General features: G+C 36.9%; 2 protein-coding genes across 2 annotated transcripts; one reads left to right on the forward strand and one right to left on the reverse strand.

The window, feature by feature from the left end:
* Positions 1-80,684: 80,684 nt before the first annotated feature.
* On the reverse strand, positions 80,685-119,836 carry LOC5565714 (toll-like receptor 13). The gene is made up of 4 exons (XM_021845938.1): positions 119,716-119,836; positions 119,082-119,229; positions 95,180-97,248; positions 80,685-80,832 (listed from the first exon to the last, which is right to left on the reverse strand). The coding sequence occupies exons 3-4, from the start codon at positions 97,243-97,245 to the stop codon at positions 80,685-80,687; spliced, it is 2,214 nt and encodes a 737-aa protein (XP_021701630.1). The 5' UTR covers positions 97,246-97,248; positions 119,082-119,229; positions 119,716-119,836.
* LOC110676784 lies at positions 105,930-107,626 on the forward strand. Its single transcript, XM_021845939.1, has 5 exons — positions 105,930-106,049; positions 106,108-106,235; positions 106,297-106,605; positions 107,073-107,250; positions 107,310-107,626. The coding sequence occupies exons 3-5, from the start codon at positions 106,369-106,371 to the stop codon at positions 107,624-107,626; spliced, it is 732 nt and encodes a 243-aa protein (XP_021701631.1). The 5' UTR covers positions 105,930-106,049; positions 106,108-106,235; positions 106,297-106,368.
* Positions 119,837-144,179: the final 24,343 nt, after the last annotated feature.

Consider the following 144,179-nt stretch of genomic DNA (forward strand, 5'->3'; position numbering starts at 1 on the left):
ATTTTAAAATTTTTCTTTTACAAATATTTTAAACATTTTCGGTTTAGGTGTAGGTTTGATAACTAGGAAGAGATTGTTCCAATGGTAAGTGATATAAAATTTAAAACTATAATGTCAAGCCGAAATTCAAATTTTTAAAACTGCTATTTTTTCGAACAATTTCACCTAGTATCTCACTTTCCGGCAGGGGCTTAGAAAATTATGAAATTTTGTGTTTACAAAATTGGGCATATTTGTAGTTCTGTGGAGAAAATTTCAACTCGATTGCTTGAAAGGGAACAAAACTACAGCATGTCAAAGTTGAGCATTTTGTATGAAAATCGACATGCGCTGCTATTATTCAGAACAGCACTGTATATTTGGGACATGATTAAACGTACACTTGGCTGCAAATCGTTATATGCATAAATATTTACGAAAGTTTCGAGCACTGAAAACAGTATGAAGTCAAAACGAGCAACAAGAACGACATCAAATTCAGTTAAATTAACCATCGTGGTCCTACGTCACCAGTTCGTACAACCCCATAGGGATGTACCCTTATAGTTTTTTGGTGTGTATGATGGTGACGCATTATATTTGCCTATCCAGCCCTGTCGTCGTAAAATTTGAGCTTCTTAGTCGCCCTTTTTTGAGGGGGGCGTTACTATAGCTCAGAGGGCGCTTCTATTCCTAGGCGTTAATAATGTCATCTCATAAGAAATGAAACAAATTGTTTAATATATTGATGTCAACTGTGATGGTGATTATGTTGCTATCGGTTTTCGAATTTCATTTCATACAAATCATAAACTTTCTCAGGGATACGACTGTGATGATTATGTTGTAGGTTATGGCCTTCTGTCTATTATTATTGAGCATAATAGACTGAAGGCCATAACCTACAACAAATCATAAACGGAAATCCGAAAACCCTTAGCAATATTTTAATATACAAAATTTACAATTATCACAAATACTTTAAATCAAAATGGTATATTTGACTCATATTCCGAACACTTAAGACCAACAGTAACTTCAAATGCATCTGATAGTCAAAAATTAGCTGATATTTGTGAAAACTTAATTTCTTCACAAAGTTGTTAGCTATTGTATGTGCCGGTAAAAAAAAAATTATTTTAACTTGTTTAGTATTGTTTTTACGTAAAAGTATGGAACAGCACGAATAAATCGAATTCAGATGAATAATTTCGAAAAGAAATCTACCGAGTGTTCGGAATATGAGTCAAATTTGAAACAAAACGGTACATTCCTAACAAACGAAAACCAATATACATTTGCACGTATTTAGTTTGTGTTCTATTTCTATTGAAATATGAAACGATGAGATCAAGTACATGGGCTCAAACATTATTTAGATAAATTTGCTCATGTTGAAAGTCAAATTTATTTCGTCCTTGTATCTACCATAACAATGCCTTATATACTACTGCATATGCTATGTGACTATTTACCGGAATCTAACAGAGTCTAAGCACTTGTTCCCTTTTTCGGCCGGGAGTTCTTGCCGGCTTCCGATGGGTCTTTGATCTCGCAGTTCGGGTGTTTCTTGTAGGTAACACGATCGAACAAAAACTGGATCGATTTTGGATTTTCTGCTGGTTACTTTTGCTCCGGCAACAAAAAATGTCCACTTTTGACGAAGACGAATCATTTGGCGACATTTTAACTGCGGCGTTTTTGCGGCGTTTACTTTGATTGCGCGAAACAGAGCTTCTGTTTAGAATAAATTTGAATGGAATGTTTCTGATTCCTGGCCGGCCGAAGCGCAGTAGTCCTTGACATTCCTCAACCGAAGGAACGCGAATGGTTCGATTTGTGAGCATAAGCAGAAAAAAAACTCTAACAACTAATACTATTACGATTTGCCCTTTAAAAAGAAATCTCAATCCATGAAATAAACTCAGTCTTGTAGAACCTAACACTCAATGTAAAACGAAGCGTCTAGAGCCAATCCAGAAACCCCATCGAACAGTTTATATGGTAGCCAAAATTATTTCAGTTTAGACTACATCTTTCCTCCATGCGGTGTACCTGAAAAAGCTTTGTGTTTCAGTGTATAAGGACTGTTCATTTTATAAAGTGGACAGCTTGTGCATGCTATATATTTTTAATTTATCAATGAAATTTCAATCGGTTTTCTGTACATCGTTCGACTAGTATTGTACAATGTTGTGATAATAAAAAAATCTCCAAAATAATTAAATTTCACACGAATATGAGCCAACGTTTGGAACGGTCGATTTTTGGAGGTTATCAAAATCAACAATTATTAGATATTGGCTGGAAAATTCGACATTATATTTTTTTATTTTCAAAAAAGGCTTGATCTTCGAAAGCATTATCAATCACTTGCCTGATGAAAGAAATAAAGTTATTTTTGGAGCAAAAATTTTACAGATATAATAAAATCATTTTTCCCCGATACTTTCAGAGGAAAATATCTTAAATTTGAAGTGAACTGATATGAGCAGAGTTTTTTGGTTTAAAGTACATCCTAATGGAAGTTCTAATATAGTATTAATATAAAAAAACCTATTAACACCTTCATCGGGTTACTTATTTAGTCCCACGTCACATTTAATAATTTTCATAATATGTTTTTTTCTGAGATTACCAATTGAAACATTCGAAGAAAAACGTTCACAATTTGCTGTTGATCGATAAATATGCGTACAAGATTTTAAAAGTATGAAACTTTTAAGTAAAACGACCATAAAGAGTAAAATTTATGCCTAAGACTGCGGTTTAAACTCACTATTTTGCTTTCGTTTATACAAATGTAGTTTCGTTAGTAATTTAAACTAGTTTTGAATACGCTTTTTAATTTTCTCTTTTGCTGGGAGTAAAAGGATGGTGTATCAGCAAATTTAGCCATAAATGGATAAATCAGTAAAGTTACCTAATGTCAGAGAATGGTGGAATATAATCAATTTTTTTTTGAAGCTAAACCTTTAATAGAATAGTAAAGGATACAAACATACAATTTATTCATAAATATGAGAATTTTTGTTTTGCGAAAAATAATGTTAAACTTTGACAATCAACTTTTCTTAGGAGTTTTTGGAAAAACTATTTAGCTCTTCAACTAAAAGTATTTTCTAAGATCTTATATTCACATAGCATTGTAGAATAATAGTTGAATGATGCACAGAAAACCGATTACGATTTAATTAATATATATAAAAGATATAGAATAAACAAAGTGTCCACTTTATAAAATGAACAGTCCTTATATTAGAAGAAAGATACGTGAAGAAATACATAGAATTTATCAAAAACTGAAGATTTTTACAAAATTTCAAGCTAGGGTCCAGCAATTTATCTTCTAGTTTTTTTTTATAATTCAAGCCAACTACGACGCAACCAGTTATTCTAATTGTATATGCCGATGGTGGTCCCGTTTCAGCAATAATTACTCAACCATAACTCGAAATATTGTTTAACCAAATATTATGCGTATTCTCAGTCATGTCAGACTAGAAAAAAATGTAGACTGGACTAGAATGCAAAGAAAAGTTTTAAAATTAAACATAAATAAATTGATGCCTAATATTCCGAATGTTTGATTGTGTTTGAACGTAAAGATATATATGAAGCATACATAGAGAATTATACGATCTAGAACATTTGAACTGTTTTTTTACTTTTTTCATTTGATAAAAAAATATCGCTCTTGAAAAAAAAGTAATAATTGCTCTGGATTTCAATATATTTCGACATGGTTTTATCTTTTGCAGTTTAACGTTAGATATATTAGTGAATCTTGTATTAAGTATTAATGACAGAATTACAATAACAAACTAATTCCATCAAATTTTAAAACACGAAAATGAGTCTCTTGGTGCATACTTGATTATGAAAGTTTATCATTATCACATAAAAATTATTGGTCCAAAACATACACATAACCTGTCTTAAGAACACATGAGTTGAAGATATTTTCGGCGTTGAACTTTAACATATTTTATCAAACTTCGAGAGTGGTCTTAGGCCCCTTAACGATCAAGTGCTTTTATCGAAGGATCTCTCGAGATAATTTGACCAAAATTTGTTTAAAAATACCGCATGAAGCCGTTTAGACAAATGCTTTTATTTCGTGATATCCATTTAATTAAGGGATTGTGCTACTTTGCCCTAAATATTGATTCCCCAAATGTCGTCTCCTTGAACGCCAGTCCCTTGAATGTCTGTTCTCCGAATACCCCGTTTCACAACTTCCTACAATTCAGGGTCGTGAACGGACCAATCATCTGGTAGGCACCCTGTCATTGAGAACTATTCTTGCATCTTTATGAGCTCCATCAATTCTCGAAGAGACAGGTCATTCGAAAAATAAAAGGTATTCGAGAAAAAGAGTCATTCGGGGAACAGTCGTTCGCAGAAACGACATTCGAGGAGAACTAGCACAATCAGTCGTTGAAAAAGGTAGAATTTCCAATTGATGTCCTAGAGGACGTTAATGTGTACCTAATATACTTGAGAAAGGAACAAATTAATCCAGGGCGTTGATACATCTTGACAATTTCGATGACATCAATCAGAGCAACAAGATGCATCCGATCTTTATAGGATAAAGTTAAAATTACTCCAGGGCGTTGGTACTGCTATATTTTTTTTATTGATTTTTAACAGGGCATCAATATGCTCCAGATCTCGCAAAGATCAGTATGGAATAAAGTCAAATTTCTCCAGACCGTTGATATAGCATGATCAATGTTATACAAGGCATTAAGATGTTTCTGAACTACGTGAAAGAAGGCCAAATTACTCCATGGTGTTGCTAAAGATTGGGATTTTTAATTGATGTCATACAGGGCGTTAATATGCACCTGATCTAAGATCTAGTGAGACAAGGTCAAATTATCCCTGAGCGTCAATACAGATTGGAATTTTCAATCGATACAGGGCATTGAGGTGCACCTGATCTACTTAGGACAAGGTCAAATTTGTGGAGGGCGTTTATTCTTATTTATTTATTTTTTCTTTTTTTTAACTTTGAATTTAGAAAGAGGGAAAAGTCCCTTTGAGTGATTATTTTCACAAATCGTTCTCAAAAAGGCAAAAACCCTCTTTATCTTTTCAAAGGGCGTTTATACCTTATCACACTTATCCCACAGGGCGTTAAAATGCAGCTTATTTACATGGAAAAAAGTCAAATCACTCCAGGGCGTTGTTAAATTTTGGAATATTCAATTGATGTCCTACAGGGCGTTGAGATGTACTTGATCGATATGGGATTGGGTCAAATTACTCCAAGGCGTTGATAGAGCTTGTAGTTTCTATTAATTTTATACAGGGCGTCAGGATGCACTTGATTAACATGAGATGAGGTCAAATTAATACAGGGCGTTTATACAGCTTGAAATTTTTGAATAATGTCCTACATGTGATGCAGCTGATGTATCTAGGGCGTCGATACAGACTGCAGTTTTCAATCAATGCAGGGCATTGAGGTGCACCTGATCTACGTAAAACAAGGTCAAATCAGCCATTTTTTTCAACTTTGTATTTTTAAAAATGGAAAAGACCCTTTGAGTGATAATTTTTACAAATCGTTCTCAAAAAGGCAAAACATCTCTTTATCTTTTCAAAGGGCGTTTATACATCTTTACATTTGTCCCACAGGGCGTTAAGCTCAAGCTGATTTACATGGCACGAGTCCAAATTACTCCAGGGCGTTGATAGTACTTGGAATATTCAATTGATGGGGGGCGTAAAGATGCACATGGTCTACATAAGGTGAGGTCAAATTACTCTAGGGCGTTGATAAAGTCTGGAATTTTTAATCGATGTTCTACAGGCCGATAGATATAGTGAAATTACTCTAGATCGTGGATACAGCTCGTAAATTTCGATTGATTTTCTACAGGGCGGTAATATGCTCCTGTTCTATGAGCGTTAGGTTGTTGTTGATTTCGCACATAATTTTCATATGACTTCTGGTCAAAAATTCTAGAAACAATCCAAGAAAAGCTTCTTAGTCGTCGACTAAGCGCGACTAAGCAGGACGACAGGGCTGTGCCTATCTCTTCACTTTATTTCGACCAACGATAACGAAAAGGATTTGCGCTAAGTAAGCGATAAACCGATTCATTTATCAACTTGGCAGTGCGCATCGTATATTCGTGCTGTGGGTACATGTACAGCAAAAAAAATCTTAAATTTACATGGCACGTAAACTTCTATGATAATCATGTTGAACGAGTTATAACTGAATGTTCAACGATAAATAATGTAAACTGTCTCATTGCATTCGAAAATGCTTGCAATCGTGAGTGAAACTGAAACATTTCATGATCTTACATCCAACATTCGCCAATATTGCATGCTTTCTTGCATCTTGAAAGTGAAATTGAAAACAAGATCGCTCAGTTTACATGATTCCACGTTGAATATTCTGCCAAAAATAATGCACATGGATAGATCGACGGCGTGTCATTCCATGTGCATTATTTATGATTGAATTTTCAGCGGGGAAATCATGTAAACCGAGCCGTTTTGCAAGCAACATTCTTTGAGAGAAGACGTTTCGCGTTCAATATTAAGGAATTTGGTAACAATGTTGGATATAATAGATGTTCTTCTTCTTCTTGGCATTAACGTCCTCACTGGGACAGAGCCTGTTCTTGAGTGTTCTTATGAGCACTTCCACATTTATTATCTGAGAGCTTTCCATGCCAAATTTGCCATTTTTGCATTCGTATATCGTGTGGCAGGTACGAAGATACTCTATGCCCAGGGAAGTCAAGGAAATTTCCATTACGAAAAGATCCTGGACCGACCGGGATTCGAACCCAGACACCTTCAGCATGGCTTTGCTTTGTAGCCGCGGACTCTAACCACTCGGCTAAGGAAGGCCCCAGATATAATAGATGTGTTTATAGGTTTTATCATTGAATAATACATGAGAGATTGCTTTGCATGATTGAAACTAAAATAACATAACGTGTAAATATAAGATTTTTTGGTGTGTACTCCCAAAGTTATTAAGAGCATCAAACAAACCCATCACGAAAACTATCCACAATTAGAAATAAAAATGGTTGAATAAACAGGGCTAAGGATCACTGATCTGAAGAGTATAGCCTTTTGTTCTTCCTAAATTTTTGTCCATTCGACCTTTTGTCCATTCGACCTTTAGTTCATTCGACCTTTTGTCCATTCGATCTTTTGTCCATTCGACCGTTTGTCCTTCGATTTTTTGTCATAGATTCATTATGGAATGCTATGTAGTCTGGAAAATGTACCATTAGTGGTGCACCTAAGGGAAAACGGCTAAAACATGGTGATAAAATCATGAAATATGTGATTTTGACACATCAGTCGATAGATTTCAAATCCTTCTATCAATCATACGTATACGTATCACGATTTTTTTGAAACTTCCCTGTTAAAAGCCTTGCACCAATAATACGAACACTGTTCCTTTAGTGGAGGTATTTTTTAAAAATGGTTCCTTTCGTGGCGCAAACCATTGATTTCTTATGGGACCCTCCACTATGGAATAGGTGCAAAGGAGCCAAAACTTTAAGCAAAATGATTGTTTTAAATGGTTTTACGAATAAATTTCATGAATATTTTTCGATTGCTTGGATCATGTTCGCATCGTACACAATATACAACTATCACATAGTCATGTATTTATGTAAAACATGTCACAACGGACTAACTCCACCAAGGGAGCGTTTGCTCTATGAAAGGAGTACTCAAATTATTATTTCATTTGTGATCAGAGTGACAACATAAGCGCAGGAACAGGATTAATTTTCTCTTATCTTTTCTTATACGTTTTAAGCATTAATTAATCGCTGTTATGGCGATATTGATTTGTTTCAACCAATGGAACCGGACTGGTCCCTAATTTTAATAAGTAATACAGAATATGACATGACATGACAGGGCAGGTGGAATTTTACGACGGAATTGGAAAGGGTTTTTCCTAGGTGACAAACCACTTTCAAAATGGTATTAAAATATAGACTTAAACATGTCAGTAATCTTTAGGATTTTGCGAAACGAGCTCATTGTGACATTTTGGTCATTTTGAAGATATTCCGAAAGTCCTCTGAATAGTGTGGTTGCCCCAGAAAAGAGTCATCTATAGAATCATGTTTGCGACACATCAATCTTCAACCCAATCAACATTTTGGTCGGTATAACTTTTGTTATACATCATTCTATATGAATCAATTTAGTCGTATAGAATGCATGAGAAGGCTATATACATACCAAAGTGGAGGTTATATGCGTACTTGGCACGACTTTTTCAGACTTTCTGCGATTAGATATACGATGCCACAAAATTTGTACGAAAAAAAAAATCTAGCAGCAAGTCTCGAACGTAGCATCTCTGGGTTAAGAACAGAACACCTTACCACTGTACCACCACAGGTTACAGAGCAAACACGTAATTATTTGCCAATATTAATGAATGTATCATGTATAGCGACACTTGCTTTGCTGTTCTTTGAGGGCCATCGTCAGCACATACCAAGTTTGGGTAGCAATTTTTGCTAAGTTATTGCGATTTCATGTGACGCTTTCTAGATTGATACATGAGCTGTCAACAAGTTAAAGCGATTCTATGTTGCACTATTTAAAACCTGTTTTGCTGTCGTTTATGAGCCGTATTGGGGATTTATATACAACTTGTGTTGACATTTATAACGCTTAATTTGGCATCCTGCGCAATTATGATTTTTCACGTACAAATATGTGATCTTCGATGCACATTCTTATACGATACGTGGTTCACTGGGTGTGATCAACTTCATCCGAATTTATGGAACTTTTCTTGAACTGTGTTCTCAGGTTCGAACCGAAACGCTAGTATGTGTTGGTTGCAACCACGGTTCAATTTTTTTGTAAAAAACTGGTTGGTTCAGAACGATGGCATATGTACAACAGAAAAACAGAAAACAGTTGAAATCCACGCTGATCAATTTATACTTATCGTGTCTTGTTGTATGATAAAGTAAATTCCTTTGTTTTTTCGTAAAGTTACTGCCAAATGTTACCCAAAAGACACATTCCAGCGTAACGCGACACCACGAGGAACCGACTTTTATTATCAAATGAGGCCTGTTCTCGGAAATATGCCTTGTGACCATGCGATTAAACAGCCTTTATATTTTGCATATTAAATGTACTTGATGTTATGACATTCATTTTGAAACATAACACTGTATATATGGTAACTAAAAGCAGTTGCATTTCGTATCGCGACACCATCGCTGAAATGCACTTTTTCAAACATCACTCCATAATCGCCTATATCTGCTCTGCTATAATTTTTACAATCCGGGTTCGTTCTAGGCAATCCTTCTATGTATTGATAAGAATCAGAGTGTGACTTCAAACTGGAAGGAAATATTGAATAATTGCAGAAATCATTGATTTTATTTTATGAGCGCCGCGTTACGTTTATCTTCCAACAGGGTTCTGCAAATGGTGTCGCGTTACACAAAAAGCTTTTTTTATTTTTATTGATAAAATCGGTAATGTTGCTTTCAGGTTTCAGAAAAATGTATATCTAGTATTGTTATTTGTTTAATACATTCGACATTCTGCCTCACAGTGGGGTAATTTGATCCGACACTGGTTAAAATTTATTTAATGTTTCTGTGAAACTCTTTGAGAATGTCGTGCTTTGTTAAAGCGTAGATGTGGTCACCATATAAATTTGACTAAATTCTTTGCAGTTATATTTAGATATTTCTTAAGACTGATTTTTTAAAAATGTTTCCGGTACAGTGCTTTCCGATGGCGGCGCGAATAATCTTGAGCTTTGATACATGTTAGAATGATTGAATTTGATTGTAAAATGAAATTATGTAAACCTTTCAACGATTTACTTTTAAAATATGCTTTCGGCAAAGTCGACAAGCAGACGTTTATGGTTGTCGTGTCGTAACTACCCGAAATTCAATAACACAGTTGAGTTAATGGATCTGATAAATGGGTAAAATTATGAAAAAGATTCAATAAATTATTTAAAGAATATTGTTTCAGAAATTTGTAGACGACCATAAAAGCTTCTTAATGATCGGACGAAAAATATGTAGAGCTGCTGTACAGTGGGGTAATTGCACTTATTTTGGGTTAAATTTTTTAACCGTTCCTTTGATATTTTTTGAAGATGATGAAAATATCCGATGTACATTCGATTTTTATAATCTGCTGGTTCAGACATAGCGTGTGCAGGTGTTTATGATTTACTAATGGTGGTCTGAAAGATACAGAATTTTGTGACACAGGAGTGTAATTGAACCAGATATTGGGTCAATGAAATATCAACGTAGCCATGTAGTATTTTAAGGATCATCTTTTAGCAAAATTGTTAAGGTCGTTTATGGTCTCAAAATAGTGATCTGAATATCATGGAATTCTGCCGCACAGAAGAGTTATTAAATCAGATTATTAGGCGAAATTGTGAATACATTTTAACTCATAAAATTCAGTTGCTCAATTATTCAACCGATTGTTTGAGCTTTCATTGAAAGGAAATAGTTGTACCAGATTTAAGCGTTGGCGCAATTCTTCTGAAACGTTTTTGTGACAGGTAAATACCTATGCTTATTTTTTTCTTTTTTGCACAAAGCTAATCAAAAGGCTTTAGTTTTAGGTCTGGTTTTAAGAAGCGACCCAAATCTTATCAGAAAGGTGCCGGTCAGTGAAAAGATAGCCTCATACATCTTGGGAATTGATTGGCTTCAATTCAAACAACATGGATCACTGGAAAATCCGCAATATTCATAAAAATTATCAATTTATAAAATCATCCAATCAGGACTGCCCATGGACAACTACAACTCCCTTGGAAAGATCCGCAAAACTGGGCGTAAAAAATAATCCTAGACCACTGTGCGTTTTTTTAATACATAAAAAATAATAATTGTAGAACTTATAAAATTTGTAATACACGTATAATTGAGGGCCTTTCTTAACCGAGTGGTTAGAGTCCGCGGCTATAAAGCAAAGCCATGCTGAAGGTGTCTGGGTTCGATTCCCGGTCGGTCCACGATCTTTTCGTAAAGGAAATTTCCTTGACCTCCCTGGGCATAAAGTATAATCGTACCTGCCACACGATATACGAATGTGAAAATGGCAATTTTAGCAAGAAAGCTCTCAGTTAATAACTGTGGAAGTGTTTATAAGAACACTAAACTGAGAAGCAGGCTCTGTCCAAGTGAGGACGTAACGCCAGGAAGAAGAAGAAGTATAATTTGTATTGAAATTAAAAACCACCTTGATCACCGAAGTTTATTGCAAAATTAATCAAATTCATTATTATACAACGTAAAGGATGAATGTCAACATAGATAAATGTCATGACAAGACATCCAGAAGATTTGAAAAAAAAACTACGTTTCTAAGTTGATTTTTACGAGATGACCATTATTTACGGTTGCTCCAGACCCTCCTAAGAGCTTCATAGTGGCCACCTATATTCAAGAACAATCCCAATCATGTTTAGTAATTGATTTCTGATATGTTTTGAAAAAAAAAGCGCAGTGATCTAGGATGATTTTCACGAAATGACCATTTTTACGGATGTTCCGTATATTCCAGAGGCCATTATTGTGACCACCTAGGTCCATGAACAATTCAAATAACCTATTGCGTTTTATAATAAGGAGTTCTGATGAGTTTGCAAAAAAAAAAACTGTCTTGGATTATTTTCATGAATTGACCATTTTTACGAATATTCCGAATTATCCGCTGGAAAACCACGTTGTTTACCATCAAAGCCAAGTATTCCACAACATGCAAGAGACTATTCCTACACTAAACGGCACCTGTCTGCTAAGATTTGGGTCACTAGCCAACGAGTTCATTAAAAACCAGAGCTACTTGATTAGATTTGAGTGAAAAAAAAAAAGAGAAAACAGACATACCCAAATTTTACAAAAACGGGGAGGGTTTAAGTGGGGTGGCACCAACGCTGAAAGCTAGTATAACTATTTCCATCTACTAAAAATTAAAAATTTCGAAAATCGGTTGTAGCATTGCTGAGAACGAGCATTTTGAAGTTTGTAGTTTCATCCTGAAAATTTACGGTTAAAATTAACGTAACGCGACACCAAAACTTTGCACCTAGTGTAACTTTTCGAGGAATGGTACGATTTTAAATCTTTTTTTATGGAAACACGTATCTTGACGAGTAGGAAGAGAATCCAAAATATAAGAGTTCTATAAGAAGTATTTATTTTACAATATCAAAAATAAGGCAATTTTCGTAACGCGACACCATAATAATGTGACTATTTGAAAAAATACGTTTTCAAAGAACCAATAATTCGTTTGAAAAAACTAAACCCGCACATAACAATGTCATCTAATACCCTTCTGGTAAACGGATAAGACAATCATATTACACTTGATAAACTATGATACAGGGCTTTTATAAAAAAGTTGTTTAATATCTCACTTTCTCACCAATAAATTATATAAACTTTATATAACTTTTCAGGTATGTTTTTCGCTGTATTTTCAATCAAATTTATGTTTTTTATACAATTCAACATATTGTCTTTCATGTTCTGTATAGCTTTGGAAATATTTCAGAGTTTGAATTTTTGATATCGTGGCGTAGATGTGCGTGGAATGTGTCAAAATATTGATCTTAGTTGATCTGCAGAAATAAAACAATTATTTGAGCTCCAAGTGTCTTGCTATTTGAACCAAGAAGTTCCATATATGATCGAGGAAATTTATCCGCGTGAATTTCAACAATTTTCTGTCTGTTTGCTTTATGCCATTATTTGCACCTAAGCTTGAATCGAAGTATATACATATACATGTACCGGGTTTAGTGGGGTGCACTGGTACAGAAACATTGGAAGAGCACATTTGACTGTGCATTTAAAGATAACCACCAGTCTTATCATTATTCGTACACACGTTCGTTTATATGTCACAAACCATTCATACCGCTGCTCAGTTTTATCATAGCTTTTGAAACATTCAGTGTGCACAAGATATAATTAAAAAAATAAACGCTATTTGTTTTCAAATGACTAAGATGTTCAACTTTGCAAAAAAAATAGCATTGATTCTTAATTACTTTCGGATTGTGTGATGAAGGTTGTAGATTTTTTTCTACCACTCAGTGATAGTGACAAAGATTTTCAAGTGAAATCGCTAGGACTCAACTTTTATCACAAAAAAAAAATATGTAAGTAATTCATAGAAGTAAAAATGGAATAACTTAACTTGAGAACGGGTCAACGGATTTACATTATTCTTTTACAGTCAATTCCACCGTGTTTGTACCTACAAAAACTCAAAAAACTTCATGAAAAAAAACGGAAAAACCTTCGTAGTTACAATCAAAAGCTTTTGTTAGTAAAGCAAAAATTGTAGGATCATCGATTTTGACAGTTCAACATAACACTGCGCCGAGCTGAACCTGCCTTAGGCTGAAAGTCTCGTTAGTAAAGATAAGATTAATCATAATTACACTGCAATTATTCAAACATTTCAGACATAATGACATAATTCACATAATTTACTAGACAAATAGTATGAACGGTGAAGATTTGCAACAGAGAAAGGGCTACTACATTACACATTGGTTAGTTGAGAATTTCACTGCTTGATGGCGCTAGCTCAGAAAAGGTTACTTTAATGAGCGCATTTTCGCATATTTCCTGGTGAGCAAACTTAACTGTATAGAAGGCAAGAGATTTGAAAACCATCTATATCGGTGACTAAATAAGGATCATTTGGTAAAACTATCTTTATTACGTAAGGACCATTAAATTTGCTAGATAATTTCCTATTATCAACTTCTTTTATAACCACAAAATCTCCTTCAGCATATTTTTGAACACTCTTTCTTTTCTTATCCACAAAGCGTTTATAATATGCTTGAAGCTTTTCAATGTTTCGTTTAGCTGTTGTCCTAACTATTTCTATATTTAAAGGTTCAACATTGGATTGATTATTTTGAATAAATGTTTCATTGTTCTCTAAATTGTTCTCTATTTTGTTAAAATTATTCTGATGTTTTCCAAACAATAGTATACTAGGGAAATTTTTAATGGATCTGTTAAAGGTATTATTATAAACAAATTCAACATTTGGTAATAACACATCCCATTTTTTATTAGTGTCATTTAAAAACTTTGCTAGCATAGATGTAAGAGTTCTGTAAATTCTTTCTGCTTGTCCATAAGCTTCTGGAGAGTACACGGCTGTTTTTATATGCTCAATGAAATTTCTCGCACAAAAAATTTTAAATTTTTCAGACGTGAAACAAGTTCCTCTTTCTGAAATTATTCGCGTTGGTTTATTGTAGTGACTCATGTATATGGATAAACTTTTTATCACTTCTTCGGTGTTCGTAGTTTTCGTTGGGTAAAATTTTACAAATTTTGTGAAAGCATCAACCACCACTAAAATATATTTGAATCCTTTTGATGATCGCAATTGTATCGAACCATAATAATCAATGTGAATAGTGTGAAAAGGATTTTTACCTTTATCAATACATTTTAAAAACCCCTCTTTTTTAGTGTCAGCTGGACTATAAAATATACAACTCAAACAGTTGCTTATGAACTTCTTAACCCAAGATCGGTCGCATACGTGTACTGAGTACACGCACCTTGAAAAAAGGCTCGCTTTTCATACACTGCTCGAGCGAGGTGGCGCTGGCGATGGCTGAATGCGCGACCGCTCTTGAGTGAGAAATTTTTTTCATATTTGCAAACCAATAAAATTTCTTTATTTCTATAATTCTCGAAAACTTATTCAAATAGTCTCAAGTCAAAAGAGTTAATAAACTTACTTTATTGATCCTACGTGTTTCGCAGACGAAATTCCACATGTTCCGCTCCTACCCAACTAGATTTTTCACTTTTAGAACGTTTAATTTCCGGATTTACAAAACGACGAAAGTAAGATTTTCAATTTTCGCAAGCTAACCACTACTTTCGCCGCCCCGCTGTATAGAGAGACAAAGTGACTTAACCACGAATCAAAACAAAACACTACTTGAGCCGATTCTACACTGGTAGAAAAACGTTGAAAGTAACTGTATGAAACGGCTTATCATTTTGTTATAATTATTTTTGTTGTAAATAATAGAAACTACATAGTTTTTGAACGCGATCTGATTGTATGTAAAATTTGAGCGATGTACACGGCGAAAAAATGTTAAAAAGGTGATTTATTTTAAAACAGTTTTAAAAGACAGGTTGTGATTCTTCTCAATTAGTTTTCTCAAAACCGTATGAAAGTTACTTACGTCGATTTGAAAAAGTAATCGAGAATTGTTTTTTCTATCCCAATGTGACCTATATTGCCGTGAATCGCAAGTCAGTCCCATCTGCATTTTTGTCAAATTTGAGTTGAGTTCAGTTTTCAACATATCTTCTAATGCTCTTTCAGTTGCCTTAATGAAATAATAAGATTTGTTTGGAAAAAGTAGGAAAAAATAGCAAGTCATATTGTCCCATAATGAAAAGTAACCGCATATCAGTCCCACTACAGATTTCTGCACCGTGTAAAGGCCGGTTTGCTACTGACAAGAAAAGGAATCGCCTATCTCGATGCGTGGAAAATTTCTCCCAAGAAATGGTCAAGAAAATCACTTTTTTCTGATCGCAGTACGCAGTTGAGAAGAAATGTCACTTCAAAGGGGGCTCTCTGTAGGAAATTTCTTGACCCTTTCAGTCAAGGAATTTCTTTACTTTTCTTGAGCGAAACAGCATACTTAGCTTAACACAAAAATGAACCGTGTATTGATCATATTTATATTTTTCTCAGAAATATATCGTAGTAAAAAGCAAATTGTGAAAGTTTCACTAAGATTAGGACATGTTCCAAATATCTGGAATTTTTTGAATATGTGTATGGAAAACGAGTTTAGAAACTTTACAGCCCATTTTCTCAATGCCTACTTTCTACAGATGGGACTGACTTGCGATTCACGGCAGTATATCATCGTGACAAATTTTTATTATATCACGCAGAAAATTCTTGCATGATTGACATTACTTTTCCGATAGTTGCTTTAACATGCCGGGATACAATTGTTACAAACATATTTTCGGTGTTTCTAAACTGACAGTATGGTTTGTCCAATCGCTTTTGCGTTTGTTTCTGTCTTCCATCACATGATTATTTCAATTATATTATTGTTGAATTAGCTTTCCGCACATTTTTACTTTGAAACGTTATTAGCTGTACCGCGAAAAACCGCTGTTTACCAACAAGCGATGTTGGAGTAGATGTAAGTTAATGTGCTCTCACTCTCAAGCTAGTGGTTTGAATTCCTGCTCCCATTTTTATTTACATTTTGTCGCATTTTTGCAATGTCGATAAAGAAGATTCGTGCCGGTTTTGACAACACAACATCAACAATTATTATTATTATTATTATTGATTTATTTTCATCTGACTATTGTCTACATGAAATTGGGACTTAACTAAAAATCGTTTTGACGCCTGATGCGTGACGTAAATCGTAGGGAAGATTCACCAAACTCGTGTAAGCCTTCAACACTAGAGAAGATGCGGATCATTTCAGTCATAGGCTCGTGGTAACCGAAAGCTGTTCGATGGAACCTTGGTTGGAGTAAAGCAGTGCCACGTAACATTCTTGGAGCTACACGAATATTCAAAACAGCAAGAAGTCTGGAACAGTCCACTTCTCCGTTCAGTAGTTTCGCGATAAAAGCAGCTTGTTGAGTCTTGCGCCGCCGGTCTAGAGAGTCCAAATCAAGCAGTTTACATCGATTAGCATATGGTGGCAGGTTCCGTGGATCACGCCAGGGTAGGTTCCTTAATGCCACACGAATGAATCTTCGTTGGACGCTTTCCATTCTAAGACTCCACGATAGCTGATGGGGAGCCCACACCAAAGCAGCACATTCCAAAATTGGCCGTACTAAGGAGCAATAGAGTGCTTTTAGGCAATACGGGTCTGTGAAGTCTCGGGAAATCTTAGATATAAATCCAAGCTGGCGATCACGGTGTACTAAAATTAAGAAGGTGATATACTCCGAAAACTGACAGCTACTTGACGACGTCATTCCTATCCACCTCGAACAAATTTGCGAAAAAAATGATCTAGTGGTCCGGAAGGTATATGGTACGATAGGAGTGACGTCACATGTTTATAATGAAACTCGATATTTACATCAGTGAAGAGACTGCCTTGTTAATTTTTATGCCGTGGCTGGCGATTTGCTTTGGCAATTACATTTGAGCGATGTAGGTTGAATGTCAACTTAGGATCCATCAACACACCCAAATCGTTGAATTCATCCGTTCTATTTAGAACCGAACCATCGATGACGTAGTCTTGGATGAGTGGCCTAGTAGTGCGGAAGTAGGACATCACCATACATTTAGGAACACTTACAGTTAGTTTGTTACGATGACACCAATCAACAAAAATATCCAATATAGACTGTAATCGGGAGCAATCATCGATGGAGTGTATGGTGGCGTACAATTTCAAATCGTCAGCATAGGAAAGTCCACAGCCGGATCCCAGAAGAACCATCACATCGTTGAAGAATAGAAGGAAAAGCAGCGGACCCAGGTTGCTTCCTTGAGGAACTCCGGATGAGCTCGTGAAGCACGAAGAAGTGCTTGAATCGAGCTTTACGCGAAGCGATCTTTCTCTCAGGTAGGAGGAAAACCATGATGATAACCGACTCGATAATACCATTGTCACGATTGTATATTAATATTGAGTCAATCATATCTATGGTTGATTCAATAGGCCTTTTCATGTGACAGATCCGTCTATGCATTTGTTTACATCGGTGGAGGACCGGTGCTAACACGGGCCTGTCATTTTCATAGAAGAACTGTCAAAGTGCTTCCCGATCAGCTGATTTGAGACGTCATGTGAATAGGCCTATTATTTTGTGTAGTTGAACCAATCATACCAAATAGTTAAACCTAGCATAGATATTGTTGAATCAATTTTAATGTATGGTTGACTGAAATCCAATGTCAAATATGATTGATCTACCAGCAAATATGATTGACTGGACAATTCTCTTTTCTCCATGATTATCTATCATTGCTTTTGGAATCACTAATAAAATTTTATTGCCATCATTTCTAAACAAAATTCCATTTTTCAATTCAAAATTTGGAAACGTGTGTGATTCTAGATAAGTTTAAATATTTTTCAATTTTACATCTTGCTCTTGGGTCAAAATAACATTTCTTTCAATATCTTTGGTGTTTAGAACATTTACAACTTCAACAGAGCTTACATTATTATCATCTGTCGATAGAAATTTGTTTTCACTCATTGATAATTGACTTAAAGCATCAACTTGACCCATTTTTAACCCATCTCTTAATTCTAATGTATAATTGTAATTTTCGAAAACTAGTGCCCAGCGACTTATTTTTGGATTTATTTCTTTCTTAGCCAAAGTCAGAGCTAATGCATTGCAGTCAGTATATACTTTGAATTTCAAACCTGATAGATAAACATGAAATCGCTTTATTGCATGTACAACTGCAAGTGTTTCCAGTTCAAAACTATGTAGTTTTGCTTCAAAACCATCAGTTTTCTTGCTGAAAAAGCTAATTGGATGAAATTTCCCGTTGTTTTGTTTTTGCAATAAAATTGCACCAAACCCAAATGAACTGGCATCACAATGTAATTGTGATTCTGCGTTTGAATCACATAATGCTAAAATTGATGATGAGACACTAGTGTATCTCTAAGTTGCAAAAATTCTCAGAATCTCCAAAAACAAAAACTGAACAGCTAACAACTTACGGATGCCATCACCAGTTACAACTATAGCCAATCGTTCAGTTTTGGGGACAGCCTTAGACAATATACTAGGAAGTAGCTTTGAATCCCAGTGAATTGTTAAGTTAACCTGTGGCTTAAATGTTGTTTTCAGCTCATGGTGCTTTTGCTCATGATTTTTTTTTCTTGAATATCTAATGGACTCCTTGTTCAACAATAATGTTGAAACGTCGTGCCCCAAAGATTTCGCTATAGATGAAATTAGAAATACCGCATTTCGATCACTCACTTTGCAGCGGTCCAAAGCAGCAGCCACATCGACAGTAATAACGTTTTTAATTGTGGTTTAGGAGTTGAAGATGATTTTGAAGGACCTAGAAGAAAATATAAAAATCAAAAATATTAGAATCCATGAAAAACATTTTAAAACATATTTGCAATGTATTCAATTCACACTTACCTGGTATCTGTAAATCTTCGCCGATAGTACCGATCGAAGTAAAGGACTCACTCTGGGTTTGAGATGAGAAGTCAAAATCACTACCAGTCAATGTTTTCTTTTGCTGTAGACTTGTTTCTTTCTGCTCACAGGTTAGCGGATTAGTCTCTTCTGTTGCCTGTAGATTAGCTTCCTCCTCAAAATCACTACATGAGATAGTTTCCGTTGGACCAGTCTCAGTTGTTGTTGGAAGAGTGGATTGTTCTCGTTGTTCTTGCAAATACTGATATGCTTTTTTCTCCTCTTTAGTTTTTGGTTTATACTTCTTCGCGATGTCGAAAAGGTTCCGCAATGAATGAGAGAATTCATTTCTCTTTTCAGTTTCTTTCGCCGACATCCTTAGTATGTGCTTCTGCAAGCTTTACCAAGTTTCATAGTATCGCAAGATTTTTTGTTCCACTGTCACGTCGTCGATCAAATGGTTCAAATGCTTTTTGTTCCTTGATGTCTTCAAAGCTTGTGTTGTTAACTGTGCGCTAGCCCTAGGCTTTAGCTTCTCTGCTCGCAAATGAAACATGAATTTCCGGAATACTTCACTGTATGTCGGCAAATTTGCAGATTCGGGGAACAAAGGTAGATATTTTCCAACTAGCCGAATATCCTCCATTTTTAACAAAAAAAACGCTTGCACACGCCTTGATACATTTTTTTGACACACGAATTGCTTTTCTTATTCACCACTGAAATACAATTTATTTGGAACTTCTATTTTGAATACGCTTGAGTATAGCCAAAATCTACCGATTTGATTTTCTTCACTTTCTTCACTTCACTTTATTCTATGTAGGCAGAAAAAGCAGGAGCTTTTAGCTACATCTTTGAAGAATAAACGAGATCTGATTGTTAAAACTGGAATTGCCTACGTTGTCACGACCGAATCGCGTGTACTATAGCAAGCAGAAGGCAACGTACTTTTGTTTCGGGAATGAAGGAGCCCAAGGCTGAGAATCTCTTTTGAAACTTAACACTTTTGTTGCCCTTCATCGTCGCCCATCAAGCAATTGTCATGATTTGAATAAGGTACCGTGGGGTAAGTGGATACAGAAAAATCAATAGTCAACTTCATTGTTATGTACAGCTAACGTGAATAATGTAATTCAAACTTATTTCTGTGGATAACAAATGAGGGACTAATATACTTCAAATCATCGATTATTTCGATTTTTCTGATTGTTATGTATTGAGTATGAGGGACTTGAAAATTTGCGCCAAATGATCCACTTGCCCCACCACGGTGGGGTAAGTGGATCACCAATAGAAAAAAATCTGTTCTCAAAACAAATGTGATGTAATTATGTATAGTAAGAATGATATTACTCTCCTTCTTATTATTAGTGCTAGTAATGGTACATTTCAATACTTTAAAATTAAAAAGTATCTTAATTTAATCAAAATATATTTAAAATTATGTATACATTAGTTTACACTAATTCGCACAACAAAAAAACATTGTAACTAGAATAATTTGGAAAAAATTCTTCAATTTATACACATAAGTTAAACAGAAGCATTGTAGGATTATTCCTAACGATGTTTTCGATGAACACTCGTAGATTAAAAAAATTCGTTGCGTTTATATTTCAATAACAAACTGAAATCTTCTTATTCTTTTTATGACTACCTTTGTATCATCTGTCTAGAATAATTTAAATGGTTAGTTGAGGTACGACAATATGCTTTCAATTGGAGAATTAGTATATATTGCACTTTTGTAACTCAGCTGAGATAAACCACGAAAAGTTTCGTGTGAGTTTTGAAATTATTATTATTTTCTTTTATTTTTTTATACCAGAAAGGTTAAAAAAACTTTTGTGTAGATTAATTCAAATTCTCTATGGTCAATTTGACAAATTTAAGCTGGGATTGAAAAAGATAAAGGAGAACAACATTTGCAAATATTGAAACTTATTAAAATTCTCGTAAGCAGTCTGCCAATAAATGATAACAATACTTGATCCACTTACCCCACCCCATTAAAAAGTAGGGGTAAGTGTACCATGTACAATATATTTGTATTTATTTATGAAAATCACAATTTTTTATTGTGATTCATTCAATTAGAACTGAAATGCTCACCATGTGTCGAAAAAACAAATAGAATTCGATTTTAGATAGAGATACAATGGATTTTTGATTGATGGCAAACAATTTTGAAATTAATTAATTTTTGCAGCTAACAAGTTTGCTTGTGTTAGTGTGCGTGTAGTGCCAGTTTTGCAATAGTATCAGTGTGGACGTAAGAATATAACCTAAAACGAAGCAATGGTGCGAAAACATTCAACATATTCAAGTATTTATGTTTAATATTGACGAATGATCCACTTACCCCACTGATACACTTCCCCCACTGTACCTTACGTCAAAAATTATTATATTATATTCCTTTTTTATCTGTATTTTGATTATGGCAGTTAGAGTTGTGCTTCACTGAATTCACTGATTATTGTTATTGGAACGTTTTATTTTAACTATTCAAAAGAAAACCTTAATGAAAATATCTTAACGAAGTGTTGCATGCCAATAAAGAATCATGATTCAAAACTATACAAACAAAGTTGATTTGTTAGATCTGTTGAGAATATTTTTTTTTATCTACAAATCAAATGATCACCCTTATGCAAAACTGAGGACAATAGCCCTAATGAAATATCACATATTATATGTTAACAGTGGCCTACGATGACATAGGAGATGTTTAATTACTCTTGTATTTACTATTCCATTCAAATTCTCAATTTTTTTTAAAGGACCACCGTAATGGAATATAAGTGAGCCTTCCCAATGAAATATCACGAATCTAATGAAGGAAATGGCCTACGATGATGAAGGAGGTGATATAATACTATTGTTTTTAATATCCCATTCAAATTATGATTTTTTGACAGAAAGGCCCACCCTTATGGAAAATAAGTGAACCACCCTAATAAAATACCACATATTAAATGTAGAAAATGGCTTACGATAATGTGAGAGATGTTCCAATACTACAGTCATCTCTCCCTTACTCAATATTGAAGGGACCATCGAGTTAGGGAGGTATCGAGTTACAGAACACAAATCCAGTGCAACTGCGATCCAAGGGACCATCGAGTTAGCCATGAAAACCAACTTTTACTATGGTTCTCTAACTCGATATCGAGATACGGAATATCGAGTAAGGGAGAGTTAACTGTATTGCCTTCAATATTCAATTAATATTCAATTTTTTATTTTTTTTTTAATTTTTCAACAAAAAGGACCACCCTAATGGAAAGTAAATGAACCACCCTAATGAAATATCACATATAAAATGCTTTCAGTGGCCAACAATGATATAGGATACGTTTCAATACTATTGCCTTGAATTTCTCAGCAATTGAATTCAAATCGTTCATTTCAAATTCAATTCACTTCCCCAACTCAAAAATTTACTGAGTCCCAAAAGGTCGATTAAAAACAAATTCCAAATAACACCAGATCTCAACGTTTCATGCATTTCTAAGACATCTGGCATCAAAAAAAAATTTCGATTTTGGAAATTTCATGTACGGGGGGGAAAACGTTTATTTTCAATTTTAGATTTAAAATCAGGATTTCACTAAGTTAAAATAGCTTCAGAATGCACGAAATATACATTAGGGTGCCAATGGAATGTATGGGAAAAATTTTGCCATCGAATTTCAAAAAATGGTAGTGCTCAAAACTTATGTCTCCTCGAAAAAAGTCCCCATGCAAAATTTGAGCTCAATCGGCCTTCGTTAAGTGGACCCCCAAAGCGGTCAAAAAAGCCAAACAAATTCAAAATAGTATTTTCTGAGAACATGTTTTAAACTTTCCAAATGATCCTTATTAATATCACCTGTATTTTTCAAAAATTTTTGAAGATCAATGATGTTTACAGTCTCTATTATCCTTTTATCTGGTTCAATTTGCTCGCATTCGGAAATTGGTGTATTAGATTACTTTATATGGCCATTTACTATTACTGTACGCATGCCAGGATTCATGATAACATTTCTACCAATAATTACGTCATATGAGCGCATTGCTGAGTTGGGAATCACTAAAAAATCAATTTTTAAATTTAAACTGAATTAAAACATTAGTTACGAAACATCCCACAATATGAAGTCTGGTTCCTCCGATACCCCTCTACGAAAAACTGCTATTATATTTGTTAATTTTGTCTTTTTCTACTATGCCAAGGCGTATCAGACAAACCGGACTACCTGTGTCTAACAATGCTCTAAAATTAGTGTTAAAATTCGTAAAGTGTATGTCTACCAGTCCATTACTCATAGAGTCTACCATTTGGTCAGCTTTGTTATTTTTTACAGCTCCAATCCTCGTTTTAAGCTCCATACGATCTTGCAATGAATGATTGAAATGCTTGAAATTCGTATGGTTGTAGGTTTTTGATCCACGACATCGGGTAGCAACATGACCGGGCAAATTGCAGTTGTAACAACTAATTGTCTTGAAATTTGCACTTGATTGAAGTCGAATGTTTGAAAAAGCTTGAAGAAGAACAATAACAGACTTAAATCTTGATATCCTTGCAAATTTTTTCAGATTTTTACCCGGTATTCCTTCAACAATATATTCAATCTACTCGATTTGTTCAAGGTTCAATGGTGAAGCAAGGATCTTTTTTGAAATATAATATTCTTGAAATGTTACACCGATTTTCCATCTACGTAATTCAAGTTTCTTCCGTAATTCAGGCGTTGCCATGGCTGTGGTGAAAGTTGTCTTCAACAGGCTCAAAATTTCTTGTAAACTTAAGGTGAAACGGTTTTCGTATGACATCATCCATTGTTGGGCATTTCCTTGTAATTTCTTGAAAACGATCAGCTTCATTATTTCTTCATTGATATCGAATATTGTTCGTACATGTTCAACGCTTCCGACGAAATTATTCACATTTTCTTCTTCTTTTCCCGCAAAACTTGGAAGGAATTCACCAATTTCATTTGATTTCACGCAATAGCTTGAATTCTCTATTCGGCTAATCCCTTCAGTTCGAGGTTTTGAAATTTGATTTCCAGGTGTGTCTCCGTAATGAAAATTCGTTCAAGTTCTTGATTGTGAATTCATCAAATCAGACTGGTTTTCTCCTGCCAGAGAAGGAAAATTTCTTCCGATATCCTCGAGCATTTTGAGACCTGGCTTCTGATGACTACTTAGCAACAATATGGCGAATCACCGGAAAGCGGTTCAGAAACGTTTTAGATATATCCCACTTCTGATATGTGTTACGCAAATAATGATACATCTTATCTGTTTGATAGTTTCTTCATTTATGTAACAAAGATATCTATCTACACCAAACCAGGGTTGTTAACTTGATCAACGATTAACGCCGTTTCGTTGATTCGTTGACGTTAGTTGTAACGATCAACGAATTTTGCGTTGATTTCTCGGAGCCGTTGATCAACGTTAACGTTAACGCTTGTCGTTGATTTAACGTCGACGGTCAACGTTACTTTTTACGTTAATTATGGTCTTTGACAAATGTTCAGCTTATTCCAGAGTTTGTTTCAAGTATGATATGTAATGTAGCGAGAGGCAAGAAATAAAACAGCAAATAAGTTAAACATAAATTTTTGGTTTATTTATCTGTTGTATTCAGACTTTAATAAAAAAAAATGTAGTATATTGCATCTACTTTTTCATAATGAATGACCTTTTTTAAACTTCAGTCAAAGACAAAAGCTTAAACCATGTTTTTTTCATACAAAATTAGCAACTTTGAGGCACTGTATCTCAGATTAATTCGAATTGCCATGGAATAGGAATGACGAACTACACATAACCGGTTTTATTTTAAGTGAATTTATCACATTGCAGTCATTTTTTAAGAGTTTCAGAGGTATGTTCAAAGACAGAAGTAAGAAACTGACGGATTTTTTTAAATTGATTACAAACGGTTAGCAGCCTGATCCTATTTTTGGCACTTTAGATTCACTTTGACAGTGTTTTTTTTGCGAGAAAAAACACCCCATGCCAAAGTGGTTCATGGAAGTGCCCAAGTGGTATGTTCTGCAAATTTACGTAACTTCTGAATGCGAACAACTTCGTTGAACAAATCAACCACCCAAAGCATACCGTTTTTTGAATTAGGTAAAAAAAAACACTCGGTAGCTTTTGTCTTTGATCAACCCTCTGGAACTTTTTGGTAAATGACTGCAATGCAATATAAGGTATTCACTATATATAAAACTTCAGCTAATTTGTAGTTCGTCATTCGAATTTTAGTCAATTTGAACTTCCAGAACAGTATCTCAAAGGTCTTTAAACATAGGCATTTTGTTTGAAAAAAAAAGCATTTAGTCGCTTACTAGATGAACTAATTTTGCAGGAAACAGCCACCACCGGATGTTTTCAGATATGCATGTTCAGGAGATCAAGCATATGCAAAACTATTTTCAATTGCTTAGGTCTGGGATGTGAGCGGAAAGAGTTTTCATTTGTCCTTGTCCATGCAGTCATGCAGCCTTAACATTTGTGATTTCGAAACGCCTTTACTTTCCGGAAACCAGAGTACAGTATTTGAAAATTTCCTCGGCGAAAGGGCCATTTGGCGACATGGATCGGTATACACTACCCACTATAAGTATGGAATCGCGTATTGCAACACTCATACTGAATATTGCAGCACCTTGAAAAGTTTAGCATCACCTAAAATGAACATTATCTCGTGATTCTGAAGTGCTGGATCAATGTATTTTTGAGGTCATCTTAAAAAATAGGTCTTTGAGCCCCTGCGATTTTTATTTTTGTCGAAAAAAACATTTGTTGCTGGATTTTGGGTGATGCTAAACTTAAAAGTGCTGCAATACTCAGTATTGCAACGATCCCACACTTATGGTGGGTAGTGTGATTGTACCCTGTTTGGCATAAAGTCGTTTGACATAAGGTCATTTGGCATAAAGTCGTTTGGCATGATGGTCGTTTGGCATAATGGCCGTTTGGCATGATGGTCATTTAACATAATTGCCGTTTGGCATAATGATTGATTTAAAACAAATATCGGAATTTTTTAACCTTTTACCGAGATCAACACCACCGAGCCCATAGCAAAAAAAAATGGTAGGTTCGAAATAAGCGTGGAGTTCGTTCAGAGATTTTCCAAGCTAAGAATTTCAAAAATTGTTGTGATATTAGAGAGAAATCGCGACGGGTCTCTACATCTCAGAACTTCGAGCTTGTTGCGATATACATATTTGAAAACAGTAAATTGGCAAAGAAAGTTCGCAGTTATTCATCAAGGGAACGCTCATAGAATATTTCACTGCAGATCAAGCTCTGTTCCAGTTTGGACGTAACACTCGATGAAAATTACATGATAAAAGAATGGATTTTTTTTTTGCAAAATATCAAAAGCTCTAATCCAAAGATCTATCAATGCGACTTAATGCAAAAATAGCCTATATACGAGAGCAGATTATATTTCGTTTAAAATGTTTAAGGCTGTAAAGCAAAAAATCTTTTCACAGTATCGCTCAAATGAACAAAACATCTTTAAAAGAAAATATTTGTGGCAAGTTTTTTCAATGGTTCAATATAAATTAAAATTTTAGAAGTGTACATCAAAAACACCGTCTATTATCGACAGAAGGGAAAATTTGTGATTGAAATAATATTTTTTCCAGCATATCTCGGAAGGAGATCACGCGTTTGCACCAAAAACAAGTACAGGTATGTTCCGTTTTTATCAACACGATCGGCAATTTTCAGTTGACAAAAACGGAACCGTGACAAAAACGGAATAATTTTCTTAGACAAAATATTTTATAAATTCTAAAATAAAATTGCAGTTTTGCCAGGATAATACACAATTTCATCATAATAAAGGACAGTATTCATGTTTAGGAGCTGTGATTAGCATTAAGATTGTTCATTCTTATAAGTTCGTAAATAAGGTGGATTGCAGACTCTAATCAATAATATGATAAATTAATGAGATATATCAATAATAGTTTAAGTTTTCTTGGTTAGAATTTAAATGTATGAAATATGAAACAATTAAACAATAATCGCATGAATCTCATGATGCATATGAGGTAGGTTATATTTATAAAAATAACTACAAGGAAGTGGGTCACGCTAATCATTGTTGTTTTTTTTTCAAGAAAGATTTAACAAGAAACAACTTATTTTTCTTCTCTTTATCATCATCCTTCTGCTTCTTCTTTTTCTTCTTATTTATGGTATTACATCCCAACTGAGGAAGAGCCTTTTTCTCAGCTTGCTGTTCTTATAAACACTTCCGCAGTTATCAACTGAGAGTTTTTTTTTTGCCAAGGTACATTTTTTGCATTTTTGACACTCGATTAGCGATTAAATGTGTGGTTATGTTGCAAGAGTTTTGCTAACTTAAATTAATATTTACGGCTTCCTGAGTTTTGAATTGTCAAAATCTATTCCGTAAAATGATTGTGGTGATTTTCCTTCTAAGGTAATCACTACCAACTTCGATTGGGGTGCACTAATAGAACAGTGCTACCTTCACCATTTAGCTCTGCGTTTAATCACGAATAGGCTAGCACTAAACTGAACTAAAGTTCTGTTTTTTGGTAAAACAATATTGAATAGGTTTATGAAAAACACAAAAGTGTACAAACTCCAGAACAAGAATAAGCAAATTAGAACTTTTTGCTTAGAATTTCTTTTGTTAAGTTTTACGAATGAGCGTATGGCAGTTGGTATAAGCACTTAATTAAACTTTGGGTCCTCACGCATGTTTGCTGAAAGATCAAGATCCCAATAAATTTGAGATAGAAACGTGCATGACGTGGGACCATCCAGTATTAACAGTTTCTCAAATTGTCACCCATTTCAGTCCTTTTCCCTCTTTCTTGATGCAAATTTTTTGTATGGAGATTCCAAATATTTCAATAGATTGTCAAGTTTTGCTGGACCTTTTCCCCAATCCTTGCAACAGGACCTAATCAATGGCTGTTGATATAATCTGTGCAATGTTATAGAGTTTGAAGAATAAAAGATAATGTTCCAAATATGACAAGGTCGATACTCTTATCAAAAATAAAATTAACTCGATCATGTCCCTTGCCGTTACTAAAACATTCTTGAATTCATTACCAGGTACATCCCTTATAACAAAAAACTGAACATTCTCATTGATATTACGCGTTGCAAGAAAAATTTAGATTCCTGGAAAATCAGATTGCTTTGAAGAGGAAATTTTCCTGGCTTTCAATCTAAGCAAACTATGCTCGTCGTTAGGTACAATTGATTGTTTGCAATGGTATGCCGTTTCCCAATTTTCTCGACATCAATAAAGCGGTCTTTTGTTTGAAATTCATAGCTTTTTTTACTACAATCCAAACTAGGCCAAAGAGCATATGTTATGCCTATCTCACTAAAGCAGCTCGATGTGGATAACCATTTTCCGCTCGAACAACTTGTTTCGAAAGATTCCTTTGAGCTTTGGAAAGGGAAGATTTCAAAATCATATCCTTGATTTTTCGGTATTTTTAGACCTGACCCCTCTGTTACGCTGTTTCCAATATCAAGCATATATTGCCAAACTTTCATAGAAAGGACTTATGTTAGACGTCTTTATCACATGTTCCCAAAGAGAAACAGCTTCTGAAGCCGTATTGAAATTATTGAGCCCGGCTTTTCTTATACTAGTATCCATGAACGCAGCTCTAATCTATGCGGTTCCAACCATGGCGTTCCGAACGAACACCATTACCTAATGATCTTCGGAAATGTCTATTGAGAACTTTTCACTAGCACCATTATCAACCTTAGGTGTGACATATATGTATACAGTGATAAAGTTGATATTTTTTTTTTGAGTCAACGTTCAACGCACACTATGTGACTTTTGTTCTGTGCGGGGATAGCTCGCTGCGCGTTATTTCCGCGAGGCTATCCAAATTTTTAAATTTCCCCGCAATACACTATTTTACTGATATTCAGCACTTATGAAATTGTTTACTGGAATTCAGCAATCTTACTTGCTGGATACTTGTCAATACCATCGGAATTGCTGATTTTCAGTAATTTACATGACAGATGATTGATGACCAGCAATCGATTTGAAATTTTTAATGGCACAGAAACATGGTGTTGATGTTTGGTTTTGTTAAATAAATTCTAATGGCATGTTACGCAATTGAATTTTATGTAATTTCCATAAAAATGATGTTGAAATAAACAATACTTATATTTTACACCAGCCAAGTGCTGGCGGCTCGGAATTTCTGGAAAGCAGCAAGAAATCCCACTAAAATAACAAATAATCAAATACAAGTTAATCCCTCTACCGGCAATGAATGTTTTTTTAGCGCTAAAAATGAAACTGCCGGTAGAGGGGTAAATCAGAAAATTCAAACATATATTGCTGGATGGTTAGCAAACCATCCTTGACGAAAGTAGTAGTTAATTTGAAGCATAAAAGCAACTGCTGCTTGTGGCGATGGACACATGAAAAGTTCTCCATGGAGAGGAGAAGGAGAAAATAAAATTCTCACAGCTGTGGAGTTGTGCCATTATCTATTTTCGCTTTGTTTTGTAGACGGATCATTTCGCAAGGCAGCTTTTCGCTGAAAATTGTGGTGAGGGAGAAATCCATTATCGTGATAGTGAGTGAGGATTCGGAAGCTTGATCGTAGGTGACACACTAACACTAACATAATGCCGAAAATTCAACCCTGAGGCTATTGAAAAACATTTAATAGTTTCAAAATAAGTTTTTAATTTATATTTCAAGCATTTAAAAATATATAAAAAAATATTTTTTTGGTGTTTATAAAAACGGAATAATTTGTTGACGAAATCGGAACGTGACAAAATCGGAGCGTGACAAAATCGGAACGTGATAAAAACGGAACATACCTGTATATGTTAAATTTTTGCAGGATCTAAAGTAACCGTCATTTTAACAACACATCTGGCAAGAATTGATAAAACAGCTGAATTGATAAAAATGGTTAACAGTTAGCTTTACTAAATAATAAAATTTAAAACAGTATAAATATAAAGAAAAGCCTAATTCTAAAAGAAGGGAAAATTTATAATTAAACCAATAGAAGAATGGACGCCAACAATTATTGCGGCATGATTGTGCTACTTTTCTCCAAATGCCATTTCCCCGAATGACTGGTTTTCCCGAAAAGTGGAGAAAAAACGATAAACAGTCAAAAGAAGGAAGTATTCTGTCATTCTCGGCTATACACATGTTGGCAAAAATGCTGAGGACGGTAAAACTCGAAAGAATCGCCAATTAATAAAGAAGGGTGCATATTAGATGGTCAGTTCGTTCACCACCCTGAAATGTTTAAAGATACGACAAATATGGGTGCTAAAAACTTTTCGGTGAAGTGGGCTAGTCGGGGCAACAGGATATTCGGGGGACTGGCACAACCCATCGAAGTAACTGCAATAATCGATTTCTCTTTTCGTTGATAATTTGAACAGATCAATGTTATCGATGACCACCCTTTTGTCAGTTGGAAACAAATAATACTTAAAATATATAGCTGCAAAAAACAGCCAATGCATAAAAGAAGGAAAAATTTATTGAAATTTTGAATCAACAGTTTTCATACAATTAAACGAAGGGTAAATTTGTACTAAATATATAAAAATCTTCAGTGCAAAACTTTGTTCCAATAGCGAAACTCAAAGAAGAATTGATATTTGAAAGAAGGGTAATATCTAGATAAATAATAAAATACCATTGGCAATAACTTTCCTAATATGTTTGAATTTATTCATTCATTCAGTCATTTTGTATCAATTGACTCCAAAACAAGCCTGATGTCATCAGAAAGATTCAATAGAAACGTAAAAAACGAAAAATTGAGAAATTCTCGGTATCAGACTCATTATGCCAAACGAGCATTATGCCAGACGACTTTATGCCAAACGACTTTATGTCAAACTGCTTAATGCCAAATGACCTACCACCGGGTAGTGTATCTTCATTTTTCCCCTCTTTATCGTCATTCATAGATTTTGCGACGCGTCCGGATTTCTCTTCCACTCGTACAAAATTGATCTTGGCCCTTGCTGCTTGCATCCTTTTATAGCCGTAAACAAGGTTTTTTGATCAATTTCCTTGGGGGCTGTCCATTTATTACGTAAGACATTTTTCGGCGTTTTTCAAACCCCCCTCCTCCCGTGGTAAGATTTTTCGTATGAAAATTAAAAATAAATTGTATCACGCGTAAGAAATCTCAGACCCCCCCTCCCCCCATAAACCCTTACGTAATTAATGGACCGCCCCTTGGTTACGGTATTTGCATGGAGACAACTTGTTTATCAACGTAGCGAAAACTTTCATTGCATCTACACAGGTCACCCAGTAATCAACGATAAGATTAACGATGTTCGTTAAAGTTAATTCAACGCAACCCGTTGACGCTAACGTTAACAAACATGAAAATCAACGAAACGCCGTTAACGTTGAGCTCGAGAAAAAATAACGTTGACGGCGTTAATCGTTGATAAACATTAACAACCCTGCACCAAATCAAAATGTATTCCTCAAGAATCTTCTTAAGAGCAATACTCGACAGTTTTTGTTTACAAAATTATCCAGATAGTTTTGAAACATGGGATCTTCAGTAAAGTTGTTCTGGAGATGGAGTGCTATCTTACCGCTAGGTGGCACAAGTGGGCATGAAACTTTCACTTTTGCTCTGCAGATATTTCAGGATACTGACCATTTAGAAGAGTGGCTTCTTCGGCAAAGTTGTTCAGTAATTTAAGGTGATAATAAAACGAAGCCAAACTTTAAATTTTCAAATGCACAAGACTGGAGAATCTGACAACAGTTCGCGTTAAAAATCAATTAGATTACTTGCTTGCTGGTGGTGAGCAATGGGATAAATTTTCAACGGGGAGCGCTGTTTGGTTCTCAAGTCTTGTGCTCTTGAAAATTAGAGGTGTGCCTTCATTCTATAATCACCTTAAGGACTGTCATTGTTCGAGCTAGTTGATTCAAAAATTGTCCACCAGGCAGCGCTAGTTAGCATGAAATTCTTTCTTTGCGTACACCTTAGGATCTTGACCTTTTAGAAAGATGGCATCTTTGACTAAGTTCATGCGTAGCTCAAGGGCTATCATTATTTACGCTAATCTCGAACTTCAAGGATTGAATAAAGAAACCATTTGAGCGACTGAACAACTTTGCTGAAGTCGCCATCTTTCTAAGTAGTCAGGCTCCTGGGATATTCGTAAAACCAAGGGTGTTGTACAAAGTACAACGCGCAACTACTCACGTTACAAAAAATCGCGACAATCGAAAGGTTAAATAATCCAACATAAATGGGAATGTTCGAGATAAGACCTGTGAAGAATGTCGCCCCATCGTTGGCGTTTAAACACCTTCTATAATACAGATATTGAACTCGATGATCGCATCAGGGTTGTTAACGTTAATCAACGATTAACGCCGTTTCGTTAATTCGTTGACGTTAACCTGTAACGGTTAACGAAGCATGCGTTGATTGCGTTGAAATACGATTTAACGATAACGTTAACGTACAGCGTTGATTTAACGTCAACGACTTCGTTATTTCTAACGTTAAAGGTATGAAGATTCTAATAGTTAAAAAAATGAAACCTGGTTGTCTTATTCGATAATAAATGTAGAAAACTAGAAAATGAATCAGTTTACATAATAATAACGATTGATCAATTTATTACTAATATTAGAACAAGACAAATACGAATTGTGTGGGCAATTTCAATGGTTTCAAATTAGACACTGAAACATGTCATGCTCAGAAACGATTTTTAGAAAAATGTATATATCGTGCATTTACATTTTTTCTAAAAATCGTTTCTGAACATGGCATGTTTCAGTGTCTAATTTGAAACCATTGAAATTGCCCACACAATTCGTATTTATCTTAGTACAGTTTTTTATGGAATATTAACTGACTTTCTCTAAGTCGGATTTTGTAGGAAAAATATGTTTATAGTAGAAGTGCACACTCTCCGAAGTGGGAAAATCTTCTCTATTACCATTGCCACTTTCAATTGCAATGAAAACTGTCTGCTATGGTATTTTAGGGTAGTATGGCAACTTGTATTTGGAAATCAGAATCAGAAATCGGGTCATCCTGGGGGCGGTCACTCAGAAACATCTTGGTTGTTGGAAGGGTAGAAAAAAGACGCCGTGCACAAAGGCAGCCACTCTCTGGTAACGATTTCAGCTCATTGTTGTGGGTTGCTAGAACGGTGAGTGGTCATACGACGGTTACAATATTGCTAGAAAATCTTTGCAATTTGTAATATTTCTTCCAAGCAATCAAAACTGACGGTCAAAGAGGCTGACTGTTGGGTGCCAAATAATTGTTGTGCTCTGTGAACTTAGATGTGTGAACATAGAAACGCGTTTTTCATTGATGTTTCGAAACATTCTCGGGGAACCTGTACGAAGCATAAGATCAACGCTTTGGTTAGCGGTGATCGTTAACGTTGATTCAACGCAAACGCGTTAACGTTGACGCTAACAACCATGAAAATTACCGCAACGACGTTAACGTTAATCCAGAGCACAATCAACGTTAACGGCGTTTAGGGTAACGTATATAACTTGGACATGCATATAATTTGGACAGGCTAGTCGTTGTATGCTCATTTCCAATGAGATGGTGAGGAATATATGTACGGGAAATCATGTATTGCATTATTAATACACTATGCTGCTTATTAATGATGACCATTCCCATAACAATTACAAATTGGCTTCATAAATATCAAAATTGTAAATTGTATCAACAGAACATCTGTGAAACCTACGAATGCAAGAGGATGTACATTTCATGAACTTACATTAAATGCAATAATAGCGCTCAGAATTGGCATTCATAAAAAGTTTAAAAGTGGCAACATGATAAAATATGTCTAAAATTTAAGCTAAGTTCATCTCAAATCTTAACATGAGTATATAAGGCATAAATCATGTGATGTCCAAAATATATTATGGTTTTTGTTCAGTTGATATAATTTAGCCATCTGATGAAACACACTGGAATGTTACATGCATGCATACTTGCAGGCGTTTTTCGTGGATCTTATGATATTTGCTTGCATTACATGAAATTATTGATTATCACTAATATACACATCCGATAAGCGAAAAAATGCATAAGTCACATGTAAACTCCTAAAATTTCATGATATGATCGTCTTTTTAAGAAACCATTGCATGGATATTGAGATAACGCCCCTGTCCAAATTATATTCACATGAAGGTGTCCAAAATGTATATTTGGTGTCCGAAATGTATAACAGACAGGTCGCCAAAAAACGTTATTTTGGAAGCTAATACTACAGTTTGTAAGCTTTTGCTCCCCAGAAACTCAAAGTACAATGGGACATTAAGCATGTAAGTAACATTAGGTAATAAAATATTAGTATATAATGCAGTTAATCAATCGCCGTTTCCAGACATATCCTTAGTCTGTCCAAAATACATAATTTACCCTATCGTTGATTAACTATAACAACCCTGGATCGCATGTTAAAATATGAGGGTATGCTTCCATTTCGTCTTTATTAAGGAGAAAGTAACAGATAAAAATCATGTTCATAGCAACAACCAAAGTCTGAACAGAGTAAACAATACATACCATTTGGAAACTTTTTTTTTAGTTTTCATTTTCCATATATAAACACCCGGGGCCCAGATAGCCGTAGCGGTAAACGCGCAGCTATTCAGCAAGACCAAGCTGCGCGTCGTGGGTTCGAATCCCAGTCGAGGATCTTTTCCGGGTTTGAAATTTTCTCGACTTCCTAGGGCATAGAGTATCTTCGTACCTGTCACACGATATACGCATGCAAAAATGGTCATTGGCACAATAAGCTCTCAGTTAATAACTGTGGAAGTGCTCATAAGAACACTAAGCTGAGAAGCAGGCTCTGTCCCAGTGGGGACGTAATGCCAGAGAGAAGAAGAAACACCCGGATTAGAACGTACCGTTCAGTGAATGGAATGAACCATTAATGTTCAATATAGAGTATTGGCTACAATACAGCGTATTGTATTTGAATGTCGAAGCAACAATTCAATAACAATTTAATATATTGATTTTGATGGTTTTATATCTTACAATTTTGGCCAAATTCTTGTTTCCGTGTAAAACAACTGTTATTTTTTCTGTGTAGCTTGTCTGACAGAAGTAAACAAAACAAATTTACAAAGCAAAAAATATTGTGTGAGAGATGGTTAAAAAGTAAAAAAAAGGAGTTTTGTAAAAATAAATTAATTCCCCTTTGTTTTTTTTTTTCAAAAGACGAATGCAACAATATTGAAGATCTACACCGGTAGTGTAAACAGGTATAATACGCCCCCCAAAGGAAAAACTGCTCTATTGCAGTGGCAAATGCATTACTTCTGTAGTTTTTGGTGTCAAAGTGTTATTTACTCTGCGTGCAACTTTCTCTTGACAGGTAGCTTCTAAAAATAGTACAAAACGTTTTCTGTAAATGGTCCAAATCTTGACGTTTCAAAACAAACCGGGCAATATGCCCCTCCCTCCCGTAGAAAAAGTTCCGCAGCGTTGTAGAAATGTTTCCAAGGAGAATTCCCACAACCCCGTACCCACAATTTAACGCCAAAAAGCTGATTTTCGGTATTTTTGGGTTTTCAATTGGTTGTTTGTACTTCCCAAAGATCTTATATGCGCAACATTATTTTTTCGCGAGTATTTAAGATGTGTAATCATATTTACGTGTTGAAGAAGCCTCAATCCCTTGGAAATAAATTGGGGCGTATTTCCCGGTTGGGGTGCATTATACCAATTTACCCTATATGAGAATTGAAACTCTTTTGTAAATTTTAGCACAAATATCTGATAAGTTGGGAATAATCCATAAAAAAAACAATTTCTATTTTTTTCACCATCAATTAATATGCATTTTGTTGAATGGTTTATGTATTGTAAAACAATACACAATTCGCTATTCAAAACATTACAAAAACAGTATTTTTTACAGTAGTCCACTAAATTTTGTTACCAATAGAAAACAATATATCTTCTTGTTTAATTCAAATCTATGTATGAAAAAATATCAATATTTGTATTGTTACGATACTTAAAAACCCATAAGTTATATTGTAAAAACCTCATATACCATACAGTGAATTGTTTTAAACAATATATTGTACTGCAATTGTATTGTTATTTTACAATATACTGTATTGTATTTCTAATGCTTTTAATGGAACTGTTACAATACGTTAAATTGTTTTTGTGTTGTATTTTTTTATTCGGGCAACCATTAAAGATGATATGACGCATGTACGCCATTTCATGCGGGAAGGTGTAGGACTGGTATAATTTTTATGACAGAGAGGCTTGCTGTTTGGTTAAAAGACTGCATATGTATCAGGCGTAAGGGAAGGCGTGCTATAATGATGGAAGAATGGAAGCGTAGGGAAACGGTTTATTTCTGTCCGTCTCGGATTCTAGCAAATGCTATGAACTGTGATAGATCAAACAAATGAAAGATACAAATACGAAGTACGAGGAAAGGGACGGGCCTAGGGTTGAACCTATGATCTTCTGCTCAAAAGGGATTTATTTCTTCAGTAACATTCTTCATAAAGGTTTGAAAAATGAATTTTCAATATGTGATGATAAGTTTGTACTTACATTACAGTACTAACGATTTGGGAACATTTTTCAAAATTTCTCCATAGTTATTTCCATATAAACCTACATTGTCCTTGGGCCACCTTTAAATCACCACCGAATGAGCTTTTCACAGAACTATATTTTCATGATAAGGATGGTATAGAAGGTAAGGGAGATTGGACTTTCAAACATTTTTAAATTATGAATCGCCCTGAGGATTGTCGAGTGCTCCTTCAATATCAATAGCTAATTTCTTCAGCATGAAGTGAATTCTAGATTATGTCCACAGTCCTTGAAACGTTATGGGCTGTACTGCAAAAAAAAAAACCGCAGATCACCAACATGCGAAGTTGGAGTAGATGTAAGTAAATGCGCTCTTACTTTCAAGATAAGGTTTTGTATTCCTGCTCCCATATTTATTTACATTTTGTTGCATTTTTGCAATGTCGATAAGGAAGATTCGTACCAGTTTTGACAACACAACATCAACAATAATACCATTGTCATGATTGTATATTAATATTGAGTCAATCATATCTATGGTTGATTAAATTATTTTATGTAGTTGAACCAATCATACCAAATAGTTAAACCAACCATAGATAGTGTTGAATCAATTATAATGTACGGTTGACTGAAATTCAATATAGAATATGATTGATCTACCAGCACATATGATTGACTGGACAATTCTTTTTTCTCCGTGAACGCTTATATCTCTTCATATGAAAATTTTAGAGATATGACGTCTTCAGACAAAATGTGTATTTTGTTCATATCTAAAACTCTTCAGAACACAGTAGTCCTGAAAAATTAATATATTCGTTAGTACAGTGGGATGCCGTTTTTGGCATGCTCCATTTTAAGTACCCCCCGACTTTGGTAACAAAATGGATCCGTTATTGGCAACATTTTTGAATACCTTTCAAATTTGTAATATTTTGTGAATGTTATCGTGTGTGTTGGTTTTATTACTCCCCCGAGACTCCCGTGGGAACCCCTGGAAAGCTCATGGCTTCCAACCACTCCCGAAGAACTAGCTCAGTAACATGAGACTCCTGAACTGTGTCGCAGGGTCGGCATGTTACTGGGTAATCAGAGGGGCTTCGCGAACAAAGAATGAATAACAAAGAAGATTCGCATTTCTGAACATTTATTAAGCCCTTGTGTGGCGTGTGGGTGTGGGTTGGACATTTGTGTGGCGTGTAAGCGAGACTTTGGGATTTCTGGTATTCACTGCTGCAGTTTGGTACACCTCCTTCATCGCGTTGGCCCACACGGCTGCTCCTGCACTACCGTGTGGCCAGAAACTCGCAGCGAGGCTGCTCGGGGTTGGTGAGATGGCGGATCTTGCTTCCAGCAGGCGGAGCTGGTGATATTGCTGTGGGCAGGCGTCTTCCTTTTTTGACGTGATCGGCACGGCCCAGAACGAGACCGGAATGACCGTGCCGAGAAGGGAACCTCCTTTGCGATTAGGGTAGAAGGCCCGAGATATTTGTCCGGGATCGGACGAAGGCAAGTCCTTTGCTGTTAGGCTCGAAAGCCATTTTGACTTCCGAGCCGCTGTGTGCTGACCGTTTCAATAAACGGATACGAGGTCCTAAATAGGATGGATATTTTCCGTCAGGTGGACAATAGGGGAACTCAGACCTAATTTACCTGAACGGAGGCAGGCAAGCATCCCCATTCCATCCCTCACTAAGGGGGGCGGGGGGTGTATTAGATTTTTGCACTGCACTTAACTAACAACTTAACGATCTGAACACACGGACGCCTGGTATTACTCTGCCCAATAGCCAATTTTTAGAAGATGGCAGCGCCCAGTAGATTCATCTGCTTCTTCAATTCGTTCTACCATTTTTGTGCGACTATTGGACGAGTTATCGAAAATCCCTTCAGAAACGTAGTCGGCTTTGGTTACAGTGGAACGAATTCTCGCTAAAGTGTGACCTACTGTATTTTGTAATTAAAAAACGTGAATTTTCACAAACACATACACTCATACAAACACGAAAATCTAAAGATTGGAACCAACCGGTTACAGTTTAGTCATATGAATAGCAGGTAAACTACACACCGATTACTCTCCAGAGCTCCATTTTCGTCGATATTCCACCAAATCTCACCAACTACTAAGGACTCCCTTACGCGCTATTATTTAGAGCTTTGTTCCCTCTTTGTTAGATATTCTGTAAGATGCTAAATTTGTTAAGAGACGATTTAGAATTTTCTACAAGATTAACACTCAACATAATCAAAATTCTCCCTACGAGCTGGGTCTTTGAGTTTCCTAACTGTACTCAGGAGAATCCTTAGGGGATTTTGGGTTCTTAGGGGACTTCTCAGAAATTTCAACGGATCCTTCAAGATGTCTGCAGATTCCTAGTGGATATTGGAGGGTTTCTTGTGGGATCCTAAGAATGTATAATTGGTTATTGGGGATTTTGTCCAAAATCTGGTGTTTCCTAATAAACTCTTAAGATTTCTAGGGTGTCCTGTAAATTCCTAGCGGGATAATGTGAATTTCTAGTGCTATTTCGAGGATTTCTGGTGAAATTTTGGAATTGATTGATTGATTGTGTATTTACGACACTATACACCTGAGTGTGAAATTTAAGGGATTTTGAAATGGTTTCCAGCGGAATTTGAGGTAGCCTAGGAAATTATTCTTTTGAAAATTTTCATCTGAAGCTTGAGAATTTCCAGCAATATTGCAGCGGAATCCCAGGATGTTAATATCTAGTTAAATCTTTAGTGAGATCCAGAGAATTCTAGGTGGGATCCTATGGATTCCTAGCAAAATGCTGTAGAGCCCTAGCGTTTTCTTGTAGATTCCTTACGAGCACCTGAAAGTATCAGGCTCTTCAGATTTCATAACAAGATCCTGTAAACTTCCGTTGATTTCAAAAGGTTAGTGTGAAACATATATCAAGCTCAATTTAAAATTAATTTCAAGTAAAAATTATTAAAAGCTTGTTTGTGTATTCTACAAAATTTCGATTCACATTTATGGATCATGAGATGTAGTTGTTTATGTTTGCCTTTTTGACGACAATCAATTATTCATTATAAAATGTTTTATTTAATCAGAAACTTATATTGAAGGAGCAATTCTAAACTTACCGAGTTTTGTCAAATTTTACACTTCAGCCTAAAAGTTAGACTGATTTTTAATGCTCATTAAATTAAAAAAAGCTTATGCCTTTTTTTTGTAAGAGTACAGAAATACATATTATTTTTCATGTTCTTACACAGTTTTAAGAAAATTATCAATTCTTGAATATAGATCACTTATGCGATTAAAAATTGAACATAGCCCACACATACAAATATTGTATATAAACCTTCTAAAAAATCATTGAAGTACGTACGTAAAAAGTATGTAGAACGTTTGCCACAATTAGCTTTACGGGACTAAAGCTTCATAGCATAGTACAACCCTACGGAAAACTGCTTCGAAGTGTACTGTTCCGAAGTCTCGATGCCATATGGTTCCATAAGGATGATGTAATAACATTCTAATGATTACCGAAAAGCTAAATATTACATATACTTTGCAACTGGATTAAATGGACAAATTGATGTGAAGTTTTGCGAAAAAGTTACACGTCTTCTCAGTGAGAATCGAACTCACGACTCCCTGATCTCTAGTTAGGGCGCGTTACCACTACGCTATGAGAGGACTCATGAACGCAGAAGTTAACCTGAATTCGTTTTCAGCTCAATAATCACGTGGTCCTTTTTCGTAAAGTGCACCTCTTTCGGAAGAATTCGATGCCCATCCAAACACAACGCTTCTATTCATATCCAATGCCTAGCCCGATAGCGCATAATTTTTTAGGTATGGAAATAGCACACTACACTAGCCAGCAACTGCGCTGGCTGAGGTTTCTATTGTGTGGGCTTCCAAACACTCCAACGCGCAGCGTCCGGATTTTAAATCAATGAATTAATTTAAAAATAAATCAATAAATTGATCATTAACTAGTTTGTGTACACTAATGTTACCAACACTTCATAAACAATGCACGTTACAATAAATTATCGTTCACTCAACGTTCCTCTTATTTTGCTGACGAGCTTGAGCCACAAAAGCTGCACTATGAAAATACGTTGTCAAACTGGGGTTACAGTTATGTTTTTATTTATATTAATTTTCTGTCAATGATTACTAGATGAGAAATCATAGTAAAGTGACAAGCAATGTTACAAAAGTAAGATGTAAATAATGAACACTACATTGTTTTTCAAATTTACAAGAAAATCAATGTATGTTTTCGGAGTGTCCGGATTTTGATTCATCACGGTACAAAAAGTGTATGAGAGCCCAATTATGGCAACACTCTGGAGGCGGATTGTTTACATTTTTTGATCAGTGAAAGTAAAGCTATTTTGCGGGTGATTATTATTATTTTCATGTTTTGTACTCAATTACTAAGATTTTTTAATCACACGTTCGAAAACGTTCGCAAGCGGAATATGCTAATTTCATGGTAGAGAGGGGTTTTCAGCGAAACTCGATTTTTGAATTTTCCCTTCTTTTTTCGATAAAAATTAGGCACTGCAAAGTTAATGTGAGATCAACAATGCTGTTTTGTATCATAGTTTGCATTTACACTACATTTCGACTCCTTTTCGAAAATTAATTTTCTTCCATGAACCCATTGCAAAAAAATGATTTAACACTCATTTAACACAAAATTTTTGAAAAAATTTATGAGCAATCACTTTATTACATACACTCCCGTGCATAAGTTTGGGTTCACCCCCTAGAAAACATACAAAAGTATTCAGCTCATATCTTTGTTAATACACGTACAATTCAAACTCTCTAAACCGTATTCGAAAGACAAAGAGTTATTCTTACTTCGTATGCATTTTTCCAAAAACATTTTTTGAATTTTGTATACTAAACTTTTTCTTAAAGTTGTGACATTTATCAAAAAACACACTTTAAAAACATAGCTAATTTTCACATTCAAAATATCGAACCATTCAAAGGTTATTTTTTGTAATGACAAAAAAACAAACAAAATTATATTCACTAAGAATAAGGGTTTATGCCGACACTTGTAGTGACGAACCATTCATAGTTTGTTTAAAAAAAATAAAAAAAAAACGTAAGGTTGCCTCGATACAAATGTGTAGTCATAAACATGAAACGAGTTCACCAGTTAGTAATCCATCCTCGTTTGAACTCGAATATCTTTTCGCACTCGTGAATTGGGCACGATTGATCTTGATTGCATCGCTTGCTCTACAGGAACATGGAACAGAATCAAAGAACCACACACTACTATACTGCTCCGCAAATCGCGCGCACCGCCGATGACACAAAAAAAAACAAACACAATTGCTTGGGCTTCCCGAATCACTGCCTTTTATAAATAAACTGTGCATATATCATAACTACTTACATTTTTGATAGAAAAGCTACCCGTCTCTATGTTATTCGGCTTTCAATGAACAAGATTTTTATTGATTTTCCACGAAAAATGTTTGAAAACTCTAAAATAAATACTGTTCTACTCAGAAAACGCTAAACTATCATGTGGAAACCAATTTTAGAATCCTTTGAAAAATTTCAAAAATCCAATTGAACGCCATTTTATTTCTTTCAGAGCAAGGACAACCTAATCAGGATGTTATCGAAAACGAAACAAATTTGCGCAATTTCCCATAGTGTGTTATTGGTACTGGCTTATGCAGCAGACTATTTGGACCCCACCATGATGTAAGCAGCTCAATAAATAAACGATCTTTTTAATATCACTCACAACCACTCTTTTTTGTAGGGTATCGAATTTGAGCTACCGAGGCCTCAAAGATACCAACTTCACCTCAGATGTGATTGAAAAACTGTCACCGGATACTGTGTACCTCAATTTACAAGGAAATCAACTGAGATTGATTCCAAGCAGTTTTGCAATCTATTTTCCGCAATTGGAAAAGGTCATATTATCGGAAAACCATCTTCTATCGTTTCCCCCTAATGGCAGCCCTTTCTTGAGATCACCAACATTGATTGAGCTGTTGTGTGAGCTTTGTGGGATCCAAATAGTATTCACGCACTCGCTCAGCTATCTGTCCCGTTTGGAGTATTTGAAGTTAGGCCACAATCGCATCCGCCGAATTTCGCGTTATGCCTTCCACCAGAATGGATACCTTCAGTACTTGGACCTCAGCTCGAACAAACTATCCACAATACCAAGCGGAATGCTGAAAGGTCTTTTCCACATGAAACGCCTCGATCTGAGCAATAATCGAAATCTAGCTCCGAGAAATGACGGGCCCTTTCTGGTGAGCGATGCACTGGAAGTGTTGAAGTGCATTAATTGTGGATTTTCTGAAGCCTACGAGGACACGTTTTCGGCGTTGACGAACCTTAAGGAGCTGCACCTGGTAGGAAATCTTTTTCAGACGAATACATACCTGTTGGCACCGATTGTTCTGGTGATTGGACAAACGTCCACATTTTCATCAGGAGGTTATTACGAATCGTACGAACAACACAACCTCACTACGAAGCATCATGTTGTTTGGTGGCGGAACAGAACTGTGGTTTATTTTTGAATTGAATTGCATTCAACCCTCTTTTTTATTGTATTTTTTACTACTTTTTGACGACTAAGCTACAGAACTTCAACGGTCAACAATTATGATAGTTGGCAACAGTGTTGAGTTTGATTCATACATAACCAATCCTTTTGATTATAAATATTAATGGCACATACATTATATTTACAGACATATGAGTTTAATGAACGAAAAATATGAACCAGACTTGACTTAACTACCGATAATGAATGTATAACTCAAATACTTAGCCCTAGTGATTGAAAATCCGATGGACATTTTCATTATCTGCTGGTTCAGAGATACCGTGTACTGTAATCCAGTGCTCCAAATATTTATTCGTATTTCGCGTTGATCTGCAAAAATGCTAAATAACTTCCCCTAAATTCGTTAATTCAAAATAAACTGTGCTATTTAAAGACACGGACACCGTCTTCAGCCATTTAGCTGCACAGACTGTAACTTGACACTAGACAACGGACAAGCATGCTCCAGTGGCACAGAAATATTATTGACGTAAAGTTTCGACGACTGAAGCGGGAATCGAACCCACACCCCATGTGTAACCGTTTGTAACAAATTGTTAGTCCTTTTTTAATTCGTGCTATTTTTTATTTGTATACTGTCACGTTTCTAGTGTTCAGTGGTGTTGGATTAGTATAGGGTTAGTAGTTAAAGGGTTAGTAAATGTTATCAATGTTAGTAGATTGTCAAAATGTTTAAAATATGATTGTTAGTAAATTAGAAGAATTGTTAAATTTGAATTATAAACATGAAAATATTGCATGCAAGCTGTGGGTACAAGTACAAACGATAAGTGGGCCAGCAGGCGTATTACACGCAACAGGTGGTAAAAACCCCCCAACCCACGATTGAGGAAATTGGGGAGGGGAGGAAAACCAGATAAGAGGGTCAAGCCAAATTCAGGAATCGCCTTCATTCTGTAAAAGGCGTACGTGTGCTCAAGTATCTCTTTCAAAGTGTCCTCAAAGTTTTAAGTAAAGTGAGTGAGTGGTAATTTTCCAAATTGGGAGACGAAGTTTATTTCATCAGGTATGATTAAAGCTTAAGTCTATCTTAATCTAATGCCTATAACTAAAGACTAGAAGATTAGTACGGCTAGATAACTCCTCCCATTACCCTCACAGGACCTTTTTCATTACCGCTAAAATATCGCCATCTTGGCTGGTGTGGCGTGGCCTACCAGCAGCACACGTTTCGGCCTAGTAGACGGAAGTCTGCTAAGCCTAACCCGTCAAGGATTCGTTGACCTCTGGCCATTTTGGGTCATAACCGTTAAGGAGGTCCACAGCTCGGGGTACTCACCCCTAACCGTAAAAGAGCTTTCCCCTCTCGGCACGGTCTCTCCGGTACCGTCCTGGGCCGTGTCGATTGCCGTCAAAGAGGGACGACGCCTTATTTAACCAACCCCTTACGGCACTACGTCTACAGTGCCGTCAACGTTACCACCTGTCCGTCAAGCAACAACTTCATCAGCCTGTTAGCAGCATCAGCGAGCGCTCGCAGGTCGTCGGCAGCAACCAGAAGCAGCAAGTCGTACCGGTACGTGAAACCCCATTAACACCCACACCCCCACAAGAACAATAGCTTGCAATAAATCACTAAGAGATAACCCTAAAACCCACAATAGTTCAGTTTACCCAATAAAACCCTAGAGATTCCCACCAAGTTATAATTCTTTCATTCCACACACTACAATAGCCCTAGTCAGGTGCCGGTACGCTGCACACCTTGGTCGCGTAGCCCCTCAGCTTACCCAGTAGCAAGCCGACCCGGAGACCCAGCTCGAGGGGTCTCTTGTTACTGAGAGATTGCCCGGTTCATTAATTAGTTACACATGACACGAAGCGATTATTATCTGGCGACACTAACCACATTCTGGTGGGTGGACACGAACGCGACAGAGCTCGCCCAGGAAGCAGCGTTACGATTGACGGAGATACCTTCGAGGTGGTAGATTAATTCATTTACCTTGGATATTTGCTGACGACGGACAACAATGTTAGCCGTGAAGGCGCGTCAACTGTGGAAATCGTGCTGCCAAAGTAATTTTAATGTTATACAAATAAATGAATGAACGGGACAACTGATCCATTTATATTTTCGGCCAGAGATAGCGTTGTAGTAGATGACATTCTTGAGGTTGTTTTAATCAGTAAACAAGGGATTGTAACGAAACGGAAATTTAAAAATTTCTTCTTCGTTTCATAGCTGGGAGATCCAACTTTTTTTTTTATCCTAAACTCAAAGACCTCCGGTCTTTTTAAATATCTTCAAAAGGTGTTCTGAGGGGTACTAAAAATTCTCCGCAGCAGCGTTTTTGCTTACGCAGCTCATAGCTGATAATATACTAATTCCGTTATTGATAGTTGTTACAGAGTAAACAAGTTCTTACCCTTTTTTTCTTCTCCTAGTAATTCTAACAAACTTCTCTTACGTCTAGAAGGCCCTACTAAGTCCGAATTTTCCCGATAATTTCACCGTAAGCATATTGCAATTTGTATAAGGAAGAGTAACTGTCTACAAAGGTAAGTAATTTACCTGCTGATGTTCTCTCACTCAACCTCGGTGAAATTCAAAATCTTACCAGACGTTGCTGCTTAAATAAATTAGCTCGGTTTGCATACAAAATGCTCGCAATGAATGGTTTAGGGGACTGCTGAGTGGTTAGAGTCCGCGGCTACAAAGCAAAGCCATGCTGAAGGTGTCTGGGTTCGATTCCCGGTCGTTCCAGGATCTCTTCGTAATGGAAATTTCCTTGACTTCCCTGGGCATAGAGTATAGCGTTGGGCAAATTTGTCTAGAACATCGTTGTCATTGAATCGATTCACATTTGAACTGCCGAATCGATTCACCGATTTAATCGAATCGTTTACATCGATGTTTATGAATCGATTCGAATCGAATGCAAATTGAAAATCATAAAGTTTGAAATTAGACCAAATGCATTTGCATCCGATTTCAACATCTTTCAATCAAATCATTTTTGAAAATCAATCGAACAGATTTACTACTTCAAGGTAAGTTCAAAATTTGGTTTCTTTTCCACCAACTCATTGAGAAATAATGAATCGAATAAGAAAATCGGATGAAGAGAATCGATTCACCCGATTTTGGGTGATCCAAACATCGATTAAAAAAATCGATTAATCGGAATGAAAACATCGATTTTCGGAACATCGATTCAAAATCACCCAACGCTAATAGAGTATAATCGTACCTGCCACACGAAAAACAAATGCGAAAATGACAACATTTGCGAAGAAAGCTCTCAGTTAATAACTGTGGAAGTGCTCATGAGAACACTAAGCTGAGAAGCAGGCTCTGTCCCAATGAGGACGTTAATGCCAAGAAGAAGAAGAAGAAGAAGAATAATGGTTTCAGTATTTGTTAGTCCAAATAGGCTCGTATTTAATTAGTTATAGCTGTATAATGCAACCTGACTTCACAGCTTTTATTAGCTCCTTTGCAGTAGCTATCATATATAAAATCCCAGAGTTGTCTGTCTGTCAGTAACGCTTTGAAATGTTTCACTAACCTTCGGACTGTCGCGCTGTTGTACTTTAAACAACAGTTGTATTTTATATGCTATCGTTTTGCAACAAAGATATCTATCGACACCAAACCGAAATGTATTCCTCAAGAATTTTCTTAAGAACAATACTCGACAGTTTTTATTCACAGTATGGCCCTTTATAATGTGCTAAAATCAACAAAAGTACAGAAAAAAATGCTGAATTATAAAAGCACTATAAAATCACATGTTGAAATCGGTATTTTTCAAAAACCAGATAATTTAGAAACTTGGGGTCTACAGTAAAGTTATTCTGGAGGTGAAGTGCTATTTGATGCTACCTCATTTAATTCGGAATTTGACCGCTAGGTGGCACTAGTGGGTGTTGAAGTTTTACTTTTGCAGATATTTCAGGATCATGACCATTAAGAAGGATGGCGTCTTCGGCAAAGTTGTTCAGTAAGTTAAGTTAAGTAGCTATTATTATTCAAGCTACTTGATTCAAATTTGGGCACCAGGCGGCATGCAATTTAAGTTTTGCGGATACTACAAGATATTGACTTTTTATACAGGCAACTTCGGCAAAGTTGTTCAAAAGCTCAGGGACCATCATTATTTTATCAAATCTCGAACTTCAAGGATTAAACAAAGAAAGCATTTGAGCTACTGAACAACTCTACCGCAGACGCCATCTCTCTAAGTAATCAGGCTCCTGGGATATTTGAAAAACAATTTTTTTATGTCCACGAATGCCGCGTGGTGGCAAAATTTTGAATCAACTAGCTCAAACAATGATAGTCCTTGAATTACCGAACAACTTTGCCGAAGGCCATTTTTATAAGTAGTCAGGATCCTGAGATCTGTAAAACAAAAGATCCATGCTCACTAGCGCCGCCTGGTGGCAAACTCCCGAATTTTGTGGCTATAATAATGGTAGCCCTTGAGCTACTGAACAATTTCGTCGGAGACGTCATCTTTCTAAGCGGTGAGACTTCTGGGATATTCGCAAAGCCAATGGTGTTGTACAAAATACAACTCACGACTACTCGCGTTACAAAAATTTGCACGACAACCGATAGGTTAAGCACTACGACATATTTTTTTTTTTTGAAAACTTATTACAGTGTATTCAAATGTTAAAAAACTACAACAACTATTGAGAAGAACGTTCGAGAAATTTCGGTAACATTCTTCTCTCTGATGCATAGAATGTTCTGGAACTTTGGTAATGTTTCACAGCAGAAGGAACACTAAAAGCCATTAAGGATTCTAGAACCTTGCAACAGCAGTGAGACTATAAGCTCAATGAAGCCACGTTAGAACATAAACTTAGGCGAATTTGCTAGCATTAGTACCGTACTTCGGGGTAACATTGATCATTTTTCTTATATTTCTTAAAAAATTCATTTGAAAATGTATATTTTGCAAGTTTTATGTTTTTTAAACTAGCACTGGAACCTATTGCTCGTGTTCGTGAAATGTATTTTGTTTTCTGAAAGTTTGAAGCTTGTTAAAAATAATCATAGAGGTCGCATAGAGGTGGTATAATCATTTAGATTCTTTATTCTTGCAATACGCGTGATTTCATAACAAATTTGACCACTAACAAATAATCCGGAATTATATAACAATCGACTATAACTTAAACCCTATCTAAAAATCCGGAAGTTTATAACCTATGTTGCCAAATTCCAATTTTCCAATTATATCCCACTAATCGAGCTACATTTGAATTGACATTTCTTTTCAACTGCGTACTGCGATCAAAGAAAAATCTCGATTACTTTTTCAAATCAACGTAGTAACTTTCATACGGTTTTGAGAAAATTAAATCAGAAGAATCGCAACCTATCTTCTAAAACTGTTTTAAAATGAATCATCTTTTTAACATTTTTTTCGACGTGTACATTTCTTAAATTTTGCATACAATGAGCTCGCGTTCAAAAACTATGGAGTTCCTATTATTTCATACAAGAATTTTAAGAAAAAATGATAAGCCGTTCAATAAAAACGTCGCAAGTAACTGAATACAGTTACTTGCGACGTTTTGCTACCACTGTAAAATCGACTCAAGTAGTGTTTTGTTTTTATTCGTGGTTAAGTCACTTTGTCTCTCCATACAGCGGGGCGGCGAAAGTAGTGGTTAGGTTGCGAAAGTTGAAAATCTTACTTTCGTCGTTTTGTAAATCCGGAAATTAAACGTTCTAAAAGTGAAAAATCGAGTTGGTTCAGAGCGGTACGTGTAGAATTCTGCCTGCGAAATACGTAGGATCGATAAAATAAGTTTGCAAACTTTTTTTGACTTTTATTTCATGTCGTCAATCAGAAGAAGACCATTTTATTACAATTTTGAACTTAATATTATATAGTTTAAAAACGTTATTTTCTTAATCTATATCGAATTTTGATAGGACATACATTTTTGTTTTAGTTCCGATTTCGTCATAGTAAAGTCAATGGTTTCGCAATGTTTATTGTAAACAGACATTAATTGATTTTAAGGCTCAAATTTGACATAATTTGTGCGGTGATGGTTTGTATAAAAAATACTACGACTCCGCAGTTGTTTTGAAGCAGCATAAAAATTTAATTTTGACAAAAGTGTCATCGAGTCAATACGATGCGAATCTATATCGTTTACGAACGAGACTATTGCAAATTAGCGACGTTTCTTCAATGTTTGAATATTAATGAGCATACATCGTGCTTCATAAGATGGTAGAGGTTACCTTGTTCAACCTTATTTTCGAAGTGCGAACAACAGAAATTGTTTTTGAACTGATTCTGTACGATTTTCATGGGTTGATGAAAATGGTGACAAAACTATGCTACAGTATTCTAAAATTGAACGCACATAGACATAACCTAATTTTTTTATAGTGTATGGATCGTGAAAATTATAGCTAAATCAATTTATAAATGCTAACATCTTGTTTGCCTTGTTGATAATTGTATTATAGTGATCTATAAAAGTAACTTTGGAATCTAAAATCACACCTAAATCTCTTATTCTTACGCATTTTTCTACTAGTTGATTCTCCAGGTAGACTGTTGTGTTAGGTATACTACGCTTTCTGCTAAAGAATATAGAATTACAGTTTTTCACGTTCAATTTGAGAAGGCTTTTATTGCACCATTTGTAAAACATATCATTTTCATTTTGAAAAGTATGTATATATTCACAGTGCCGTAGCGTGCGATTGGCCAGGTTGGCACCCGCCAAGGGCGCCGGGTTTCAGGGGCGCCAAAATGCTTGAGGCACCTGGGATTTTTTTTTGAATCACATTTAGTAAAGGCGTTTCTGCAGCCGCCGAATCTAGAAAGAAAACAATAATAGATATAAACAAATAGCGATACAGAACTGCGTCACGGACAAAGTTACGTCATTATTACTATATATTTTATAAGCTTAATGTTTATGACATGATAGATTTAAACTATTTCTTGAACGTTTTGAACAAAACATTTTCAAAGCATTTCATAAGGTGTTCAATGATGCGTAAATAGGATATTTCTGAGATACTTATCATTGAAAGTTCATTCCATAATTTCGAAAACAGTTTTCCATAGCCATGATAAATAAGCTTATGCACTGCACAACATCTATAAAACAATCTCAAAATGAATATGTAGATAACATCTGATAAGTAAAATAGTAGGATTCCACAGAATTTCTGGAAGGATTCTCAAACAACTCGGCACATTGATTCAATCCTAAAAAATTATCACAGAATATAAGAAATGGAATAGGGTATTGTTGAAACAACAGATTTTTTTATATTTCTTGAAAACAATGCTACAAACTGACTGATAAATGCTTTAATCTGTACAAAACGTGTTATATCCTCAATTTCATTTATTCAATGAAACTTCTATAGAATATCTTGGTAAGATTTCCTTAGAAATCTTCTTTGAGTTTATGAGTGTTTCCTGAATATAAAATCTTAAGCTATTTTACACAAATTCATTGCATAAACTTTGAAACTTCTTTATACAAATCCAATGCGCTGTTTTCATGGAAATTCTTTAAAAACTTTCTTGTATGGTTCAAGGCAAAAATATTCGATAAATTCTTGATAATTAAAGGAATTGATCAGGATTTTTTTGGGATATGTTTTGCGATTGCTCCTCGTTTTTAAACCAACTAAATATGACTAATCAATATCTTTACCGAGATTTTTGCAACAAGCATTGGACAAATGTATTGTAAACTTATGGAGAAATAAAAGTACATATCAGCAATATCTACAATAATATATTCGGGAGTATGCATTTCATTGAAACTTTAAAAGAGGCACATAAAAGATGCGACGCAAGGTTCTGGGCTGTGAATCCAGTGGTTTCTTCAAATTCGTCTCTGGCCATATAAACAGTAATTTTGAATACCGAGTTATGCTTTCTTGCACAAGCCTTATCAGTGTAAGCTAATATTTAAGTATTACCGGAGCTTTATGATGTCATTTTTTTTGAGAATAGGGTAACGACTGTTTATTTTGTTCTTGATCGCTAACAGTTGGCGCCAGCGGCAAAAAGTACAGGCAACAACCTTTCGAACATTCAGTTTCTTTCACCGTATTCTTCCCACTGATCACGCTACGCTGGATTCTCAAATTTCTCAAACTTTCAACACAAGCGCATGAAAGAATGGTAGTCGGAGAACTGTCAAAACATATGGAAAATAATGAAAAACGTGAATCACTTGCAATTTGGAAACTGGATCAAAAAAGTAGTGATTAGAAACCAAGTGTAAAGTGAATACATAACTTTTTGTGTTTAGTTCGTCTTCCGTAGAGCATTCTTTGCTTCAGGATTTCGTTTTTACTACCACTGAAAAAGAGCCATCTATTGCCTTTTCAGTTTTGAATATCGCCCTATTCCGATGAACAATATTAACAGGGAACGATAAAGCATTTTGAAAATTTTCTGGAATTTTACGTCAACCAGTAAAAAAGTAAGAGGTTGTTTCCGAGATACGACCGCCAAGTTGACGTTGGATAACGTTAGCTTCTTCTATTTCCTGATTTAGGACCGTCACGAACTTATGAGATTTCAAGGTACTGACAAAAAATCAGTGGGGGTTGTGTACAAGACACGACCGCATGACGTTAACTACGCCATTTAATTTGCTGCATTTGTATTATAGTCAAATGTCATAATTGCAACCATCTTTTAGTTATAATCCAAAATGTAATGGTTTGTGAATTTAGAAAAGATATATGTTTAAAATAAAATTTTGCGTTAGGTAATATTTGAATCATTCCTTAACAATAGAAAATATATTGCATCCCAACGGCACAGCAGCAGCTTCCTCGGAAACATCCTCAAATTGCCGTATTGTCAATTATTCGTAATAAATCAATTGTTGTATGCTGCTATGAGATGAATTAAGAAATTATAGCAAAATTGTGGTAAACACATTAGGGAATATTACACAATTAACTCTTTAAAACACATTTGTTGGCTCTGAAAAGGGCCGATTGAATTGTTGAATCTGCGTAACACGGACACATTTTGACGGCGCACTGGTTTCAATCCTCCTCGCCCGATGAGATTTGCGGTGCGGATGACGATGTGCGCTTCAACAAGCGGCTTTGGTCGATTTTCTTCAGCCATCTCGTACAACAGCTTGCCTCTGGTGGCGAGGAGCTGAGCAGGTTTGGAGGAGCTCTTACCAGCTCGAAAGCGAAAACAGAATGACACCAGATTCAATGAAGGAGGGATGCTTTATACCCTTAGAATAGCAGATGATGCTCCTCCTTTCATATTCTTCGTTTTCTTAGCTGGGAAATAGGCTATATGAAACTGATGTCTGGGTAAGGGATGTATTGATTAGCATTATGCTGTTATTGCAACCCGACGGCACTGCAGCAGCATCCTCGGAAACAGCTTCAAATTGCCGTATTGTCAATTATTCGTAATAAATCAATTATTGTATGATGCTATGAGATGAATTAAGAGATTATAGCAAGTATGTGGTAAACACATTAGGGAATATTATACAAATAACTCTTTAAAACACATTTGTTGGCTCTCAAAAGGGCCGATTGAGTTGTTGAATTTGCGTAATACGGACACATTTTGACGGCGCACTGGTTTCAATCTGCCTCGCCCGATGAGATTTGCGGTGCGGATGACGATGTGCGCTTCAACAAGCGGCTTTGGTCGATTTTCTTCAGCCATCTCGTACAAATTAGGGAATATTACACGGACGGTGACGGCTGTGCCGCTCGATCTAATGAACCAGAATGACCGCGCTAGCCTCCCGCATGGCAATGACAGCGGAGCACTGACTGGTAGCGACGATTTCTGGCCGAAAACGATTATGCTGGCTGGTGCACTCAAATGAGCGGCTTCAGTTGCTGCGGCTCCGAAATGCGTGGTTCTTCGGTTCTAATGCGTGTTGTATTCGCGCCCTATTGAAAACTGAACTGAGGACGCGAATGACTCTCGAAATTTGCTCGCCGACCGTGTTCACAGTCTGACGGCAAAAAGAAGAATGAGGGAAGAAGCAGGGTGCGGTGCGCTTTTATAGTGGGAAGCGGAACCGAAAAATGTGCTTGAACGTGATTGGTTAGATAAGAAAGGGGTCAACGTTTTACGATATTTCAATAGTTTGTTGCTAATAATCAATAGTGTCCTCCATTTGAATCGACGCGTAGATAAATTTCCAATCGATTCATGGATAAATATTGAAAATCTATCGATAAATGACTGAGTTATTAGCGGTCAAAACCTGACCATTTTTCGTTACATGCTCAATTTTTCGTTTTTCTGAATTGTACCCCCATATGTTGCCGTAAGACGTTATCCAACGTCAAAAGGAAGACCTTAGAACAAGGGGCGTTCAAATTACGGTTCGCCAAGGGCGCCATAAGGCCACGCTACGGCTCTGTATATTCATCGTTTGCTATTTCAAGAAACAGTTTCATGTCATCAGCATATATGAGAGCTTTCACTTTTTTTTTAGAATGAAGGAAATGTCGTTAATGTATAAAATAAAGAATAATGGCCCTAAATAAGACCCTTGAGGAACTCCTGATGTAACTTTAATTGGAATAAATTTTACTCCTTTGTACCTAACTATTTGTTGACGATTAGTAAGATATGACTCTACCCATTTAAGGAGGTCCGGTTGAAATCCTATTTTTTTCTAACTTAAAAAGCAACATTGGTATGTCAATGCGATCGAAAGCTTTACTGAAATCTGTGTAGAGAGCTTCCACGTGATTGCCATTATCCATGGCTGTCAAAGAATAATGAATGAACTACAGAAAGTTTGTGCATGTTGAGCGTCCCTTAAAAAAACCATGCTGAGTATGAGTTATTCTGTTTTTAACCATATCGAATAAAATTTTATTTATTATTGCCTCGAAAATCTTAGGAATACAACAGATAATGGCTATCCCACGATAATTACGTATGTCAGATTTGTTGCCACTTTTAAAGATCGGCACTAAAAATGAGCTTTTCCATGTTTCAGGGAAACTACCTGATTGCAGAGATATATTGTAGAGCTAGTTCGATTGATAACATTTTCAAAAATACAGGTGGAATCCCGTCAGGTCCAGCACCTGTGGAGACATCTAGACTTTTAAGTGCATCTACAATATCATGTACTTTGATTTGATTGACGCAAATGTCATTTGGGATTTCCGGAAGAAATGAGAAATATTCACGATCTCGATTATTTTCCGAATAAGTAGTGTAAACGTCTTGAAAAAATGTTGCAAAAAGATTGCAACTTTCCTCAGGGTTCACACCAATTTTATCATCAAGGAGCATTTCAGATGGAAAGTTGTTAGATTTGGTTTTTGTTTTAACGTAATTAAAGAAATTTTTAGGACATGATTTCAATTCACGCTCAGTTCGTTCATTATACTCTTCATATGCGGTATCAATGGCAAGATTTAATTGATCGCAAATATTTGAATAGTTAATTAAATTTTCATCATTTTTCACATTTTTTGTATATTTTATGTGCCTTTTGCTTACGATTCTTTAAATTTTTGATTTCTCTACTAAACCATATAGGATACTTTGAGTTATGATTCCTTCTTCTTATTATTAAGGGGCTTTAAGACATTTCGTCGAATGACATTTGGTCGAATGACGTTTGGCCGAATGACATTTGGTCGAAAGTACATTTAGTCGAAAGGACATTTGGTCGAATGGACATTTAGTCGAATTGCTTTGGAACATTTATTTTGGTCGAATGACGTTTAGTTGAACGGAAATTTGGTTGAAAGCTTATTTTCAAATGGTTTATTGAAAGATCATTTGGTAATATTGATTATTGTTTTATATTTTTTGCAAAGTTGGTAAGATAAAGTAAAATACCAATGAATAATCTGAATCATTAACAGTTGTTGAATGAAAATGGGACATTTTATGTAGTCTTATTTTAAATTTTATAAATATTTGTAATTTGAAGATGAATCAAAATCAAGGATTTCAATAATTGCTGAAATGAAATGAACTTTTTAAAAGTAGTTTTTTGTACCTTGACTGAAATATTTAGTTCAAGTCAGTTTATTATTCTTTGAAAATATCATCATTCTTTAAAGAACAACAAGTTATTTTATGACTCCACGATGTGAACATAATGTTTTTATTGTTTATTGTTCCTTTGAAATGTCAACGTTTTTCGTAATGAACTGCTGATATTCATTTGATGGAAGCATTCGGAGAGAGTGCTCGGGGAATCTTTCTTTAAATTCCGGGTCTTGCAGCTTACGGACAAGGGTGAGATTTTTGATGCGGAAATCAGAATTAAAACGGTAGGAAAAAGTTGCTTTAAGAAAAACTTTTATAAATGTTAAGTGTCGGTAACTCTACTTATGGCCAATTTACTTATTGTTACTTCCAGCTTGATAACATTCCTCCACACAAATATATGGCTTTGCTGGTAGTGCTGATGACCTCGGGCGAATAATAGAGATTGCAGTAGACGCTTTGAATTAATTAAAATGAAAATTGTGCTAATTCTATGTATTGAGTAAGGAAGACGATTTGACTGAGGCAATCAGCTTCCATTGAAGATCAGGTTATCTCGAATAACAGAACATGTCTAAACGAAAAAGCAGCATGAAACGTCAAAAACGCAAAAAGTTGACCAATATGTTGGGAGAGCGTTCATCAAATTGAATAACAAAATTTTGCTAATCCCATATGGTAAAATGGCTTATACTCTTTTAATTATTCCATCATCATTTATTAGTGACAAAATGCTTCTCTCGATGATAGTCACACCAAACATAAAACTTTGTTTCCATACTCTTTAGATTCGACCACTATTCTTTCCACGAAATGTCGGTTCAATTAAATATCATATGATTTCAGTTGCAACTAAACCTTTTCGACCAAATGTCCATTCGACGAAATGTCCGTTCGACCAAATGTACTTTCGACCAAATGTCTTTCGACCAAATGTCATAGATTCTTATTAAGGGTATATCGTCGTGTTTTATTTCGTTTAAAATTTTGTAAAACATTTTAACGGCAGATTCAACATTTTCTTCGTTTCTTAACACATTTTGCCAACTTACTTGATTGATTTTCTGTCTTATATTGTCATGATTTGCTGAACGATAATCATGAACTTCTTCAAAGTCGTTAGGTCTGTTATTTCCTTACACGAATAAAGAAAACTCAATAGCTGTATGAACAAATTCGTTCTTTCATAAGGGAGTCAATGATTCTACCACACAGAAATCTTCATCAGTATTCGTCATTAAGAGATCTTAATAACAGTTCTGCTGATTTTTAACGTGGTTAATATGATTTAGACCTAGACTTGCCGATGTATCACATATGGTGGTAGGTCATTTGGCATAAAGTCGTTTGGCATAAAGCCGTTTGGCATAAAGTCGTTTGGCATAATGGTCATTTGGCATAAAGTCGTTTGGCATAACGGCCGTTTGGCATAATGGTCGTTTGGCATAATAGTCGTTTGGCATAATAGTCGTTTGGCATAATGAGTCTGAAACCAAGAATTTCTTAAGATGAGATTCGGGCTTGTTTTGGAGTCAATAATTGACAATAATTGATACAAAATGTCACTTTATTCTACAAACATATGCTCTTCAATAAACTAAAGCATATTAGGAAAGTTACTGTCAATAATATTTTAGAATTTATGTAGAAACTACCCTTTTTTCAAATTTTAATTCTTCTTTTGAGTTCCGCTATTGGAATAATTTTTTGCACTGAAGATTTTGATATCTTTAGCACTAATTTACCCTTCTTTCAAACATTGGACTTTTTTAAATATGATGTAACCAATTATAAGCATAAAAACTGTTCATTTGAAATTGAAACAAATTTTATCTTCTTTTATACATAGGCTGTTCTTTTAAGATTTCTTTATTTTTTAGATAGTTTGTTGGTCCCAACTGACAAAATGGCGACAATTGATAACATTGAGCTGCTCAAGTTATCAGCGAATAGAGAAATCGATTACTGCAGTTACTTTGATGGGTTGTGCTACTTTTCCCGTAATGTCGGTTCCCCGAATGTCATTACCCCGAACGCCAGTATTCCGAATACCAGTTCCCCGAATATCCCGCTTCAACAATAAGTCCACTTCCCCGAAAAGTTTGTGGCACTCATACTTCTCGTTACTTTAAACATTTCAGGGTGGTGAACGAACTGACCATCTGATATGCACCCTTCTTTATTTAATTGGCGGTTCTTTCGAGTTTCACCATCTTCTTTTGATTGCTTATCTTTCTTACTCGTTCACCTTCCAGCCACTAAAGACTATTATAGCACCTATTTATACTGCATCACGAAACGAGTCATTCAAGGAACTGGCATTCGGGGAACCGACATTCAGAGAAACGACATTCGGGGAAAAATAGGACAAGAGCTATGATTCTGAATGCAATTTTTGATGTCTTTTCGTATTACTATGCCGCAATAGTTTTTGGCGTCCAATCTTCTATTGATTCTTCATAAATTTTGCCTTCTTCTAAAAATAGGCTGTTCTTTATATTTATACTGTTTTAAATTATATTATTTGGTCAAGCTAAATGTTTACCATTTACATATTTCGCAATTCTTGCAAGATGTGCTGTTAGAACTATAGTTACTTTGGAACCAGTAAATATTCAACATATTTTTTTGCAAACACAAGATCTCCTTTCAACATATGCTGGAAAAATATTATTTCAATCACAAATTTTCCCTCCTTTCGATAATAGACAGTGTTGTTGAAGTACACTTTCAAAATAAAAATTTATATTGAATCGTTCAAAAGTTTTGCCACATATATTTCCTTTCAAAAATGTGTTGTTCATTTGAGTTATGTTGTGAGAAGATATGTAGTGTTAGAGCCTTTCACATTTTAACGAACAATAATCTGCTCTCGTATATAGGCTATTTTTGCATTAGGCTGCAATAATAGATCTTTGGATAAGAGCTTTTAATATTTTGAAAAAAAAAAATTTCCTTCTTCTACCAAGTAATTTTTATCAAGTGTTACGTACAAACTGGGACAGAGCTTGATCTGCAGCAAAATATGCGCGTTCCCTTTATTAATAACTGCGAACTTTCTTTGCCAATTTACTATTTTCAAATATGTATATCGCAACATCTCAACGATACTTTATGTTCTTCTTGCCAAGGGCTCAGTGGTGCTGATCTCGGTAAAAGCTTCGAAAATGCCAATATTTATTCTAAGTCAATCATTATGCCAAACGGCCATTATGCCAAACGACCATTATGCCAAACGGCCATTATGCCAAACGACCATTATGCCAAACGACTTTATGCCAAACGGCTTTATGCCAAACGGCTTTATGCCAAACGACCTTATGCCAAACGGGGTACAATCATCACATATAAATTGCAAAGCCTTATTTTCTCCAAATATTGGCAGCAGGATGCTCTCGTTATCGACGTCTGGGAAGAAATCAATATCACGTTGATTGAAATCTCCATATATATGCATTTTTGTTTCGGGAGGAAATCCGCCAATAGCATGTTCAACAATATTGTAAAATTTCTCATAAACTATTTTACGAGCGTTTTTCGGCGGAAAATACACAGACACGAACACATGCGTTTCGCCTGCTATGTGTACTTTCACCCATACATGCTCGAACTCTTTAAATTTAGTGGTTTCTATGATTTCTGCACTAAACAATGTAGAAACAGCAATTAAGACTCCTCCTCCTGACTTCTTCTCAGACGTTTGACAGTCACGATCGTTCCTAAAAACATTATAATTATTTCCAAAAACTTCTTCACTATTCGCAGTTTTATCCCAGCTAGTTTCTGTTGCCAAAATAACTTTGTAAGGACTGTGTAAGTCTGTATGAATAAGTTTTCGAGAAATGCTTTTCTCGAGCATTTCTTGCAAGAAATTTCCCACGCATCGAGATAGGCGATTACTCTTCTGTTGAAGTGCATACTTTGCTAAATTTGTAAAATAAGCTTAACTGAATATGTTTCTGAAAGTTTTGACAAAGGAATCGTTTTCGGCTATGTCATTTTAAGTAACATATTGCTTTTCTCTTGCTCATATCGTTTGCAGAACTCATGTGAGACATTTTCTTTTGATCGTGTCATCCATAATCATGAAAATGATTGTTTCAAAAATTTGAAAAATTTACGCATGGACACAATTTAGTTTTCGCAAAAAAAAAAACTTATTGTTTTTAGCTCACGAGTTGAAGAAAGAGAATCACCTTCATGCATTGAAAATGTTTCAACGACAAGTGTTGATTCGATCTCTTTACGAAGACGATCATTGCGATCATTGTTACCGTGGATTACGGTACTTACGGTTTGGTTTGGCGTATGGTTTTATTAAATTCAAAGGAAAACTTTTCGTTACTACTTTGTGATGTTTCAGCGTAATGTATTTTGCGTTTTTAATTTATTCTTTTTTTGCATAATATTATTCTTATTAAATGTATATTCATTGTATATATATTGTAATCAAAAGAACTATTAATATTACACTGAAAGAAAAATATAATGTTCAATCTTTGGCCACACTGCGTCAAAATCACCTTCGCACTGGAGTGACGGTGCTTCCGTTTGTCCAATTCGACTAGATTTTCGATGCCTCTGGCAGCTCTGCCTAAACAGCTGATCGCGCCGGGAGATGAAGCCATGCGTACTCGCCTATCAGTCATCATTAGACGGATTTCACGCCAACTCGACACGCGATTGGCAGAACCCCTTCAGAATTCAATGAAACTTTCTGGATGTCAAAAGTATGTGAAACTAAGATACTTTGCATATTTTGTTTTTTCAAAATCAATCTAGACTAACATTTGGAAAGGGTCAATTTTTTTTTTACTTTTATTTATAAACCCGTATAACTCGAAAACGGTAAGACCTACAAAAAGTGTTGTATGGGGGACTGTCGTGAAATTTCCTGAAATTTTAAAAAAATATTGAAAAATTGAAAAAAAAAACATTTTCTACACTGCTAAAAAAATGATTCAAAACTTTAAAGTCGATTTAAAAAATAACGGCCATTTCAGATTTTGTTCATCCTTAAACAAAAAGTTTCGTAATTAAATTTACTACTCTGAATTGGTATACCGTTTTGCTGCAATTTGTGTATCACTAATAGGCATAGAACAATGATATGTTTGGGTACCAGGGACAATTTTAACCTTATAAAACAATTCCACCAATTCCTCTGACATTTTAACATATTGTTCATTAGATATATAACAGAAATTCAATTTGGTGATACATGTATCAGTTTGTTTCACTGCCCAGTCGAATAGTTCTTGCGGAGTTGCGATTGAATTTCCATAGTCTTTTGCAAGGCATGCATGACACAAACATGCATCGTTTCATCAAGCTGATGACTATATCCCATAGCACGTATGTTTTCGATCATTGTTGGTGACAAGTTTCGTAACTGGCTACGACTGCACTAAGAATTGTTTATACCGGCGCAACATCTCGAAATTTTAATGCGCGATAAATCTGGTTGATCCATCTTTAACTTCTTTTCAAAAATGACTTAGATAAAATGAAAACAGTTTTATTGACATCAAGCTTAAATAGTTATCTGCATAGGTTAAGTTAAGTTAAATACCCATCTTTCAATACAATCACGCGGTGGTTGTTGAGTAACTCAGGTCGTCAACGGACATTTTAGGTAGATAACAATACAAACATATTTATGATTTCTTATTCATCTGACGTGTAACGCAGGTACGTTTAGTAAGTATATTTTTCGCAAAACTTTTCTAGACGACAATCCATACCCCAGATGAGGTTGTTACTTCTCAATGTTTGCAATACTGTTCTGATATCTTCCAAACCATAAAAATTTGACGGATTGTTAGATTGAGTTCATTTTCTCATAGGCAGAGGCGAAGTCCATTGATTGCTTTCATTTAAAAAACATAATCACTGTATAATTCCGTTTTTAACCATTCTCAATAAAAAATACAATCTATTTTCTGATTCAAATTCATTTATCACTTGAAAACACGATCATATTTGACGGTTTAGAACAAAATATTTGAAAAAAAATTTGGACTTGACAAATTCGTTATTGGAAAAACTTTTTTCCATTAAATATGCCCAATTTGCAATGTATGGACGACTTTTAGTAAACTTAATTGCGAAACATTTTGCCTAAGAACGATCAAAATCTGAAATGGCCATTTTTTTAAATCGACTTTAAAGTTTTGAATCATTTTTTTAGCAGTGTAGAAAATGTTTTTTATTTTTTCGTTTTCGAGTTAAACGGGTTTACAAAAAAAAGTTAAAAAAACTTTGACCCTTTCCAAATGTTAGTCTAGATCGATTTTGAAAAAAAACAAAGTACCGTAAAATGGGGTGTTAAGGGATGAGAAAAAAATTCCACTTAAAATTCGAGCAACTTCTAGTATGCCAATAATTGAACAAAATTCAGTCCTACCATTCTCCCGGCGTGTATATCAAAAGCCAATTACAATGAAGACGATCCTATGGCATATTTCTGAGATAATCATAAAAATGTGTGATTTTTGGCGAAAATGCAAATGGGGTGTTAAGAAATTCGAGCTTTGTATATAAAACTATATTTTGCCAACAGCAAAATAAATATCATTTTGGTCAACATCGTTGATGTGTCCCTTCAACTCTAAAGGACTCGTTCAATCTAAAGATGAAATTACTTCAATATAATTCAAATTGGAACTCCTGAAAACGCTAACCGTTTTATTTTAACTTTTTAACTGCTAAATCTCTCATGCCTATTGATTCTATTTTCAAGCAAGCTATCAGTGCATCGCACAATTGTCTTGAAAAGATTGAGAATGTGGTAGAGTGTGAAAATCGTAATGTCATCGCGAAGTGCGCGAAAGTTAACAATATCGTCAAATTCAACCACACTGCGCTTATGGATAGCGTCACATCATTGCGAACCAAAGGCATCAACAAAGCAGAGTCCCCCGCACAACCCACGGTAGAGCCGTTGAGTGGTAGAATGATTAACTGTAAACCCGCTACTGTTGCTGCTACGGCTGTTGTTGATCCAGGATTGAGCGCATCAAACTACACATACAAAGTAATGGAGTGGATAATTATAATCAAAGGTTAGTAGAAATAGATAGTGTTAAGTAATATGTTGTAAATTTGTAAAATGCGTTTGACGTAGTATAAATCATTGTGTTAAAGGTGTTAAATTGTAAATGTGTAAAACCGGTAATCTTTGAACAAAGTGTGTAATGGTTTTTCGTGTTTTAAAATTCAATGGATGAAGATATCGATCCATTAATTAAAGAACTTTCCAATATTTTGAGAAATCTAAAAAAGTGTCCAAACCGAAAATATCTAAAGAGTACTTTGCAAGCTAAAGCAAGTGAAAGTCGACAAATTTATGACAATCTTATAGAATTATTTCAATTAATTGATGAAACAAGACAAAGATTTTTAACCAAAGCTGTACGTGATATTTACAGCCAGATTAAAATTTTTATTGATACCAGGCTTGATACAGGTATTCATCTGTTGAAGTTCAAACAAGTAGCACAAGTAGTACTTGCAATTGAAATTCTTAAAAAAGGGAGTCGAAAAGTTACCATGGCAAATAATATGGAAATTGTGAAGCTTATTGCTACGCTTTTGCCTCAATTCAATGGCAATGCAGATAAGCTTGAAGGTACGACCGCCGCCTTGAGAGCTATTGCTACGATGGTAAACGATAATAATAGAGCTATCGCCATTCAGGTGATACTCTCAAGATTGGAAGGCAAAGCACGATCAGCTGTTAATGCTGCTCCTGCAACTGTCAACGAAATCATTACAAGTTTGAAACAGAGATGCAGAATTACGCAGTCTCCTGAAGCTGTAGTTGCAAAATTGAACGCAACTAGACAGACTTCCACTATCGTAGATTTTACTGACAAAATTGAAAAACTCGCTTTGGAGTTGGAAAAAACTTATTTAACAGAAAACGTTCCATTAGCATCCGCAACCAGGTTAGCATCTAAAGCTGCCGTAAAAGCGTTGACCAATGGAGTAAAGAACTCCGAAATCCAACTAATACTTAAAGCCGGACAATTTGAAAACCTTACTTCTGCAATCACCAAGGTAACTGAATTGGAGGCTGATCAAAGTCAACAGAAACAAGTTTTCTGGACCAATGGCCACCAACCACGTTATCAACCACGTCCAACCTTTTCAAATCACCAGCCTAGGATGATAACTTCTACTTATCGAGGTAGAAGATCAACTTATAGGGGACGAAACACAAATACTGCAAATCGTTTCCAGTATCAGCCACGACCGCAAACAAACAGTTTCCCTGATAGAAACCTCAGTCATCAATCAAATAACCGAGGTAGAAGAGGTACGAATTCTCGTGTGTATGTTGCACAGGAAAATTCTAGTCAACAACAATCAACAAACCAATCAAACCAACAACAAGTGACAAACAATCCTTTTTTAGAGGTACAGTACGGGCGTACTCAATAAGAGTTTCAGCATCAAATTTTGTCTTGCTCAAAACTGATCTGTCAGACACTCAGTGTACATTTATTGTAGACTGTGGTTCTGATATATCAGTGATCAAAGCGAAATGTGTTAAGCCCACCAAAACATACTTCCCAAACCAAAATTGTAATATAGTAGGTATAGGTGAAGGTACAATAGCCTCTCTAGGTAGTACCAAAAGTACAATAAATATTAGTGAACATATGATAGATCAAATTTTTCACATAGTTGAAAACGACTTTCCAATACCGACAGATGGTATAATAGGAAGAGATTTTTTTGTAAATAATCGTTGTACAATAGATTATGATATATGGTTGCTTAATATCAGTATAAGTAACGAAGTTTTTACCATTCCCATAGAAGATAACGTAGATGGAAAATTTATTATACCTGGAAGATGTGAAATGGTGAAAAGAATTGACGTTCCAGATAATGAAGAAGATGAACTACTTGTTTGCTCACAAGAAGTTCAGCATGGAATTTTTATAGGAAACTCCATTATAAATAAGAAAAATCCTTACGTAAAATTTATTAATACATTAAATGAGCATGTAGTAGTAAAACCCTTCAAACCTACTTTAGAACAACTAAGTTGTTATAAAATAATGAACGTCTTAAATTCGAACATTAAGCATAGTAATAGGATTGAAGAATTAATTACTAAAGTGAAAATTGGGAATATTTCACACAAAACTCAGAAAAATCTTTACAAATTGATGATGAACTATAATGATGTATTTCATATATCAGAGGATAGGCTAACAGCAAATAATTTTTACGAACAATCAATAGAATTAATTGACAATACCTCCGTTTACATTCCTAACTACAAACAGATTCATTCCCAACAAACTGAAATAAATAGCCAAGTTAAGAAAATGCTCGATGATGGTATCATTGAACCATCTGTTTCGCATTTTAACTCACCCATATTATTAGTACCAAAGAAATCTGACTCTGGTAAAAAATGGCGTCTAGTTATAGATTTTCGTCAATTGAATAGAAAAATCTTACCCGATAAATTTCCACTGCCAAGGATTGAAACCATTCTTGATCAACTGGGTAGAGCACGCTATTTTACTACATTAGATTTAATGTCTGGATTTCACCAGATACCTTTGGAAAATAATTCAAAAAAGTATACTGCTTTTTCCACTAGCGATGGTCATTATCAATATACAAGATTACCCTTTGGACTAAATATTTCTCCTAATAGTTTTCAAAGGATGATGACTATCGCAATGGCTGGACTATCACCGGAATGTGCATTTATTTACGTAGATGATATTGTTGTGATAGGCTGTTCAGAAAATCATCATCTTAGAAATCTAGAAAATGTCTTCGAACGTTTAAGAATGTACAATTTAAAATTAAATCCTGAAAAATGTGATTTTTTCAAAAGTGAAGTCACATATTTAGGTCACAAAATTTCAGATAAAGGTATAACACCTGATGACGCAAAATTTTCAATCATCGAAAAATATCCAGCACCACAAAATGCTGATGAAGTTAGAAGATTCGTCGCGTTTTGTAACTATTATAGGAAATTCATTCAAAATTTTGCTTTAATAGCACGACCGTTAAATAAATTATTACGAAAAGATGTAAAATTTTTATGGACATCAGAATGCCAGGAGTCATTTGAAAATTTGAAGAAAAAACTACTTTCACCTCAAATTTTACAATTTCCCGACTTTTCGAAAGATTTTACTTTAACCACTGATGCTTCATCCTTCGTATGTGGTGCAGTTTTGTCTCAAAACCACAATGGAAAAGATCTACCTATAGCATTTGCTAGTAGAACTTTTACAAAAGGTGAAGAGAACAAAGCTGTAATTGAAAAAGAATTAGCTGCTATACACTGGTCTATAAATTACTTTAAATCATATTTATATGGACGTAAATTCAAAATTAGAACAGACCACAGACCATTAGTTTATTTGTTTGGAATGAAAAATCCAACTTCTAAACTAACCAGAATCCGATTGGATCTTGAAGAATTCGATTTTACAATTGAATATATGGCAGGAAAAGAAAACATAGTCGCTGATGCTTTATCACGAATAAAGTTGAATTCAGATGATTTAAAATCCATGTTCGTTTTAACTAGAAGCATGGTCAAAGAACAAGACAACCCAAACCCAAATCAAACAGTCACCTTGCAGCCTGATCAACTCAAGATGTATGACTCGTTGTCAAATGAGGAGGTTAGAGGTATTCCAAAGCTTGAAATCGAAGTTATAAAAAGAAACAAGAAATTCGTACAATGTGTAGTATATATTATGAATAAAAACTACAAGAAGTCTCTTCTATTAGTAGGAGAGTACAGAATTTGTCTCCAAGAACCTGTCGCATTAGAGTACATGGTTCGAGATATTGAAATAGCTGCTGAAAATAAAAGCATGCACAAAATAGGTCTTGATGTTAACACAACATTTATGAAATTATTAGACGTCGATATATTGAAGAAACTTGCAAGCAAAGTACTCAAAAAACTAAACATCGTACTATTTGAACGACCAAAAATAATTATTGATTCCCATATGATATCCGAGATTCTCGAGAAAAACCATAACACACCAACCGGAGGTCATATAGGACAGAACAAATTATATAAAAAACTTAGGAAAGAATATGAATGGAAGCAAATGAAACGAACAATCGCAGAGTTCGTAAGAAAATGTAACGCGTGTAAAATGAATAAAAACCAGCAAAAAACTTGTGAAAAATTTGTTAAAACAACTACACCACTTAAACCATTTGAAATTATAAGTATAGATACCGTTGGACCATTTGTCAAAACAATAAACAACAATAGATACGCAGTCACAATACAATGTGATCTTAGTAAATACATAGTCATTATTCCAACACCAAATAAAGAAGCACATACAATCGCAAAAGCAATAGTTGAACATTTTATGTTGATATATGGAACTACAATAAAGGCAATAAGAACAGATTTAGGGACAGAATATAAAAACGAATTATTTACAAAAATAAACAATTTTTTTGAAATTAATCATATCACCTCAACAGCATATCATCCCCAAACAATTGGCTCACTGGAAAGGAATCATAAATGTTTAAACGAATATTTAAGAATCTTTTCCAATGAACACAGAAATGATTGGGATGAATGGACAAATTATTATTGTTTCTCTTATAATACAACGCCAAATTTCTCAACAAATTATACACCTTTTGAACTAGTATTTGGCAGATCAGAAAAAATTAATAAGGAACTATTATCAACAAAAATAAATCCAATTTATAACGTAGATGATTACAATCAAGAATTTCAACACAGATTAAAAATTGCTTACAACAGAGCTAAAGACTATTTGGAACAAACAAAATTGAAAACGATACAAAATCAAAAAAATGTAAAACCGATTGAAATAATAGTAGGAGATAAAGTAGGGTTGACAGTCGAAAATAGAAAAAAATTAGATGCTTTATATTCAGGACCATACATTGTTAAAAATATTATAGACCCAAATGTTACTATAGAAAATATGCTTACAAATCAAAACCAAATTGTACACAAAAATCGACTAATAAAAATTTAAGACAAAAGTACTTGGTCATAGAATGATATAACATCATTCTCCTAAAAGGGGAAGGTGTTGAGTAATGTATTCAATATTAGTAGATGAATTGATCAAATTCATAGGAAGTCGCTGAAGTGCGTTTTGTTCAATAACATGTTACTCAAACGTAGCATGTGTGGAACAACACCACGCGAAAGTTTATAAATATTTGACACATTGGAATTTGGTGCCGATGTTGTTTAACCTAGTTTTGGTAAACTATGAACCAGGAACTTTCGGTCTTTTCTTGATTGTTATGTTTACGTTTGAAGTATATGATTGAATAAAGACGATACCAACTTCGGACATTGATGAAGAAGGTTCACCTTCCGTGACCATCTTTAGCTCCAAAACCATCTCAAATAAAATAATCATTCCTATATGCAAACTTTTCACCAACGTGAAAAACTTTTGAAAATGTTGTCATGAAAATCCCATATTCACATGAATCAGTTTTTATCTACATTTTCCTACCAATTTTACCAAATTTTGAAATAAGCTTTTTTGATGATATTTAGAGACTTACTAAATAGATCACTTAACTTTACATTGCAGTTTAACTTCACGGAACAACTCAAAACTATATTGAAATATATTACGGCATAAATTCATTGAGCTTAGTTACTTAGAAAAGTTAGAATAGATAATTCCTTAATACTCCACTTATTTTTAAAACGAGACTTTTTTCATAAAAGTTTCTAAAAATCGAAACCCAGACATAATTTAAAGAAGTTTTTGTCTGTACTGTGATCTTAATTAAATTTTCTTATCTTCTACCTTACTCGCTAATTTGTCTCAAATATATTTCATGGTTTTGTATATAAATGTATTTAGACCATAAAATTCGAACAAAAATATTTTGAAAGGTTTTCAATTTCTAGGAACCACAATACTTCATATTAAAAGACAGCTCCTATTACATAATGCAGTTCACAATCCTCTAAACAAATCGAGCATTTCAGATGACTTATGTATCGACTTTCTAGGTTTCTGTGATTTGTTGAACTTGATTACGAAGTGCAATCCCTTAAAACCCCACGAGTTCTTAACACCCTATTTTACGGTATGTAAAGTATCTTAGTTTCACATAGTCTTCACACATAGAAATTTTCATTGAATTCTGAAGGGGTGCGCCAATCCCTTTGTCGAGTTGGCGTGAAATCCGTTATTTAGTTGAACAAGACTCAACTGCCGTCACTAGTAGCTGGGTTGTTATATTCACCAACATTGTCGCTAAATATTACTAAAGAACCTATGTACAAATGAGAGATTCTCTCCTCTCTCGCTTTCTTTCAATTATAACAGTGGAATACTAAAGTTTTTTGATTGATTTATTGATCGAAAGGCAATTGTGAGATATAGAATCCACCGCGTTGAAGTATGGTAATAGGATTGATCACAGCAATCGGTTTCCTGAGTGAAAAGCAACTGTCACCTGCACACTTCCATTCATTCTACCCACCTACTTGTGAACTGGCAGTTGCCTGGGTAAGTTGTGCGTGCACCACGTGGAGGGTGATTCCATTCCCGGAGATAATCTAAACTCCACATTGGCGATCCTGCCATTTTTCGCTAATCTGCGGAAAGATACCTGGTATTTTATTTGTTCTTCAATGGGAGGAATCACCCTTCAGTGTTGCTAAGTGAAAAAAAAAGTGAAAAATAACGTGTGGCGTAGTGTTTGAAGAGCAAGAATTTCGGCTCGTCGTATCAGCTTTAATTTCCGCTTGTGCAAAACAATAATAAGAAAAAAGTGATACAATAAAAGGTTTCAGCGCCAAGGACAAACCGAGAGTTTGCAAAAGTGTGGTTGAAAAGTAAAAATTCCAGTAGCTTTAGTCGATCTTGTTGTTTTGCTTTGTGCAAATGTCAGATCGAAAAGCTTAAAGCGTGTTGTTTGCCGTGGGAGATGACTTCTCCTGGCAATGTCCGCTGCCAAAAGCTTTCAGCGTGTTGTTTGTCAAGGGAAAAGATTACTCCCGGCAATGTCCGCTCACGAGAAGCTCACAGCGTGTTGTTTGTCGTGGGAGAGAAGTACTCCCGGCAATGTCCGCTACCGAAAATATTACAGCGTGTTGTTTTCCGTAGGAGAATATTACTCCCGGTAATGTCCGCTCCCGAGATGCTTTCAGCATGTTTTCTGCCGTGGAAGAAAACGGCTCTGCGTTGGAAATGCTTATAGCATATTGTTTGCCGTGGAAAAGGACGACCACCGGCAATGCCCACTTAAAAAAACGGTATAAGTTGATCTTATAGCTTATAGCTTATTGTTTGTTTCGAAGGAGGACGAGACCCAATAATGTCAACCGGTCATACACCAAAAGCAATCTAGGGTGCCATGGGTGTGGCCATGAGTGCGAAGCTCAGCAATTGACGTAAAACTTCTGATGCAGTACAAAGTTTACCGGAACGGTTTTGTTTACCAAAGGCTTGTTTTTTTTCAACGGTCAGATTAAAAAATAGAAAAATTAATGAATGAAAAAAAAGTACTTGTACAGTTAAAGAATCAAGGGAGGTGGTTATAAGTCAACCAAAATATAATGGTAGCAATGTATAAGTGAAAACATTTGTTCTTTCTTCAAAATTGTATGTATGACCAGCCGAGATATTGTATGTAAATTTCATTATATCGACCGAGAAGATGATAGGTAAGATAAAGAAAACTTGAATTCGAACAAATTTAAAAATAATTGATGATCAAACTAACTGAATGATTCTATAAAACCATATGAATCAACTTCAATGTAATATATTGTAATTAGTGTGAACATTGACTAAGAGGAATTTTATCAAAACTTTCAACTACCATTGAATGAAACACGTTCATTTTTCGAAATTTAACTGCAATTTCTTTGAAGTAGAGGGAGAATGTGAGATATAGAATCCACCGCGTTGAAGTATGGTTATAGGATTGATCACAGCAATCGGTTTCCTGAGTGAAAAGCAACTGTCACCTGCACACTTCCATTCATTCTACTCACCCACTTGTGAACTGGCAGTTGCCAGGGTAAGTTGTGCGTGCACCACGTGGAGGGTGATTCCATTCCCGGAGATAATCTAAACTCCACAGCAATTACCTTGACTAGCGTTTCTTACAAAAAATGCAACAGAAGAGGTTAACCCTCTAATACCCAACCCCGCCTTTAGACGGGGTACACTTTGGAATTTTGTGTATTTTTTCGTAGCTAGGAAATCAAAATTATTTTATTTTTGGCTTAAACCTCGACTCATAACACGCATATAAGAAAAGTTTTTTATGACTTTTGAAACTTTTTTTATTTTTGAAAAATGTGTGAGAAATTGTATTCTTATATAACCTATAAATGCCCGGGGTTTATTGACCGTGTCATTTAAAAAAATCGTACCTTTTATATTTTTATACGATCGACCTATCACAAAAGAAGAGCCAGATGGTATCAAAATAATTTCAAACCTGTTTTTTCGTTAGTTACACGAAAAAAAAAAACGCTCCGAAAAAAAATTAAAAATGTTATATTTTTAAAAGTACTACAAAAGTTTAAATTTTTATTATTGCCAAAAATCAACAACCAGAAAATGCTTCAAGAAAAAATGAAAAAAGTTAGGGTTGTTCAAAAATAAAAATTATAGAAATCAAAAACCAAAATTCAAAAATTTGCGAATAAAAATAAATAACACAGAGTAACAAAAATGACATTTTTGCGTGTCTCAAGGATCAAATTATGTGTCTTTAGTAGATTTGGGGTTGCTGAATCTGGTGCCATTCTCAGAAATGTTCCAGCACGTCACAATTTTTACAGGTCGCCAAAGTTGTATAAGACACTGGTTTTATTAATGTTTACATGAAATTTAAAGTACAATTTATCATACTTTTTTGTGATCTAATCCACCAAACATGCAAAATAGAACTTGAACTTTCATTTCAGACATAATTTGATTGTAATTGCGCGACTAAATTTCGATTAAACCGATTTTTTCAACATGCTTGCAGTCTCCATATAAAATTCTTCGTTTCTTCTATATGGCATAATACAATAATTCTCTAAACCATCAAAAAATAACTTTTCCGTATCGAAAGTAATACAAACTTTGATGATAAGTATTGTTATACACATAAAGTTTGAGTTCTGTGGCAAATTAAGCCAATATATTACCTTACAAGCTGGCAAACTTGCATGCAAGTTGGCTGAAATAGTCATTTTTTGCATTTTCAACAGTCAATATCTCAAAAACTAGACGTGCTATGATATTTCTGAAAACGGCAATGGATTCATCAATCTTTAATTAAGTGAATAGCGGTATTTTGGTGCTGGAGACAAAAACGTGTTCCGCAGTGTAATTGCCCAGAACGTGTTTAGAACGATTTTAGATAACGAAAAATAATATTTAAATCGAAAATAAAAATTTGGGTATTAGAGGGTTAATGTGACTCAGTTATTGATTAAAGAGAAAGTAAACAAAAAGAGTCTCTCAATGTTTGATAGGTCCTTTAGAAACGTTGCGCGAGGTTTGATGGATAGCGCCGACAATATTTGTTGCAGGATTCATCGAATGTAGCGCAGTTGTTGCACCACTTGCTGCATGGTCAGATTCATTTCTCAAACGCGTGCACTGAAAAAAAAACAATTGCGATTGAACGCTAAGAATCAAAAAGTCACAAAGTATGCATTAATGATTATTTTCTATTCTTCTGGGTTTCTATTGGAAGTTCATTTAATATTATAAATTGAATCACTTTAGGATTCTTTAAGAAATTACACAGCTCTGTGGGATTATTCTGAAAATCCTCCTGCGATTCTTCGGAAAATCTCACTGAATCTTCTGAAATTTATCATCTGCAGTTCTTTCATATACCTATTTCGAGCTGTTCCGTCCAAAAATCCTTTTTGGATTATTCCGGAAATGTTTCTGGAGTTCCTATATTCTTTTTGAAACTATAGTATATTCTTTTTGAAACTATAGTATAATATCTATTCTTTCACTGGCAGATTATTCCGTTCAAATTGTTGTAAATCTTTCGGAAATCCCTATGGAATACTTCCGGAATTCATGTTGAAATTCTTTCAGACATCATTTGGGGATTTATTGGACAATCTTTTTCTATGTGAATCCAAAAAAAGAAAACAGCAAAATTGATATAGAGAATTTTTTTCAGAATTTTATCTAAAATTTTTCCGAAAACTCCTCACTAGCGGAATCCTGTTTAAGTTTTTCCGGAAATATTTCTGGGAAAATTTAGAATATCCGTTTGGAATTTTGATATTCTTATACAATCTCCCTGTGATTTTTTGGATAATGTTCTTGTTTTTTTTTATTTATTGACTAATTTTAATTTTTTCTTCGGAAATTCACTTGAATTTAAATGGAAATCCCTTAGAAAAATTTCCGGCAGCCCTCTGGGACTCTTAAAAAATACCACTGATTCTAACGGAAATCTGTCTAATGCTCTTATAAAAGTGACTGTGAAATTGTTCCGGAAATTCCATTTGAAATTGTTCCGTAAACATTTTTGGAGTTTTTCTGGATATCGCTCTGGAATTATTCCGGAAAATGTTCAGCAATTCTTCCAGATGTCTATGTGAGTTGTTCCAAAAACCATGGGAATTTCCTGAAATTCCTACAGGGATCTTTCTGAAATAACTTATGAGATTCTTTTTTATATCACTATGAAATACATCCAAAAATCCAACCAATCTAACGGTTTTTAAGGAAATCCTTCCAGGTAATTCTTCCAGAAACCCCCTCAAAACTCATTCAGAAATCTCTCTGTGATTCTTCCGCAAATTATCCCAGGATTCTTTTGGAACTCCTTCTAAAATCCCAAAGTAATTCCCAGAAGGATTTTCAGAAGAATTCCAGAAAGATATTCGGAAAAGTCCAAGAATTATTGTCTGAGAAATCCCTATGCTAGTTCCGGAAGAATACCAGAACGATTCACGGTAGATCCCAGGAAAACTTCCAGTAACATTCATCTGGATGATATGGTATAACCGGATGAATCCCAGAAGCTCCGAAAGAATCCCATAAGGTTTTCCGAAAGATTCATCTAAAGATATCCGGAAGAATTCCAACAGGATTTTCGGATGAGCCCCAGAAGTATCATAAGGATATTGATGAAAAAATTAAAAAGGCATTTTAGAAGAACTCCAGAAGGATTTTCAAAAGTACCGTGAGGAGATATATGCAAAAATCAAAGAGGGATTTCTGCAAGAATCTCGAAAATATGTGCAGAAGAATCACAGAGGGGTATCTAGAAGAATCCTAAAAGTAATACCGGAAGAGTTCTATAATAATGATTTGGAAGAATCTTAGAGCGATATCTGCAAGAATACTGAGGTTTCCAGAAGAACTGAGAGAGATATCAGAAATAATCCCAAAAGGGGTTTAGATGAAATTCAAAAGGAATTCGAGGAAGAATCCCAGGGGATTTTTCCAAAGGATTCTGGAGCAATGTCCTCAAGAATAATAAAGGATTTTTTCTAATAATATGTATAACAATATTATGATTCAAATCAATTTCTTGTGTAGCATTGGATCTCACTGTAGAGGCAACTCTTAACATCAATATTGCATTAAATCTATAAATCTCTATTAAGGTGCATTTTTGCTCCACCTAATTAAATAACAGTTCAAAGAGAAAACCCCGTTCTCATTAAGGATATACATAAGTGTGTTATTTGATGATAAATACTTGAGATATATTGTATCAAAAATAAACAATTAAAATTAAAAATAAATATAATTTTGGAAATATTTATGTATGGAAAATTCACAATTTTAAATTCTCTCCACAATTGGATGACTGTTTTAATTAGAACGAACCTCCTCCACATAGGGATGATTGGTTGTTTCGGATGATTGATTTCAGGAGCATTTCGATTCTCTTGGAAAAATAATTTAATATATTTTCGTAGTAAATAAGAATTAACAATATCAATATAAGTCTTCTGAAATCAAATGCTTGTTGAACTGCATGTCTATTTATTCGACATTTCAAAAAACAAAAATGATCAAGTCGAACATGAGCCAACAATCAGCGTAAACATCCTCCCTGTTTCGTTTATGTATATTAATTTATCAAATCATTTCATTTGAATTAGTTTTGTTGTCTACTCTTGGACACGGCAAATAATACTTAATAATGACCGGTCATTTCAAATCAAGTGTCGGTCTCGTTCCGTGCGCGCGCACTTTCTACGGAGCCGTCAAAGCAGACTTTCGTGCGCCTTCTTTCTTTCGCTCCCCTGCACAACTCAACAACTCAGAATGGGGGATCTCTCTATACCTTATTGAACTCAAGTTGTCATGAATTAATCAGATTAGATTTGAGCATTAAGTACCCGCATAAAACCAAACCGTAAGAGAACATCATCAAATACGATATACATTCCAGGTTTCAACCATATCTAGAATGGTATTTCCGACCGTATCTGAACCGTTGTGGGTTAAGTTCCGACAACAGCAAGTGTTGTTTTTAGCAATCTTACCATACCAACAACGGGTTGTTAAGAATGTTTACCATTTCAAATTAGGATTTTTCTCATGCAAATTTTGCATGTTAACTGTAATAATAATGTATCTCGTAAGGTTAAGAAATATGATAGTTTAATATGGCGTTGTTTCGTCCAAGGTGGAGCCCTACGTTGTGTTGTGGAAAGGATGGAGTCCAGGCGACGAAGAAACAACGAAGTACTTTTTAAATTCAAATTAATTTATTGCCACCGAGAGGCAGCGTGCGCAGGTGTGTTTCACCTTTTATAGGTGCACAGTACGGAAAACAATATCACTTACGCGCGTTCTGCTTTGTGTAGTTTGGCGCGCTTGGATGTTGCCGCCAAAGCAGAGAAGCATCACGCTGGGCTGATGATAACGCAGATGGATAGGCGTGAAATGAACAATACGAAAGTTGAATGAATCAACTTTCGTATGCACGCCGCTCAGTTGGTGCGAAACAGCAACCGATGATGCCGTCCGTAATGTGAGCGCAAACATCCCGGCGCTTCAAAACGAAATTGAAAATTCGTTTTTTGCAATTTCTCATCGTAATAGGCTGTTTTTCATCACGCCAATCTGTCATGAAACGGCCTACTTTCCTGCACTGAAGTATGCAGTGCTGTAATGATTCATTACGCAACTGTTTTGAGTTACGTAATGAATCATTACACAACAATTTTTCAGAAATTGTAAAATGATAGGAAATGCATTCCGATATAATTTCTGAGATGATAATTTATTCGATGCTCCGATCGATTGATGCCTCATTCTATTGGGATGTTGTTTTTGGATTGGAGTGGTACTGATGCTGGTCGTTGGGAGATTCTTGCTGCGTGGATTGCAGCTTGGCCTGACTGCGCCGAGTGGAAGGCCAGAATTCCCGTGTGCCAGTGGATGCTGTCATTGGTCGAATCGGGATAAGGCAATAGCTTCGGAGGTTTCACAACGCCGATGAAAAGGGTGACCGTTTGATTCGACCAATAGAATGGATGAAACGTCTGTTGGTATCATGGTTTGGTATTTTGGGAGTTGGCCAGTGGGAGATTCCTGCTTGACGAACGATAAGCGTGACCTGACTACGCCGAGTGGAAGGTCGGAATTCCTGAGCGCCAACGAATACTACCGGTGATCATGTCGGGAATGAAGCGCCTAGCTTCGGAAGATCCACACGCAGGTGAATGGAATTTTGCCGATTGACACGATCGTTTGGAAGGATGGATGGGCCGTCGGACATGATGCCACATAATACGAATGTGAACACGCCGGTTCGGAGGGTTGATGATAGGCTGCCGGTTTGGAGCTTGGATAGTGGATACGCCGATCCGGGAGGATGATTAGCTTGAGCAGAATTTAGACACGCCGGTCCGGAAGGAAGATGGACTTGTTTGGTGGACACAACGGTCCGGAAGGAGATTTCACTGTTTCACTGATGGACTCGCCGTTCCGGTAGGAGGATGAACGGTTACGTTGTCTTCGATCGCCGTCGGGATTTCACTTGCACTTTCGCTTCGAGATCGCTGGCGGTGCGATCAATTCTGGGTTTGGTCGGTCCGTGGTCGCTCCTTGGCGGCCAATTCTGGTCACGGAACCAATGTTTCGTCCAAGGTGGAGCCCTACGTTGTGTTGTGGAAGGGATGGAGTAATGTGGTATTAAAGCACATTGGGGATGGAGTCCAGGCGACGAAGAAACAACGAAGTACTTTGTTTGCGATTAAACGATCACTCGCGGCGTTGACTCGGATCACGGCTTGTGATATGATCACAACGGAGCAGCTTTAGGGAGCTAAAAACGACGGCGAAAGTAGCGAAAAACCGGGACACTAATTGGCACTTGGGCAAATTCGGAATCACCGACCGACACGACGCGAGAAAGACAGAACACGTGCGTTCTATTTGAAATGCTTTATTCAACTGACTATCTGAGCTGTACGCTCGAGGGTTCGATCTCTATAGATATTGACTGATGAGTGTTTGTGTAGATTCTATACTGTTAATTGAACAAGGGGTAAGTGGCATAATACTAGTTCCTTAAATTTATAAATGTTTTATCATTAACATGTACTTTTCAAATTCAAACTAATTTATTGCCACCGAGAGGCAGCGTGCCTACTCGATGGGGAACGAATGAAACTACATTCTATAGGGTAAGTGTTCCCTTAGTTGTGGGTGTTCCTATAGTTGCGGTTCTGCCGTTTTCACTGATTTTATTACATTATCCACAGAACCGACACTACCAATCGACGTATTGGCTCGGAATAGTTGAAAAGAGCGTTCAAATTGCTTTAAAACTGATGAAATATCACTAGAATTGCTAAAACTTTTCTTACTTGTACCAATAGTTGCGGTAAAGTGTTCCTATGGGGGAGGTTCCCATAAGAAAACAACGGATACCGCAACTATAGGAACATAAATTAAAAATATACCGCAACTAAAGGAACAGTGTACCAATAGTGGAGGTTTTTTTTTCACTGACATGCCGTGGATTACTGCGATGAAATTATTTTTCTCATTAAGTACATGGCCGTTACTTCCCGTTACAACTTCTTGAATTTCAGCGGTTAAATGAAGTTCAATCGTGCTTAGTACCTCCACTATTGGTACATCTACCCTATACAAATCGGGTGCACCATTTATAGGTGCACAGTACGGAAAACAATATCACTTACGTGCGTTCTGCTTTGTGTAGTTTGGCGTGCTTGGATGTTGCCGCCAAAGCAGAGAAGCATCACGCTGGGCTGATGATAACGCAGATGGATAGGCGGGAAATGAACAATACGAAAGTTGAATGAATCAACTTTCGTATGCACGCCGCTCGGTTGGTGCGAAACAGCAACCGATGATGCCGTCCGTAATGTGAGCGCAAACAGGCGTTTATGGTTCGCATAAGGTCGAACCATAAAATTAAACAGTTGCAGGTATGGTACAAATAAAAACGCATAATCGGTGATTTCTTTTCCTTTTTCCAAAACACAATACTATTCTTTCTTTTCTTCATTTTTATTCAGATCAATAACTTTTCATCACTACGAAATCACAATCGTATTATTGTCACTATCAAAGCAGCTATCCAATGATCAAAACCACTATTACGATGCACGAAAAGATTCCGGCCGCCGAATTAGTTTCAATCCGGATGTTTGCAGGTTCTTCACTGGGAAAATAACTCCGGACTTCATTTTTCTGAAAAAAAAAACCTCTGAGCTCTCCCCGCTTCAATAATGTGAATAAGCATACTTACCTATTACAATGGGTTTCTGGCATTCCACTAGTAATTTCACACTTGCCATTTAAAAAGCTCTTCAAAATACTGAGAAACGATTTCAACAAAACAACAATGATGACTACTGAATTCATCCGAGTCCAGCCAGCTTCAAGTACAACAGCCATTATGGTAGAGAAATCTTTATAAATGGTAACGAAAAATGAAAATGGTTTTAATGTTTGAAAACTGTATTGAATGATGTTATCTTAAATATAATGATAATACTATAATTCTACCATTATGCATGGAATGTACAACAACCATAATGTAAACAGGTTACATCAATGTCTATAGTCGTGTTATGTTTGGAACTGTTTCACATGCGGTAATTTTCTATGCGGGAATTGTAATTACAAAAAATGGCTACGTAATTCTTTAAATGCGGTTAAGCCTTATATTTGTTGGAGTGGACAATGATTGTGCCTCATATTCAAAGCGGCAGCACTGGATGTGTGTAGCAGCATGAGTGTGGCGGCGCTGAAGGCAGTCGCACTGTCGCAGTGACGGCAGCGAGCGCGCCAAATAAGGCATTTCACGGCGATATTATCTCTCTTTCGCTCTTCAACAAAACTTGAAAACATTGGTGCCAGTACCTGTCAACTTTGATAGGTACTGGCACCATTGTTTTCATATTCCCCGAAGGAGGGAAAGAGAGCGATTTTCTGATAACGTCACCGTGCAATGGGTAATAGGACGAAGAAAGAGAGAATGGAAAGTGAGCCATTCATCCGAAATGTTATGTTCAATCCGTTCAGAGATGTTTAGTTCTCGTAGCGTAGGGGAACTGGGTGTACCCGCATAAACCCAAACCACAACAAAACCGTACTGAATATGATTTATAGTTCAATTTCAACCATTTCTAAAGTGGTGCATTCGACCATAAGCCAACCACTGCTCGATAATGTTTTGACTGTTCTGGGTAATGTTTTTCGAGATCCAACCATATGAACAACGGCTCGTTAAGAATGTTTACCGTTCCAAAATACAACTTTTCTCATACATATTTTGAATGAGAACAGCAATAGGAACATATCTAGTAAGATGATAATAAATCTTCGAGCTGTTTAGTAGAATACCTATAAGTAGATGAAAAAACCGAATTTAGTATTATACCATTTAATTCCACTAGAGTGTGTATCCTTTGACAGATACGCGTATTTCGACCTCAACTGTAAGGCCGTCTTCAGCGTCGTGTACTAGTCGAGTCTAGTACACGACACTGAAGACGGCCTTACAGTTGAGGTCGAAATACGCGTATCTGTCAAAGGATACAAACTCTAGTGGAATTAAATGGTATAGTACTAAATTCGGTTTTTTCATCTACATATCTAGTAAGGTTGAAAATCATACAACCTGAAAGTTGTAACTATAGTTGAAGGATTATCCTACATTAACAAGAAACAGTTTTTTATATGGTACAAATACATTTGGGTTTTTTGTTCATTTTAGAAAATTAAAAAGCAATAAATGTTTTCAACATAGAATGTTAATTGAAAAATTAGCTGGGGATGTCAAACTTGTGTTAAGAAATATATTATAGTCTGCACAATGGTCGGGCTCCATATAAAGGAGCGGCCAAAACTACCAACACACTTTTTTGAGATTTTTATGGTTTCTATCATTTTAAAATATATCTCATGTATTATATTATTATGATTCTTAATTGAAATTGAACTGAAATTTAAATTTCTTTGACTTCTATGGCGTCAAACCGACTGAAGTCAAAAAATTGAAAAATGTAACAATAAAATAAGGTACAAAATTCATATTTAAGGAATGCAATATTTTCCCAAAGTTACGCACTATCTGAAAGCTTATGGTTCAACACTTTAATCGAGCATGAGGATGGAAAAAAAAAAATTTGGTTGAAGCTTTAATACTATTCAATATTACACTTTAGTAATTTTGATGATTTTAAACATGAAAAACAACTCTTGTCGCGTCATGTCGCCGCCATTTCGAATATTGCACTTTAAAATACATCCTTAGATCATACAAAAAACGTTTAAATTTTTTGCAGAAATTTGCTGATTTGCAAGTTAGAGCTATTTGAATAATTCAATATTTTCATACATTTTGACGATATTTTTCATACAAAGTTGGTATAAAATATATTTAACCATTCTTCATACATATTTTGATCAAACTCGTTAAAATACAAACAAATTTTGTGCTTTCAGTCAAATTTGATTGCATTTTAATAAAAAAAAACTTTAAAATAATAAGTTACGTTATATGTGAATAACCCCTTCTGAAGCAATAAAAACGCCAAATAACATATTCAGATTACATATTTCATAGATTGAGGCGATAAAACTAGTTTTGGCCAAACTTCGTTTTTTTCCGACCATTGTGGTCTGGTCGGATGAATTATTTACTGCTAAACGCCAATTCTGTTCCCGGTAAATACTGCTTTGTTTTTTACTTTGTGTAATATTACTCCCGTGCAATCGCTCCCCGCTCCTTTTCCTGCTGCTGGTATTGGTGGTCATTACGCTTTTGAATAACAGATTCTTCCGAAGATGCCGAGTCCGTCGAATTTTCATTGCCGGAACAGTTGGGCTGGGCGTTGACATTTTTCTGGCTGTGAAATAAGTTGTGAGGGAGCAAAATTAGTGTATGTTTTTAAGCATTTTCACAATGAACTTACCAAAAACTTCAATTTCCAAAGTCTGTGGCTAGCAGCACACTAGCTTTGATTATTTTTGAAACAGCAAATTGAGTTGAGTTAGGCGGTAAAAAAAAACGTTGCGACAAAATGCGAGGCAAGATTCACAGCAGCTGCTCAGCCGTAAACTACAGGTGATGTAGTTTGAAAATGTTGTTATATGATCAAAGCTTTTTAACCTGTTCGGAGACATTACCAGATTATTTGTAAACTGTAACCGATAATGTAACAGAAATGCTTGACGTTTCAGTTGAAACCACACTGATCGGAAGAATGCATAGGAACCAAGGTATTTAAAAGGGAGGTAGATCAATGTGTCAAATAGGGCATTCCGCCATATTGGAAAACAATCAGACAGCTGGCTGGTTTGTTATGCTTCATCAAGTCAGCAAACCTTAAGATCCTTGCAACATGTTTCCCCTTAAACCACATCGCTTTGTTTCCTGTCAATCAACCGCAGTTTGAGAATTCTTTTTTCGAATTACTTTTTTGAATTATTCAGTGCTGATCATACATTTTCATTACAAGAAGCTGACTCGATGGTGATGCAATTAAAGACCTTAATATGCAATGTAATTATTTCCCTCAGTAACATGATGTGAAAACAGTTGTGGCACAATAGTACACCTATGTCCATTGCAGTAACTGTAATCGCCGGTTGTACTGCCCATACTCGAAAAAAATATCTATGAGATTTCCTTTATCAATGGAAATGATCAAAATGAGTTTTATGCTCTATTTTGTCTGTCACCGTTGCAAAAAACAGTCTGAAAAGAAGAATATAATTTAGTTACCAATCATAACCACCTCCACTGCTCAAAACTTCGTTCTCAATACGTAATAAAACCGAGTAAAGTACAGTGGCCAATTGATGTCTCAAACAAGCTGACATTTTCCATATCACATCAGATTACCAATTACAGGATTAGTCAATGTAGGTCCTTTTTTGAATATGAATCTCGTTTCAATGCACAATCACGACATTCTAGAAATAGATAATTGTAATAGGACATAGATTCAAACCAGAAAATACGCTTACCAACCTTTCTACTCGGAATCTGGCTTTGCTAGAGCACACATTTTCAATTTGTTTTTGAAACATAATAAAATAATCATTGTGCCATGGAAACGAGATCAATCAGCGGAGGGGAAAGGAAGTAGCCAGCCAGCCAACTCGCCAGTTGTCATTTTCTACCCCCTCGCTGCTTATCGTTCCCCGCATCCACTGACTGCTTAGATCAATGTACCTGTCTATAAATACCTTGATAGGAACCATTATTAAAATAGGTAACCATTTCCATTACGTTCATGGAAAAGTTTGTCTAGTATAGATAATGGTACTTCTCTATGCGGGTAGTTTGCCCATATTAAGGAAAACATTGATTTTATATGTAAACACATTATATTATGCTCATTTTTTAATGATGGTCGGATAAACAAACATTTTTCTATCAAATAGTAGAAATAGCTATCCATTTTAGCATTTCTGGTTTTAATAAATCATTTTCATAAACAATGCTTGATTAACTGCATAAGTATTGTTTTGCGGGGTAAAACGTCCCGCTTCAGTTCGGCGTTAGCCATGCTGTAAATGTACGCACACAATCTTGCTTGTTTATAGATTCCATACATCCGGGCGTTTGTTCAGATGTTATTGTTCAATAATAGTATACATGCTGATGCGAAAAATGTACATTTGTAAAGTTCAAAATTGCGCGTAACTTTAATATGGCATTACGTTTGGTAGAATTTGAATTTAAACGGCTATTTTTGTGTTATGAAATAGGGGTGGGCGTTTTGCCCCACGAGTTGATTAAAGTTTTGTTATTCGCAGGTCAAAGGGACCCGTTTGTATCTCTGTATGCCGGCAAGCTAGGGCCTGTGTCCTTTCTCTCAGAGTCGGCGTATTTTGGCTATTCAGGAGTTCTTTCCTTCGCAATCAATCTGAATGAAGTGGAAATTATCATTTAACCTTTTATTTCTTGACTTACATGTATGTGTGTCTGTATAGTGTGTCGTTGGGCCGGCCTTTTGGTGATGATGCTCTGCTCTCGATGGGGTCTGCCACATGAGGGGGGGTTACTTGTTGCTGGGAATGGAGACTAGGTGGATTCCTATCAAATCGGCAGGAAAGTCCTGCTGGGGTGCTTTTCCGCGACGCTTTGGATGGTTGGTCCCAATAGCATGCAGAGAGGGATTCAACGTGCAATTGCTTGGGGTTATCTGCCACAACCGCCTGGTATATCCTCACAATCCGGCGATCTGTATCTATGGGTGTTCTCCAATGATCGAAGGATTAATTCGACCTCTAAAACCCACAGATTTCGCAAACTGGAGTCTCCGAATAATTCGGCCCGTAGATAACCAATTCGCTCTGGTACTTCGCGTGGTCGTGGGTGAGAACTTGCACCCTTGGGTCCTGATAGGAACAAGAATTCCACAATACGGCTTCATTAGAGGGTACCTGGGCTATTTTAGTTTCTATGTTCGCTTGCAGCAGACTCTAAGTCAAAATTCCACTATATCACGGCTTTGATTTTATCGTAACGAAATAGATTCCGACTCGCTCAAGAGGTAAAGTGGAAAGAATCTTTGGCTTATCAAGCAATAGCCAGGTACCTCTCATTTACCCCAATTCAGCATGTTTGTCTCATTTTCTCTCCTTGGTCCCTTTAATTGTATGTAGCAGCCCGTTTTGCTGTTTAGCAGTGAGTACGAGGGGTATAGTGTTATGTAAGAGTGTTTTAACAAATTTTGTTCCCTAGATTCGTCTTTTTGAACTTTTGAGTGTGCCTGATTTTCAACTTTTCAATGTATTTTAAATTAATTTTAAACCTTTATTTTACTATTACTATACTATTAAGTATTAAATTATAAGATAAACACCTATTTACACAGCAAACATGGAATTCAAGGTCTTGACGGTAACAGTTTAGGTCCTTCAATAAGCTTTTTGAGGACAAATTCAACATATTTTTTGCATGTTATACAAACTATGACCATTGGCGTAGGAATAGGGGGGCCAGGGGGGCCTGGCCCCCTCCAGGATCATCCAGGCCCCCCCCCAGAATTTTTGATAATAATAAAAATTGAAATTAAAAAAATAACAACATAAGACGAACCAAAAACTTTTGAATCAATGTACATGGCTCTTGTTATTGACAAAAATCTCTTCTGTAAGTAGTTACGTTATTTTAGAGAAAACCTCGCTTGTCTTACACAACATCAGTGTGGCGGTTCTGACTTCGGTGAATCGCGCGACAACCGAAAGCTTAATCGTCCGGCTGTCGATCGATTAGTTACTGTTGGAAGTAGCTTCTTATTGTATGCGATTAGTGCATTTTTTTTTCGACATCTCCGTTGCTAAAATACCGTGGTACAAAAAAGCGTCAATATCCTGGAAATTTGATTTCTAAAATTATTTTTTCTGAATAATCCAAATAATGCTGTTTGAGCATTAAGCAGCATATTCACTTCATTGTGTTTTCTCATGTGTTCGGTGATGATGGTTTCCCCTATGAGAATTCACTGAAGAATATATATTACTAAGATTACAAATACAAGAACATCATCTTCAACTCGTAAAATGTCCGAAAATTAGACAAAACTACTAAAGGAATTTTTTAGACAATACATAGCGGGAATTTTTGTCGAAAAATGAGGCTTAACCTTCAAGGAATTTCGACATGGCCAAGTTTTCTTCAGATAAATGGCAGTAATTTAACCTGGTGCGAAAAAAATGTAGCAAAATCGACCATAGTATTTAATTCCAACGATAAATTCTTTTCAATTCAATGTTTGAAGTATTTTCACAAAAAAAAATTTACTGCTCAACTCAATTTAAAAAAAAAAACTTATTATTTCATAGATTATTTGAATGATTTTCAGCAGATTTGTAGCAAAATTTTGTCATAAAACTTTTCGATATTCTCAATAGAATTTAAGTATAATCAAAATCCTCAAGGAATATTGAAAGGTGGCTTCAGAAGTTTCGCAAATCTCTTGGAACTTAGTCAAATAATATTGTGGGACATGTTCATACTTTCAAAGCTTCAATTCCTCCTGGTGGACATCCATTCCAACTATGTCTACTTTTTTTGTTTTTTTCAGGTTTATTCAAAAATTTGAAAGATTTTTTTTAAATGTCTCTTGCCTTCGAATCTTCAGGGAAAATTTGTTGAAAACCCCCAGGAAAACTTTTGCTTCCGAAATTAGCATAGCGGTAAAGGAATCTGTAGACAAACGTGTACCGAAATAACTGGGAAGAGGGAAACGATTTATTAACTTATTCATATAGAAATTTGTATTGATCTTCCTTGAAACACTTCTCTAGAAATAATGTTACCAATTATTGTCAGAATCCATATTCTTGGTTTGAATTTTTGTGCGATACGAGGGCAGAATTTCTAGAGGCTTTCTGGCAGGATTCTAAAAACCAGCGGTCAAGGAAGGATCGATTTCAAGGAAAATTCTCAAAAAGATTCTGATAGAACTTCTTGAGGAAATTGTTTTATTTGTAAATTCATTACAGAGGTTTACCAGTCATGTAATTTACCTCTAGAGAATAGATTATAAATTATTTTTCATTGTTACCTCTTGTTCTCCCAGCTTCAACATTTCGTTGCTTCTCCTTCCTTCGCATGACGCTTTGAAGAAACTTGTACAAAAAGCTTTCCATACTTCAAAAAGCATCATTTTAAAGAATTAAAAATAAGCTAAATTATAGCAGTTTTGAAAAATTACCGAATTCGAATAGTATGGTTCCTGTTTTTTTAAAGTTCATCAGGAATTCCTCAACAATTTTGCAAAGTAATGCAAAAGTTTCTCCTAAGATTTAAATGCATTAACATCTTACACTACAAATATAATCTCAATACATCTTTGGTAATGTTCTTAAAAAAACGGCAATATATTCGCGTTGAACTTCTACAGTACTACAAAATGATCGGTAATAAACACTTTGAAAAAGTTTGTTTGAAATTTCTAAAGGTATGGTTCTTCCTACATCAATATGTTCATGAAACTTCAACAAATATACCAACAAAATTCTTTTAATTTTTTTTACATGTGTTTCCCTGGAAATCTGGTATGGAGTGATTCGTAGAGGAATTTGTAAATCAATCCCTAAAAATATTGATAATTTCCTGGAGTAGTTTTGAACCAAAAAATAAAGAGTGTATACATTTTTAAATAATACATGTATTTATGGAAGAATCCTGAGATTACCATTGGGCTTATTTATTGAACCTGATAGAATTCTCGACGAAAGTTCTGGAGATTTTTTTTTAAGAAGTTCAAGAATGAATTGCGAAATCTTAGTGAATTTGATGGAAAATTTCTTCAAAAATTCACGTACGTAGTACGTAGAGGACCTTCCAGTCTAAAATATTAAAAGAATTTCTAACGAATTTCTGGTGGAATTTTTCAACAGATTTTTAAGCAATTCGATAGAGAATATTCGACAAATTTTATGGTGATCAGAAAGTCTGGGAATAATTTTCTGTGGGAATCCCAGGCGAACTCAGTGAAAACTGGTAAAGGAGTCATGGAGACAGCACTGAAAAGTACGAAAATAATTCATGAAAAAATTCCGGTAGGAATTCACAGAGGAATCTTTTCAAAGCACATGGTTGAATACATGAAAAAATTGTGGAAGCATCACAAAGGACATTCTTTGAGATTTTTTTTTTGTTAGAATTCCTAAAGGATTTTAAACTGGATTACAGCAATAATGAATCTTTTCCGTAGCGAAAATTGAAATTTACAAATATAAATGATGTACCACGAAATGGGACAAATAAATAAAACAATACAAATCTGTTAAAATAACGAAATTTGTGAAAATCTTGATTATTGCGACCGACTTTACTTCTGTAAAACAAGTATTTGCTAGGCCCCCCTAGGCCCCCTCCAGAAAAAAATCCTAGCTACGCCAATGACTATGACAGTGCACAAGTTGGCTCTCGGCGATAGTTTCAGAAATTTGGTTATTTATCGCCCTTAAATTTGACCTTGAAGATCGCACAAAATTGCAACGAAAATAGCGAAAAACGTTTTGATACGTTTTTTTCGATTTTCTTGAGAAAAACATAAACATAAATATTAAGAGAAGCATTTTCAACCATTTTCTATAATCTAGGGTGAAAAAAAGTATTCTAAACCACACCGTTCGTTCAAATCGAGGGTGGCGCGTTTTGCCCCCTATGGGCATATTACCCCCAGTTCCCCTACAGTAGTTTGATTAGTTGTTTTCTTTCCTACCGAAATCCTGGTTCCGCGTTCTGCTTCGGTGACCCTGTTCTGCGTTGTGGTGTGTCCACCTCTGCCCAACAGGTTATTGGCCCAGCAGTGCCGAATGGAAGGTTCCGGTTTGCGTAGGAAAAAGGTTCCGAGAGAGCGAAAGTGATAACGCTGTGTGTGAGTGTGCGTTGTTTTGAGAGTCATCTGGTGGTGTTAGACGATTTATTCGACCGTTTGTCGAATGCGGGGCAGCCGCTGGAAGAGTCACTGCGGATCGCGATGATTCTACGCAGCTTGCCCGACTCCTACGGAGCATTGGTGACGGCCCTAGAGAGTCGTGCAAGTGTCGATATCACGATGCAGCTAGTAAAGTCGAAGCTGATCGATGAGTTTGAACGTTGGAGAGAACGTTCCGGCGAAATGTGTGAAACGAAGGCAATGGAAAGTGTGGTACCGTAAAATGGGGTAACTTTGATAGTTTTTTCGAAGAAACCTTGAATATTTATGCTTGCTGTTTCAAAGAATAATAATTTATATTTTTAAAACAAGTACTGGCATCCTAGCTATCGATTGCAGTCGATAGATTTCCAAAAGATTCATTATGAATGGATATATAATTTTTCATATAATCGAAAGTTGGTTTTCTGTTTTGGGGTAACTTTGATAATGGAGTATGAATCGAACAAAATTGAACGAATAACGAACATTTGTAGGGCATTGCATACCTCTAGGCGTTTAACGTTATATGGAAATTTCTGACTTAGATTACAAAAATGGTCCCAGTTTGTGAAAATGCTATTCGCTAAGAGATTTGAGACCGTATTCAAGTTCTATGATAACTAGGCTGTCAAAGATAAGTGGCCAACTATTCAAAACTACATCAAATAGTGATCGTAGAACAGATTGTTTGCAAGCGTTTCGAAAATGCTAAAATTGTGTCAATTTTTAATATTCGTATAAAAAGCCTCAAATGCACTTGATTCCAATGAAAATAGCTTTGACATGAAGTGTCATACTAATACTCTTTACTTTTGTATTCGTTTTGCTTAACTGATTAACAGAAACTTCGTTATTTCGTTTAACATGTTGTGGGTCTCGCACTATCAAAGTTACCCGCATTATCAAAGTTACCCCGTTTTACGGTAGTGCAAAACGAAATGCAAGGCGTGGGCGGACTCCTGGGCGGATGCTTCTTTTGCGACAAGCCCGACATTTACGTCGCAACTGTCGTTCATTTTTGCTAGCAAAGCAGGAGCTAGAAAGTGAGTGCGAAGAGAAGAAGAAGACGAACGACAGAGTGCGTGTGAGGTAAAACGCGAGGCAAGTAAAGGACGATAGTTGGGGTGCCAGGAGCGTGTGTTTTATGGCTAGATCAATAACGTCTTGTATGTTCCGTCGTTGGCGATTGGACTTGTGTCAGTGGACGGACTGACATCAAAAGATGTTTCAGTGAGATTCAAGAAGGATGGTTGCGACATTTGTAATGCATTCGGTAAGAGAGTTGTGATTGGTGAAAAGTCGGGGTCGTTGTATCGGCTGAAGCTAGCGAAGGTTGAGAAGAAAGTGGAGGGCCCGCGGCCGATAAAAAGGCGAGAAGAAGACAGCGATGAGAAGACCACCAGTCAGTGTGGTGAGCTGGTATTCGGAGGAGAAATCAAACACAGTCGACGAACGTGAAGAAGAAGAAAAATACTTCGATGCGAACACTTCAAGCGAGGAAGTGGAGCCGCTGCAAATGACGGAGTCCAACAGTGGAAACTCGGCTTCGGATACTGATAACTGGAGGGAAGTTCGGCGATCCAGCAGAAGTAATCGTGGAGTACAACTCGGCCGGTTTGTTGATAACGTTGTTGGAGTGGGCAATGATTGTGCCTCGTATGCAAAGCGGCAGCACTTGATGTGTGAGTGTAGCTGTTTGAGTATGGCGGTGCTGAAGGCAGTTGCAGCGGCGCCACAGTGCGTTCCTCCATAGACAGAAATAAAAATTCAAGTTATTTTACCCTTCGATAATAAGTATCCACAAGTGTTTATAGATAGTATCCGTTCTTGAAACAAGTATTTAAAAGTTATACAATGCATCAAAACTACTACAACAAGCGTCGAAAGTGACAGTTGACGGAGAAGCAGAAAAACTCAATTTTGTCGCATGTTTTCAGCATTCCTTTCAACTAGTATGGAGAGTGTTGAAACCAATCTATACAATCAAAATCTAAAACAGAACATGACTGAAGGTTGATAAAGTATATTTGATGTGATAAGAACACCAACTTTAACTTTGAATATGAGAAATCGGCACGTTGAGTTAGCTATGAAATAAAACTTATGAAACACTAACATGTAACTTTGATTATCGATTCAACAAAAGTTCCACCGAGTTCCACCCTAAATCACGCACAGACATGTTTCTTTGAGTGTCCTCTGAGCGGTCTGAAAGATACAGCTGCAATCCCCTCCAACTCTTCGAGATTTTTGATTATTTTTAGGTATACTCCTTGACCAGCACAAGTATGAAAATGAGTTGTTTGTGATAAAAAGTCTGAAAATCTTGCAACGCTATGTGGTCTCGGCTCAACTAGACATAACACCAGAGCAAGTTTATGCTTAAAATAATATATTTTAAATGTGGTTTCCAAGATTTTATTCAAATTTTAAATAAAAAACTGAAAAATTGAATAATAAATCGATTTTTATGAAGGCGTATAAGTCACTTTTACAGCTACGAGTGGGAAGAGACATATTTTTAAATATTTTCTAACATTATCATGGGCAATAAAAGTACAAACTGCATGGTTTTTCTTCGACAATAATGAAATTGGCGCTTGGGACAATTTTGCGATTATGCGAATATTATATGCCATTTATGCAAATTGGAGGTCTTTTGACCAGAAACAACTTTTCCTTCCATACCAAGCTGCTCAAATGGCTTGATCTTCCAGTTTTGATTTTTGTCCTGCATCCCCATACATTCATCGCACTGTGCGGCGGACAAATAGGACGAAGAAAGAGAAAATGGAAAGTGTGCCATTCATCCGTAATGTGATGCGATCCGTTCAGACGTATGTAGTAAAGTTCTCGTAGCGTACAGTAGTTAAGTTGTAGTTTTTTTTTTCTTTCCTACCGAAATCCTGATTCCGCGTTCCCTGTTCTGCGTTGTGGTGTGTCCACCTCTGCTCAACAATATTAACCAAACTGATGAAAAACCTGTGGTAGATTTTTATGATTTTTGTTTTGTGTAAGTACTGAAGATAACGAATCATAGTAACTAATGTAGTTAGTAAAGTAAAGTAACATGTTAAAAGGTTATTAAATACAATATCCTCCGAGTATATTTTTATTTATTTATTTATTTATTTATTTATTTCGTCAATCAATAGTAGACTACACATTTGCTTAATTCTAAGTTGTATTATATCTTAAGGAATTAAAATATTGTCTTAGCTTTGTTCGCGACATGGTCAGATCAATTTCTGTGCAATGCTGATTATAAAGAGACATCATTCGATTCATTGGGCCGAATTTTGCATAGTTAGTTCGGTGATTATTTGATGCAAACAAATTCTGATTTCTTAACTGTCTAGCGGGTGTGTAGAAATTCAAACATGATCAAAGATTGGTGGAATCAATACGCTGCGATACAATATCATTGATAAATGAAATCATGGCTATTTCGCGACGCTCATTTAAGGTTTGAATATCGATAAGCATGCATCGAGCCTCGTATGATGGCAGTGGAAACGATGTCCAGCCTAATTTGCGTAAGGCATATAAAAGAAATTGCTTCTGTACTGATTCGATTCTATCACCATGTATTTTTATATGCGGAGACCACACAATACAACAATATTCTAGAACTGATCTTACATAAGCAATGTACAAGGTTTTAATCGTATATGGATCCCGAAAAATGTAGCTAAAACGCTTAATAAAGCTCAACATATTGGTTGCTTTATGGATAATCGTATTATAATGATCAGTAAAGGTAAGTTTAGAATCTAATATGACAATTTGATTTCCTAAAGAGACAGTAATCTGTGGTGTATTCCGTTTTCTGCTATATGTGATTAAATTACATTTTTGACGTTTAATTGAAGTAAGCTTTTGCTACACCATTTATCAAATATACTTATTTCATTCAGATAAATGTCGCTATCTTTGTTGCTATTGATTTCCATATAAAGCTTCATATCGTCGGAATAAATCAGAATTTTAAGATGTTTAAGCACATATGAAATATCGTTAACAAATAATATAAATAACAATGGACCTAAATGCGAACCTTGGGGAACTCCTGATGTAACGTGAACAGGTTTAGACATTTTTCCCTCAAATCTAACTATTTGTTGGCGATCTGTTAAATAAGATTCAATCCAGTTGAGGAGTCTCATCGCAATTCCCATTTCATTGAGCTTGAAAATCAACATAGGAATGTCTAGTCTGTCAAATGCCTTACTAAAATCGGTGTAAAATGCATCGACGTGGTTACCTCTATCCATTGCATTCAAAGTGTAATTTACAAATTCCAAAAGGTTTGTTGTAGTAGAACGACCTTTATAGAAACCGTGTTGTGTATTCGTTATTCTATGTTTTATTTGGCTGAACACATTTTTATTTATAATTGATTCAAATAGTTTTGCAATGGATGAAATAATAGCAATTCCACGATAATTTCGAACATCAGATTTTCTACCAGACTTGTAAATGGGTAAGAGATACGATCTTTTCCATTCTTTTGGAAATCTGCTCATTTCAAGTGACTTGTTGAATAGCCAAAATAATGGTGCTGTAAATTCATTAGCTAAGTTTTTCAGTAAAATAGGTGGGATTCCATCTGGCCCTGATCCTTTGGTGGAATCTAAATTCTTCAGTCCTGTTAAAATGTCCTGTAAAAGTATTTGACTTACACCGATATCGCTTGTAAAATCAGGAAACCTAGAAAAATATTCAAAGTCACGATCTTTATCCGAAAAGTTAGTAAAAGTCTCTTGGAAAAAAGTAGCAAAAAGATTGCACATACCATCTGGATTATCAGCTGCTCTATCATCCAATGTCATTTTAGATGGAAAATTGTTAGACTTCATCTTCGATTTAGCATAATTGAAGAAATTCCTAGGGCAAGATTTTAAATCATTTTCTATTTTTTTCAGACACGAATGCCATGACAAATGGTAAAGTGTCTTAAATAAAACATAATAATAATAATAATTTTCTATTTTTGTGTTGTACTCTTCAAGCGCAGCGGATATTGCTTGATTAAGTTGGTTGGCAATACACAAATAATTTTCTAAACTTTCTCGAGATTTTTGTTGCCTGTAAATTTTATGAGCCTTTTGCTTACGATTTTTTAAATTAGTTATTTGCTTATTAATCCAAACAGGGTTTTTCGACCCATTTCTACGACGTCTTCGCAATAAAGGAACTTCCATTTGAATAATTTCCGACAAAATTGAATAAAAATCCGTCACTGCGATTTCTAAATCTCCCTGGTTTTTCAAAACGGATTGCCAATCTATTCTATTTAATTTTTGTTTAATTCCGTCATAATTAGCGTTTTTATAATCAAAGAAATTCTCAAAGTCACAGTTGTCAGAATTGTGATTATTGTGAACAAAAATTGAGTACTCAATAGCTGTGTGAAATGCTTCATTTTTCCATAGTGGAGAAACAGATTCATTCATACCGAAATCATCCATAATGTTTGAGAATAAGAAGTCCAAATAACAGTTTTGCCAGTTTTTCACATGATTTATTTGATTTAAACCTAAAAATGCAACTTTTTCAAAAATAAATTGTAATGATTCATTTTCACCGACAACCGGAAGCAGAATGCTTTCGTTTTCGGAATCACGAATAAAATCAGCATTTCGCTGATTAAAGTCGCCATAGATATGCACTTTGAATTCTGGAGATAACTGGGATACAATTTCATCAGCAGTTTGAAAGAAAATTTCATATGATGATTTGCAAGCTTGGTCTGGCGGAAAATACACAGAAGCAAATATATGTGTTTCTCCGGCGATGTGTGCTTTCACCCACACATGTTCAAATTCTTTATGTTTTGATGAAATAATTAATTCTGAATTGAATTTAGTAGATATTGCGATGAGAACTCCACCACCAGACATTCTTTGGGTAAGGACCAAATCTCGGTCATCTCTGAACACATTAAAACTATTACCAAAAACTTCTTCACTTTTAATATTTTCATTCCAACTAGTTTCAGTGCCCATAACAACTGAGAAGGATGAAGTTAGAATTCTTTTATAAATTTCGTTCATTTTAGATGCACTCTTCATGCGATTAAAATTTTGGCAATATACTAAAATTTCGGTAGCATTTGCTTCTGAAGAAGTTGATGGTAACACATCCCTTTGCATAACATTATTTGAAAGTTCAGATCTATTATTAGATACATTGTCATTATTTAAAATATTACCAACTAGTTGTTCGTCAGCCACGATTGGATCGTCAGGGTCTACGTCTGAGGACTGCGTCAAGTTGATCGAAAACACGTTTTTTCACAGGAGCACGAGGAACAATGCTGCGAAAAGGAGTTTCTTAAGGCAGGACCAAACAACCAGTTCGAACTAGATGTTGAGCACGAAGGGAATGCATCATCGACAGGATACGGATTCAAAATTTCGCCTCTCTGAAATTTGATCCCACGTTGCTTAACTGGAGGCTTGGAAAAAGTCAGCTTTGCTGCTGAGAGTAAATCCTTATCCGAGGGAAGACCATTAGAAACCGCTCCATTGCTTCTGCGCTTCATGTTGCTATCGTTGTAGTTGAACCATTTTTGTGAAGTATTGTTTTTCATATTTTCGCGTGCATTTTTACTTCTGGTGTGCTTGGAGGGAGTTATTGAAAAAATGGAGTTTGTTTTTCGATTGATACTGTTGTTATGGCCTCTGTGTTTATTCGCTTTCTTCCGTTTTTGGGCCTTTTCCTTAGTTTTTTGCTGCGATGCACGACGCTGCTGACGATTGTCATATTCTGTCCAATCAGAGCGCCAAACCTTTTTTGTTATATTATATTTTCTAATGTAGAGAGTCAAAACCCTTGCTCATACCTTACAATACAGCCTAGATTGATTAAAAGGTGCCTAAAATAAAGTGACCAGACGTCAGCGCAATGTTCGCATGATATAACAGCGTCAAACCTATTCGTTTTACTGAAATAAGTATTCAGAACATGATGTAGTCCTAAAATGATTGTGGAATACATATCCAATACGAACAATGTTTGATTGAGAACGAGATCTGACAGGGCGTATCGCGTTTCACGGGACATATATGGTCGCTTTAGCCTAAAACTAAGAAGCTTCGAATAACATCCAGAAAGGGCCATTCTAAAATTCACAATAAGGCGCAAATCTTACATTTTTCATTTGTCACTTTCCATACATATGTGTAGAAAAGCCGATGTAATTTCCAGCACCATTCGATGTTTGGTTTTATAGATTTGTTCACTTGAAAATTCGTGGGGTGACTTCGGTTCATTTTCACCTCAATATGAGCCTATGCATACCGCCGTGCGGGGTGACATTGGTCCTAGGGGGTGACTTTGACCGCCCTTTTCGATGCATCTCTTGACTAGCACGGGAGGCAAAAAACTAATCCATGACCATCCAGTGGCTATTTATAACGTATTCTTCAAGCTTGCCACATTGTTTTCATTATTCTGGTTTTAGTTTGCTGTAAAAATCTTGGCCCAAAGTCACCCTTATGGACCAATGTCACCCCGCACGACGGTACTATAAAACGTTTGACTTTTACTACGCGCCTTGTTTTCAAATTGCCCATGAGAGAGCGAGACAGCACCAACACACGGCGCACAGTAAAAGTCGTGAGAACAAAAGAATTTATGGCACGTACAGAGGCTCATGAGCCTCTGGACGTGCCATAAATCCTTTTGTTCTTTTGACTTTTACTGTGCGCCGTGTGTTGGTTCTGTCTCTCTCTCTCTCACGGGCAACTTGAAAACAGGGCGCACAGTAAAAGTCAAACATTTTATAGCATGCACAGGCTCATTATGAAGTAAATTCTGCTCCCTCACACTATGTATGTGTGAGTGCGATCCATAAAGTTGGAATGTCAGCAGCGACGTAATTAGAATTACTAATATATTAAGACCGATCGCCTGACCAGCTGATCTACGGGCAAAACTCTCAAATGTACTTCCGGCAAAAGATCTCTCAATGATCGTTTCCTCCGTGGCATCTGTCATCGCAGTTGCGTCAGCAATATCATAAAGAATATTTCTGCTATTGATTTTACTTCTCAATAGCCTGGATAAACTTTGCTTTTTACAGCCAGCTTCTAGCTCAGTCACTCGGTCGAAGTGCTTTTCAAGTTTATGAAGAGTTGTATCGTCGAGATATGCGTCATCTATACAAAGTGTTTCCAGTTCATTCAGAGGATTGAGATCGAAGGATTTCAAATTATTATTATGCAAGTTCAGCGCTCGCAAATTTGGCATCATATTGAAAGTTTCGTCGGTCAATTGTTCAACTCCACAGTTTTCACAGCTTAGATTGCTTATCGATGTGCTTATAAGAAAATGCCTTCTGTTAGTTCTCCAAAAATGTTGATTATCGTCCAAAATAAGTACTTTCAATAAACCGAGTAATAGAAACGCTGTAATCGATATCAACTGAAGATTATTCCCGGCCAAGTTTATGTATGTCAGTCCATGTTGTGGATAAAATGATGTACCTTGAAGTGATAGAATCTGATTGCCTTGAAGATGCAGGGAAGTAAGTTTTGGAAGTTTCTCGAATGTAGAGCTGTTGAGAGCAGTAATTGAGCAGTTCCGCATATACAAAATTTCGACAGAATAGCTCTCAAGGAACGGCATCGATTCCTTGAAGTCAAACTGTTGATTGTTGTCAAACATAAATTCCAATACATTTGCATAGTCGATGAGGTAATCTTGTTCGATGAAAACAATATTCCGGCCTGATAGATCTATCGTGGCACCATTATTGGAAACACTGTGTACTGGATTCTTCTTGTAAACTGCCACTCCGTTTTTATTCGTTAGATAGTACTCAAACTTGTGATGGAAGATATCGTCTTGAGAACAATTCTGCCTCAAAAATCGTTTTTTATACACTAAAGCTGCTTCATCGATATTTTCATACGGTTGCAAAAGATTTCGGTCGAGGCAAAGGCGCTGCAACTCTGGTAGCTTTATGAGTATCTTTGGTATTTTTTCAAGTTCGTTGTCGTCCAACAGTAAAGTGTTGATCTTCCGATTAGTTACGAGACTAAGCTCATCCAAGTTTGTAATGCGGTTTCCCCGCACATTGATGGTTTTCAGCTCTGGTAGATGGGATGTTTGCAAAGTTCCTTCCAGTGAACAATTTTCGGCACTTAACCATTTTAACGAATTTGACGAGAAGCTCAACATCGTTAAATTACGGTTCCCATCGATGTTAAGAGTTTTCAAATAACTCAACCATTCCAGTGCATCGTAATGGATCTGATCGACCATATTCTCATTGAAGTTAATGTGTGAAAGTCTGGACATGCCAGCGAACGAATTTCGGTCCAGGTAGGTTGTTGCGCAATTGTTACAGCTGAAAATCATTAGTCTATCGCATTCTAGCTTCACTCGATTGATATCCAGTTTCCTATTTTGACTCAGATTTAATATCGATACTGAAGATATATGTCGCAGAGTGGCTTGTGAGTTAATCGTTACCAGCTGATTGCCTGATAAATCTATATGATCCAGTCGGGAGTTGTGCTGGAATGAATCAGGATGCACGTACTTTAGAGCGTTATGTTTCAACACAATCAACGTTAGGTGTGGCAGTTTGGATAGAGATTGATTGTAGATTGATTGGATTCCGCAATAATTGCAAATGTATGCCGATAGTCGTTCGTGATCCAGAAGAACCTGATGCATTGGAAAGTCGAATGCCGTTTGATAGCTCATGTCCAACTCGCGAAGATACGGATAGTCGGCGTACATATTCTCATTGGTGATGGGATTTTCCGGTTCAACGATCTTCTCGACGGCGTATGCAGTGATTTCTCGAATGCTTAACGGCATCCATAGAAGGATTGCTGCTGACATTAGAATCATCGCCTAGAACAAATCAGAACAAAAAAACATCAGTATTTTTTTCTGCCGACGGAAAGTTAATTATGGAAGCTATGAAAAGCATGCCGATTGGCATAGATACAAAGTTCTAAGGAATGAGTACTAGCCTGGGACTCGGTTATATGAAAAATTTAAATTCTCGCTCCAGTTCACTTTTTGGATTGCAAATTTCAGCTCGATCGAAGAAACTATATATTAGCGCCAGCCGTTTAAAGTTTATATGGGATTTACTACGGGAAAACTTACACTTACAAAGAAAAATCGTCAGAGGTCGCCTATTGACCTCTATAAAAAATATGAACACAGATCCCGATAGGTATTTCTACGATATACAACATTGCCGAAGACTGCAAAGCAATCCGAAGATTGTGAAAAAGTTATTGATTTTGTTAGCAATATATTACATTTCATTTGCAGTAGTAGTTCAGATGTTTTACAGGTGAGCAGAGTTGCTTGGTGTCACTATCAACGCATAAAAATTGCTGATTTGAACAGGCCGACTGCGATACAATTCGGATCAATTTATATCACATCAACATCATGCTGCCTACTTCATCACCAGTGCATTGATGGCGATAGACTATGGATATCACTGATGGGTTAAGTTTAGCCTTAAGTTAAGCAAATAAAATGGTAAATTATCAGTACGCTATTTTTTACAGTGCTTCAGATATATTGAAACTATATGTTGGTCACTGAAAAACAATAATAGCATGGATAATTACCACGTGGTCACTCATTCTGCAGTGATTATGATCTAGAGTGCGCTGCCGCATCGCTGCTTTTGGTTGTCAAATCAAAGTGATATTGATAGCTCGCAAGTGATATGGATAGTTTTAGAGCATCAGCCATCAGCTGATCTGATTGATATTAAGCAACTCTGCAGGTGAGTTGATTTCACCTGCTTATAAGAGAAAAAAAAACTCGTTTTCAATATACTTAACTTAGCCTAACCTAAATATATAACGCATTAATCGTGACAATAGGAAACTGTAACGATTTTTGCCTGAAATTATTTATTATTTTATTTGACATTTGTTCCAATGTTTCAACATTGGATATTCTATGAAACTCATTGGTACTATGCCAGGGAGGAAGCTTCAGAATCATTTTCAAAATTTTATTTTTAATCCTCTGCAGAGCTTTCTTCCTGGTATTACAACAGCTAGTCCATATTGGTACAGCATACAACATGTCTAGCCTGAAAATTTGTTTGAATTTCAAAAGCTTGTTCTTAAGGCAAAGTTTTGATTTTCTATTAATAAGGGAATAGAGACAATTTACATATACACGGAGAGAAATGAAGCTAGTTTGAAACAACTAAAAATTTGATTGAAATTCAAACTACGAATATGGTTGTTTTCAAATGGAAAATTATTCGTTTCAACCTTGCTGTTTTTTGGGTAATTTTCACCTAAAATAAACATTTGTTTTTAATTGTATCATAGTTGTTTCAAACTAAGAACCTTGCTATATTCAACCAAAAACTAGTTTGTATTTATCAAAAATTATTTTGAAGAAAACAGTTTGTTTTGAAAAAGATAAACTGTAATTTTAGGTTAAATCAAATTGAAACTTTAGGTACAAATAAACTGATTTTTTGGTTGGGTGAATACCAACCTTAAAAATAGTTCAAAACAAACTAGTTTGTTAGTTTGTTCATAACGCTGTCAACCACGATATCGGTTTATTATGTTCTGTTTTGGTTTGTTCGACACTCTGTATTCAATTCTTCAACTCGTCGGTCCGTGAGTAAAAAAATCCCGCTGCATCGAGGCAGTTTCTACTCTTAAATTACAACAAAACTTCAAGTTCATCATCGAAAATACATACTACACACAAGGTAAGAGAAAAAGTATTACCAGTATTACAGGATTACAAAATTATGTGCCGAAAATACGCGATTCGAGATTGTTATTGTTAAGGTTAGGGGCAGCGGCATAATGTTTTCCGTAATGACAATGTTGTTATGCTTATGCACAATGCGATTGTAAACACCATTTTCCCAATTTTGTAGGATTCGTTTGAACTGCATTCGATTTAGCGTATTTTGTACATTTGCAGGGCTGGTAGTAGCTCTCTTGTTAAGGACTTGATCCCTAGTTTAATGTAAGTCTAGAAACGTTATCTATTTTTGATGTAGGTCTCTGAAGTCACTTTATTTTCCTTTTTCTCTTTGTGAATTAATCCTGGTGCGAAACATTTCTTCTAGAATATTTTCAGGAACTCCTCCAGGGATCTCTCTAGCAATATCTAGGGATTTCATCCAGAGACATTCTCTCAATCGTCCAGAGATTCGTCCAGCGATTTCTCAAGGGATGCTGAAAGTAATTTTCTAGGAACAATTCTTTAGCTCTTAAACGTTAATTTGTTTGCAAATTTTAACAGGAAATACTCTAAAAAATTTTCCATATTTTCTTCTAGCTTTTTCTACAATCGAGGTTCAACCAATTTCTTCAGTTTGTACCGGGGTTTACCAAGAAAATCTAAAAAAAACGAGTCCATTAAGGAGTTTATATGCCGATTTTGTATTCAGTTATTTTTCCAGTTAATGTTGAAGATTTTTAAAAAAAAAATCATAAGGAGTTTCTTCTAGAAATTGCTTGATAAATTCCGTCAGGGTTATTTAAAGAAATCTATCAAAATCTTTCTTTCTCGATTTTCTCAATAAATTGGGTCAAAGGTTTCTCAAGAAGCAACTAGATGCATTTCGACATTCCACATTCACTTCACGTAGTAATTACTACTGCAGTTCTTCCAATAATTTCTCGAGCAATTTCCCTAGTGCATCCACATCCAGAAAACCATGCAGGATTTCATCGAAGGATTCAAATGATTTTTTATTAAACCATCCTACAAGTTCATCTACTAAAACCTGCAAGACTTCCTTCAGAAGCTAGGGAGTTTTTCAGGGATCATCGTGAGAGATTATCAGGAATTTCTACAGAAGTTTCTTCGATTATTATTTTTTTAAAGTCATAATTTTAGGTTTTTCAGGGATTTCTTCATAAATGTTTTATTTTTTTACAATGCCCTGAAAAAAAGCCTGAGTAAATTCTACGAGAAGTGGTAAATATCTGGAAACTTTCTGAAGAAATCATAGGAGGAATCTCTAAAGTAATTTTTACATGTATCCTTATAGAAATTCTTGATTGGGGCTCATTCATTTATTTCATAACGCTGAAAATGACCATTTTTGACACCCACCCACCCCTTCGTAATGCTTTTTGTATGAATATTCCAGAAATTTTGTATGAGCCGTAACATCGCGAGGACACCCACCCACCCCCTTCAGCGTTATGAAATTTGTGAATAAGCCCTTGAAATCTTTAAGACACTGAAGAATCACTGAATGAACTCCAGAGTTTTCTTGAAACATTTGTGATAAATTCTTTGGACGATTTCCTAAAGAAGTTCATGGTAGAGTTTGTAGAGTTATTTCTGGGGTTATCCTTAGAAAATTTCAGATTTAAGGTCTTGAAGATATCTTGAACAAATTTCATGAAAGAATTTCTTAAGAAAGCCTTTGAAGAATAAGTTAATATATTTCTTGGAAAAATACCAGTATATGCTTGATGAAGTTGCTGGAAAAATAATGCAGACATTAATATGAGCTGGATTGTAATTCCAAAAAATAAACTCAAACAAAAATGTCTGGTTGGATGTTCTGAAAAAAAAAAATGGAAACTTTTATCTCTTTATCTTTATCCTTTTATCCTTATCTTTATCCAATTTGGATTCTTTTTGTGTTAGTGGTTCCTGTATATTCTACATAGTGTTGGTTCACATTCGGTTTCTTGTTTGTTCCTGTTTGTACCTGTTTGGTATTATTATCTATATTTGCAAGCATAAGACTGAAGTTCCTATTATCAATGCACTCAGTCGCTACCAGCCCTGATTAGGGTTTACTTAAGAATTGTCTTTAGAAAAAATTCCCGCCATTTTTCAGAAATTTCTTCAGAAGGTTTTCAATAAATTCCTTGATTATTTTCTAAATAGAGACATATTTATTGGACATATAAATATTTGATTTTTTGTAAAGGAATGCTTCAGATAATTTCTGAATTTCTTACAGAAATTTTTTGCTTAAATCTTAAAGAAATCATGAGCAAAAATGTTGTAAGAATTCATAAGAAATCCGTAGAGCCATTCCTGTCATTTGTAAGTGTTGTTTAATAATTTATTAATTTAACTCCCAGAAAATTTCCGAAATTATTTTAGGACGCATTCATAGGAAAATAAATAAAATTATCAATGGATCAAGCTATTTTGGGCTTCCCTGGGAAATTTCTGTACGATTATTTGGAGAATTTGCTGAAACAGTTCGTGAAGCTTTTTCTGAACCGATTTCTGGGATGATCCTTGGAGAACAAAGCTGATTGAACTCTTATGCATATCTTAAACGAAATTCTTGGAGGAATTTCTTTAAAAGTTCGTAAAATCACTATATGAACTCCTGCAGAAATCTTCCGATAAATATCTACAGGAATCTTTCAAAATACCTGAATTAGTTCCTGATGAAATTCTTGGAGAAAATCATGAAAAAAGAACACAGTATTACAAGCAGTCATTCTTGTCGTAATGTCACGACGAAATTCCAAACACTGTTAAAAACATGATAAGAGAAATGTGTGGTCGGATTATCTAAAACAAACACTTGAAAAGTATCATCTCCTGGTTTATGTTTGGTTTCTTATTGGTTCTTGTCTGGACTCATTCTTCAGACATGAAGTCTCTAATGTTTCTATTTTCAAAGCAGTCAGTCACTATCAGCCCTGCATCATAAGAAGTAGCTGAAGGGGCCCAGATAGCCGTAGCGGTAAACGCGCAGCTATTCAGCAAGACCAAGCTGAGGGTCGTGGGTTCGAATCCCACCGGTCGAGGATCTTTTCGGGTTGGAAATTTTCTCGACTTCCCAGGGCATAGAGTATCTTCGTACCTGCCACACGATATACGCATGCAAAAATGGTCATTGGCACAGTAGGTTCTCAGTTAATAACTGTGGAAGTGCTCATAAGAACAATAAGCTGAGAAGCAGGCTCTGTCCCAGTAGGGACGTAATGCCAGGAAGAAGAAGAAGAAGTTCGTTTATGTCGTCTAGTTTGCAATATTTTTTGTTATGGAATGACCGATACTGTATTATCCAACTCACAAAGAGCCTCCAAGTTAAAAAAAAAATCATATGTTTTAATTTTTTGAAATAGGGTGCATTAACTCTTGATTTCGAGCAACTATGAATCCCGACAATCCCGAAAAAGAAGTAGAGCCCGAAAAAAATGTTTCGGAGGGATCGGACCCAATGGGCCGTATGAATAAAATGTAGTAAAGTTGAGTTTACTACATTCTCGGTAGTAAACGCTATATGTGGAACACGAGTGGAACATATTTGTGTCATTTTCCTTTCTACACCTTTCGAACATACTACAAACAACGCATTGCTATGAATAAAGGTAGCATTTACTACAAAGCTACTGGTAGTTAGCTTCAGAGGTTGCTACACATGCTTTGAGTTTGCGGAATTGAATGGAATAATTTACTTTTGAGTAAAAATCATGGGAAAACGATATGAGTTTTGATGTATCGGAAGGTATTTTGAGTTTAGCAAAGGAATTCTGAGGTTACGAAAACTTTCGCTCCGCCAATTCTGAGATTCCGGTAAGATTACCGGCAGTAGCAATTTGTAATATCCGTGTAAATTCAGGCATTACGATAATTATGTTATTTTCTAGGAATTTTAGGATGTCGGTAGGAATTCAGATATTGATAAAGTAATTCTAAATTTTACGTGTAAATTCTGACACCTCAGATTTCCTTTTGTATTCCGGAATTCCTGTAGGAACTTTGAGATTCCGATAGGGATGTCGGATTTTTTATGATAATTCTGAAAATTTAAATACCATTCTAGAAGTATTGCAGAAATATTAGGAATCTGGTAAAAACTCTAGAATTGGGGTGGGAATGGGATTCCGAATATTAATCTCTTGGAATTCTGTGGGTATCTTTGAGACGGTATTTCTGTAAGAATCTATGAGATTGCGGTGGGATTCCTGCGAATTATTGTGTGAATATTTGTAATTCCGAAAATCAATCTTTGTAATTATTGTAAAAACCTTTAAGATTCCGTTGATCTCCAGTTCCGTTGGAATTTCAAAGTAAAGCTTTAATATAAACGTTTTGAGTGTCGGTAAATATTTTATAGATTTCAATTGGATTTTTTGTGGAATCGTTTAGAATTTTAATAATTTCAAAGGGAACCCTGGTGTTTTAGAGGAGATCCTCATTGAATTCTAACGACTACCAATGAAAAGTATCATCTCCTGGTTTATGTTTGGTTTCTTATTGGTTCTTGTCTGGACTCATTCTTCAGACATGAAGTCTCTAATGTTTCTATTTTCAAAGCAGTCAGTCACTATCAGCCCTGCATCATAAGAAGTAGCTGAAGGGGCCCAGATAGCCGTAGCGGTAAACGCGCAGCTATTCAGCAAGACCAAGCTGAGGGTCGTGGGTTCGAATCCCACCGGTCGAGGATCTTTTCGGGTTGGAAATTTTCTCGACTTCCCAGGGCATAGAGTATCTTCGTACCTGCCACACGATATACGCATGCAAAAATGGTCATTGGCACAGTAGGTTCTCAGTTAATAACTGTGGAAGTGCTCATAAGAACAATAAGCTGAGAAGCAGGCTCTGTCCCAGTAGGGACGTAATGCCAGGAAGAAGAAGAAGAAGTTCGTTTATGTCGTCTAGTTTGCAATATTTTTTGTTATGGAATGACCGATACTGTATTATCCAACTCACAAAGAGCCTCCAAGTTAAAAAAAAAATCATATGTTTTAATTTTTTGAAATAGGGTGCATTAACTCTTGATTTCGAGCAACTATGAATCCCGACAATCCCGAAAAAGAAGTAGAGCCCGAAAAAAATGTTTCGGAGGGATCGGACCCAATGGGCCGTATGAATAAAATGTAGTAAAGTTGAGTTTACTACATTCTCGGTAGTAAACGCTATATGTGGAACACGAGTGGAACATATTTGTGTCATTTTCCTTTCTACACCTTTCGAACATACTACAAACAACGCATTGCTATGAATAAAGGTAGCATTTACTACAAAGCTACTGGTAGTTAGCTTCAGAGGTTGCTACACATGCTTTGAGTTTGCGGAATTGAATGGAATAATTTACTTTTGAGTAAAAATCATGGGAAAACGATATGAGTTTTGATGTATCGGAAGGTATTTTGAGTTTAGCAAAGGAATTCTGAGGTTACGAAAACTTTCGCTCCGCCAATTCTGAGATTCCGGTAAGATTACCGGCAGTAGCAATTTGTAATATCCGTGTGAATTCAGGCATTACGATAATTATGTTATTTTCTAGGAATTTTAGGATGTCGGTAGGAATTCAGATATTGATAAAGTAATTCTAAATTTTACGTGTAAATTCTGACACCTCAGATTTCCTTTTGTATTCCGGAATTCCTGTAGGAACTTTGAGATTCCGATAGGGATGTCGGATTTTTTATGATAATTCTGAAAATTTAAATACCATTCTAGAAGTATTGCAGAAATATTAGGAATCTGGTAAAAACTCTAGAATTGGGGTGGGAATGGGATTCCGAATATTAATCTCTTGGAATTCTGTGGGTATCTTTGAGACGGTATTTCTGTAAGAATCTATGAGATTGCGGTGGGATTCCTGCGAATTATTGTGTGAATATTTGTAATTCCGAAAATCAATCTTTGTAATTATTGTAAAAACCTTTAAGATTCCGTTGATCTCCAGTTCCGTTGGAATTTCAAAGTAAAGCTTTAATATAAACGTTTTGAGTGTCGGTAAATATTTTATAGATTTCAATTGGATTTTTTGTGGAATCGTTTAGAATTTTAATAATTTCAAAGGGAACCCTGGTGTTTTAGAGGAGATCCTCATTGAATTCTAACGACTACCAATGGAATAACTACAATTCTTATAAAAATCTCTACATTCTAAGTTCTAGACATTCCAAGGATACTATCAGAAACCCTACCAAAATAACGAGAATATCACAGAAACACTTAGAACATCGGAATTCAACATAACAGCATGAAACACACGAGGAGCATCAAAATTCTACCGCAATTTCACCAGAATCTCAGTACTAGAAGGTGCTAGAAAATATGTGGTTCCAAATTTGATAGCTGCAATCTCAAGATCTCTTCATAAATGTTAAGCTAGTATTTAAAAAATCATCGGCGTTGGCGAAGGCCGAAAACCACCCAGAAAATTCTTTGATGTACCATCATCACAAAATCATAGACATAGAGAGAATACCAGACTAATCGCAAAATTACACTACAAATCTTGTCAAATAACAGCACCTCCATGATTTGTGCAAATTGTCGCGTAATCGATTAGATTCCATGCATTTTCTTCATATGCATGATTGCATTAATTTTAAGCGTCACTCTGAATAGATTATGCTTTACGTGCAGAATCACTCTGCACTCTGAATGGAAATTTCTTAACGTGCAGCTTCAGTCACTGCTCATGTTCGAAAATAGTAAGTACTACATGTTCGAAAAGTTTTTTATTCATACCAAAAGTGTAGTAAACTTTGTGGATTTTGTTTTTGAGTAGATGCTACATGTAGTAAAGTTCAAAGTTTTTTATTCATATCACCCAATGGCCCACGAAGACGATGATTACGAAGAGGCAGAAATATCGTACGAAGAAGTAAGTGTTGAAAGCATTGCTGTCGTACAACTACTGCAATCATTCCGGATCTCGATAGACGTAATAAACAAGTTTCTTGGTAAGATTTACTTTGCAATAATGTCTAAAATGATATTTAAAGTAACTTATCGATATAGCAAATGGATATGATTTGAAATCTCTCCGAGTTATTGAACGAAAAGAAATTGAGGAACTTCTTTGTGAACCGTATCTTGGAGATAGGACAAAAGTTATCCATGGATTGAATGTATGGCGAAAATCACAAGTAGGCAGTTATTTCACATTCAACTGAAAAGTTTCGATACAATAATACCATATTATTTTAGAACCTTCCTCCCGTATCCTCTCCGCTGAAATCTGTTCAAAATGTAATTCAGAGTAAACAACATCCAGAGATTATGAATCGAGCTATGGATCGAGAAAATTATTCAGCACGATTCCTCATTCATATCTCGGCCAAAGGAAAGCAAATCCTCACGAACTACAACTCATCAAAAATTCTCACAAAATTACAAAAGAAAATCATAACTCATATTGTCGTAGACGAATTTAAAGATGTTTTTGGCAAACTCTCACATAATGAGCTTCTGAGTCGAGCATCCGAGCTGAACGAACTTTTTCCATCAGAATCAAAGGTGAAAATCCATTCATTTATCATACCATAAAGGGTAAATTTACCAATAGTAGATCCGTTAAAATAGCTTATGTTCACTATCAATGAAACTGAACCATTTAGTTACTAAACACATTTTTGTCTTCAAAAATCCTCGTTACATATATTGACATAACATTCGAAATAGTATTTTAACTTGATCCAACCGTTTAAAACTTTCCAGACATACTCTGCAGTGAAATAGCTAGAAGTCCACGATTGGTCGATATACTCCAGCAAAAACTTATCGATACTTAGCCATTCATTGATTACGTAAGGATTTTTGGTAGATGGGATTGTTTGAGATTTTGAAGGTGACATATTCAAATTTACATGTTATTACGGAAACTTTTATTCACTGGGTTAATGTTCAATTATTTTACGTAATTAATGTAGGGCTCCTTTTCATTTCAAAATGCCTAATAGTTTGAATCTATGTTTTATTTTCAGGAGTCTTGGTACCAGCCAACTTTTTCGTTTGTCGGCGGGAAAAAGACTAGAATAGGTCGTTTGCCAAAAGGTTGCCTTTATGACCGTAACTGCAATTATACTATTCCGAAAGTCTCGCTGCGAAAGTCTAACGATAGTGAAAATATTACACCGTTATGTTCGCCTTCTGAAGCTGAATGTAAGTCATTTCAATTACAATTGTGTATCTAATCTATCCAATTGACAACGTATTTTCAGGGGTTGAATACCAACAAACGAAAACATGGATCAGGCACCATGAAGACGAATGGCCAGCAGTAATGCAAAAGTGGGCATTAACGAGCATAATTCGATTGTATGAGATTTCAAAATTGGAAAAACGAACGTGTGGTTTGATTTTGGATTTATATCCGACACTGCGCAGTCCCGACGGATACCAACTGGGACAAATTGATTTCGATACAAAGTTCCCGACCAAAAGCTCTGCATTATTCGAGAAATGGAATTCTTTCATCGAATCGCTCAAGCCTATTCTCGTTGCCGATGTGAGCGATAAAAGCGCAAAACTATTCTAAATCAACTGGAAGGTGAACTAAGTGAAGGTAAATAGTTTAATATTCAATTAACTGATAATCTAACTCTGTTGTATTCTTTGGTTAAAGATTGTTGGGATGCGGTGTACTCAATGTTGCTGCCGTACATCTTACCCTGTGCTGTACTGACCCTGTCGGACAGAGGAAAGTGGAAACCCAGTTACATTGAAAATCGTAACAGCTTTGTCTACTGGGTACAGAGCATAATCGATCTACAGTCAAAAGTTAAAGCTCACCACACTTCACGTTCTGAGACTAGAGGAATGCCACAATGTCCACTGGTGATCGTTGTTGGACCAGACTTATCAACGTTGAACACCTTTATAGTGTCCTTCGGTGACGCATTCTACCAGTTTCCTACCTTTCTGAAAGCGTTGGACATCTGCTATAAATTCTACAAAGCCTACAGCCTACCATTTGCTGCGGAATGTGCCGGATCATGGAATCTCATCAATCACGTCATCTTCGAGTTTCCGGTAGAATCCTCTTGTCGCGCAAAAATACTTTCGATCAGTAATGTGATCAGTTCCAGAAGTTAAAGATGTTCAACTGTCCATCATCAGACTGTCACTGGGAAAGCATTTCGATCGATCAGTATTATTGTCACGTTCAACGAATGCACGAGCCACTGAATGGATACATGTGTATCCAAAACTGTGGCCGCATTCTAACATCGATCACAAGCCTTCGAAAACATAAGTTATCTTGCAAAGAGAAAAATAAAACCACACCAGAGCGCCATGTAACAAAAATCGAACAACGTGAAACCTATATCGAAAATAAAATTGAAGTGGAAGATCAAAGCAGCCTCAGAGAAAATGATCAAAATAAAATTGAAACCGAGAATCAATTTGTCGTCTGTTCAGATACCGCGCAACTAGCAGCTATTAAGGCGAAGTAGGCCGTCATTGAAATTTGTACGCGTCGTTGATGATTGTTGCTAATTCATCTCACGATTTGGAATCAAAGAAAATCAGTTGGTTTTGCACTGACACACCTGAAAAAGTATCAGCATACTTTCTGCATGTTAGCGCGTACAGTGATACTTTTTCAAGTCATTATAAACTATCAAGGCTGAGTATTATCAATTTGAAATGCACGCTGAAAAGTCATCATTGTTGCCAATACGAATGACGGGCTACTTAGCCTTAACGCAAACCGATTAAGTATGAATATGACATTAAAGTGGCTGACTGAAAATGGATTGGCAAGAAAAGTGGCTTTTGAAATAAATAATGACATCAAACAGAACATCGTTGGCCCTCTGAGCTCAGTGATCAAAGATCTACAAATGACTGGAGCCATGACTATTGAGTGTAAACAGGCTCTTGACACTATGCTTGATAGTTATGATTGTACCTCAGAGTACAAATGTATACAGCAGCTGAAACGAGATGGTTTATACGAAGACCCGACATTTTTCCATATAAGTGAGGAACCTCTGCCATTATCCGATCCGCGCTACAAGGTAGGTAGTAAAACATGAACCCAAAATTGTAGTTGTATAAAATTCTATATTTCTCTTTCATTTTTTATAGGGAGATGAGCAAATTCAAGGTGCGCTAATGCCTGTTAAGTTTATGCTACGAACGTATTTAGAAAGAGATGGTGTATTCAACATGATTATTAACAGCTTGAAGCTATCGAGTGATGGACTGATCCGCTCGCTTATTGATGGTTCGATTTGGCAGGAGAGAACTGCAAGCATGTGTTGCAGAACCGTGATTCCCATAAATATCTATTTCGACGATTTCACTACAAGTGACACATCCTCTTGTCATTCCAAAGCAACTTCCATTTGCGCCGTTTATTTGAATATACCATGTATGCCAGCTTACCTACAAGGAAAATTGAATAATATTTTAAGCGTAGGGTTCATTAAAAGCCAGGATAGGAACAAAATGAACAACGATAAAACACTATCCAAATTGATCGATTTGTTGGTAGATTTAGAGGTTGAAGGCATCACAGTAAGAATAGGTGATCAGGACCAAAAGGTGTTTTTTGTTATAGGATTTGTCCTTGGTGACAACTTAGGTGTGAATGGGATTCTAGATTACGTTGAAAGCTTCAGAGCTAACTTTTTCTGCAGAGTGTGCAAAAGAAGAAGAACTCAGACAGAGGTAGATACAAAAGAATACCCGGATGTTTTTCGTACGATAACTAGTTATGAACATGACGTTCAATTGGCGACAGTCTCAGAAACAGGCATTAAATCTCCTAGTTGCTTCAACAAAATTCCATCATACCACGTCACACACAACTTTGTTTTCGATATTATGCACGATATCTTTGAAGGGGTAGCACTTTATGATCTTCAACACATGTTATACTATTTTATTTACATCAAACATTACCTTAGCGTCAGTAGCTTCAACGAGAGAAAAAACGCTTTCATTTATGGAAGTCAACACTCTGATAACATAATTCATGACATCCAAGAATATCACATAAAACTGAAAAAATTGAAATGCACTGCCAGTGAAATGAAAACATTGATTACGTTCCTTCCATTACTTGTAGGTCCTTTAATACCAGAATTTGATGAAGTTTGGCAACTAGCATGTGCTTTAGTAAAAATCGTACATATTACTCTGTTAAGAGAAGTGCCTTATGCTTTAGTAAAAGAATTGAGATCTTTAATTGATTATCATTATCACCAATATGTGAAATTGTTCAAAAACACTCTCAAGCCAAAGCACCACAATTTAGTGCACTATCCCACCGCAATTTTAAAAGGTGGAGCTCTTAGGTCACATTGGTCTATGAGATTTGAGGCTAAGCATCGAGAACCTAAAGCATATTGTAAAATTAACAGCAATCGTATAAATATGTGCTCTGCCATCGCCATTTAAGCTAACTTCAAATTTGCGTATAATTGCCTAAACAATAACTTCGTTTTTCCTAAATTTACATACGATAGAAGTCAGGTATATATAAACCGATTCAAATCAGAACATCATCAGTGTATTGATTTCGATTTGTACAATATTAATCAAGAATCGGTCAGATTTTTGAAACATTTTGTGAAATGTGAAACTTTGTATTACAGAGCATCGGTTTTTATTATTATTCGAAAGGATACAGCTTATGTTTTCAAAATAATAGAAATTTTTCTTAACAATGATAATAGAATACTTATCCTATGTGAGAAATTTAAATTTGTTAAAGGAGATTGGGCAAAAATGTATGGAGTTTGGTCCCGGAATGTACACGGATGACTTATATATCATTTGAAAGATTCTACCCCATTACCCCGAATCCCATTACCCCGAATGCCATTAACCCGAACGCCATTACTCCGAATTCCAAAACCCCGAACGACCCATCACCCCGAATGACATTACCCCGAATTCCAATATCATGGAGAAATGTCATCAATATCATCATGTCAAGATAATTGTGAATTCGGGGAAATAGCATTCGGGGTGATGGAATTCGGGGTAAAGGTATATTCGGGGTAATGGAATTCGGGGTGATGGCATTCGGGGAAATGTCATTCGGGGTAATGGGGTAGAATCCATTTGAAAGATCTAAATGAGACAAAAAAAAAGTTGATATGGGGCCAAAAATATTCGTCGTGGGAGAAAAAAGTTTTGTGTGCTGGAATGGTGTAAGAAGAGGTATGTTTTGGACAGTTCCTATTGAATAATATTTACTTGCGCAAATGTTTTGAATTCGTGCCTATGTATGTGCTTAGGTATGTTTTTATCTTAATTGATAATATTTCAAAAATGTTGTGATTTGACACAGATTTCAGAACGTTTTAAGTTGCTGAAATGTGAATACTTGAAACATACGGTGATAAAAAAAATATAAAGATATAGGTATGAGCGTTTCACAAACACGTCACTTTAGGTAACAGTTGGACACAAATATCAAATCGTATTATCCTATTTCAGTGTTCTAGCAATATGTTTGTATAAAACGGCGGTTTACTCAGGAAGGATTTTCCAGATTATATCCGTTTTATCATTACAGTGGTTGTGTTGTTGTATTCTGTACTACACTGGAAGAAATACCTCGCCTGTCGTACACAGCTTCAGCGTGCTGGAAATCCGCGCGTCAGTTACCTCACTAATATCTTTGATATCAATAACATTATACTAGCATGCTATTGTTTCTCAGAGAAGAAGATCATTTGAATTAGTAGTATCTGTAGTGTTTGACTGTTTGCTGTGTACAAACTGCCAATAATTCGAGCAGAACAATTTCGGTTTGCTATCTATGTCAGCTCCATTGGCGACGCCTGGGCACATGTGGCTCCACAATTGCTTCGCTAAGAACGCTAAATACGCATGAGGATGACAATAATGTGAATGTTTAGAAGTAATCATACCATCTTCCAGAGCTGCGCGACACACTTGAGCTGGGAACAGCTTTCATCGTGATGAACGACATGCAAAAACATGAGATCGGATGGTGGTCAATCTACAAAAGAGTGTGCATGTTGAGAATCAACGGTCGATCAACGGATGACAAAGACGCAGCTGGAACGCAAGTAGGACCGCCACCCATGTTTCCACGTTAAGATCATTGTAGGAGATAAGAACGCCAAGATTAGGAATTGAGATGGACGATTGGGAAGATCAGTACTGTCGGACTGGCAAACATGAATGTCCAATGCTTGACTGTTTTGCCGCCTCTAAGAATATGGTCATTATGGTGTAGCACCTACTTCCAAGATAACCTTCCGTACCAATGGTGATCGCTAGTCATCCACAGCAAATGAAATCTCGAATCGGTCAGGTATTATTTGATAGATTGCACATCTCCGACATCATCAACGTCAAAATGTATCGTGGTGCTAACATTCTTTCTACCCACTACCTGATAATTATAAAAATGCGCTTCAAACTTCCTGTCGTTAACAATGAACGGTACCGACGCCCGCCTCAGCATGACCTTCAGCGTCTGAATTACACGGATGTTGCCACAGCATCTCTAGCAAGCGTAACCGAAATAGGTTATGCTTGCTGAAACCCTTCTTGGCTATTGTACTACAGTAAAAATAGCCATCAACTCACAGGTGGAGTCATTGTGCGTTGAACGTAGTCTATGGTCCGATTGGTTTGCTGAAGAGTTTAGAATTATTCTAGAGGAAAAAAAACGTGAAGTACCATACACATCTATCTGTCTTTTCTTCTATCTGTAAAACTTGCATAAAAATTGTCAAGGGCTTGTACACAAGCTACTGGAGGGTAACAGACGGAGAGAGATAGGAGATAATATAAGATATGCACTCATTAGAAAAAAAAAAGTTCATTAGACTCCACGGCATTCGTATACCAATTCGTAAAACGATAATGATTGACATTTTAACTTAAGACTGGTTGAATAATGTAGGAGCTCAGGTGATACTAAACATCCACGTATGCGGTATACAGCGCGAGATGGTTTATACTAGTGAGCTAGATTGCCATTAATTTAAACACATGAAATCCTAAAACTACGCATGTGTTACTGCGTAGCATTTAGCAATAAGCATGTCAACTCACATTTTACGTTTTTTGATGCTGATGATGTTGTTCATTGAGGTTGAGTGGGTTGAGCTGATGGTTTTATTGATCTCTTCGTAAAATTCGTCCTGGAGAAATATTTACTTCGGCAAAAACAAAACAGTCAGTTCTTCTATAAGACACCACACACTTTTCTTTCACCACTGTTTCCCAATTACTTTTCGTCGTATGAGGCAACTTTTTTTTAGAATACAAGTCGTAATATTACCTTATTACGAACAAAAAATATCGTATAGGTCGGTTAAAAAACACGGTCTAACATGTAATGTTTTTCATCTTTAAATCAAAGTCCTTATTCACTTCTTTAAAACATAGAACATCTAATCATCATATAGGTGCAGAAAAATATATGTTTTCATTTTTAATCGATAAAAAATATAGCAAAAATATAATAAAATACATAGAAAATCCATCTCAAACCATGCGGAATAACTTTTTTCTCCCACGACGGCTATTTTTGACCCCATACCAACTTTTTCTTGTCTCATTCAGATCTTTCAAATGACATATGAGTCATCTGTGTACATTCCGGGCCCAGATTTGCCCAATCTCCTTTAACGAACATTTGCAGTCCTACGAGCTAAATACACAAACAACAACTGTTTTAGTAAACAACATTGAAATATGAAAGTCAGAGCGCATTAATTTACATGATGTTGATGGAACTATGTATATGCGACTGTGTAACTATTACAATACGTGAATAGACTTTGTTAACTAGTTATAGTATGTACAGTATTGGACATTACATTTGCAACTTTTTAGATTTTACATATAAAATTTGGTAGGCTGGGGCTCAGTTATTTATTGACAGATTTGAATGAAATCTCTACAGAACGTCAGACATAACTTGAATTTTAACATACATATTTGAGTAATTTTTACAACCTAGAAATTTTTTGAAGAAAACATGTAAATTATGGGTGAAATTATTATCAAAGTTATCTGGTTTTACGGTACATGTACATGTTACCAAAACCGAACGGACACTGTATCTCGAAATGTGAAAAACCTATACAAAAACTATCTTTAGTAAACTTGTTTATGTCCTCAAAACGACAACTGATTAAAAGTAGTCCTTCAATTATTTTATTTATTGTTGTAATTATTTAAATTTGTAAAAAAAAAATAACTATAGCCAAACCGTTATTGCCTTTGAACTTATGATTAAAGTATCACTCAAAAACATATTGAAATTCAACTTATTTCTGAAGAACTTTGAAAATTTCATTAAAATCTGTTCAAAAATCACACATATCTAAACCTCAAAAGTTTACCATTTTGTATGAAAAATCAAAAAAGTTGCAAATGTTTTGTTCAATACTGTATGTAAATTGTACGCTGTAAAACAAAATTCAATGTAATGCAAAATTAAATAAATCAATCTTATGCAAACATATGAGTACGGGCTTCTCTGTCGGTGAACGCATAATTGGTCTATAGATTTTTTAAATAAATAGGCCAGTTTTGTGGTTATCGACAGTTTTATTGTATAGAAATAGAACATGAAGTGCTTCAGAGGTAATACAAACCCTCATTTAATTTCAACCATTTTATTAGTTAAATCAAACAAAATCCATAGTTGATTCAAACGTATCCTTATTTATTTCAAACAACCGTTTAGTTTGAATCGAACTAAAATTTGGTTGAAGCAAATTTAAGAATTTGTTTGAATTTACCTAGAATTTTTCAGCTGTCAAAATCAAACAACCAATATTTTGTTTGTTGTTAACATATATTTGTTGAAATAAAGTTCATATCAATATAAAAAATTACCTACATTTCTAGTTTGTTTTGAACATGATGGTTTGTTAAAGTAAAGTGTAAATTTGTTTGTGTAAATTTTAATACGTAAATTTGGTTGAAACAACCTAAAATTTGGTTGTGTTTACCATTCTTTTTTCTCAGTGTATATTACATTTGGCATGATTGCCTTCAATGTGATTTTTGAAAGTTAAATTCTTATCTAGCATGAGCCCTAGATATTAAACTTCATCTGACCAATTTATTGGAACCCCTCTCATCGTGACAACATGTCTACTTGAAGGTTTCAAATAAAGAGCTTTTGGTTTATGTGCGAATATTATTAGTTGAGTTTGGGAAGCGTTAGGAGAAATCTTCCATTTTTGCAAGTATGAAGAAAAAATACCCATTTTTTTGCAATCGACTACAGATGACACGCAGACTTCGTCCTTTGGCGGAGAGGCCTGTGTCATCCGCAAACAAGGATTTTTGACATTCCTGAGGTAACTCAGGCAAGTCAGATGTGAAAATATTGTATAATATTGGTCCCAAAATGCTGGCTTGAGGAAAACCAGCTCTTGCAGGAAGTCTTTCAGATTTGTAGTTCTGATAATTAACCTGAAGTGTACGATTTGATAGAAAACTTTGAATTATTCCAACAATGTGTGTTGGAAAATTAAAGTTGTTGATAATTTTACGATCAAACCTTCATGCCAAACATTGTCGAATGCGTTTTCTATGTCTAGAAGAGCAAGACCAATAGAATAGCCTTCAGATGTGTTCTCACTCCTCACTTCTCACTACTCATTTCTCATTCCTCATTCCTTACTCATCATTACTCATTCCTCATTCCTCCAGCTATTTCCCTGTATGACCAAGTCAATACGTCGATTAGCAATGTCGGTTCTGTGACTAATTCAATGAAATCAGTATAAAAGGCCCAAGCGCAAATATAGGAACACCCACACCTAATGGATCTTTTACCATATGTACATTCAGGTCTACGAGAAAATCTTCATCGGTGCATTCCTGGTTGCAATCGTAGCTGTGTTTAAGCCAAGTTCTAATTTATATAAATATTTATATGTTATAATACGTCACATTGTAATTATGTTGAGGAACCTACTCCTCTTGTTAGGTTTATTGCTCGACAAAAAGGAGGACTGCTGGCTGATGCGAGAGAAATGTTTGCTTGTGTGAAAAAAAAAACAACCATTTGCAACCTCAGTTGCAAAGGGGTTGAAAACAGAATCACGTGCACGAACTCGCCAGCTGTCACTTTCACTTCCCCCGCAGTGTACCACACCCCGCATCCACTGACTGCTTAGATTGCTGTACCTGTACTTTCAATATACTTTGCATTTTACCATTCGAACATGCATGATTCTTTTGAGCGTGCGCAAGGTATTAACTCGAGGGACAGTTTGTCGGGTGAATGAGAGTCAGTTTAGTGAAGGATTTTGTGGCGAACGGATGTGTTGATATGCACTCAACACGATTGATGGCGGAATCGGCTAAAAGTGGAGTGTGATGGTGGCTCCGGATACTACACCACGCTTAGTAAAAAATCCAAGTAGACTATATTACGGCCCATATAGCGGTAAACGGGCAGCTATCCAGCAAGACTAAGCTGAGGGTTGTGAGTTTTAATCGCACCGGATGAGGATGTTTTCCAGTCGAAAATTTTCTCGACTTCCCTGGGCATAGAGTATCTTCGTGGTTGTCAAACAATATACATATGCAAAAATGGTCAGCTTGCAAGGAAAGCTCTCAGCTAACAACTGTGAAAGTGCTCATCATGTTTGAAAGAACCTCCTCTGCGATGCAAAAATGAGGCGATTTCAACGTTATTCTGAGGAGGAGAAAATCCCGGTGAAATTGTGATTTGTGGTTTTATGGAATTTAACACTGATGTGTTTTGTGCTGCATCTTCTTCACTCATTTTTAGTTGCCTCTCTGCTTGGTATTTTTTCGCTCTCTCGCAAAGAGGCAAAGGTAGCACCAAGGGGTGGATCACTCCTAATGCATCTAATTATTTCGAGTAAATTTGATGCATTCAAATACATTTAAATGCACACCTTCAGCAAATTTGCTAATCATGGCTTGCTCAAACGTTTTACAGTTGTGTATTACTGATAGTAATACTTGTTCGATAACCTGAAATAAATAACGATTAGCAAATCAAAAGGAAGAACCATGGTTTACAACTGGGAGGGAGGCACCGATACTATACACGAAATATGACACAAGACTTTTCCAAATTGCAAGATAACTTCCGCTCACCAACGACAATCAAGGCAGGCTTGGGGAAAATCGCTAGTTTTCTTTTATTGTGTACCTACGATCTTTCTGGACAAACTTGGAAAAAGGGCCATAGTTTTATGTGCATTCAATTTTAATGATGATTGGAAAACAGTAAAAAGATGCGTGTTTCATTACTTTATATTCGATCAAATTAAAAGGTACTATCGTGGCATTGCTTTTGGGTGTTGCAGAAATTGATTTTCAACCGACTGTTGTCAACTTTGTTGGAATGCAAAAATTTGTTTTGATCAATTGCGCGCTTTTATCAAGTTTGTCCATTCTTCAAGATCTGGGCTCACAGTGACAGTTCGTGACAGCAGAATCTCGGCTCACTATGACGTACATAAATTTTGTATCGGTTTCTCCCTCCCAGGTTTACAATATTCAATTTGCCGTGAGGAGCGCAACCAAATTTAAAACGTACACAATAAACAACGCGTTGCTATACAACGATTCGTTGCTAAAGTGGTGTTATTGAAGACAAAGCTAAGTTGATGCGAATGTCGAAAAAATGCATTTGATGCAAATAAATGTACATTTGATGTGCACTGAACAAGTGATCCACCCCTTGGGTAGCACGCTGCTCTAGAGTATGTCACCGAGCTCTGATGTTGAGGAGTACTATAGAGCCTGGTGTTCATACGTTGAGAATCAGGTTCTCTATCAGTTGTTTTGTAACGCCTGAAAGACGAAGACGTGAGTGATAACACGACACAAAACGTCGTCATTTTTTTCCTAGAATAGATTGACTGGCTGTCTTCTAGGTCACAGATATAAAATAATTGTAAAACATGCTGATAAATGAAAGCAGATAAGCTCGTGTCTATGCGAAAACAAGTTACGTAGTGTGTGCTTTGGAGTCAAATTCGAGGATTTTCGATTTTTCTGCAGTTTGAAAAAACAAATATTTAATTGAGTTCCACTAAAGAACATTATGGAAATTTAAAACAAGGACGGTTCATCGCAGGGAGGGGGTGATCGTGAAAAAAGCGAAAAATTAGCGATATTTTGAAACATTGATCATTGATATCTCGGAAACATTTATGTATAGAATTATACATTCTTCGGTGCTTATAGTAGAAGCATTAGCCTTTGAATGCTATTGTCGCGTCTTTTCGTGTGACCAACATCTAGTTTGCCACGCTCTGACAGCTTGAGTACCGGGTCTATAAGTGTCAAAACATTTTTTTTAATCAAAATAAAACATTATCTACAAGATGGCATTGAACAAACAACCAAAAACATCAATAGTAAGTATTAATAAAATAATATTTTTTTGTGATAACAGCGCCACAAGCGTTCGACTACTTAAATTTCTTGTGCTTATTTGCAACAGGCTACTTCATTACACATTGGTTAGTTTGAAATTCACCACATGATGGCGTTAGCTCAAAAACCATTTTTCTGGGACTATGACGTTCTTTAACTAGATCTTAAAATGGTCATCAATCAATGTGACACTGGAATTTTTCCGGGGACCGGTTCGCAAAGTACGAATACGATTTGCAGGCGCAGAACCAGAACATTCAGAGCGAGACGGCCGCTGCACTGAAAACAAGTAATTCAGCCGATGTTTGTATGCCATTGATGTTATTGGCAAAGATTCACATTGGTCTTTAGACTACACACCACAATTCGCAATGGAAACACCATTTTTTGCGTTCTTATACCCCAAAAGATAATCAGCCGTCGTGTCTCGAACCCATGACCATCAGCATGGTTTTGCTGAATTCCTGCGAGTGTAGGATGTTTTGCTCTAAAATTACAATGTTTGACTGCAATCATAACCCATACTGTAGCACGATTTCATATATTCAACTGTTTCCAGAATTGTTCTTTCCATAAAAAATATTATTACATATTACTCTTACCGCTATGTACCGTTTGCTGATCTGTCGAATGTTCTGAATGATGCAGATAATGATACTGGAATCTTATAACCCTCAATAGATGCAGGCCAGCTTCCAATGATTTGTCCAGACGACTCTCCAAGTGGCAAGCTTTTTTTCGAACTCGAGGCTGTCGAAAAAAATTTCGAAGATGTTATTAGGTCTGAAAATTATTTTCTATGCCTGGGGCGGTTGTGCGACCTTTCCCCGAATGCCAGTTTCCCAATAAGCCATTTCCCCGAAAAATGATGTAGTTCAAAAAGCTGCAAGAATAGTCTTTAGTGACAGGATGGTTAACTAGGGAGAAGCAATCAAGAGAAGGATATATCTGATCATTCTTTGTTTAGTCATGTTGCCAAAAGTTCCGAGGACCATAAAACTCGAAAGAACCATCAATCCAATAAATAAGGGTGCATATCCGATGACCTACTTGTTCACCACCTTGAAATGCAATAAAATATGACATTTATGAGTGCTAGAAAGTTTTCGGGGAACTGGAGATTGGGGAAACGACATTCGGGGATCCGAAATTCAGAGAAATGTAGCACAACCGTCTGGGACTGCTGCAAAAGTCTAATCTAGTTTAAATTAAGATTATATGAGTTGCATCACTTACCAGTGTAATTTCAGATAGCGTAGCTTCTGTATCCTTCCCGTTAACAAAAACTTGTTTCCGTGCCAACCTGGAAGATGTAAGGTAATCCTTCATGATCAAATGTAAAACTAAATAAATGGAAAAAAATCTTATCTACACCCTCTAAATTTAATCATTTTCACTGGCGCTGTAGTTGATGAATTTTTGACGTTTTTGATTTGAAGATTCTCCGCCCAATGTATGAATATAAATGTTATTGCGTCTTAACCATTTGTTTTAGATAAACAGTGTCTTCGGGAAAGTTTTTCCACAATATTTGCACATTTTTTTCACAGGGCTTTAGAATTTAAGTGGTTCTCATTGCTTAAAAAAATCAAAATACAGGTATATTTTTTTGCGCACTTTGGCCAAGGTGCCTTTAAAACTTTTGATTGTTCATATTTTTACTGGAGACACCAAAGAACAACCTTGAATGTTTTCTAAATTATTCACGTTTTAATGGCGTCAAAATATTTGAAATATATTTAGGCATTTTAAAGATACATCAATTTATGAAAATATTTTTTTTTTTTCATTCAGGTAAATCTGTAATAATAAAATACAGCACCTAAGCTTCTTCAGCAAAAACAAGCGTAGTCAAAAGTTCAAAAAATGCACGTAACAAAAAAATGCGATATTCTATTACATAATTGGCAACACTGTACAGCACATATTTGTGTTCGTACGAGGCTCATATTTATTTATATTCCTAATTGTGCTCATCGAGTTTAAATTTGACCCGTAGTGTGCTTTTGCAAGTCCGTAGTTTCGGTTCTCCTTCATCAGTGAAATGCAGTGCACGAACCGTTTTAAAGTGTGAATTTTGTTGATGCTAGTTGGCGGTAATTTTTCATCAGAAGTGTTTGTGACTACCTCCTTCACCTCCCAGCCCTTCGCCCATTTTTATCCTCCAAAGTGACATCTAGCTGGAATATTCGGAACCTTTGCGATTGCATGCCACATCGATCCATAACCGAAAGCTTATTGCAATACACGTTAACTTTGCTGGTTGCATATCTGTGGGCGGATCGCTCTGAAAAGGGTCACTGCACAAACATGTAATTCTCTCTTTTACTCTTACATAAAATTTGTAAACAACAAGGCCAGTAAACGTCAAAATCCCATGCAAAATCAAAACAATGCAGAGCCCTATAATCCAACAGTTGTCCGTCCTTTGTCACGGTTCTACCGATCGCAATGGCCTGCAACAAGTGTGAAGAAACTATCGCTGATACGGAACGAATCATTTGTGGAGGATATTGCCGACACTCGTTCCACTTGACATACATACATACATACATGAGGATGGATGATTCTTTCAGAGTCGGCTGTGCCGTCTTGTTTACTAGTGATCATTTTCGGAAAATCTCGTCACGTTCTTCCAACGGAAATGTTCATGATGAGGCATCTATCAAATGTCTCAAGGACGATATCGCTGAGTAGAAACAAATCGTTGGACTTTTATCTTCCAAAGTTGACGCCAAGTCGACCATACCTATACTATCTACACCGCGGTCAGGATTAAATCGAATGAGGAGTTCGAGCAATGTCCCGAACACGCCAAAACGGAAACGTGTGGAAAGTCTACCTATGGAAAGGCCATCGATTATTCGCGGATCTAAAGCTGCATCCGCCCCTCCTGCCAGCGACCCACAGCCGTCCCGGTCCTGTGTGTGGATTTGAAGAAAAGGTCTTCCGAAATTCGAATACAGGCAAGTACATCGCTCTATTGAACAATTCGTCCGCTGAAATGTTTGTAGTTTTCAAATCTCCTGCATCAATCAGCTTCCATCGTACTTCAACATTCAGATCACCGGGACACACGCCTGCCTCTAGCCTCTTGGAAGCCTGTGACTCGCCCACCGTCGTCGTGCCTCTCCTGCCAGCGACCTGCAGCCTTGCAGGTCGTGTGTGTGGGTCTGAGGAGAAGGTCTTCCGAAATTCATCAGCAGGTAAGTATATCACTTCCAGGAACTATTCATTGCCTGAAATATTCATAGTTTCCAGCTCATCCATGTCAAATGATTCCCGTTGTACATCATCGTTCCTGTCACCGGGACGCATGTCTGTCCCTAGTCTTTTGGAAGCCTCCAACTCGCCCTCCACAATCGAGCCCCTCCTGCCAGCGACCTGCAGCCGCCCCGGACCTGTGTGTGGTTCTGAGGAAGAGGTCTTCCAAAACCCATCGGCTGGCAACTTCAACGATGATACTCCGACTGCCACTCCGGCTTCTTAATACTCCATAGCCCATCCGACCAATCAAGACATCACCATCTACTACCAAAACGTCAGCGGTTTGAACAGTGATATTGACGATTTCCGAGCGGCCATTTCCGATCATTGCTACGACATTATTGTCTTCATGGAGACCAGGTTGGATTCACGCACGCTCTTTCATCAAATATTTGGTAACGCATACGAGGTCTTCCGATGCGACAGGAACGCAGACAACAGCCGGAATACAACAGGAGGGGACGTATTAGTAGCCGATAACTCTAGACTTGTAGCGAAAACTATCGAAAGTCCCTCCTAAATTTGCTTGGGGCAGGTTTGGACTTCGATTAAACTCGGTGATCGAGCCTTTTTTCTCTGCGCATTGTACATTGCTCCTGATTGTATACGCGATCGCGAACTCATCGAAACGCATTGCCAATCAGTCTACTTCGTATTGGAAGCCACCAAAGCAAAGGACGAAGTTATCGTATTAGGTGACCTCAATATGCCGGGGATCTCGTGGGTAAAATCAAGCAATGGTTTCCTCTATCTAGATATCGATCATTTCGTCATTCATTCCAACGGTTTCTTTCTTCTGGAAAACTATGGCTCTGTCACACTCTCTCAAATCAATAATGTCACTAATCAGAATAATCGTCGCCTTGATCTTTGTTTCGTGAGCTTCGTGAGGACACGGCTCCTTTTTCATGGGAGGCTCCTGTTCCGTTGGTGAAACTTACCTTCCATCATCAACCATTGTTGCTAGCCATCGGCTCTAAGCTGCCTCACGATTATGTCATTTCACCTGATGTCGTCTATTACGGTTTTTGTAAGGCCGAGAATCGCAGTATTGCTCAATTGCTCTCGGGTGTTGATTTGAGCGTAAATTTTTATTCAGATGACATCGAAGCGGCAGCACAAACTTTCTCCATCGTTCTTTCATACGTGTTAGACAGACACGTCCCCAAAAGGTCCAACATCATTCTTTCCGTCCGCCGTGGCAAACCAGCGAGCTCCGCCGATTGAAATCCAAAAAGAGAGCTGCACTCAAGAAATTCACCACACACCGCACTCCGCTACTTAAACGCCACTACGCGAGAATCAACTACGAGTACAAACAAGTCGCGAAAAATTGATTTCTTCGATGTCAGCGAGGTATTCAAGCTTGAGATACATGGCCGTTTTCTCCAATGGCTTCAGTCGTATCTTACCGGTTGACACCTAGCCGTCGTCGGCACGGTAAATGGCTGGGCATGGCGTACCATTGGTACCTCGCGTACCTGCAGGAATATAATAGACCCCTCTGTGTATGTGGCATCTTTGCCTCGGTGTGGTCCTTAGCCTTCTGCCCAGCAACTCCTATCCCTGCCTCCTCGCGGTATTGGCCGGGGTACGAGAAACCTAAGGGAAGATCGGGTAACCAACCCCGGTGGAAAGCATACGACCAAGCTGATAGGGTAGGTGAGGGGGTTTGCTATTGCTTCAGCAAACCTGGAGCGTCTGTACTCCATGTTAGGAGCGGCTCACAACAGCGTCTGTTCTCCATGTCAGGGGTGGCTGATCATCGTCCGAGTGTCAAAGAAGGACTCTAAGCTAAACTGCGCACTATGGTCCTCCGAACATTTAGGGGGTTGGTGTTAGGCCCTGCGAGCCAGCCGTAAAAAAAGTCAAGCAACGAGTAATCAACGAGAGAATAAGAACCGGGACAATTGGTGAAGACCAAAGTGACGTACAGGGACTAGCGATTGGAAGCTCGGTACGTGGAACTGTAAATCTCTCAACTTCATCGGAAGCACACGCATACTCGCCGACGTGCTGAAGGACCGCGGATTCGGTATCGTAGCGTTGCAAGAAGTATGTTGGAAGGGATCAATGGTGCGAACGTTTAGAGGTAACCATACCATCTACCAGAGCTGCGGCAACACACAGGAACTGGAAACAGCTTTTATAGTGATGGGTGATATGCAGAGGCGCGTGATCGGGTGGTGGCCGATCAATAAAAGAATGTGCAAGTTGAGGCTCAAAGGCCGATTCTTCAACTTCAGCATAAAAAACGTGCACAGCCGTTTTGATAAAGAAGCTTTTTACGCGCAGATCGAACGCGAGTACGAGAGCTACTCAAGCCATGACGTCAAAATCATCATAGGAGATCTAAACGCTCAGGTTGGCCAGGAGGAGGAGTTCAGGCCGACGATTGGAAAGTTCAGCGCCCACCGGCTGTCGAACGAAAACGCCTTACGACTAATTAATTTCGCTGCCTCCAATAATATAGCTATTTGAAGCACCTACTTCCAGCACAGCCTTCCATACCGATACACCTGGAGATCACAAATCGACCACGTTCTGATTGATGGACGCCACTTCTCCGACATTATCGACGTCAAGACCTTTCGTGGCGCTAACATCGACTCTGACCACTATCTGGTGATGGTTAAACTGCGCCCAAAACTCTCCGTCGTCAACAACGTACGGTACCGACGGCCGCCCCGGTATGACCTAGAGCGACTTAAGCCACCGGATGTCGCAGCTGCGTACGCGTAGCACGTCGAGGCTGCACAACCGGAAGAGGGTGAGCCGGAAGAAGCCCTTCTTGAAGACTGCTGGAGAACAGTGAAAGCAGCCATCAACAATGCAGCTGAGAGCAACGTCGGGTACGTGGGACGGAGTTGAAGGAACGATTGGTTGGAATGTAGGCAGATTCTGGAGGAGAAGAATGCACGGAGAAAAAACAATTTTCCAATCAATCATATTTGCTGGTAGATCAATCATATTTGACATTGGATTTCAGTCAACCATACATTAAAATTGATTCAACAATATCTATGCTTGGTTTAACTATTTGGTATGATTGGTTCAACTACACAACATAATTGAATCAACCATAGATATGATTGACTCAATATTAATAGACAATCATGGCAATGGTATTATTGTTGATGTTGTGTTTTCAAAACCGGAGCGAATCTTCTTTATCGACATTGCAAAAATGCGACAAAATGTAGATAAAAATGGGAGCAGGAATTCAAACCACTATCTTGAGAGTGAGAGCACATTAACTTACATCTACTCCAACATCGCTTGTTGGTAAACAGCGGTTTTTTGCGGTACAGCTCATAACGTTCCAAGGTAAAAATGTGCGGAAAGCTAATTCCACAATAATATAATTGAAATAATCATGTGATGTAAGACAGAAACAAACGCAAAAGCGATTGGGCAAACCATACTGTTAGTTTAGAAGCACCGAAAATATGCTTGTAACAATTGTATCCTGGCATGTTAAAGCAACTATCGGAAAAGTTATGTCAATCATGCAAGAATTTTCTGCGTGTGCAACGTGGGCGGTCATGCTGCAGCAAGGGACCCGGCAAAACGTGGAACGTTATAGACGGAAACGGCAACAGCAGACCCGCCTCTTTTGGGAGAAAAAACGCCGCCTGGAGGAGACGAAGTGCGAGGAGATGGAACAGCTGTGCCGGTCTCAAGAAACACGTAAGTTCTATCAGAAGCTCAACGCATCCCGCAACGGCTTCGTCTCGCGAGCCGAGATGTGCAGGGATAATGATGGGAGCATTTTGACGGACGAGCGTGAGATGATCGAAAGGTAGAAGCAGCACTTCGACGAACACCTGAATGCCGCTGAGAGCACAGGCAATGAAGAACGGGACAACGGAGGAAATGCCTTCGTCGGTACTGCGGAGGATGGAAACAAACAAGCCCCCACTTTGAGGGAGGTTAATGATGCCATTCACCAGCTCAAGAACAATAAAGCTGCTGGTAAGGATTGTATCAGAGCTGAACTCATAAAGGTGGGTCCGGAGAGGCTGACCATTTGTCTGCACCGGCTGATAGGCACAATCAGGGAAACTGAACAGCTACCGGAGGAGTGGAAGGAAGGGGTAATCTGCCCCATCTACAAGAAAGGCGACAAGTTAGATTGTGAGAACATTTGAGCAATCACTATTCTAAATGCAGCCTACAAAGTATTATCCCAGTTCGTGGGAAGTTATCAAGCCAGCTTCGTTGACGGCCAATCGTAAACGGACCAGATCTTTACTGTACGGCAAATCATCCAAAAATGTCGTGAATACCAGGTCCCAACGCATCACCTTTTTATCGATTTCAAGGTGGCATACGACAGTATCGACCGCGTAGAGCTATGGAAAATCATGGACGAGAACAGCTCTCCCGGGAAGCTCGCGAGACTGATAAGACTGATGGAAGTTTTGCAAAATTTTGTGAAGGTTTCAGGCAAACACACCAGTTTGTTTAGATCCAGCCGGAGACTACGACAAGGTGATGGGCTTTCGTGCCTGTTGTTCAATATTGCGTTAGAAGGTGTTATGCGGAGAGCCGGGCTCAACAGCCGGGGTACGATTTTTTCGACATCCAGTCCATTTGTTTGCTTCGCGGATGATATGGACATTGTCGGCCGAACATTTGAAAAGGTGGCAGACCTGTACACCCACCTGAATCGCGAAGCAGCAAAAGTTGGACTGGTGGTGAATGTGACCAAGACAAAGTACATGCTAGCTGGTGGCGCCAAACGCAACAGGGCTCGCCTAGGTAGCAGTGTTACGATAGAACGGAGATACGTTAGTGGTGGTCGACGAGTTCGTCTACCTTGGATCCTTGCTGACGGCTGACAATAGCTTTAACCATGAAATACGGAGGCGCATCATCAGTGGAAGTCGGACCTACTATGGCCTTCACAAGAAGCTACGGTCAAAAAATATTCACACTCGCACCAAATGAACCATGTATAATTCGCTCATAAGGCCGGTAGTCCTCTACGGGTATGAAACGTGGACGATTCTCGAGGAGGACCTGCATGCTCTTGGAGTCTTCGAACGTCGGGTGCTTAGGACAATCTTCGGCGGTGTGCAGGAAAACGGTGTGTGGCGGCGACGTTTGGACCACGAGCTCGCTGTACTCTACGGCGAACCCAGTATCCAAAAGGTGGCCAAAGCTGGAAGGATACGATGAGCAGGGCATGTTGCAAGAATGCCGGTCAGCAACCCTGCTAAGATTGTGTTCGCTTCGGATCCAGTGGGAACCTGAAGGCGTGGAGCGCAGCAAGCTAGGTGGGTGGATCATGTGCGCGTCGATTTAGCGAGCGTGGGGGAGAACCGAGGATCGAGAGATGCGGCCACGAACCGAGTATTGTGGCGTGAAATTGTTGATTCATGATTACCTGTTCTCTGCAATAATAAAAGGTAGAACCTTATTTTCTTCAGCAAAAACTTGCGCAATCAAAAGTTCTAAAATTTCTCGTAACATTTTTCTCTGCGGGAAGTTGTTATATAAAAAGCTATAGAAAGAAAACTGATTTTGTGCATAATGAATTAACTATAATAAAAATAAATCGGGTATTTCCGGAAATCACTCCGTATTGGTGGTTCTGGAACATTAGATCAAAATCTTTACTGGTAATGTAATTACGTCAAAAAATTGATACGGTCCGCGGGTCTAACTGATGTTTGCCTTTGTCCGTTTTGCTAGCAAATGGTTTCATATTTAATTGAGTTTTTATGCATGGACCAATTAGATGCAATACCAAGCACACATTGAAGGTAATTTTTTCCCAGACCGGACTATTATTACGAACCCACCTTTTATGTCGGAAATGAGCCGAAAAGGGCATGTTGTAGAACATCAACAGCATCAGCAGAACAAAAAATATTCTAAAATCTCAAATCAAGAGAACCAAAAGTAATAACTAAAAAGAAAATTGAAAAGAAGAATTTTAGGAAATTTTCCTGTACACACCTTAAACTTACAATTGAGACATAAACATTCTTGTCTTCCTGGACATGGCTTTAGGGACAACATAGAATGGAGAAGAGACTACAATAAACTGGAATTGTTTTCGTATTAGACTGTTTTCCCGGTGTGAAACGGACAACTCTTTAGAAAAAAAGTTATATATTAACTTTATTTTTATTGGTGTCTCTTTTTATTTTAATAGAAATATTTGAATATTGCTAACAAAGGATTATAGCATACATTTTCTCGTGTTTTTTTTTAACTTCAAACTCGTTCATCTCCCGTTATTTTGACTTATGAGTCCCATCCTTTTTTTTGCAATAGCTTCTGGGATTACGAATGAACATATTTGGTAAGATGAAGGGATTGTAGGTTAAGCTTTTTGCACTTTGATGGGCTACGCTAATGCAGAGCTACACTCGGGGTAAAAGGTTTCTGCAGCTATAAGAATATGAAATGCTTCGTTGATAATCGCAAAGAGCCCCATAACAAATTGATTGATGTACCACTAAAATATACAAAACGCTCTATAACTAAACAAAACTGCTTCATAAATAGCAGAGTGCACCGGAAAAAACCGTATATGTTCTGGTTAAAACTGAAAGAATTTAATTTATAACACAATTTTGAAATCATTACGGTGCAGATGAATCGAAGCCAAACCTCAAATTTTCAAGAGCACAAATCTGGAGAACCAAACACCTGTTTAAGCTGAAAACCTAATCGAATGGTCACCTGCTGGTGGCTACCAATCGATTAAGTTTCCAGCTCAAATAAATGTTCGGTTGTCCAGATTTGTGCTCTTGAAAATTTGAGGTTTGGCTTCGATTTATCTTTACCTTAAAGGTATACCTAGTTTAAACACCAATGATAATAATTGAATCTGTGTTGTTCCATAAAAAATCATCCATTTCACCTTAAATTGGTTCCTCAGCGTTTGAGTTTCGCTTTTATGCCCCCACATAATTTCAAAAATTTAACTATTACCCAGACAACCAGAAGCTGCATCAAACCTAACGTAATAACTCGTTTATTCATACAAATTACATCAAACCCGAAAAATACGATGGATAAAATCGTCAGATTGATGAGTTTCCTCGCATAAAATGCTTTTTTCTGAGTTCATTTGCACATTCTGTTTCGTCCCGTACACTCGTACAAAGTAAATCGAATCAATCCGTAGCAGCTGTCAAATCAACATTTGTTATCATAAGTTAAGTCGCATAATATCATATGTTAGTTCGGTAGAAAATTTATACACTCGCATTGCATGCTAATATTCATCACATAATATATGCACGTATATCGCCTCCACTTTTGTACGTAGAAGGCCTTTTCGCGACATCTTATAAGTGAAATGTTGCACGTACAATGCCTCCAGGTGATTTCATTATACGTACATTTTGGTTGTCTGGGTAGTATCTGCAAATATATCTTTTTTTTGTCATTTTTCATTTATCCAATTCTGCCAGCTAATGATATACACTCCCGTGCATAAGTTTGGGTTCACCCCCTAAACAACATACAAAAGTGTTCAGTCCATATCTCTGTGATTACATGTCCAATTGAAACTCTCTAAGCCGCATTCGAAAGGCAAAGAGTTATTCTTACTTCGAATGTATTTTTCCAAATGTATGTTTCTGAATTTTGTATACTAAATTTTACTTAAAGTTGTGACATTTTTTAAAAAACACACTGGAAAAACAAATCTAATTTCCTCAGCATTGCATCGACCAAAATTTAAAAACTAGGTGTCATTAGAATCGTAATCTTATATTCTTTGAGGAACACCCACGGTTTTTTTTGCGGCAAAATCTAAAAATTATTCAAAATCAATGCAACAGCCATTCAAGTCATCATGCAAAAGTTTGGTTCACCCCTCAGTATGGTCTATCGTGCAAAAGTTTGGGTTCACCTGAACTTACTTAAAACACGAAATCTCAAACCAATCATGTACGCACCATTATTTGCGCTCGAAAAAGCTTTAAACTATTAAAATCGGTTCAAAAATGGCAGAGATATTGACAAAAATGATGTGCGTGCGGCTCAGGTGAACCCAAACTTTTGCACGATGACTTGACTAACTGTTTCATTGATTTTGAAACCTTATCGAATTTTTCTGCCAAAATTTCGTGAGTTCTCTTCAAAGAATATAAGATTACGATTCAAAATAACACTTTGATTTAAAGTTTTGGTCGATCCAATGCTAAGGAAATTATATATAATTTTTCAGTGTGTTTTTTGAAAAACATCACAACTTTAAGTAAAAGTTAAGTATAAAAAATTAAAAAAAAATGCATTTGGAAAAATACATTTGAAGTAAGAATAACTCTTTGCCTTTTGAATGCGGCTAAAAGTGTTTCAATTGGACAGGTAATCACAGAGATATGGACAGAAAACTTTTGTATGTTTTTGAGGGGGTGTACCCAAAATTTTGCACGGAAGTGTAGCAGCAAACGATATAGTTTTTAGTTGAACACTCTTTTTTTTCCTTCTTAGCAATGGGGGGATAATCTGCTCAACAGACTCCGGACTACATGCAAGCAGTAAACAGGACTACACCCCCGACCCACTAAACCATTTCCATTGCCGCCAAACCCTTCGTCTCTCCGGGACCACCAAGAAGGCATTGCTTCGGAGAGGGGCTATTGCACATCGCATCCTCCAGGTTAGCTGCGTAGCCATGCAGCAACGAACATCGATGACACGCTTAGGGGGGTCCACCAAGGTAGCATGCTGGCGCATTGCCAGCTTCCCGGGTGGTCCTCACCTCCCGTTGTCCGCTGAAAGCGGGCAGGGTCGACCACTAAGCCCGCGCCCAGCTGCACCGCAGGTATCAAGAACTGATACTGCGGGCTTCGCAATTTGACCTACTGAAGGCTCAGGCCCTATCAGCTAGCACCAGCTGGGATTGCTGACGAAGAGGCCTCCACCTGCCCCGAACAACCAGAGGCTCGTATCCACCCAGTAGGCCGGCGCCACGACAGCAGCGCTACCAGGATGTTCTCCCCGCGGCCACTTAATCGCTGCAAGGGTCAATTTCGGCCGTAGGGCAGGTATGACCTACGTAGCCGACTGCGAACCATTGGACCACCTATTGTTTAGCGTCTGCACTAGTCACTCCTCGAGTCCACACGCCATCTCCTTTGGAGTTCCGAGACGATGTGGGTGATAGCCGATGAAACGGCATTCCAGCCAAACTCGTCTTCACACATCCTTTGGACCAAATTGTCCGGAGTCGTGTCCAGACCGCATGTGGCAAACATGCGGTCACGCATTGTGCGGAAACGCGGGCGCACGAACAAAACGTGTTCCGTCGTTTCCTCTAAACCTGCACAAACTGGACATTCGGGAGAACCCGCATGACCGAAACGGTGTAGATACTGTCTAAAGCATCCATGGCCCGAAAGGACCTGTGTCAGGTGGAATGTTAGTTCCCCATGGCGCCTATTGACCCAGGTATCTAACCTCGGAATCAACCTGTGAGTCCACACTCCCTTGGTGGAACTGTCCCACGCACGCTGCCATTTGACCATGGAGGCCAGTCTGGTAGTCCTGCGTATGCCTCTTGTGCCGCGCCTTTCGAAGCACTCTATGTCTTCCATGATAAGGATACCAATAGGCATCATACCGGTGATGACACAGAGTGCATCGTGTGACACGGTACGGTACGCGCTCGCAACCCTCAGGCACATTAGCCTATAAGTACTCTCTAGCTTGCTACGGTAGCTATCGGTACTCAAAGCCGTGCCCCAAGCCGGGCCACCATACCTCAGTATGGACGAGGCGACGCTGGCCAGAAGCTTACGCTTACTGGCGTACACCGTAGAGCTATTGGACATCTTTCGGGACAGTGCCACAATAGCTGTGGAGGCTCTCTTTCAGGCATAATCGACATGGCTACCGAAGGTAAGCTTGGCGTCGATCATCACCCCCAAGTGTTTGACGGAGCGCTTCGAAGTGATTGTGCAGTTGCCTACACTGATCACCGCTTGCTGTACCGACTTTCGGTTATTGACAACAATAGCCTCAGTTTTGTGGTGAGCCAATTCCAGTTTCCTGGAGCTCATCCACTCCTCCACAATTGCGATCGAGTGGGCTGCAGTCAATTCCACTTCTTCGATCGATTCACCGTAGACCTCCATCGTAATATCATCGGCAAAGCCAACGATGACCACACCCGCCGGGAATTTTAATCTCAACACCTCGTCGTACATGACATTCCATAACACCGGACCCAGGATGGAACCTTGCGGGACTCCTGAGGTTATGTGAAAGCACTTCCGACCCACCTCTGTGTCATAGACTAATACCCGATTCTGGAAGTAACTTCCGAGAATCTTGTACAGGTACTCGGGTATCCCCAGACGTAGGAGCGCATCAGCAATAGCCGCCCAACTGGCACTATTAAATGCGTTCCTTACATCCAGAGTCACTATTGCGCAGTAGCGAATACCCCTCCTCTTACGCTGGAGTGCAATCTCAGCGGTTTTTTTAACCGTCAGAATAGCGTCTACGGTGGACCTTCCTTTCCGGAAGCCGAACTGGTTACTTGAGAGACCATTTACACCCTCGGTGTACCTCGACAGTCTGTTGAGGATGATCTTCTCGAGCACCTTCCTCACCGTGCCAATCAAGCATATTGGTCTATACGCCGACGGGTCACCGGGTGGTTTCCCCGCCTTTGGCAATAGTACCAGGCTCTGCCTCTTCCACGCATCTGGAAATACTCCCTCGTCCAGGCATATCTGCATAGCAGATCTGAACATACCGGCTTAGGGATTTTGCAATCCCTACAAGTTCTTCATCGGTTACTCTATCCTCATTGCCAGCCCCAATCCCCAGCTGTCCTACAAAAGGAGGCCATGGGCTAGGGTTGTGGCGCGGAAAGAGCCCCTCGATGATCCCCTCCAGCATCTGTGGAGATTTATCCGTAGGAGCAATTGCACCTCCTGTCTTCGCCATAACGATCCTGTAGGCATCACCCCACGGGTTCGCGTTGGCACTCTGACAGGGTCCCTCGAAGCAGGCCTTTTTGCTTGCCCTTATCTCGGACTTCAGCGCGACTTTGGCAGCGGTGAACACCACCCGTCGTTCTTCACGCTCCTGCTCGGTACGTGCTCGCTGCATCCGTCTCCTGGCCCGTAGGCAGGCACGGCGCAGGTTCGCAATAGCTTGAGTCCACCAGTACGTCGGTGGTCTCCCATTCCTAGGGTGGACTTTTCTAGGCATGGTCGCATCGCATGCATGCGTAAGCACCGCTACCAGTTCGTCCTCGCTTAGGCCGAGTAGGTTATGCTCACCGCGGAGCGCCTCCCTAAGTACTTCATCATTGAAGTACGATGTCTGCCGCCTACGAGGGCTTGGGCTTGACCTAGCCGCTTCCTCAACCCGCTGCCTGCTGTTGTTGTAGTCGATACTGTAGCGAACCGCCAGGTGGTCAAAGTGAGTGTAGGCATTGTCTACCCTCCAGTTCGAACTACTCGTTAGGCCAGGACTACAAAAAGTAACGTCGATAACCGACTCCACTCCGTTACGGATGAAGGTACTTTTGGTACCAACATTACCCAGATCGACATCTAGAACGGCCAGTGCCTCTAGCAGGATTTGACCTCGCTGGTTCGTGTTACGGCTTCCCCATTCCACGGCCCAGGCATTGAAGTCACCCGCTATTACTACTGGCCTTCGCCCTGTCAGCGCGGTCATCATACAGTCCAGCATCTACGTGAACCGCACAGTCGACCAACTCGGAGGCGCATAGCAGCTACAGAATAGGACCCCGTTTACCTTGGCGATCACGAAGCCCTCGTAGGTAGTAGACACCAACTGCTGGACAGGGTATTTACCCGTTGTCCATATCGCCGCCATTTTTCCGGATCCATCCACGACCCAGTTGCCGTTGCCGGCGGGTACTCGGTATGGTTCCGATATGATGGCGATGTCCGTCCCCCACTCAGCAACTGACTGATACAGCAGTTGCTGAGCTGCGTCACAGTGGTTCAGGTGCGCTGCGTTACCTGCACTGTGACTTTTCGTTTATGGCTCGTTTGAAGGTCGGGCACCTTGAGCCTCCCGTTGGATGATTGTTGTTCACGGACTTGCCGGAACAAATCAAGCACTTGGGAGGGTTCTTGCAGCCTAGTGCCTTATGACCTTCCTCACCACAACGCCTGCACAACTTGGACCTATCAGGGCCTTTACAGCCCCAGGACTTGTGTCCAGGTTCCCTACACCTAAAGCAGATCACCGGTTGCTCATGTATGTTCAGTGAACATACTGACCAACCAACCTTGATCTTACCTACCTTAGCGGACTTATTTGCGTCCACAGGTAGGTGTACTAAGGCCACCTGAGTACCTGCCGGACCTTTCCGTAGCTGAACGGCGGTGGTGGGCACCTGAACTTCGCACTGTTGCCGCAGTGCCGTGACGAGCTCTTCTGCGTTGGTGATCTCGTCAAGGTTCATCACCTTCAGAGTCACTGACTGCGTCAGAGCCCTCACTTCGACACCTTCGCCAAGGACCTCTTCCGCCAAACTTTTGTAGGCGGCGCCCTTGCGCTCCTTGTCACATTTAAGCTCGAGGATCATTTCACCTGTACGAGTGCGTCTGACACTGCGTACGTCGGCTCCTAGATCCGCGAGCTTCGCGTCACTGCGCATCGCCTTCAGGACTTCCGAGTACTTGGACTCTTCCGTCTTGATGATGATCGCATCACCCTTTTCGCGCTTGGCACCTACCCTCCTACCTTTCTTAGGCCTGGTATCCCTGCGCGCCTGAACCTGCTGAAGAACCTCCTGCTTCTTCTTCTTCTTCTTTTTCACTACGGTTGTCCAAGGGGCGTCCGTCCCCTGATCCGTCCTAACCTGTGGTGATTGAGGGCCTCTCAAAGGTCGCAACCCCCTGTTCCCATCACTCCGTGAGGGGCCAGCCTTTTCGGGCCCACCCTTCTCGGCTTTTCGGGACGCCTGGCTGGGGTCCGATTTTCCGGCACTTCTGCCGGTTTTCGGGGTCAAAATCCGCCGGGTAGCTCCTCCCCTGACGGCTGCCTCGCGCGCTTCTGCGATTGCTTGTTGTAAGCGTTCGCTTCCACGCTTTTGGGACTATCCGCGAAGACGAAGGGCTCCGTCAGGGTAGACTTCGGCACCTTCTATTCCACGGGTTCTGCCGCAGCCACAGTCACCATGGGTTCAGCATGGTTCTGCTTGGCCGCCAACATTGACTTACGAAGTCTGAACAAGGCCTGCTTGAGGTCCTTGCTGATGTTAGACTTCGAGGACGCAAAGTCAATTGTGGAGTCGAGCTGCTGTGCAGTCACTTCCATCGCAGAGAGCCCATCTCTACTTTTATTGATGGCCCTCATCAACCACGCTCCATCCATAACCTCACCCGATGCGTTAGCCGGGGATGAAATATGGTTTCCAGCACTTGCACTACGTGCACTGCTACCTCCTCCTGCTTCCACTCTCCTCAGCGGAGATCTAGCTAGCCCACTTCACCCACGAAGGGGTTCGCTTCTCTACTACTGATACTACCTGCACTACCACTACTATTTTGATTTATGTTAGAAATTGTACTCATTATTGGATCCCACGAGTAGCACGGGAAAAGAGTTCCACCACGCCAGAGCCCTGCATTAACGCGGTAAGGGACAAAATACTGTGAGGGGTGCCCAGGTACCCCACAGGCTCCGTTAATGGCCGAACATCTTTTTCACCCCTTCGACCATTCATTCCTCAGCACGGTTTTTCGCTTCACACCTTGAATTGGGGTTACCCTGCTTGGTGGACTCTTACCACCGGAACCGGTCATCCGTAGTTCTATTCTATACGCCGGAAACTACACAGCACTAGTTGAACACTCTGGACTTGGTCAACTGTTCATTCATTGAGTAAAATGTCTAGTATAAATGCTGAAATCCAGCGAAGTTATTTGAGCGATTTCGTTTTTTTATGAAACAATACAGGTTTAAATATGGAGTAAACTCAGTTTACATTTTGGAAATTAAATGGATCTTTTTATTTATGGTGCATAATGAATTTGTTCAATAAGAAATTTTTTATGTGTAATTTAATTTATTTATATAGCATATAGTATGTTTCATTGGTATATTACTGAATTTATTATTATGCTCTTTGCGAATATCAAAGGAACATTTTATATTTTTATATGTAAATTTATCGGCCTGCCAGTAATTATGGAACTTATAATAACATTCCTTCTTTTACCCGCCGGTCCTTGAAACGTGTCCGATGGATTGTCAATCTAGAAAACGAACAAAGAACATGATTTGGTTATGATAAATATAAAGGTTTGATGATGATCGAATAGAATTAGCAGATATCTGTAAGTAGATGAAAACCCGAATTTAGTTCTATAAAATTTAATTCCACTATAGTTTGTATCTTTTGACATATACGCGTATTTCGACCTCAACTGTAAGGCCGTCTGACTGATTGTTTTAATATTCTTGTGCCTTAGATTTGATTCACTTCATATTCATGTAATTATGGTTTTAATCTCTCCATATTCAATGAAAAATCCTGTCAGATTCACTCCATGTTCATGTTCAGAACAGATTCACATAATAGTCAGGTTATACGTGTCGGAATCATTTCGTTTGCAATTTCAATATTGTAAGAATAATTCAAAGTTATCTGTCTAATTGCACACTTCAGGTTAATTATCAGAACTCCAGATCTGAAAGACTTCCTGTAAGAGCTGGTGTTTCCCAAGGCAGCATTTTGGGACCAATATTATACAATATTTTCACATCTGATTTACTCAGGAGTTACCTCAGGGATGTCAAAAATCCTTGTTTGTGGATGACAAAGTTTGGATATTTTTTCTTCATACTTGCAAAAATGGAAGATTTCTCCTAATGCTTTAAAAACTCAACGAATAATATCCCCACATAAACCCAAAGCTTTTTATTTGAAACCTTCAAGTAGACATGTTGTCACGATGAGAGGGGTTCCAGTAAATTGGTCAGATGAAGTTAAGTATCCAGGGCTCATGCTGGATAAGAATGTAACTTTCAAAAATCACATTGAGGGCATTCAAGCCAAATGTAATATGTAAAATGTCTCTATCCCCTTATTATAAGAAAATCAAAACTTTGTCTTAAGAACAAGCTTTTGATATTCAAACAAATTTTCAGGCTAGCCGTGTTGTATGCTGTACCAATGGTGGTAGGTCATTTGGCATAAAGTTGTTTGGCGTAAAGCCGTTTAGCATTAAGTAGTTTGGCATAATGGTCATTTGGCATAAAGTCGTTTGGCATAATGATCGTTTGGCATAATGGTCAATTGGCATAATAGTCGTTTGGCATAATGAGTCTGAAACCTATTATTTCCTAAGATGACGTTCGATTTTACGTTTCTATGAAATCTTTCATACTTGTTTTGGAGTCACTTGATACAAAGTTACATTTTATTCAACAATCATATGCTCTTGAACAAACTAAAGGATAATAGGAAAATTAATTCCAATAGGATTCTATTATTTATCCAGAAATTACCCTTCTTTCAAATATTAATGCTTCTTTTGAGTTTCGCTATTGGAATACATTTTTGCACTGAAGGTTTTGATATTTTTAGCACAAATTTACCCTTCCTTTAATCGTTCTGTGTTTTTTTTCTTAATATGATGTAACCATAATGAAAGGTATAAAAATTGTTGATTTAAAATTTAAATAAATTTCACCTTCTTTTATACATAGGCTGTTCTTTGGAGCTATATTTTTTAAATATTTTATTGTTTCCAAATGACAAAAGGTCGTCATCCGATAACATTGATCAACTCAAGTTAACAGCAAAAAGAGACATCGATTACTGCAGTTACTTCGATGGGTTGGCTACTTTTCCCTGAATATCGTTTCCCCGAACGCCAGTTCCCCAAATGCCAGTTCCCCGAATATCCCATTTCCCCGATTAGCCCATTTCCCCGAAAAGTTTTCAGCACTCATAATTGTTGTAACTTTATACATATCAGGGTGGTGAACGAACTGGCCATCTGATATGCACCCTTCTTTATTTAATTAGCGGTTCTTTCGAGTTATACCGTTAGTTATATATAGAATGACAGAATACCTCCTTCTTTTGATTGCTTATCATTCTTGCTCGTTCACTATCCAGGCACTGAAGACTATTATAGGAGCTATTTAAACTGCAACACTTTTCGGGAAAATCGGCCATTCAAGTTACTGGCATTCGGGGAATCGACTTTCGGAGAAACGACATTCGGGGAAAAGTAGCACAATCACTTCGATGATTCTGAACGTAATTGTTGATGTCTTTTCATTTTATGATGCTGCGTCCAATCTTCTATTGGTTTAATAATAAATTTTGCCTTCTTTTAATAATAGGCTGTTCTTAAAGACTGTTTTAAATTTTTATTATTTAGTAAAGCTAAATGTTAACTTTCTCAGGGATACGACTGTGATGATTATGTTGTAGGTTATGGCCTTCAGTCTATTATGCTCAAAAACGGATTTTAAGTTTTCATCCGACGTTTCGGACACATTTATTGTGCCTTTTTCAAGGAGTCTGTGGACAATGAACATTTTATGTTGTGTTTATGTTTGATTATGTTGAGTCAACTTGTTGTTGATGATGTTGTTGTTGATGATGTCACGGAGAACCAAGTCCTTGGGAATACAAGTGAACAGCGACACTACGTCCAGGGAAATAAGAACGTAGTCCGGCGGTAGTTCGACGTTGTTTATGTATTCACAAAACGTGAACGAATCCGTCGCGTTGTACTTCCCTGTGATAGATTTTTGGATTATCTTACCCAACTGGCACTCTATTAAGCAACACACCAATATCAACCTGGACCTGTTTCTGGAGATGACCGAATTCTGCATTGACTGCAGCTATTTCCGGTTCAAAGGACAGTTCTACCAGCAAGTGTTTGGTACAGCGATGGGGAACCCCTTGTCTCCCATAATCGCGGATCTAGTAATGGAAACGTTACTAGACAACGTTGTCGCGAGAGTCAGTTTTCCGATGCCTGTGCTGAAGAAGTATGTAGACGACTTGATCTTGGCGGTGCCCAAGGACAAAATTGAAGAGGTGAGAAGAATGTTCAATGAATACCACGACAGAATCCAGTTTACTGTAGAAGAAGAAAACGACCGGAAAATTCCGTTCCTAGACTTGCTGTTGGTTCGACAAACCAACCAAACAGTTAAGACTGAATGGTACATGAAGCCAATCGCCTCAGGAAGGTTTCTGAACTACCATTCCGCACACAGTTTCAAACTGAAAGTAAACGTGGTGACCAACTTCATTCATCGAGTCAAAACCTTCTCCACCAACATTGACCCGAACACAGCACGTGGCATCATTCGCTCCCAACTAAAATTGAACGATTATCCCCCCACAATCATCAACCGCCTCATCGATCGATCGAGAGAACGACGGGTCAACACCACCACAAACGATGACGTCACGACCCCAGAAACAGCCGTTTATCGATCAATGGTACATATCAGACAATTATCGGGAAAAATTCAAAAATTCCTGAAAAAGGATTATCCGAATATTACCATTAGTTCGAAAAATGCTAAAGCGTTAGGAAACATTTTACCGCCGGAAAAAGATGTGGAGGATAAAATGAACAAGTCAAACGTCATCTACAGCATCCCATGCGCAGACTGCCCAGCGTGTTACGTAGGTATGACGACAAACAAGCTGCAAACGAGGATCGCCAGTCACCGCTCCTGTTCCAACAAGCTACAAAGCATGTGGGAAGAAGGCAAGACGACGGAGGACCTGGAGGTAGCACAACTTCGAGAACGAACAGCGCTGCTAGATCACTCCGCTGCCAGCCATCATACTTTTGCGTTCGATCGCACACAAATAGTGGATTCTAGTTTTAAGAAACAGAATTTACACATACCAGAGAATTTGTTTATTATAGAGAAGCGTGAATTCTGAAACCAAAGGTTCCAATCGAACCGTCAAACGTGGTTCCAATCGAGCAAATTCAATGAGACTCAAAGAGATGTTATACAAAAGAGATGATGGATGTGTGTTAGTGAAAAGCGATACAAAAGAGACGTAATTGATAAGCTTGGTTTCTTATGGCGACTGACAGGATGACACGCACACTTAAATTTTGTTTGAATGACCTCAATTGTTGATAGTCATTGCAAATATTGTTTATAAACAAAGTCAAAATCCTCTCCGCGTTTCTCTAGTATAATCATATTCTCTGACACATACTGGAAACATGCCATATTATAAACACACACAACACAGTCAACAAGCGCACTTATACAGACAATTTGAGCAACACATATGCCGGCGTATTACACACACTTAAGTGTAGTAATGCCAATAGACAGACAAGACATACGACACAAACAGAATCAACACAGCAAGAGTCCACACAATAAGAATAAAAGTGGCGATAAACAGGGTATCGAAGTTCTGCGACCCAGATCGTTTTTTTTTTCGGATTCTACGCCCGTGTTAAGACCAGAACGGGCAAAGTAAGTAACCGAGACGATAAAAGTGCTCCAGCACTCACTAATGAACTCCTGCTCGCCTGTTCATTAATTTTTATCTGACTCTTGCTTGTAGATTCTATGTTGACTTATGTAGCCTATGCTGTGGGCAAGTTAACGAGAAAACGGAACACAGTTAGTAAGTTAACTCAACATAATCAAACATAAACACAACATAAAATGTTCATTGTCCACAGACTCCTTGAAAAAGGCACAATAAATGTGTCCGAAACGTCGGATGAAAACTTAAAATCCGTTTTTGAGCATAATAGACTGAAGGCCATAACTTACAACAGCTAAATGTTAACTTTTTTTTTTATATTTTGCTTTTCTTATTAATTCTAGCAAGACGTGCTGTAATAATGATAATAACTTTAGAACCTGCCAATATTTAACATATTTTTTTTTGCAAATGCATGATCTCCTTTCGATATATGCTGGAAAAATATTATCTCAATCACAAATTTGCCCTTTTTTCGATAATAGTCGGGGTTTTTGATGTACACTTCCAAAATTAAAATGTATATGGAACCGTTGAAAAGTTTTGCCACAAATATGTTCTTTTAAAAATGTGTTGTTCATTTGAGTTATGCAGGAAGAAGTTTTTTTTTTGCGTTAGAGCCTTAAACATTTTAAACGAAAATATATACAGGCTTTTTTTGCATTATCCTGCAGTAAAAAATCTTTGGATTAGGGCTTTTAATATTTTGCAATTAAATTTTTCCTTCTTTTGTCAAGTAATTTTTATCAAGGGTTATGTCCAAACTGGGACAGAGCTAGATCTGTAGCGAAATATTCCCTTTTTTTTAATTTATTTAATTTATTTATTAGTATGTAGAACACACGCCTCTCACGCCGAGGACCTGGGATCGAATCCCATCCCCGAGATAGTCACTAAAAAAAAATTCAGTGACGACTTCCTTCGGAAGGGAAGTAAAGCCGTTGGTCCCGAGATGAACTAGCCCAGGGCTAAACATATCGTTGATAAAGATAGAAAAAAAAATATTAGTATCATTCCAAACATTACATTCATTATTTCTTATATCTAGGTGTTCTGTGTTATTAGACAACACTATCATCCTTATTTGGTAAAACAAATCTAAGATTTTATTCACATTTTGTTAATAATATATTACATTTCATTTGCCGTAGCAGTTCAGATTTTTTACAGGTGAGTTTATTTCACCTGCTTATAAGAGAAAAAAAAAACGCTTTGAATATACTTAACCTAATTTAACCTTCACATATAACGCATTTATCGTGGCAATAGAAGATTGTAACGATTTTTGCCTGAAATTATTGATTATTTTATTTGACATTTGTTCCAATGTTTCAACATTGGATATTCTATGTAACTCATTGGTACTATACCAGGGAGGAAGCCTCAGAATCATTTTCAAAATTTTATTTTGAATTCTCTGCAGAGCTTTCATACTGGTAGTACAACAGCTAGTCCATATTGGTACAGCATACAACATGGCTGGCCTGAAAATTTGTTTGAATATCAAAAGCTTGTTCTTAAGACAAAGTTTTGATTTTCTATTAATAAGGGGATAGAGACATTTTACATATTTATTACATTTGGCTTGAATGCCTTCAATGTGATTTTTGAAAGTTAAATTCATAAAGCCCTAGATACTTAACTTCATCTGACCAATTTATTGGAACCCCTCTCATCGTGACAACATGTCTACTTGAAGCTTTCAAATAAAGAGCTTTTGGTTTATATGAGAATATTATTAGTTGAGTTTTGGAAGCAATAGGAGAAATCTTCCATTTCTGCAAGTATGAAGAAAAAATATCCAAACTTTTTTGCAATCGACTACAGATGACACGCAGGCTTCTTCCTTTGGCGGAGAGGCCTGTGTCATCCGCAAACAAAGATTTTTGACATCCCTGAGGTAACTCAGGTAAGTCAGATGTGAAAATATTGTACAATATTGGTCCCAAAATGCTGCCTTGAGGAACACCAGCTCTTACAGGAAGTCTTTCAGATCTGGAGTTCTGATAATTAACCTGAAGTGTACGATTTGACAGATAACTTTGAATTATTCTAACAATGTATGTTGGAAAATTAAAGTTTTTTAATTTTACAATTAAACCTCCATGCCAAACACTGTCGAATGCTTTTTCTATGACTAGAAGAGCAAGACCAGTAGAGTAGCCTTCAGATTTGTTGGAACGGATCAAATTTGTTACACGTAAAAGTTGATGAGTAGTCGAATGTCCATGGCGGAATCCGAACTGTTCATTGGCAAAAATTGAATTTTCGTTGATGTGGGCCATCATTCTGTTCAAAATAACCTTTTCAAAAAGTTTACTGATGGAGGAAAGCAAACTGATTGGACGATAGCTAGAAGCTTCTGCAGGATTTTTGTCTGGTTTTAAAATTGTAACAACCTTAGCATTTTTCCATTTGTCAGTAAAATATGCTAATTGAAAACATTTGTTAAATATATCAACTAAAAATGATAAGCTACTTTCAGGAAGTTTCTTGATGAGCATGTAGAATATTCCATCATCGCCAGGAGCTTTCATATTTTTGATTTTTTTAATAATGGTTCTCACTTCTTCCAAATCAGTCTCCCAGGCATTTTCGAAAACGTTCTCTTGATTGAGAATATTTTCGAACTCCTGAGTAACTTGATTTTCAATTGGACTAGTAAGTCCTAAATTAAAATTGTGCGCACTTTCAAACTGCATAGCAAGTTTTTGAGCTTTTTCGCAATTAGTTAGTAATAATTTGTTTTCCTCTTTCAATGCCGGTATTGGCTTCTGAGGTTTTTTCAAGATTTTAGATAATTTCCAAAAGGGCTTAGAGCCAGGGTCCATTTGAGAAATTTTATTTTCAAAATTTTTGTTTCTTAAATCTGCAAAACGTTTCTTGATTTCTTTCCGCAAATCCTGCCATATGATTTTCATAGCAGAGTGATTCCAAGCAACAGCACCAAAATTTGGTAAATTTTTCAATTCATTTTTTTCTATTAAGCTGAAACTTTGCACAGTTTTCCAGTTCCATCTAAATCGTCATTTTCCGATATCAAATCTTCAAGTTGAGTCACGACTAACTTTTCAAAAGGGTGTATGTGAAAATGGTTCAAAAATATTCAAAAAGCTGCACAGCAAAAACGGTTCGTTCGATTGTTACACAACTAAAGAAACAAAGTTAGACAACTAAATAAAGATTCCAAAAAAAATACAAACAGTAAAAAAAAAATTTTTTTTGCATTAAAAAACATAATTTTTGACACAAAAACTCAAATATCTCAAAACCCTATCGGAATACCAACGTAATTTTTTGAGGGAAAACGGTCCATTATATTAGCTATCTACCATAAAAATTTGGTGATGGTAAACCAATAAACAAAAAAGTTATGACATTTCAAACATGTCACAATTTTCACATTTAGTAGAAAAAAATTTTTTTTTTTCGGTGTAAATTATTACGGGAACCGCAGTTTGTTGCTGATTTTATTGTTAAGGGCCTTGCGTGAATTAAACAAGTCGTTTTCATGTATTCATTAGTATTATGTTTATTATATGTATAAATATTATGTATATGTATAAATATTATATGTATATGTATATATGTACAAATTAAAATGAATTAACAGATTACACGAAAATAATTTTTTTAATGAATACATGAAAACGACTTGTTTAATTCACGCAAGGCCCTTAACAATAAAATCAGCAACAAACTGCGGTTCCCGTAATAATTTACACCGAAAAAAAAAATTTTTTTTCTACTAAATGTGAAAATTGTGACATGTTTGAAATGTCATAACTTTTTTGTTTATTGGTTTACCATCACCAAATTTTTATGGTAGATAGCTAATATAATGGACCGTTTTCCCTCAAAAAATTACGTTGGTATTCCGATAGGGTTTTGAGATATTTGAGTTTTTGTGTCAAAAATTATGTTTTTTAATGCAAAAAAAAATTTTTTTTTTACT

This window comes from Aedes aegypti, chromosome 2 (genome assembly GCF_002204515.2).
Source record: "Aedes aegypti strain LVP_AGWG chromosome 2, AaegL5.0 Primary Assembly, whole genome shotgun sequence".
In the NCBI taxonomy this organism is placed as follows: Eukaryota; Metazoa; Arthropoda; class Insecta; order Diptera; family Culicidae; genus Aedes; species Aedes aegypti.

What these genes read in the sequence shown, in the direction of transcription:
- LOC110676784 (XM_021845939.1), top strand. Translation starts at nt 106,369, where the DNA reads ATGAATCGAGCTATGGATCGAGAAAATTATTCAGCACGATTCCTCATT. An exon ending in TTTTTCCATCAGAATCAAAG is followed by an intron (nt 106,606 to 107,072) that starts GTGAAAATCCAT and finishes TTTTATTTTCAG; the next exon opens with GAGTCTTGGTACCAGCCAAC. An exon ending in TTCGCCTTCTGAAGCTGAAT is followed by an intron (nt 107,251 to 107,309) that starts GTAAGTCATTTC and finishes ACGTATTTTCAG; the next exon opens with GGGTTGAATACCAACAAACG.
- LOC5565714 (XM_021845938.1), bottom strand. Translation starts at nt 97,245, where the DNA reads ATGATTCTAATGTCAGCAGCAATCCTTCTATGGATGCCGTTAAGCATT. An exon ending in CAGAATTTACTTCATAATGA is followed by an intron (nt 80,833 to 95,179) that starts GCCTGTGCATGC and finishes CTTATTTCACAG; the next exon opens with CCAGAAAAATGTCAACGCCC.